We start from the raw sequence: 128,104 nt of genomic DNA, 5'->3' as shown, positions 1-128,104 counted from the left end.
ACAGCAATTAGCCCTTAATGCTGTTTGGATTACAGTGCTGCCACAGCACTTCAAAGGAGCCCAGAGCTCCAGTTACCATCATTGCCAAAACAGTGGCAGCTGATGAAGCACCAGGCCCCTTTGAAACACCAGGTCCTGAGGCAGCTCCCTCCTTCCTTCCCTCCCCTTCAGCACACCTGGTCTCCACTGGTTGCTCAGCACACGAACTAGATGAGTTGTAACCGCTGGCTGGTGGCCATGGAAGAACTTGTATTTCTAAGTTCAATGGTCGTAGCCCAGGCTTCACTCACGCACCCCCAACCGCTGTGAATTGCTCTGAGGTCGCTCTTGATACTGAGGGACATGTAGCTACAGGGTATAAAAAAATGTACGGGCCCACCATAATGATTTGTGAGGGGACTAGTCTATCATTTTCAGGAAGCATCAAAACTTCACATTTTCAATTTGCCGTAGCTTCAAAAATGTTAAATGACCATTCTCCTTTTTCCAGAAGTGAAAAAGCCATCTGTTTGATTTTTGCAGTGAATACTAAGATTAGCTGTGACATGTTCATAGTCCAAAAGTTCAAGTGAGGCCCAACTCTATGAGCATTTTGGTTTCCAAAAGCCATTTCTACCAGGATGGATAATAAAGAAAGGCCTGATCATATGCAGGAGAAAATACACGTTAATGGATTCCAACAGTAGGTATTTTATACTTTTATTACATGAACAGCAAAACTTCTGTTTCTCTAATAAGTAGCACAAAACAAGCATGAGAGGGCTCTTCTCTGACAAACCCATGCACAGACCACTTGCTAATATTAATAAAATTATACATGCATTGAATGAGAGGGAGTCAAGATATCTGAGCTGTTGGAATACAACATCCTTGGCTGTCGTAAACTGATAACACTCCTTTGAAGTTAGAGTAATGTTGATTCACATCAAAGGAGGATCCAGCCTTTTCCCTGAAGATGAAAGCATGTGTAGCAAGACGCCATTACCAGTGGAGTCTGGACATCTGTTTTGCTCCCTACTGTGGTGATAACCTTTGGCTGCGGGTGTATTTGCCCGCTCTGAATGCCAGTGCTGGCTCTGCACAATTACCCACACCACAGGCTTCTGAGGTCCCTCAATAACCACAAATCAAATGAGGGATGATGGAACTGGAACCAGGTTTATTTGTCAATAGTACATGGGCTCCACCACACTGTAAGTCTCCCTTATAACTCACCAGTTTACATTGGTACATGCATACGCCATGACAGTGGACGCATCCCTCATATGTGGCTAGGAGGTTTGGCATCTTTTTTACCCAGCTACAAACAGCTTGTGTGTGCATTACATATCCCAGGGGCAACCCCTAATTGTAGTAAGTTGACACGCCTTAACGTAACTAGATCCTACTCATTACCTTGTAGATAGTGTTATGTTGATGATACCACTATCCAGCATGTTGTCAGAATGACCTTGTACTGAACCTGGGTCAGCATGTACCTGGTGCAAAGCTCTTATCTATAGGGAGAGTCCTGGTACCATTACCATGCAGAATGTCCTGTTACCTTATTGGAACGTGTTTATGTGTATCACTGAGTGTTTGGTACTTTGGGGTAATATTCTGACCAGCCCTGTCTCTGCCACATTCCTGTGAGCAGTGCCTGTCTTGCTCAGTTCTGTTCAATATCCTCATCAATGATTTAGATATTGGCATAGAAAGAATGCTTATTATGATTGCAGATGATACCAAGCTGGGAGGGGTTGCAACTGCTTTGGAGGATAGGGTCATAATTTAAAATGATCTGGATAAATTGGAGAAATGGTCTGAGCTAAACAGGATGAAGTTTAAGAAAGACAAATGCAAAGTGCTCCACTTGGGAAGGAACAATCAGTTTCACACAAACAGAATGGGGAGAGACTGTCTGGGAATGACTACAGCAGAAAGGGATCTAGGGGTTATAGTGTACCACAAGCTAAATATGAGTCAACAGTTTGATGTTGTTGCAAAAAAAGCAAACATGATTCTGGGCTGCATTAACAGGTGTGTTGTGAACAAGACATGAGAAGTCATACTTCCTCTCTACTCTGTGCTGGTTAGGCCTCAGATGGAGTATTGTGTCCAGTTCTGGGCACCGCAGTTCAAGAAAGATGGAGAAATTAGAGAGGGTCCAGAAAAGAGCAACAAGAATGATTAAAGGTCTAGAGAATGTGACCTATGAAGAAAGGCTGAAAGAACGGGGCTTGTTTAGTTTGGAAAAGAGAAGATTGAGGGGAGACATGATAGCGGTTTTCAGGTATCTAAAAGTGTGAGGATAGAACAAAAGGCAATGGACTTAAACTGCAGGAAGGGAGGTTTAGGTTGGACATTAGGGAAAGGTTCTTAACTGTCAGGTTGGTCAAACAGTGGAATAAATTGCCAAGGGAGATTGTGGAATCTCCATTGCTGGAGATATTTAAGAACAGGTTAGAGAGATGTCTGTCAGGGATGGTTTAGATAGTACTTGGTCCTGACATTGGGGCAGGGGGCTGGACTCGATGGCCTCTCGAGGTGCCTTCCAGTCCTAGTGTTCTATGATTCTAGTATTCTATGACTCAAAGCTTAGCTTTTTGCTCTTAGCTTTTCTCTATGTTAACCCCTTAAGCTGTTCAGGACTTCAGTTTTGCTTTATGTTAAAGCATTAACCGTTGCTCGGGCCTTTTAGGCCTCATTGTCAGGCCCTCTCCTTACTACATTCTGGTCTTTTGGAGCAAGTACTGGATTAAACAGAGGACCCCCTGGGTTCTAGTCCATGCTTTCCTGTTGACCTGCAAGGTGACCTTGAGCCAGTCCACTTCCTTTATCTGTACCTCAATTTTCCCATATGTAAAATAAAAATAATTCTGACCCCCTTTACATATAAAAGCCTCAGGAAAAGCACTAAGTGCAACTAGTTATTACCATCACTATCTTGATGGGAGGCCTACAAAGGATATCTGAAAAGATCTTGAACTATGAACCATCTTAATGAAAGAATTAACTTTCTCTATTGTAGCTCATATCTGCTTTGCCTTACTGTCTACATCTGATGAATTTTCTGAGTGCATTCTGTTTAATGGCCCTTGTATTCAGGAACTTGAAGATGCTTTATTTATACCATAAAGTGCTGTGCATTACTGCTGAAAAGGCAGATAAAATATAAACAACAATCAAACCACAATGAAAATGGTCCTATTTATCTCAAAGCTCTCTCTAAAGCACAGAAGGGCATTTAGTGCCAGACCACATACAGCAAAGTGCAAAGATTATAAAGAGAGTTAAGAGGCCACCTATGAATATGAATCATATCCTCATGGAAAGAAAGCAGAGGGAGCGTCATACTGGTAAATATTCCATGAATGAGTTGAATGGAGTCGTTCCATATACTAAAAGATGTGACAGTTTATAATTCATAAGGCTCTTCAGTTCGGTGAGCCTTAAATACCGAGACAGAAAGGGCTTCTTGCCGAGAGTCCTACAAGTCTTACTCAGGCAAAATAACGGGAGTTTTGCCCCTCAAAATACTTTAAGATGCAGTCGTAAATATTACAGAAGGTAATACAGGAAATATTGGTCAATCCTCAGAAACAAAGGGCCTCAGATAGAGAGGAGCCAGTTTGATTCAGTGGTACAAGTAAAACGGGATGTCTGGACCTTGTGCCAAAGAATTAGCTCCTTTGTCATGTGCTGCACCCTAGAGAAGGTCAGGCCTGAGACCAGGGGGATATTGGCCCACAGAACCAAGTCCATGTGCACAAGCTGGTGCAGAGAGGAGGATTTGCACATAAATCAATAATGTATTGAGGTGGTATGTTTGTATGTGTGCGCACACAGCAGAGTGCACTCTACACCTACCATTTGGCACCACAGAAACTGTTCTGACTCTACTAGTCATATATCTTCCCCGTGCCCCTTATGTACATTCCCTCCCCCAATATCTTCACAGTCCAAGGTAGCATAGCTGTTTTCAGCCCTTTTCCTACAACCTACAGGAAGCAGAGATCTCCCTTCTTGGAGATCTCTGTGAAACTGGGCTCTATGGGTACCTCAGCCATTGAGCACTATCTCCTTTCTCCACGAATCCATTCCAGGTCTAAACTCCCACCTGGCAGCATCCAGTGAAGTTTCACTATTTTTCCCCCCAAAGTAGTGAACATTTTGAGGCAGAATCCACTAGTCTCTTCTGGAACACTCATCCCAGTGTTACAGGGGTGGTAGATATTTGCTTGTTCTACCCATCCTCTTTAGTTGCAATCCACTCACAGAACTCTGTGAACAGTCTCTGTGTCCCAGATGCTCACATTGGTAACAAACCACTTCCTAGTCCTCTGAAGGAATTTCTCTCATGTTTTCCTCTTTCCTCCACCCTCACCCCCAAAATTGTCCATGCTGGAAACCAGGTATCCCGTCTTCTTCACAAAGTCCATTCCCTGAAACAGCTGGACTTTTCTCTGGGGAAAGGCTATTTCCACAGACTCTTCTGCAAGCTTATCTGCTGCCTCCAAGATCATTGAGTCATGAGTCTACACCCAAGTGTGTGGTTTTTGAAAGGCTCTGGAGAAACTGTCACAACAATATGGCACCTATTATTTCCCCTTCACTCTGGATTTCTGGACTTAGCCAGTGGATAGCCTAATCAATTATCTTTGTGTAAATGCCCTGGACCATAGCCCTCCAGTCCATCATCAGGTATCCCGAAATTTCTGACTAAATTTTGTCCTCTGAGAAGCCTACCAACTCCAGGATATCTGCTTCTACAACATCCTCGTCCTGGGCCTGCTTTTCATTTAGGGCCTGATAGAACACATGGTTTTCCTCTGACAAACAGGGTTCCAGCTGCATTGCTTACATCACAGATTCTATCCCATTGCTACCCTCTCAGAGGTTGCTAAAATGCATCAGAGCTGGGCCCCAGGACTCAACAGGTTCTCTTGCAGTTGCTGCTGCTGCACTTGCCTCTGTTCCTTTGTGAATTTTTGTAGGCCATGCAGCTGTTCAGCTCAACACATGAGGGATGACTGTCCTTCCATGTGGTGGGCCTGCAGGAACAATTACATGGTCTTTTGTGTTTCCTTGTGTTGGTCTACTAACCATTGCAGAACCTGTTCCATTGCCTAGACACCAAATCCTCACTCCATCTCCCCTCTGTCAGGTTCTCTGTCGCCTTTGATGGGGGGAATCCATCCCAGAAAAGTGCCTGTGTTTAATAGGGTGGCATTCTGCCACTCTTCCATTTTACCATAGAAACCTGCTCAGACTTTGCCAGTTAGGTAGCAATGCTGCACAGCTTATTTATGTCTCTGCCACTCAGTCCTTTGCCTTTGACACTGCCGGGGGTGTGGCCCTTTCATTGTAATTTGAATTCAGATGACCTTTGATGAGAAAGTTACTTCCAAACAAAAATGAATAGCCAGTAGAGGAAAACACCTATTGGACATGTATTTCTAGTGCACAAAAATGATTTTATACATGCGCGCGCACGCACGAAAACCCTGGAAAAAATAATGAAGACAGAAAAGCATATTTCAGAATAGAAATTGCTGCATTATATTCTGTAAATCACAAGACACCGACATCTAAAGTACAGTGCCCAAAGTCACAGTATTTTGGTATTGTGATAGTAAACGTGTCAGTCATGAAAAAAAGCTAAATTGTTAAGCATTGTTTACCATACAACCTGTGTCTGTGTAACAGGAATGATGACAATCTGTAATAAGAGTATTTCATTTAAATGATGTGACAGTAGCAGCAGTTACAGACTACACGACAACCCAGTGCCTGAGTTTCAATTCTTGGCTCTGGGCCTAAAGAAAAGGATCCTGAATGCCAAAATAGGTATAGAATATATGTCATTTTTTGTCCAACATACATTATTTATAGTAAGGCTGGTCAAATAATTGAAAAAAAAAAATCCAACAGTTATTCGTGACTCCATTTGTGATTTAAGTGACTAAGGTGTTCTACCAAACAATACAAATAGCCAGGACACAGCTTGTAAACAATCCATATTCTGAAAATTAGTAACTACATATGAAGAAAGATTACACCTGAAGGAAAACAAGTTTGTCTTTTAGCTAACCAGAAAAAAACAGAATAGACCCACTCATCACAAGGGTAGTTATAACAGATAGTAAATTTCTCCTCAGATTTGAGCAGTACCAAAAAGTTGGAAGAATGTCAACATGTCTTAATGACACCGTATACAGCTGGTCAAGTGAACTGTACAAGTAAGTGCATCCTAATTGTTTGTGCTGAGTTCCATTAAGCTACAGTTTCACTCCTTACAAGAAAATCATTTCCCACCCCCCCCTCCCCAGGCTTCTTACTTCAAACATTTTAAAACCCTTGATTATGGAGGTGGAGGTGGGGGGAAAGATCTCCTTCATTAGCTGGTATGCTATCCTAAATACTTCAACAAGTTCAACAATGAATTTATGTAGCAATATTGCTTTACTGAAAAACAATATTTATTGTGTCTTAAGATAAACCTTCACCCTCAATAATATTTATTTTTAAGTCAATAAGTCTTGATTCAGATCTCACGTATACTGGTACAAAATGTAAGTAGACTCCAAAGTCAATTGACCAAAACTGGGAAAACTGACAGCAGACTCAGGGGCTCTCTCTGCTTATTATTTTGATGGCCAAGAGACTCCTTTTCCTATGTTACTGTCAATGATAATGGGAATGTATACCTACCGTATTTACTGATGGGAAACTCCTTTAAAGTTTTGGACGTTTCGTCTGAATAAGCACCTCAAAGATTAGATGTTTATAAGGTGATCCTTCACAACCAGAGAGAGAATTTTACCATTAATTTGGATGACTGTACAGCTGAGCCTTGTCTGACCGCCATAAAAGTCAGAGCCCCTTAAATCAGCAAAATAATGCTGGAACTTCTCCAGATTGGTGATCCTTACTGTGTCCTGCTGTGCTGGAAATACTTTGACAATAGGCTGTGTATTGATACAGTATTTCAGCGTTTCTGCTAAAGCAAGCAAAACTGATAAAAATACTTTAGATGCGTTTAGAAGGAGACTGAGAGCTTGGATCCAGATAAAAATTCAGGCAAGTTTAGGTTTTACCTGAACACATTCACCCATTTCTTCTTATGTCTGAAAGCCACAAGTATATTTGATTGTTGTTGTTGTTGTTCTTTTGAATACTTCACTCAATGATTGAAAATTGGAACCAACACCTTCCGTACACCACAGGGAGAAATAAAAGGAGATCAATGAGAGCATCTGAGTCTTCAACAAAGCCCTTCTGAACAGGGCACTTGCTGTGATCTTATTTATTGACTTTGCTAAACAGGACAAAACTATTCAGATATAAAAGCTCGTTTATAACGTCATGCTCCAGAGCAAGGGCCATCCAACAATGCAAAGCCAGGCCATTTTTCTGTTCAGTAACTCATGGAGTGGGTTTTGAATATGGAATGTGAATGAGCTCATTATGGTGGGGACAGCAATGTGCAATCGTGCCAACAAATGGAGTATGATGTTTGAAAAATAAGGTTGGCCCTGCATGAGGGAAAAAAGTTCTCTGTGACTGCTGGCAGGGGAAAATCATTGGGAGTATTAAAAAACAAAAATCACTTGGCAAAGAAGAATTTTTCTGCAGCAGGCCAAGCTGCCCACCTGAATGGCAATGCAGGTAGCTTGCCTACTTAATACGCCTCATTTCACAAAATAGGGGTTGGTCAGCTAACAGGATGTAGAATGCTACACTCTTAGACCTCGAGTTTCACAAGCAATGACAGGAAACTCCATCTTTGGAGGCCCAAAATAATACATATAATGTGGTCTGATTTTCTATGACTGATACAGGCCAGGCTTTCTGAAAATTGGGTATTTTTAATAGGTCTTAATCTGAGCCCCTCCACTCCCTCACAAATTGTCACTGCAGCAAATCTTGGCCACAACAAATTGCCAAATACTAATCAAGCCGTAAGGCTCCTAGAACTGCCAACAACCGACTTGTTATGCAATCAGTAAACATATCTACAATATAAACGAACCAGCAGCCTCATTATAGCAAGGAAAGTTATTTTTAGTTTAGAACTACGACATTAATGGCATGGGACTAGACTGTTCATAACTAAACCTGCAATTGCGGCAGTTATGCACACAAACAGTTATTGGGCATGCAATTGTAACCCATGTGCTGTGTCTAGTAGGGAGAGCTCTCTTTAGGAGACCCCTGGAGGGGAATAGGAGTGAGCTGTACAGTAAACCCTTGAAATGCATCATTTCGAGTTGCGCCTAGATCACATTAATGCAAGTTAAGTGCAACTCAAAATCCCGTTCCCCGCCCCACACTCAACACCTCCACCCCACATGGCCTGGCTCAGCCCCTCCCCACCTTGCCTGGCTCAACACCCCCGCTCCTCCCCCCCCACATACACACCCTGCTTCACTCCCCCACCCCCACTAGGGCTACCATATTTCCCTGTCCCAAATACAGGAGAGGGTTCTATGGAGGGTGGGGGGGAAGGGCAGCTCCTCTCGGCTGCATCAAGCCCCAGAGAAGCAGCAGCCGCAGGCGTTCCCCGCCTCACCCCCCAGCCTCCAAGGGCCTAAACACAGGACAATTTCTCCCTTTTAAAAAATAAGTTGTGATGCCTTTTTGGTGTCCCTAATACAGGACCATTCCACCCAATATGGGTAGGGTGTCGCCCTACCCTCCACGGGCTCACCCCCCATGTGTCTGGCTCAACCCACACTCAGCATGCTGCCCCAGTTCAACCCTCCACCCCATGTGCAGCTGCAGTTCCACCTCCCCCACCTGCAGCCCCAGTTACCACCCGAGCAGGGCTCCAGCGCACCATCCCACCTCTGGCTCTGTCTCCACCCCCCCAGCCCGGTTCAACCCTCCCCTCCACCAGCAGCTCCGGCTCAATTCTAATCTACCCAAGGCTTGAACCCACCGCCCCCTCCCATGGATCCAACCCACTGCCAGGGTTAACCTGCCACAGCTGCCCCCACCCTAACCCCAGGAGTTACCATTCGAAAAGGAGAGCCAGGTGCTCTTGCTGCTTCTCCCGCGGCAGAACGCGCATTCCACTGGGGGAAAAAAAAACAATCCCCGACTTAAATGAAATTTGGGTTACACAAGGGTGCATGGGAACGGAACCCTCACATAAACCAAGGGTCTACTGTATCTGGGTCATTGCTGCTAGGCAGATTTAGTACTCCACACTGAGAAGGTTCTGGAATTGCAGGTGGTAGTTGTGAGGTTTGTTCCCATAGGCGCTGTGGCTGTTGATGGGGTCAGACTCCATGAGGGAAGCTCCTGGTCTTGGGCCATGTGTCCTGTGTGAGCTGGGAGCAGCTGAGCTCAGGAGCAGAAACCAGGTTGGTGTCCCTCATGCTGAAGCACGTTACTGCAGATAGTGGTGGTGTTAACCCTCTGCCAGGGAACATGGGCAGTGTTAATGTAGTAAGAGGGAAAGAGTCATTTCTAATTGGTTAATCTCAGTTTTTGTATTTCTTGTAACAGGTTTTCCTCTAAACCTGTATCCTTGTGACTAGCTAGTCAGTCAGTTAAATCTGTTCCTTGTCTGTCTAGCAGCAATCCACACTGGAGGCAAATCTGCAGGGATCCCAACTGAAGATTCATACAAGCATGTGGAGGGGAGATTGTTCAGACTCAGCAAATTGTACAGATTTGGTGAGGAAAGACACCGAGACATAGAAGAACTAAACCTAAACTTTGGGGAATCTCTAAGTTTCTGTTTACTGTGATTTGTGTGGCCTGACCTGATCATATTCTCCTTTTGTCCATGTGTATTGTAACTGTCAGGACAACATCTGTGGGCTATAAAATAGTTTTGTTATACTGTAAAAAGTTGATTGTTTCTTCATTATGAGATTTTATAAAACTATTGGGTTACATTCATTTCTTTAAGTTCCTTTTCGGACTTGAAAGTAAGGAGGCTGACCCTGTGCAATCCTTGCTGAAAATCCTTAGAGAATGAACTCCATCTCTAGCTATCTTTCTATGGGAACTGGGGTTTATTTTTTAAGGCATTGAAGAAGGGCAATGAAGTGCTCACCCATTGTTACACAGTCATGTGAGTTTGCCATTGACTGCAATAGGACCAGAATTGTGTCCCAGCTGCTTATTCAGATACATTTATTCCCCTCAAGCTACAAATCACTACCTGAGTAGTTTCTCTGATTTGACTTGTGGGGTACAGTGCTTCTCAAGGTGACCAAGGGTGCCAGACTCTGGCCCTGAGTATTTTGTGATCCATCACTAAGGAAAAGAACGGTAGTAAGATTTTCTGATGCTGCAGCGATCTGGCATTCAGCCACAAAGCTGTCAGCACAGAAAACTCAGATAATCTGGCTGAATGAAACCCTAATCATCAATATAACAAAGACAGGTAGCTGAAAAGCAGACAGAAGGCTAAATGTCCACTGGTTCGTAGATGGGAAGGAAAGCTAGCACCCTGTGGTGAGAAGGGTAGTTTCTAAGCAGTTTCTCTGACTCTTTATGAGCTCAGCAGGATTTGTTTGCATTTGCAAATGCAGGGGTTCTTTTTTTTTTTAATTTTTGCAGTCACTGTCATCTACAGAGCTGTGTAATATGAATGTTCTGATGTCAGGAGGTGGTTTACAGTTCACTGCTGATTTCTGAGGGTAAGGAAAGGTGCTACCAGAGCCTTGAGTTTTCTGAATGGTGTTGTTAGCGTGCCTTGATCTACATCAAACTACAAAAGGAATGAATTTCCAGTGCTTTCCCATGACAGAGACCCAGCTGAGATTTCCCCACAAGTTCAGATATGTTTTGGAAGGAGCCATGAAAGCTTGAAGTGAGAGCGAATAAGCATTAAAAGCATAATGGCATTTCCTGGCAGCATGACATCTAGCTTCTAACAACTCTCTCTTCGTATTCCCCTATTCCTCCCTGAGAGGCAGTTGGGAAAGAGAAGATTTATAGCTTACAGGTGCCTTTATCTGTACAAGGTCCATTTTGCCCCAGTGCTGAGATAACGCAAGAGTAGGAAAGTCCTTTTCAGGGTAAATCTATACTAGGGAAACAAGTCAATTTCAGATGCACAATTCTAGCTGCAGCATTTGCATACCTAGAATCGACATATCAGAATCTACTTGCTTCCCAAGTGAAGTCTGAACCTCTATAGTCCTGCACCGACGCCCCTTACTCCATTCAATAGCATGGAGTACTGAGGTCAACAGCTGAGCCCAGAGAGGTCGATTTTGCTGTGTCTGCACGAGACGTGCAAAATCCTACTCTAAAAGATTGACTGCCAGCACAGCAACTTCTGGGAAGCATAGACAAGCCCTCAGGGGCTGTCCCATTTTGGGAGGAACAGCCCTATATTTGGGGATAATTGCCACATTCGGGCCCCTTGCTGGCTGATCTTTTCCCCCAACAAGCACATGTGCAGCTGCTGGCCAGAGAGCACATGCTCTCTGACCACAATGAGAGGGAGCCATGAGGTGTGGGGCAATCAGGGAGGTCCACCAGGGCAACAACCCTCGGCAGCCACAGCCAGGGGCTGTGAAACTCAGGGTTGTGAGTTCAAGGTGGAAGTAACAAAGATGATGTTGTAGTTGGTGTCTGTTCTAGACCGCCACATCAGGGAGAGGAGATAGATGAGGCTTTCTTCAGGCAGCTTAGTGAAGCTTCCAAATCACAGGCCCTGGTTCTCACGGGAGACTTTAAGCATCCGGACATTTGTTGGAAGACCAATACAACAGCACACAGACAATCCAGGAAGTTTTTGGAGAATGTTGGGGATAATTTCTTGGTACAAGTGCTGAAGGAACCGACCAGGGGCCCTGCGCAACTTGACCAGCTGCTCACAAACAGGGAAGAACTAGTAGAAGAAATAGAAGTGGGAGGGAACCTGGGCTGCAGCAACCATGAGATCATCGATTTCAGGATCCGGATGAAAGGAAGAAGGGTGAGCAGTAACATACAGACCCTTGATTTCAGAAGAGCAGACTGACTCCCTAAGAGACCGGATGAGCAGGATCCCTTGGGAAACAAAGATGAAGGGGAAAAGAGTTGAAGAGAACTGGCGGTATTTTAAAGAAGTCTTACTGAAGGCCCAGGAACAAACAATCCCGCTGCGTAGTAAGAAATGCAAACATAGTAGGCAACCAGCTTGGCTTAACAGGGAAATCCTTAGTCAGCTTAAATTCAAAAAGGATGCATACAAGAAATGGAAACGTGGACAGTTGACTAAGGAGGAGCATAAACATACAGCTGGAGAATGCTGGGCAGTAATCAGGAAAGCAAAAGCACGATTGGAACTGCAGCTAGCAAGGGATGTGAAGAGTAACAAGAAGGCTTTCTACAGGCATGTGAACAATAAACAGATTATCAGAGAAAGTGTGGGGCCATTACTGGATGAGGGAGGTAACCTAGTGACAGATGATGTCAGAAAAGCTGAAGTACTCAATGCTTTTTTTTGCCTCAGTCTTCACGGACAAAGTCAGCTTCCCCATGACAGTCCTGGACGATGCAGTATGGGAAGGTGGAGGGCAGCCATCTGTGGGGAAGGAACAAGTTCTGAGCTATCTACAAAAACTAGACGTGCACAAGTCCATGGGTCTGGATTCAATGCACCCCAGGGTACTGAGGGAATTGGCAGAGGTCCTTGCTGAACCTTTGGCCATTATCCTTGCAGATCGGGGAAGATACCGGATGACTGGAAGAAGGCAAACATAGTGCCCATCTTTAAAAAAGGAAAGGACGACAATCCAGGGAATTATAGACTCGTCAGCCTTACCTCAATCCCTGGGAAAATAATGGAGGGAATCCTCAAGGAATCCATTTTGAAGCACTTGGAAGAGGGGAAAGTGATCAAAAGTAGCCAACATGGATTCACCAGGGGCAAGTCCTGCCTGACCAATCTGATTAGCTTCTATGATGAGGTACTCAGTGGATGTGATATACCTTGACTTCAGCAAGGCTTTTGATACGGTCTCCCACAACATTCTTGTCCATAAGTTAAGGAAATATGGATTGGATCCTTGGACTATAAGATGGATAGAAAGCTGGCTTGATGGTCGGGCCCAACGGGTAGTGGTCAACGGCTCAATATCTGGATGGTGGTCTGTTTCAAGCGGAGTGCCACAAGGCTCGGTTCTGGGGCCGATGTTATTCAACATCTTTATTAATGACCTGGATGAGGGAATGGACTGCACCCTCAGCAAGTTTGTGGATGACACAAAACTAGGGGGAGAGGTAGATGCGTTGGAGGGTAGAGAGAGAATCCAGAGGGACCTGGATAAATTGGAGGACTGAGCCAAAAGAAATCTGATGCGGTTCAATAAGGAGAAGTGTAGAGTCCTGCACCTGGGACGGAAGAATCCCAAATATTGTTACAGGCGGGGGACCGACTGGCTCAGCAGCAGTATGATGGAAAGGGACTTAGGGGTTATGGTGGATGAAAGGCTGGATACGAGTAAACAGTGTGCCCTTGTAGCCAAGAAGGCTAACAGCATACTGGGGTGCATTAGGAGGAGCATTTCGAGCAGCTCTAGAGAAGCAGTTATTTGTCTTTATTTGGCACTGGTGAAGCCACATCTGGAATATTGTGTCCAGTTTTGGGCCCCCCCAGTATAAAAACGATGTGGATTTGCTGGAGCAGGTTCAGTGAAGGGCAACAAAAATGATTAAGGGTCTGGAGCACAAGACCTGTGAAGATAGGCTGAGGGATTTGGGCTTGTTTAGTTTACAGAAGAGAAGACTAAGAGGTGATTTAATAGCAGCCTTCAACTTCCTGAAGGGGAGCTCTAAAAAGGAGGGTGAGAAACTGTTCTCAGTGGTGTCAAATGGCAGAACAAGGAGTAATGGTCAGAAGTTGAAGAGGGAAAGGTGTAGGTCAGATATTAGGAAAAACTACTTCACCAGGCAAGTGGTGAAGTACTGGAATGCGTTGCCTAGAGAGGTGGTGGATTCTCCATCCCTTGAGGTTTTTAAGTCCCAGCTGGACAAGGTCCTGGCTGAGATGACTTAGTAGGGGTTGCTCCTGCTTGAAGCAGGGGGCTGCACTAGATGACCTCCTGAGGTCCCTTCCAGCCCTGTGATTCTGAGAGGCCATTTTGACATTTGGGGCAAATAGATTTTTAAAAAATACAACACATTTTGTGAGTACGAGAACTTCAAAGTGCCCACAGCTACACTACTTACCACTGCTTCGAAGTTAGCAACTTTGAAGTTCGCATGGTGGGAATTATGCTAATGAGGTTCTGCATATGCAGCCCAGCACCTCATTGCTATTCTGATCTGGCTTGTTTACATGCCCCCTTCAAAGGAGGGGGCTAGTGCAGACAAGCCCGTGGTGCAACTCTTTCTTACAAGATCAACCCTGTAGTCTGTTTGTCCTCATGGAACGAAAGAATGCCATTGGGGGGCTGCTGTAACCCAGATAGAGTTCCAAAAGTTTGTTGCCTTACCCCTCAACAGGATAAATGATCTCTTCCATAGCAGTCAACTCACACTTTGCATGGCTGACCACTGTGAACTATGAAATAATCTGTATATGACCAGCAAGAGTGAAATAAGCATCTCTTGTCCCCTTCTATCCAGGAGCATGAAGGTTGCATATTGGTCATTTGTTTTACCTCACCAAGTTAGAAGACATTTTTCAGTTCATCCACATACCTCAGGAAATCAGGAAAGGCTGCGTGATCCCGTAATTACCTGAGTGGAGGTACGAAGGGAATCAGAAAGATGAGAAGCATTTTGGATGTACTACTGTAGGAAATTCAGGGAAGGGTCAGATGAGCAGAACAGGCAAACATCTTATCTCGGGTGCCGGATTTGGTAAGAGTAGACTGATATGGCTGACAGGGGCAGTTGGAGTTCAAGTGACCACTGGGAAGGGTAGCTAAAGGTGAGCGTCAGGAGCCAAAGCAATGCTGGTGGTAGAGATAGGAGACAGGGCTAGGCTGGAGGTGGCACTAGTCAAGCGAAGCAGAGATTCAGTACTGATAGAGCAAAGGCTGAGGGGGAGACACTGGGGCAGAAAAATAGACAATTGTCACACCAGGACATGGTATCAAAGGACTCCACCAAAGAAGGAAATGCTTCAATCCAGTGTTTCCCAGTTTATTTGGGCATGGAACCCTTTAAAATGTGAAATAGTTTTGTGCAACCCTATTCCCATGCTCTACCCCCCTCAACCTCCCAAACCCTCCCCCACCTCAGCCCTCAAATCTGCCCCCCCACCCCAGGCTTTACCCCACTTCCCACAAACCCATTTCCCCCTTCCCAGGCTTAACCCCGCTCAGCCCCAAACCTTGCCTTGAGACGAACCCATCTGTGGCGCTGGCTGGCAAGCCTATACCAGGCAGCCACGTGTGACAAGCAGAAGGAAGGCTGGCCTGGAGGTGTTCCACTGGTGAGGGTGAGCTGAGCCACACCAACCATAGGGCTGTGGCTGCTCAGGTAGCAGGACAAGTAAGGGGTTCTCTGCAGCTCCCTGCTTTGCTGTTGCTGAAATAATGGAACTAAATTCAATTGGTTCAATTGGTTTAATGACGGTATCCCTCCCCGCCACCCTGCTGGCCGCTAAACCAATTAAATTTAGTTCTACTGTTTCAGTGGCTGCCGAGCAGGGCGCCACAGAGGAATCAGCTGTTGTAATGCAATTTTCTCATGGAACCCTTATTTTCACTTTGTGGAACTCCCGGGTCCCACAGAACACTATTTGGGAAACACTGCTTTAATTCAAGATGGTTTCAGTGTGCTACCATAGTGATGCCCCCCAGATAAGGGGCTGATCATCTAATATGTTGTTTTTGCAACACAGGTAGAGAATTTCATGTAAATCTAAGTTGTACAGAGCTATACTATTTTATAGCAGCGAGGATTGGATGCAATTTGTAAAATTGCAGTAGTCCCTATTAATTGTCCACAAGGTGGTTCGACATAAAGAATTGTGTTTCCTTCATAATTTTTGTTGCTGTTCTAGTCCCTTCTGGAAAGGAAATTTCAAACTACGCCATTGCACATTTGCTTTTTAGCCCTGATACAGTCATAATGCTAGTCTTACTAAGACCAATAATAGTTTAACTACTGCTTTATGATGTGTTGAATACCATCCAGTTTGCTTTTGTTTTTATTATGTTATCCCTCCCTGCTTAAATTTCCTTTTTATCGATATTTGAATACAAACCAAAAAAAAAGAAAGAAAGAAAGAAAGAAATGGGCAGCTATTTGCAAACCATCATTGCAGGGTATTAATGGTATAAAATGCTTAATTTTAGGTAAGAGCTTGGCATCAAGTTTTAATCCACTAACAAATGGCCCGGTTCTGTCACACTAGTTTGTGCCAAGTTGTGTTTTACTCTGTAATTAGTGTCTGTGGTTTAAACAGATCTCCTTATACAGCAGCCTGCTCGGTATGACTGTGGATGGCAGAATTGAGCCTTAAATGATTTATCCGCCACAGTATGCTTATGGGCTACACAGCAATCTTCCAGTTGTTGTGCTCTTCTTGGTAGAAGTGACTACAACCAGTTAAAAGTGATATATTGTTGCAATTAATGTTCCAGCATGCACCTGCAATCAATTAATTAGTCAAGACACACTACTGTGCTGAAGGGCATTAATGGGCCTGTTTGTGCAAACAAATAGTTGTAGTAATGAATAAAATAATTTGATGTTTATTCTTGAAAACACAGTCTATAATCACTGTCTTTCTGGATTTACTTTACCCTTTCAATGAAGGAAAAGTCATGCACGTTTGTGGTTGGGACTAAGGTCTAGGATTCAGGGTTTCATTCCATGCAGATCTGGAGTGCTCTTCTTCCCAGCTCTACCAGAGACATTCAGTATAATCCTGAAAAATTCAGCTAAACAGTTCCTATCCCAAGTTCCCAAGCTGCAAAATGGTGACATAGAATTATTTAACTGATAATGAGGTTGTAAAGCTTGAATTAATACATGTTAATTGAAAGTTCTGATATCCTCAATGCCAAGTAAAAGTGTTAATGTAAATGTTAGTACTAGTAGAGGTCCTGCTAATTATGACAGATACATTTGGGGAATAGTCATGTTTGGAATAACACATCTTTACTCACCAGAAAGTTACATTAATGATTGATGTGTGTCTGTGGATGATGGACTGAATACACTCCAGAAAGGGCCAACTGTTAGCCTTAACACTCTTGCTGAACAGCATCAACATATAACAGCAGAGGCAGAGAAACAACCAGAGATGCTAAAACTAATAACCTCTGATCATTATCATATAAGCAATAACTCATGACATTTAAAACCAGCCCAGAGATTCCACTTGAATAATATCGGGACTAAAGCAAATCACCTATTCTATGTTCTTTCATGCACTCATCCCATCTACTAGCTAAACTGTGCAGCAGCCCTCCCCTCTGCTTCTGGCACCACAGAGAATCTCTCACAGGAACAAAGATTAAAATATCGTCTGACAGTTGAGCATAAAATATCAACAAAACATTTCAATGCAAATGCATCGAGCATAAAGCCAGTTTGCAAACATGAACATTCAAAAGACGTCTGGACAAATCTCCCTTAGATCAGTAACAAAAAGCAAAACAGAAACTCAAGTGAAATGAGAAGCAGCCACTTCTCCAAAGACTTCTTTAAAATAATCATCCAGCATATGAACAATGGGCAGCATGAGAAGCATACCCGGTTATTAATACACAAAACCATCCACCCATCTGGGTAAGGCTTAAGCACTCAGTTGACAATGCAGTAGAAAGCTGGGAGTAAATCATTCCTTCCAAAATCAGTATGGGTTGAACTTCTCTCATCCAGATCTCTCTCAAACAGCAACATCCATGACCCAGCATGATCTTAGTTAGCCAAATGACCACTTATCATTGGTGAGGCCAAATATCCTGTGGTCCCATAAAGTGCCACCAGTTCTGGTTCTCAGTGTTCTGTGATTTTATTTAACTGTAATTTACCCCGAAATGTCTTCTAACAGCCCAGTAAGCAGTGGAAGCGTTCGTTATGCTGCGAAACAATATTGACCTCCCATAGCTGGGCAAATTCTCTCTTCATCACTAGTCAGGTCCCAAGGGTGGTGTACTAGACAGGTTCATACCATACAAAGAGACACATGCAAAAAGCTATCCTTAATGTGACTACAGTGATGACTTTATCTATAGAGGACAAAAAACAAAACAGCGGAACGTAGCACTTTGAAGACTAACAAAATGATTTATTTGGTGATGAGCTGTGATGGGACAGATCCACTTCAGCAGATCAATTTCATTTCCAATACAGTTCTGATGAAGTGAGTCTGTGCTCATGAAAGCTCACGCTCAAAACTTTTCTGTTAGTCTATAAGGTGCCACAGGACCCTTCGTTGCTGTTACAGATCCGGACTAACACGGCTACCCCTCCGATACAATACAGACTGATATTCATAAGTACAGAGAACCAAAAAAAAAAAAAAAAGGGCAATAAAAACTGACAAATCAAATACACAGAAAGGGGATGAGGGGTGGGTGGATGTTAATTGTCCTGCCTGAGATAATTAAGAGCATCAAAGGAAGGGAAGCAGTACTTGTAACGGGTGAAGTAGCTGATGTCTCTGTTCATATCATGTGTTCATGTGTCAAATTTTAAACTGAATTCCAACTCACAAATTTCTTGCTCTAAATGTGTTTTTAAATTCTTTTTGCTTCAGGACACAGATTCTCAGGTCTTTAACAGAACGGCCCACTCCACTGAAGTGTTCACTGACCAGCTTATGCATATTGAGTTTCGAGATGTCTGCTCTGTGTCCCTTTATTCTTTGGCAAAGGTTTTGCCCAATCTCTCCAGTGTACATAGTGGCAGGGCATTGTTGGTACATAATGGCATATATAATGTTGCTGGAAGTACAGGAGAATGTGCCTTTGATCTTGTAACTAACATGGTTAGGTCCAGTGATGGTATCTCCAGAATAAATATCCGGACAAAGCTGGCAGCAGGGTTTGTTGTAAGGAAAAGTTCCAGGATTAGTATTACTGTGGTGTAGGCGGTGATTGCTGGTGAGAATATTTCTTAGGTTAGGAGGCTGTCTATAGGAAAGGACAGATCTGTCACCTTGGGCCTTCTGGAGTGTAGGTTTTTAAGGGTCCATTGCAGTGGTTTGAGTTGGGGGCTTTTTTTTTTTAAACTCTCCCAGTGGGTAATTAAGTTTTACTAATGCTTGGTAAAGGTCTTCTAGTTTTTGGTCTCTGTCAGTAGAATCAGAGCAGATGCAATAATATCTAAAGGGCTTGACTCTAAACAACGTATTGCGTGGTGTGTGCTGGATGGAAGCTGGAGGCATGTCGATAAGTGTAGCAGTCAGTAGGATTCCGGTAGAGAGTGGTGTCGATATGGCCATCAGTGGTTTGTACTGTGGTATCCAGGAAATGTATTTCTTGTGTGGAATAGTCAAGGCTGAGATTACTGGTAGGCTTCAAGATGTTAAAATCTCTGTGGAATTCTTTCAGAGTCCCTTTACCATGGGGCCAAATGATAAAGATACAATCAATGTAGTGTAAGTAGAAGAGGGGTAACAGGGGACAAGAGCTAGGGAATCATTGTTCTAAGTCGGCCATAAAAATGGTAGCAAGCTGTGGGGCCATGCAAATGCCCATAGCAGTGCTGCTAATCTGGAGGTATAAGTTGTCCCCAAATTGGAAATAATTGTGGGTGAGGACAAAGTTACATAGATCAGCATCAGATTTGCTGTAGTAATATCAGAGACTGTATTCCTGATAGCTTGTAGTCCATCTTCATGTGGGATATGGGTGTAGAGGGCCTCTACATCCATGGTGGCAAGGATGAAATCATCAGGAAGGTTTCCAAAGTTTGTCCATTTCTGGTCCCCCAATTATAGGAAGGATGTGGATACACTGGAGAGAGTGTCCACTGGAGGGTGACCACAATGTTTGGGGGGCTGAAGCATATGACCTGTGAGGAAAGGTTGAGGGAACTGGGACTGTTTGGTCTGCAGAAGAGAAGACTGAGGAGGCAGGACTTGATAACAGCCTTCAACTTACTGAAGGGAGGCTGCAAAGAGGATGGAGAGAGGCTGTTCACAGTGGTCACAGATGGCAGAACATGGAACAATGGTCTCAAGTTGCCGTTGGGAAGGTCCAGGTTGAACATTAGGAAAAGTTTTTTCACTAGGAGGGTGGTGAATCATTGGAATGGTCTACCCAGTAAGTAGTGGAGTCTCCATCCCTGGATGTCTTTAAGTCTCGCCTTGACAAAGCCCTGGCTGGGCTGATCTGATGGATTTGGTCCTGCCTAGGGCAGGGGGCTGGACTTGATGGCTTTTTTAGGTCTCTTCCAGCTCTATTGTTCTATGATTCAATGTTTTGTAATTTCCTCAGCAAGTCAGTGGGATCTCAGAGATAGCTAGGAGTGCTGGAGGCAATAGGGTTTGAGGTGGGAGTCTACATAGCTGGACTGTCCAGTAGTAAGAGAGCCAATACTTGATATGATACGGTGTCCTGGGTTTCCAGGTTTGCGGATTTTAGGCAGTAAATAGAATAATCCAGGTTGAGTCTCAGATGGTGTGTCTGAGTGAATTTGGTCTCAAGTAGAGGCAGGGAGTTCTTTAAGTAGAATGTGTAGTTTCTTTTGGAATGCTCAAGTGGGATCTGAGAAAAGAGGTCTGTAAAATGTAGTGTTGGATAGTTGTCTAGCTGCTGCCTGTTCATAGTCTGGATTTACCCAGGACAACAATAGCACACCCTTTGTCACCCAGCTTGATTATAATGTCCAAGTTATTTGAGATTCTGGACAGCATAGCATTCAGCACAGCTGAGATCGTATTTCAGTGCTGTTTGCATATAATTTCAGTCTGCTACCACTGAAGAGTGGTCCAGCCTGTTTTCAACTCATGGGCAATGTACTTGCGGGATCTGACTTTCAGGAGGTGTTTCCAACTCCAGCTGAAGGCTATGAGAGAAAAGAGGGCTCAGCACCTCTGAAATCTCTGCCATTGCCACTCACTGAGGGCCTGGTTCAGAGACCCTTGCTCCTGCTGACAAATACTTACTGTCCCACATCAACGGACTGATTCACTTGGCAAGGCACAACTTGTCAAAAGTCATAGAGGAATCTGACCCCTAGTGTTTTCACTGGGGATGTGTTGACACTGCCAATGCATCCAGTGCTTTCCAGACAGTCAGGTTTTCATGTACTGGTTATTCCACTGCTGTGCACTTGAGGCCAGATTTACAAAGGCATATAAATATGAGCCTAAAGGGATTTACAAAAGCACCTAACCTGTGAATTCTACTACGAGTTTATTTGCCTCTTTAGTAGCCTAGATAGCTTTGAAGAATCTGATCCTTTATCATGGGTTCAAGTGGAACCTAGATGGATAAAGTGTTGCATATGAAATGACCTGCTCTTTGCAGTCATAGAGCCCCAGTGGAATTTAACATCAATCCACCACCCTGAGACAAGCTCCACTTCCTTCAGGGAACTTACTGACTTACACTGGGGGAAGTGAGAGAAATTCAGACTTTTTTCAAGTTGTTGGTTGTTTTTACAGGCTTTGCACTCACCTACAGTTGCTGCATTTCATTTGCCCAGGACCAAGATTCTTTCTTTATTTGGGTGGAGGTGGATTACTCATTCAGCAATTTGACTGCAAGAGGCACTGTGCTCCAGTGGACAGGACCCTGCAGTGGAAATCAGCCACCTGGATTCTATTCTGTAGCTCTTACTGTGGCCTGCTAGGTGACCTCAGGCAAATCACTTCACATAGGTTTCTCTTCCTGCCTTTTTCTCCTATTTGGAGACTAATTTCTGAGGGGCATGAACTGTCCCACACTATGCATTTGTACAGCACCAAGCACAGTTATTAACATTTATACTATGTCATGCCAAAGATCCCTTCACATTAATTCAGTACACCCATCTGCGACCCTGAAGCCTTTTTCACAGCTGCTAGATGTACATCAGAGTAAATCCAATCAGTGCAGTGGAGCTTTTTCCAATTAATGCCAATTTAGGCAAATTCAGAATCAATACTTGTTTGTCTAGGCCAAGTGTCAGTGGTCAAAGGCCACCAAGTCTCTTGTCAGGGAAATTTCTTTTCTGTAGAGATAGATTTAAAAATGTTATGGAAGGCTGAGATGTTGTTTGTGCTTCATAGGACTGCTGGGGAGAGGAAGCACTTTTTTTTTTACCTTATTGTTTACCAACTTTGCAACAATTAAAAAGTTGTTAGTTTCTAAATGGCCTTTATCCCATCCATTGACTGCATAGGAGAAGGGAAATGCTGCTATCTGAGAATGATCAGTAAGTAGGAACCAATCATAAGTGACAGCTCACTGGAATCTGTTTGCTGATAGCAAAGCCTCCCACAAGTCATCTTCACAAGCTTACTTTTCATTGACAACTTGCCTACATCCCAGCCTAGTCTGTCTCTCCTCCTGCTTTGCTAGTGACCAGTAGCAAAACTCTCCAGGCAGGTATTACACAGCATAAATACACTGGGAGCCCCACACCCAGATAGATCACATGAATGCTCTCAGACCTGCTCATGAATCACACAAAGGCACCAGTCAATTCCCCTTTCTCCCCATCCTCCCCACCACAGCTTATCCTCTTTGTACCTCAGGAATACATCAAGTTGCAGTACTCAAGACCTGCAGTGCAAATATATTAATTGGTTCACCACTTCATCACTGGAAAGTAGATCTATACCAGACTTTGTAAACCTTTGTAAAGCAGATTTACCAAGCACTTCTGGAAGACTCACTGGTAAAGATAAACAGTAAAACAGTTTACTGACTACAAAAAATATATTAAATTACTGTCAGTGATAGACCAAAAGTCAGAGTGGTTACCAAAAGAAAAGAAAATATAAACCACTCTAAATTCTCAATTCTGTTAGACTGGGTGAGAACCAAGTTAAGCAGTTTTCCTTATTCTACTGGATATTGCAGTTCACAGTACCCAGATTTCATCCTCTATCACATCTCTTCTGTTGGAATCTTCAGTTTTTCTTCAGTGTCTTTGTTGCTTGCCACATAGATTGGAGATGGGGAACAAAGGACAAAAGGCCAAGCATGGGGCCTCTGTGTTCTGTTTTATATCCTTAGTCCATGTGCTTGGAGAACACAAGTCCAGGTATGTCAGATGGGCATTGCTAAGTTCTAAAGTGAAGTAATATCCCCATGTGTATTCAGGTCATTGTCTCTGAAGAGCTAGTGTCTGGGCACTTCCCAAAACCACAGCATAATTTTAGGGAAAAACATGTAACAGTCTCATAACTTCATATGCATGTATGATTTACACATTTAGATAAAACAATGACTTTCAGCGGATCATAACTTTTCCCTGATACCTCACGACCTATTTATATATGTAATATCGCAATTTATATAATAAAACTTATAACAATTTATACAATACAAAATAACTTAGAAATTAGTTACAGGCTGCACCCCAACACATAATAGGTCAGTTCTGTAAAGCCACCAAATGAAGAAAGTGGCACACAAAAGCTAAGTCATGAAAAATGTTTACAGGGATTCAACCAATGTAGATGAAAGCAAAACTCATCACATCCTTAACTATGGAATTGTGCTAGTGTCTACAGAAAAATGCCAGTAAAGAGAGAGACTTTCAAATAAAAAAAAACAAAAAAAAACAAACAACCAACCACTGTGTTCTTTTCTACAGCAATCCATCTCCGTGGAATTTAGGCTATCTTTTCTATGCACGTTGGGCCAGCTATTGTAGATTGGCTGAGATCCTCTGAAGTCAGTGGAGCTTCACCCATTTATACCAACTGAGGATCTAGTACACTAATTTCCAAAAAGTTTAGTGAGTGAATGAGTAATGGGAAGAGACTCCTAGGTGGTGAGGAAAGTGCTGGGATTTGCACTTGAATCAAAACACAAGCAAGGTAACACAAATTGCCGTGAGGTTACCCATGAATGGCAAAGGAACTAGAACTGCATTTTGTTGAAGAGAGATTTCCATCTCTTTTACTAATACAGTAAGGTTACTAAGGTTCACGAATTCAAGTATTTGCGAGCAGCCACAAGCAGCTACTTCCCCAGGGGCTCCAGGCAGGGAGCATTGGCAGCCGCTGCTTCTCCAGGGGCTCCAGGCAGGGAGCACCAGCAGCTGGGCTCCAGGTGGGAGTGGCTGCCATACAGTACTGTACTGTATTTGTGAAATTCAACATTTGCGAGGGTTCTCAACACAGAACCCTCAAGAGTGTTGAGCCCCTACTGTACGTAAAAGTGGCTTTCTTCAGCCTATTTGATAGTCCACTTGAAAGTTACCTCAACTCACACAAACATCTGTCTGAGGATCACAGTTTTCCTTTATTACTCCCCCAAGCTATTAACGTTCTCCATGGAGCAGAGTGAGAGAGAATCCTGGCCTTTTTTTTTTTTTTTTTTATTTTATTATAAATTCACACCCACACTTGTTTATTTAAAATCATTTCAAGAACTTTAATCAGACCAAATGTGTCAGAGCAGTTCAACATTTCCACATATACAAAGGACAAGACACTGGAGGTCAACATACAAAAATACCATACATTGAAATTGTGACCAGTGGGCAGGAGAGAACCAAAAACTCATGGACTATTTAGACACCATCTAGTACAGTAGGAGCAAGAAAAGAATGTCTAGAAGACATTCAGATTTATAAACAGCAGCTTAATATGTTCTTTGTAAAGTCAACATTTGGCAGAAAATTTGACAAGCCAGCCCAACAGCTCATATCCGAAGGCCTATTTAGCCCTTTAACACAAAAAGTTTGAGATAAATTATACACATTATTGCAAACGAACCATGTCGAGGACTTCAGCTAACAACTGCTGAGTAGCATCAACCTACCATTTGAGCAAGTTATCATTAACCTACAGGGAGAGGTGCGGGGAGGGGGAAGAGTCAGAGAGGGCAAGGCAGCGTACCAACTTAAACAGAAGGAAGTTGGTGCTGTAGCTCTGGAAGAGCTATGGCAGTACTCTGGGTGCCCCCAAGCCAAGATCAACCTTGACATCTCAAAAACCAATTAACAAGACTGAATGACTGAACGTGATTTGAAAGTGTACACCACACAACTCACATATTATTATACATCAGAGCCACTCTAAAGGCTTGTAAGTATCTGTACTAGCACGGAGGTGCTTTAGCTGTCGTAATGATGCTGGACTATTAATAGCATCTGAATCTTGATTGTACTGATCAGGACACGTATTCCCACTCCTACCTGTGGAATCTGCCAATACAGCAACCTGTATTAACAAGGTTAGTTCAAAATGCAAAGGAAGTCCAGCCAGGACTATTGGGTTTCTCAGCCTGCTTAAGTTTACAGTTTACTTGAACCACTCCTGGAGCTATTAGAAACAACTGAAGCCATCTGAGCTGAAATCAACTGCAAATCATTTGGACTCCATGTTGGAATGGTAACACATGACTTCCCTAGAGACTACGACTATTGCTCACTCACTCCATTTCTCTTCTCCACATACTTCCCATGCCCCATAGTAGATTGCAGGCTTCTGTTCTGCATGTCCCTTGGAACTGTGAGTTTTCATATGCATAGTCCCCATGGCTGGGTCCCTCAGCTGCTCCCTTTATATGTTCCAGCAAGTGCTCCGCATCTGTGGACCTTCCAGGGCTTAATACACATGCATGCCCTCTCTGCACAGGCAGGTATAAGCATGGTCTATGCTAGGAAGGTAAGTTGATTGCAGATACGCACTTCTAACTACAGTAATTGTGTAGCTGAAACCGATTTATCTGCAATTGACTTACCTGGCTGTCCACACAGAGGGAGGTCAACTTCTCCTAGTCCTTGCAAATATGGAAGCACACAGGGGTTGACTGCCAACCCCAGATAGTTCAATTTTGTGCATCTCTACCAACTGCATGAAACAGAACTCCAGAAGATGGACCCTGACAGGGTCAACCTTCCCAGAAGTGAAGACATACACTTAGTTTCTGCAACGAGAACCCTAGGAGCTAGTGTTTCCTGTAAGCTGAGAGTTTACCCAGGACAAATTCAGGTGCTGTCCAGTGGATTGCAGAGTGCCCACAGATGCCCCATGCAGTTCTACTGGTGGTGCACATCCCCACATGCTTTGGTGCACATAAAATTTATTCTGCCCTTGGACAGAAAAAAATTAGAGGGACCACTGCTACTGGCACTCATTTGAGGCAACTACTGCTTTCCTCTGACAATATTTAAATACCTGTAGAGCAGATGAAACACACACAACCTGAAATGAGAACAGCTTTACTTTTCTTTGTATCTTTTTCTCGTTGGACATTGAAAAAAGAGAACAACCAACCCAGGGGGGAAAAGGATGGGGATTAGAAGCCACCACAAAACAGAATATAAACAACACAATAACTTTTCTCAGTAAAAGCACTATAATTTGACAAATAATCAGCCTATTTCTAGGCTACCTTTCCCATGTTGCATGGAGATGCACAATTCACATGGAGATATGCATCTCAGAGCTCGAAAGGACCTTGGGAGATTATCGAGTCCAGTCCCCTGACCTCTTGGCAAGACCAAGCACCATTCCCTCCCTTGCCTTTTTTTTTTTTTAATCTAATTGCCCCAGGCCCCTAAATGGCTCCCTCAATGAAGGAACTCACAACCCTGGGTTTAGCAGGCCAATGCTCAAACCACATTTCTTGAAACAGAGGTATAAGGAATAAGTAAGTATTTGATAACATAGAAGGAAACACATGGCCAGGTTCTCAAATTTCTCTGATCTGCTCCTGTGCAATAATTTTTTTGATAACCAGTAGGCAACAAACATAAGATTGCAAAGATATCACCACAGATTTGTTAGATTGTCCCCGCTATGGTAAAACCTAGATAGTATGTCCTTACAGACTGACTGATTCTAGATAGGAGGATAAATTATAATACGGTAAGTTCATACCTCATTTCAGTATACATGTTGGTATGACAGTGGGACAAATCTTTCTTGTTTTAAATAGGGAAATGTCCAATTGAACCAAATCCTGTAGAATTTATTTAGGGCGTGTTTTCATGGGCACACTGGAAAATTAATCGAATAAACTATAGGTGTGAATCTAAAATGGATTACCTAAACTGCACCAAATCCCTGTGGGGGGGCTCTCATTGATCATTTAAATAGCCTTCAAGTAGTTTAATCTTAATTCACTTTCCTGAGTGTCCCAGTATAGACAAGTAATTTGTATAAAATGTCTTTTCCTCAAGCAAAATCCAGGTTACTAACCCAAAGCAAAGATATAACAGCCTTTTCAGGAGACAAGAAATATATCCACAAACCTAGCTGATATTTATTGATCAATGACTATTCACTAAGAGTTGCTACCTTTACATATAAAATTAGATTTTCATTAGCAAAGCCCCTCAAATGGCTTAATGAAGCCAAAGGTCTGATTGCAGCTCTGACACAAATGAAAATCAGGACAATCATTTTAGACCACTACAAGAGATCAAAGACGAAGGGTAAACTGCCCTATCCCATAATAATTCTCCCACTTTTCACCAGGCATTTTAAATGTAATTGGCAACATGTGATAATTTGGGAGAGAGAATTTTCAGCTATTACAGTATTTATGGTGGATTGCAAACAGAAGAACGCACATATATCTGAAACTCCTCATAAATTTCCATGTCCCCACCCCCCAAAATAAGTAAAATACTTACTCACCACTGATAAACTAATTTTTTTTAAAGCTTGCGTATTTTCCAACTACAGCTCCTGTACTATTTTTAAAGGCAAAATCTTTAGGGGAAAAAAAATTTTAAAGAAAAATTGGGGTCATTTCAAGGATGAAATACTGAAATTTGTTTAAACAGATGATGGGTCTGATGATGGAAGAACAGATTATTGCAAATACAACTTCATTAAGTGCATTGGTGAGGCTTTCCATTCTGTAATACACTGCTTCCATTATTTTTCTTCATCATCATTCAAAATGTTGCAGTATAAAAAAGTCTGGAACTTATTTATGGGTCATTTATCATCAGAGAGGCAAATTTACAGATAAATTCATGGCCTAAAAATAGGCCAGAAAAGGAGAAAGACTGCATTCATGTAATGAAGAATTTGTGTGTGTGTTCCTGTTGTAAAAGACAGAAGCAGAAAGACTCAAACCAAACACAGCCAGATGCAGCCAACATAACTAGCAACAAATACAGGCAGTATCTGGTTGTCTTGTTTTAACATTATCGGTTAATCTTGACAGCATTCCACAGGATACGTGACTTTGCAAGAGTTGTTAAATGTTTGTCCTGTGTCCTGCCTGTCCAGATGGCTGACCCAAAGACACCAAATGTTGCAATAATTTGTATACAGCAATATTACATTCAGCAGCAGTAACATTTCCCCACCCTGCTAAATCCAGATATATAGTAGGCCTGTTTTGTCTTGTCTAATCCAAAGTGGGTGGGGGAGAAACTTACAGGTTCAGTTTAGCAACTATCAGCATTAAGCAGAGATTCACCTATATCAACCAATAGATTTAGTATGTGCCTTAGCAGTTCATCCCAGCAAGAAAAACACCAGAATTAAATTTATTTCTCCACGGCTTTGTTATTTGTCACTTTTTTTTTTTTTTTTTTTTGGGGGGGGGGGCGCGACTTGACTATGTTTTGCGATGTGTATGATGAGCAGTTAAAAATAGACCTTATAGGAAATTAAAAAATTCTTTGGTATGCTAATATAAGCCTCTGAATTCAAAGGTTTGAAAAATCATACTGATTGGAAGACAAAGCCCAGGGAAAAAAAAACAAAAAAAACAACAACACATTTCTTAAAATTCTGTTTTGGATCAGAACAAAAAACTTGTGATCTCAAAATTTCCCATGGAGTGCAGGAAGTCTATGACTGTAGTTTTAAAAAAAGTAATCAAAATTCCATCTGGACTTATTCAAAACAAAACTGATGAGGTTCCCCAAGCTTCCCAGAGTAACAAGAAGCTAGGGAAGCCTAGAAGCTAAGGGTCCTAAGGCTATGAGAATCCTGGTTTTGGAGCAGCCCAAGAAGCAGGCAATTGGGATGGAAACTAATACAAAATGTTTTAATGTTAATGAATCACCATTTTCCAGTTTTTTAAAAAAGTGTTGCACCAGAAAATGTCTGAAGAGTTCTACTCAAACCCTGTTAATTCTACTTCTAATTTTCAAAGTTAAAATTGTTTTTCTTCAAAGCAAAGCTGTTTATATGCATTTGAGAATCATTCAAAATGACTCAATAAGGCACCTGAGCCCATGCTTAAATCCACCCCAGCAGGAAAGCACTAACGCATGTATTGAATGCCTGAGTTCATCTGATTGGCTTAACTCAATGCATAGGAGCTCTCGCAGGGCCTAAGTTCTCAAAAAAAAATCTTGAGCATATTTTAGAGTTAGAGATGCATTCATTCACGTCCATAATACCAAATTATTTAAATGTGAAATTATACATATGCAATTCAGCCAGTCGATTGTCTCAAAAATATTTTGGACAAATAGATGCTAGTTTATTTTTAAATCCATTTATCAGCTCCACTTTCTAACATACCATACCATCTGTCTAGGGAGTGGAATCAGCAACTTTCACAAAAAGGTTAATAATTTATCTCCTTTATTCCATCAGAAGAAAAAAGACCAGCTACAACACATTTGTGAGTTTCTGACCAATGATCTGAGACATATGAAATAAACAGAATCTTGTAATAGGACAATCAATTTGTAATTCCTTAATGACTATCTACAATTCAGGTTTGGAATGAAGTGAAGTTTGAATCTGAAGTCAAGCAACCTCACAAATCAAAACAAGTTTTCAGATCTTGATCCAGACCTCAGAACCTTCTGTAAGAGATCCCACCACAGAAATTCAGAACGAGTCGATGAATGCTATTAGGGATAGGTGATGGAAATTTACAAGACTAACTGATGCAATCACATCAGAAATATATTAAAATTCTTAATACGCAGGTAAATACTCTTGAGCAAGTGGCTACCTGACCTTTCCAATTAGCATATTTTACATCAACTTGAAAAGAGACAGAAAACCCTAGCTCTCTTATACAACCCTACTTTTTCTTATATACAAACATGAAGTACAGCAGTACTACCTTTGTCCTCAGCTCAATAACTTCTTAAAATCAAACAGGCATGACAGTAACATTAACACGGAATGGCGAAAGAGCTTTGGGGAGTTTTTCTGGCTTTTTCTTGACAATTTTGTCAGTTACATTTATTTTTACACTGGGACATGACCATCTGCTTTCCATACATGTGGTGGTCAATAGAAGTATGCTCGTAACTCATGCTATTCCCAGGATTTAAGAGTTGTTCAGAACGCTCAACAGTTTGCAAATTTCTTTATTGGAAAGAAAACAATTGCCAAAATATGACAAATCATCCAACTCCCATGCATTAGTAATAAGTAACCTAATTCAGCTCAAATTTGCTAGATAAAATTTCTCTGCTTACCACAAATACCCAAACCAAGCTACTGCCTGATCATCTTTCCATTCACACTTTACCCCTGCTCCACATCCCTTCACCCCACAAATCACCATCTCAGTCAACTCAGTTAAATATATCTTCATGCATTCCAGCTCCCTGCTAATTTCATGAGCTTTGACAATATCCAGACTCAAATAACCTTCGTGTTTGCTCAGTTGGTGAGTCCCTAACGCTTTCAAACCCAATCTTCCAGCTGTCCAAACTCCAGGGCCTCATCTAAGGTCAGGCACTGTACAGTCCTCAAGCCAACAGAAGGTGAGGAGCCAATTAACTGAGCAACAGGCCAGGAGGCAGCACTCAGTCCAGCATAGATACAAACTGGAAAGTCCCAAAGGGATCCAGGAACTTCAGTGTGTGGGTGGGGAGAGGAGGGGCTGCAGCCAGGGCAAAGGGAGAGAGAGAGGCAGCTTATCACAAGAAACTGAAGCAGAGTCGTGGACTACTCCACAACAAAGAAGCTGCTTCAGGGTGTGCAAACACCACCAACAACCCTTTGTGCATTTTTTGTTACTAATGTTCCAATCAGTCCTAGGTCACAAGAGAATCTTCTGAGCTCTGCTCTGTGTATGCACATGCTCACACAAGCTTCCCAAACCTCCTCTGACTCATGCTCCCATACACACACCTATGTCCTCACTTTACCTTTTATGCATATTGGTTTCAATGGGATATTAATGCAGGTGTGTAAAAGTGCTATGGGCTTGGGACAAATAGCTTCTTCCAGCTGTGAATGCAGTCTAATCCCGGAGAAATGCTTCTAATGTTTGGAGAAATACTTACAAAATGCATTCCTTGAACATTTATTAGGCTTTACGCTTCAACTGCTGAGACAACACATCAATGTTCATTTGCTAAAGATGCTAAGGGCAGCTTCACAAATGTCAGCTATGCTGATCAACTTGAAGTGTGAAACAAGCAGTGTAGCTTGAGTTGGGTCAATACTGTATGAAGTGTTAAAATGAAAGAAAAAAATGAAACGCCATTCTGGCTGTCAGGCCTAAGGACTGTGTCATGAAAAGTAAGAATCATTAATATGCTGTAATCCCATTGCAACATTTCAGTAGACTCTTGCCCTGCTAAATACTCTCCCATAAAGATCTTTACTTTTACTGTATATGAATCCTTCCAGTAGCCTCCTAGATGAATGCTTTTGTCACCATGCACTCCCCAGCAAAAGAAAACCCAATATTTCAAACCATATACACTGTCAGGCTAAGACAGCATTCCACTAAGCGCATGTATTAGATATATGAATGTCTTTTGAATTACTTAATGTGCTGTAATACAGTATTGAATTGAAATACAGACATCTATTCAGGTCTCAGACTGTGGTTCTGGCCATCGCTGATAAGGTCAGAAGGTTATCTTAGTGGAACAGGAAAAAAATTCCAGATCAAGTTGAGTCCTGTAATAGATTCAAAATCATGTACCAGGGGTGGCAGAGCTCTTCCAAATGTGGAGGGTTCAAGTGCCCTGCCCCTCCGAGGTCTCACCTATCCTCTTTCTCCCCAGGCCTATCACTGCTAGACCCCATCCTCACAAGGCACCCTCAGGGAGGTCTGAGTAAAGGTGCTGCGGGCTGCTCTTGGACAGATAGAGGTTTCATTGTGGCTACTCCATACCTATCTTCACAGCTCTTACCAGCTGCAACTCCCCACCCCCTTCCCAGAGCCTGGTCAGGGTAAAAGCTGTGCAGGCAACAGTGGGAATTGATATGAACCCTCCCCCTCCATCTGCCATGGGCTGCTCCTGGGCAGGCAGCAGGAGAGTCTGTATGGCTCCCACAGCTGCCCAGATACCCCAGCCAGGCACCCTCAGCAGCTTATCTGGCTGGCGGGGGCGGGGGGGAAGGGGATGGGGTGGAGCCATGGAGAGGGGAAAAAGGAGGAGACAGGGCAGGGCCCACCATGGTGAAAAACAAACAGGCTAAATGAAAGGGCCATGGCCTCCTGCCCCCACACTTCCCTTGTTCTGGCACCACTGGTACCAGTTACAGGTGAAAAACTGTTAGTTCTCGTCTTAGCCCTGTTTACTTAATTTTGCCAGGGGTGTGTTACATGCCTAAATCTCCATTCAAGGAAAACCTCATGCTTCTAATATTAGAGGGAGAATGGGTTTTGGCTGATCTGGATTAAGGAGCACTGGCATGATTCAGGGAGAAGGGGAGGTGACACATACCTGCCTGCACAACACACGTTCAAGCCAATGCCAGTCAACAGCTCACTTTCATAAGGAATACATTCACTGACAGATTTAAAAATCACCTGAAAACAAAAGAAATTCTTGGTGGGGCTCTACTTATTAACTGAGTAGGAAATACATTAACTATTTAAACAAAATGGTCCACACACCTCCCTTACCCATTTTGAAAACTTGCCACAACATATGCTTAAAATTCACTGCGACGAACTTCGCCAAATGCTACTTTTGGTTACACCAGTGTAAATGCAGAGTAATTCCACTGAATCACTCACTATACTTCATGGATGACAATTTTTTTTTTCCTCACAATTTCAAGCAATAGTGAAAGGCAGAACAGCAAAATAGAGACAATGGATTTCACAAAGGCAAATTTTGGTAAATTCTGAGAGCTGGTAGGGTAAGGTCCCATGGGAAGCAAGATTAAGAGAAAAAATAACTGAGGAGAATTAGCAGTTTTTCAAAGGGTAATTAAGGGCCCAAAAGCAAAACTATACTGCTGCATAGGAAAGCTAGAAAGTATGGTAAAAGACCACCTTGGCTTAGCCAGGAGATCTTGCATGGTCTCCAAATCAAAAAGGAGTTGTATAAAAAGTGGAAAGTAGGAGAAATTACAGAAGATGTATATAAGCAAACAATGCATGTATGCAGGGGCACGATTTGACAGGCCAAGGCACAGAACAAGTGCAAATTAGCTAGAGGCATAAAGGGCAACAAGAAGTCATTCTATAAATATATTTGAAGCAAAAGGAAGCCCAAGGACAGGGTAGGCCCAGTACTCAGTGAGGAGGGGGAAAACAATATCAGGAAACTTGGAAATGGCAGAGGTGCTTAGTGACTTTGTTTCAGACTTCACCAAGAAGGCTGATGCAAAAATGCCTAACATAATGCATGCTAGTGGGAAGGGCATATGTTTAGAGGATAAAAATATATAAAAGAACAAAGTTAAGAATTTCTTAGAAAAATTAGATGCCTTTAAGTTACCAGGGCCTGATGAAATGCATCCTGGAATACTTAAGGAGCTGATAGAAGAGGTTTCTGATCCTTTAGCTATTATCTTTGAGAAGTCCTGGAAGTCAGGAGAGATTTCAGAAGACTGGAAAAGGGCAAACATAGTGCCCATCTATAAAAAGGGAAAAAGAATAACCCAGGAAACTACAGACCAGTCAGTTTAACGTCTGTGCTGGGAAAGATAATGGAGCAAATAATTAGGGAATTCATTTGCAAACATCTGGATGAAAATAAGGTAGGTAACAGCCAGCATGGACTTGTAAAGAACAAATCATGCCAGACCAGTCTGATAGCTTTTTTTGACAGGATAACAAGTCTTGTGGATAAAGGAGAGGCAGTGGATGTGGTATACCTAGACTTTAGTAGGGCATTTGACATGGTCTCACATGATGTTCTTATCAATAAACCAAGCAAATACAACTTAGATGGGGCCACTATAAGGTGGGTGCATAACTGGCTGGATAATCGTTCTCAGAGAATAGTTATTAATGGTTCACAGTCACGATGGATGAGCATAACAAGTAGGGTTCTGCAGGGATCTGTTTTGGGACTGGTTCTATTCAATACCTTCATCAACAATTTAGATATTGGCATAGAGAGTATGCTTAAGTTTGTAGATGATACCAAGCTGGGAGGGGTTGCAACTGCTTTGAAGGACAGGCTCATAATTCAGAATGATCTGGACAAAGTGGAGAAATGGTCTGAGGTAAACCAGATGAAGTTTAATAAGGACAAATGCAAAGTACTCCACTTAGGAAGAAAATCAGCTTCATACATATAGAATGGGAAGCAACTGTTTAGGAAGAAGTACTGAGGAAAGGAATTTAGGGGTCATAGTGGACCACAAGCTAAATATGAGTCAGTGTGATGCTGTTGCAAAAAAAGCAAACCATGATTCTGGGATGCATTAACAGGAGTGTTGTGGACAAGACACGAGAAGTCACTCTTCCGCTCTACTCAGCACTCATTAGGCCTCAACTGGAATACTGTGTCCAGTTCTGGGCACCACAGTTCAAGAAAGATGTGGAGAAATTGGAGAAGGTCCAAAGAAGAGCAACAAGAATGATTACAGTTCTAGAGAACATGAACTATGAGGGAAGACTGAAAGAACTGGGTTTTTTAGTTTAGAAAAGAGAAGATTTATAGAGGATATGATAGCAGTTTTCAAGTACCTCAGAGGGTTACAAGAAGGAGAGAGAAAAATTGTTCTCCTTGGCATCTGATAGGACAGGACAAGGAGCAATGTGCTTAAACTGCAGCAAGGGAGGTTTAGATTAGACATTAGGAAAAACTTGCTAGTTGTCAGGGTGGTTAAACACTGGAATAAGTTACCTAGGGAGGTTGTGGAATCTCCATCACTGGAGATATTTAAGAGCAGGTTAGACAGACGCTTATCGGGGATGATCTACATGGTGTTTGGTCCTTCCAAGAGGGCAGGTAACTGGACTTGATGACCTCTTGAGGTCCCTTCCAGTTCTAGTGTTCTACGATTCTAAAAGGTGAAGGACAAAAGAAACCATAACTCTCAATGTATTCACTTTTCCTGATAATATTTTATACACACCAACCTTCATTAATAAAGATGAAACTTTAGACCCATGATTGCTCCTTTTGGAAAACTACCCATCCTTCTTTCCATATCATTCAAGCATGATCAGTAACTAACATACCATTTTCTAAGAAATCCCACAACCCAAAAGTTGCATATTCTGAATTTTTAAAATTCACTGAACTAACCTTGACAGAATGAATCCTATTTGTCACCCAGCAGAGCACAAGCCAAAACCTGAAGCAAAGGCCTTTAAAAGAAAAAAAGACAACATACTATGTGTCAAACAAGCTAACAGCCCTTCATAAAGGATGATTTGGCAAAAAACTTCAGGTACATAAATAACTCAAGATAAGATTTAGTACTAATAATGCTTGCTCAACTATTACGAAAAAATAAGTTTTTGCACCTTCTTGAAGAGTTGAGTAGTGATCTAAAATGTTCCCGATATACAAGGATTAAGAACCTACCCAGCAGCTGATTATTTTGGCATGAGATTGGTGCAGCAATGGCATACAATACAAGTTTAAATGCATTTTTCCCCTAGGAATAATTGCTCTAGCACATTTTGCAACGACAATCGCTGTATATAGCCGTCTCCCTTCTGAAAGCCAGGTATTGGACTGAGGAATAAAACAGGGAATTGATTACACTACATTTTAAAGTATGAATATTAACCTCATTGTAAAACGCTCTAACACTGTGCTTTGCAATATACTACAGCACATTTCTGCACGCATCAGCATAAAACTGATCTAACATGATATGAAGGTTGCTATATTTAAATGATAGTCACACTGCTTAAAGCAAAAAAGAAACTTCCTCCATAAAACTACATTTTTGAATAGGAGTCAACACACAAAAATATCTTCAGGTTTTATGTATTCTACTCGCACAAAGGCTATAAAAGCAGATGAATGTTGGAATCAGAAATTAGGTCAGGCACTCATTTCAGGAGGCTCTAGCAGTATAAGAAACTCATGTAAATACAACAATGCGCTGTGTTAAGAAATACAGTATGGTGTTCTAGTCAGATGATGCCTACATCATTAATACCAAATTAAACCCCATGTTTGCCTATTATGTAATGAGTTACGTAGTGTTCCATTTTAATCTAATATCTGGTTTTCCCTTCCAATTACATTCTTCTTGCAGGGAAGGAAAACCAGCTCCTTTTATGAGAGACATTTGAAAAACAAAACCAAAATCAAGAGAACCTACTTTGTCAAGAGCACTTTGCGGTCATCCCAATGTTAATGTTATTGGCGCTCTTCAGGTCTTCTACATCACTGTCTTGCATCTTGTCTAGTCACTTACACTTTTGGTCCATGAGTGCAAAAACAATTGATGTTAAGTGGTCTTTCTGATACACTAACATTTCACACCCACACCCTCCCTCACATGCCACAAGGGTAGAGGATTACAAGGGGAAAGGCAGTAGAGCTGTGTCGTGCCCCCCCAAACGTATACCGGGATGGAGTCTTATGGAGTCAGAAATGGAGGGGGGGCCTTACACTCCACTACATACTAATATGCAATGTGGAAGTAAACAAGAGTTTTCCTTCTATGATGATGATGATGATGATACAATACCAATTTTAACACCACATGTGTTTGGAATTTATATTCCTTCCTACCCCACTTTCAATGAGGTCCATGAGCAAAAAGTTTATTACAAGCATTTACTGTATAAACCAGATTCTCTGCATACTGCATATGGTTCTGCATATGCTCTTCTTACATGGAAAAAGGAGGCATCATGTGTGTCAACTGAGCCTCTAGGGTATTCTCTTTGCTGTGCCCAGACAAATGGCAGCAGATAAAAACAGGCACAGTATACTAGGCGCTTGTCCTTCATGTGTAACCTTATATAAGCTAACTTCACCACCAGAGACACACATGTCCTTCTTTAAAGTAGTTATTAAGGGGAAGAGGAGGGGAAAAAGAGGAGAATCTGGTGCTAAGGAAAACATATGCTCTATTTTATTTTCAAATGAGAATCGTGTCCATAATGAACCACATCTTTCTCTGTTACATTGGCGTACCATTGATTTCTTTTACAAGCCTAAATCAGCTGGAACAAGGTTCTTTGTGGATATTATATGGGAAAGAGTGATCTCAAATTAACTATTACAATATTAGTAATAGGTGAGAGGTCATTGTTCATTGGGCTTCCACACATGTAACTGCACATGCTTCATAGTAACAATATAAAAATCAGGAAAAACCAATAGGTTTTGCTGCCTTAGAGCTCTGTCTGCCACACCTCCCACACTGAGCCTTAACATCCAGACAAACCCCTGCTGCTAGTCAGATTCTGATACCCTTACTCACGCCGAATATATTACCTCACGAGATGTCCCACAAAACACTATGAATTTTCTTTTCAAGTGCGGTGTTAGCACCAGTATTATAAGAAATGAATTGCAGTCACATGGGCTTTATAATATCAACGTTTGGTTAAAATATACACCACTTTCTCTTGGTAGCTTCAAATTTGGCCTTATGGGAAACAAGGTTCATACCACTGAAAGGGTTATAATTTTGCACAACTTTCACACCGGAGAGACTCCAGGGCTTTAGGAGAGGCACCATGGTCCAGTGGATCAAGAACCAGTCTTGAACTCATAATCCCTGGAGTCTGTTCCCAGCTCTGCCATTGACCAGATTTGTGATCTTCAGCAAGTCCCTTAGCTCTTGCTACCTGTTTCCCACAATTGGCCTCATCTGTCTAAAGCAGTAACCCTTTGAGGGGAGAACTGTCTCGTGCTAGATATTCGTACAATGGTTGGCACAATGAGATCTCAATTTCTGGTCAGGCATCCATAGTCATCCATTTACATAATAATGACACAGATGCAACTATAACTGAACAATGAGGCAAAGCTGGTTTCACATTCTAAGAAAAACAAATATTTTTGCAGGAACAATGTCCTTTTTTGTAATCCATCCCTTCACTTATCCCCAGGGAGGCCAGACCCTTGAGACCAGAGGTGACATAGCATGTCCCAGAATTTACACTTCAAGGCCATACTTCCCAACAGGGCTAACACATCAGGGTTTTGGCTGCATTTTTAGGTAGCCCTCCTTCATTACTTTATTGCTCCTCTGCTTGGCTCTTGCTTTAAGAAAAACACTTTTAAAAGACACTTCACTACAGTGGAAACAAAATGAAAGTATATGACAGAACATCTCTCAAATGAAACACAATCATTTGTAAAAGGTTTCCTTTTCAAAACTATTATGCAACTTCCTAACTTATATTAATGTGCAATTTCACATATATAAAAGCCTCACTAGCTAAATGATTTTTTTTCTTACAGTTCCCTCTCACTCCCATTAAAAAAAAAAATATATATGTACGTACTGGCGTTGGAATATCTTTACCGAGCCTTACACTGATTCTTATGTTCAATTCTACCTACATAGAAAGCATCTTGATTTTAATCTACTGCTTTTAGAGACAGAGTGATCATATCATATACTTTTACGCTATAACCAGCTAAGTGGATGTCTAATCTCATAACATGATTAAAATCATTGGGAGTTACAATCCATCTGACCAATGAGGATGGTGACTCATGCAGTTTTCCTCAATGCTGTTACCATCAGATGCTCATTACGATTTTCTCTGTACTCTGCTGAGGAGTCTCACATTTTGCCTTTTAGGGCTGCCTTCAGATTGTCAAATAGCTGTCCAGCATCAAGCGTTCTGTAGTAATTGGTCACTGTTCCAGCACGTCATCTCCTACTTGAGCCTGTCACCACCACCACCTCCACCATCTCTGCAACCCCTAAATTATCTCAGGGTACTGAGGGAGCAAACCCTTTTCAGCCGCAGGAAATCACAGTGAAACGCTTGGAAATGCAAGACATATTGTGTAGGACAATGCCAAGAAGAAAGACCAAGACACATGCCACCAAGATCACAGTGCAAACACCCGACCAGGTGGAGCTTTTCACAACACCCCTCCTGTCTTGCTCCTCCTCTCCAACTTCCTGAGGGACTCCTGCTTGCAGGGGCTGCTGCTCAGTTGGGATGGTCATCACAGTGACAGACTTTTGCTGGCTACCCGGCAGGAGGCGACAGCCAATGTCTCCTGGCAAGAGTGCTCTCTCCTTGGAGATGGGCAAGGGCAACATGTAGCACCCATTGCTAGGAAGTTTAATGAAGACTGGAGTGTGCTCTGAAGCATGGGGAATTGCAATCACTGCAATGACCTCTGGGTCATCGGGCAGCTGGGATACAGAAAATCCTGGTGGCAATTTAGTGACACCTCGGCACCAGGGACATCTCAGGTCCTTCTGGCTTGTCCTCATCTGCTGCAGGCAAACAGAACAGCAGGTATGCTTACAGTCCAGCAACTTGGGCCTCCGTCGGGGGCTGTAATAATGGAAACAAATTTGACATTCCAGCAGAGAGTCCTGGGAGAGTGTTTCCATTGTGGACCTAAAAGGGAAAAAACTGAGTATTTTACAGACTCTTGCTGTATAGCCCAAAATCTGAAGCCTGGTGCAGATCCTCTCTTCCTGAGTCTTCCTCCTTTGATCTCACCAGCGAAGGACAACGATTACGCAGGTTGTAGATGAGCATCTGACTTTAATCTTTTGGTATCTGAAAGAAATGAAAAATTCAAATGAGAAAAAGGTTAACTGGGAAGATCAAACAAAATGCAGGAGAAGAGAATCTGAATCTCTTACAATGAGTGTACTTTCCACAGTCAAGTTTTCAGAGCAGTCTTTACTGAGCTTCCATTTTTGTAGGTATATGTAATCACCAAACACCATTTTACAACAGCAGGTTATGCCCACAAAAATGGAGGCTAGAGTCAAACTCCACCCCCGAGCCCAGCTTTTCACTTAACACATGTTTAGAATTTCCTATAACTTTTTGTACCTTAATTTTCACGTAAGCCTCTAACCCCTTAAAGAATTCTTAACTATTTCTGTCTACTACTAAGTCTGCACCTGAGATAAAAGAATATTTTTTCTAGGTAGGTACCTAGATTATGCCAGTAAAACACATGCATGCACTGATGTGACTCTAAAAACCTCTCAATACCACCTTACAAAGAGACCACTGTTCTGTAACAGTTAACTAGAGAGGCCTGACAAACAATGAACTTGATAAAACTTGAGGGTCAAGAGAGGTTTCTAATAATAAAAGTATGTCATATTGACACTCAATCATTGTGAGACACATTTAAGGATGATATTTATGGAGTTGTATGTATCTGAGACTGTCTCAGGATGAGTAAGCATACAGGTTTTTGCCAGACAAAGCTGTCTACTCACCTGCCTGCCTTAGTAGATTATGCACAGTAAGTGAGCATAGTGAGAGAGAGGTTCTCTCTGATCTTTTCCATCCACATGCAGAATAAATTATTTTTATGGGCACCCAGGCATATGCAAATATACATCACCAGTAGAAACAATAATCCTAGATGTGGGCACTCTAATGATTGGCTAGGAGGCACTTGAATCTCTTCTGAGTGACTACACAAGCACCCAGCTTATAGGGGACACTGAGCGAGAGCCCCATTTTACTGACATGGAGCCAGCACACCAGGGAACAAGCTGCAGGACTCTGCAACAAACAAAATGAATTCTGGAATACACAGAGAAGCATTATCCTTCATTGCAGACGCAAAAAGGACAGGCCTTTCTGCCTTCATAAATGGGGGATTCCCAGCCACACTAACTGGAGAGGCTGGGGAATAACTTTAGGTGAGATAAACTGCTTTAGAGAAAGGTTTTAATCTGATATAGTTAAGTTTAGGTTATAAGAAACATGTTATACTTCTGCTTTACAGGTAAACAGTAGTGTTTCCATCATGATCCTTATTCACTCTCGCTTGAATCTCAGCTTTTGATAATAAATCTATGACTATTTTCACTGCAGATATACCTCAGTGCTGTCAGGTTCCATTGGATCCAATAGTCAGTTGACTCAAGCAAGCTAATGTGTGCACTGTTCCTCTGGGAATAGATTAACCACTAATTTCTGTGAGTGTCCAGCCTGAGACACTGGTCTGTACAGAGGAGCACACTTTAAAGGGGTTGAGGTGCACCTTGTTAACCTTGCAAGGCAAAGCAAAAGCTGAAAGAGTTATCAGAAGACTGAGTGGCTAACAGACTGGTGGTGTCAGGGACCCAGTTAAGCAAGAATGCATCTTGCTCTCATTGAGGCTAGGATGTAACAAGGTGACTCACTCCTGGGCACCCCTAGAAATCATCCCAGCAAAAAAAAAAGGCCTGTTGGTGCCCAAATAAAGTGGCGTGGGGGTAGGAGAAGGGCCGCTGCCTGTTTTTCAGCAACATTACTTCTCTATATAACTGTAAGAGCTTTATAACTTTGTGGGCAGAGCGGAGGTGCTTTCATTTGAAAATTTAGCCCAATAATGTCAATGGAAATTTACTTCAAGACTGCAAAGCTGCATATGACCCAAGGCTGGAAAACAGCGTGCATAGCAATATGCTAATACACTATATTAAAGAATACGTTTATTAATACTGTTCTGTAGCATTGCACCGGTTCTATTTACTTTTCAAGAGGAGTCTTTGAAGTTTCCATCTATTTCTTACTTCAATATTTTAAGGATCACTTGCTTCCTTCACTGCTGTGCCACGGTTTTTTTTGTTTTCTTTGCCTTTGATGTTGTGGTGTTTCTGACAGTGGGGTGGGAATATTGATACTTTTCATAGATTTAACCACAGAAGGGACCACTATGAGCACGTGACCTACTGTATAACACTGATTTTTGGGCTTCTCTATTAAAAGCAATTTAAAAATCAAGAATGGATGTTTTGCTAAGGACATGCTATACTTCAAATAAGAATTCAGAGAATCCACCACAACCCCCAGTAAAGTGTGCCAATGGGTAATTACACTCACTGTTAAAAAACTGCACCTCATTTCCAATCTGAATTTGTCTAACTTAAGCTTCCAACCATTTGATCTTGCAATGCTTTTGTCTACTACCCTGAAGAGCCCATTTTCAGATTTTTATTCCTCACATAGGCACTCAACATGTGCTCAAGCCAACCCTTCGCCTTCTTTTCCTTAAGCTAATAGGCACAAGGAACTAATCTATCTATACAAAGAATGTTTTACAATCCTTTAATAATTCTTATGACTTCTCTGAACTGGCTCCATTTAACACCATCTGTCTTAAATTGCAAGCACCAGAACTGGAACCCAATATTCCAGTAATGTCATGTCATTGCCAAAACACAGAAATACAATAACCTGCATTCCTACTTGCGCATCACATTGTCAGCCCACGCGCACCTGATTATCCACCCTCATGCCAAATTGTTTTCGGAGGAGGTGAAACTGTCTCACTAAGAAAATGGGCCAATTGTCCAGTAGTTTGCAAGGCTCCTGTTCCCTGGCATCCTGCGTCTTAGGGTGGCAGCCTTGTTCCCTGGATTTCTGCACCTTGCGGCAGCACCTCTGGCTACAGGGGAGCTCCTCCATGGGGCAGCTGCCCCATTCCCTGGCACCCCATGGTGGCAGCCCCTGCTGCCAGCAAAATCCACAGTGGGGCAGCTGCCTCATTCCCTGGTGCCCTACACTTAGAGGAGGCAGCGCCTGCTGCCAGGGAGCCCCTCCACAGGTCAGCTGACTCATTCCTTGGCCTCTCATGACTCAGGGAGGCAGCTTCCGCTTCATTCCCTGCCACCCCTCCCCTGACATCACCACTGAGAGGCTTTGGAACACCCCACACTAGGGACTTCTGAAGCTCCCATCCTCCACTCCCCTCCATCCCTGGCACACACACACACCCCCATACACACTGGAGGATGCAGAGCCCTCATCGCTGATGCCTCACTCTAGAGCAGCAGCCCCCATTGCCAAGGAGCCCTGACATGGGACAGCAGCTCCTGCCCCCTCCCTGGAGGCCAGCGTCCCATATTTGCCATAGGACAATGTGGTCACCCTACTTCAGAGTCACTCCTTCCCAGCATAGAATCCTCAGTCCTGCAGTATGACCTACTCTCTGTCCTGACATTTGACAGCACTAAAACACCAAGTGTTTGCTTGCATCCAGCTGACCCAACTCCCTAGCTCTTTTCTCCATCATCATCTTCATTACTTACCATTCCCGCAACCCTTGTGTCACTTGCAAACTTTCAGTGATGTTTTTATCCATGACCTTGAGGAAAACAAAATCACTGCATAGCATAGGGCCAAATACTAATCCCTATGGGACCCCATTAGCACCACACCCGCTCAGTAACAACTGCCTGTTTATCACTATAGTTTGAGATTTGTCAGTTAGCCAAGATATAATCCATTTAATATGTGCTGTGTCCTTTTTATAGAACACTAATGGTTTTTTAATCAAAACATCATACAGTACCAAGCCAAATGCTTAACAGAAATCTAAATATATATATTACCTTTAATATAAAAATCTCTCAGACTATGTCTACACTACAGCACTCTGTCGACAGAAGTTACTGCTGGCAGACATCTTCTAACTAAACTTCTGTCGACATATCCAAGCCAGACACAAAAGCAGATCCCTCTGTTGATCTGCTCTGTTAACAGAAGTGGCTGGACTGCTTGGCTGCTCTCTCGACAGAGCAGCCAACCGGAAGCACAGCCAACAAGGATATGGAAGTTCTGTCTCTTGACAGAAGGCACACCCAGAGCATCCACAACACTTTTTTTTCCCCAACAGATTCCATCAAGGTAAGAGTTCTGCCTCCTCAGGGTGAGGCAGAAGGCGGTTGACAAAAGTGCTCAATTTTGTTGACAGTATGTTGACAAAACACACTTTTAATGTGGACGCTCCGCGGGTTTGTTGATAAAACCCTCTAGTGTAGGCACAGCCACAGAAAAAGGTGACAGATAGCAGCCAACCGGAAGCACAGCCAACAAGGATATGGAAGTTCTGTCTCTTGACAGAAGGCACACCCAGAGCATCCACAACACTTTTTTTTCCAACAGATTCCATCAAGATAAGAGTTCTGCCTCCTCAGGGTGAGGCAGAAGGCGGTTGACAAAAGTGCTCAATTTTGTTGACAGTATGTTGACAGAACACACTTTTAATGTGGACGCTCCGCGGGTTTGTTGATAAAACCCTCTAGTGTAGGCACAGCCACAGAAAAAGGTGACAGATTACTCTGACAAATTCGTTATACATTCCTGTCCCAGCCCATTTCATTGTATTTAAGAATATTCTTTAAAGGAGCCAGGGTGCACATGTTTGTGGAGAAAACTTTTCAAGTACATTATTTCCTAGTCCGCACTAATAGATCAATGACAATACACACATTTGCACAACAACCTTTGCACCTTTCCTCTAGTAGTTTCCCAAGCTTGAGTAATCAGCCAAGGTTTGTGGCTGTGAGAAAGATTATTTTCCCCTAACATCTGCTCCCCCATTCGCTTTACAATTCATACATGTCAGAATACCCTATTTAGTGTGCAACATTACAGTGACTATCCCAGAGACAACGAATTGTGAGAAACAAAGGCTGGCAAGACAGGATTAGACCATCAGCTCATCCATTCCTGTGTCCTGCCTCTGGCAGTGGCCAGTACCTGATGCATCCAAAGACAAAATTTGCACAGCAGGGTCACATGCTCGCTTGTTGCAAATTGATACCATTCCATTACAGTCAGCTGAGCTAGGATAATTTGCACCAGCAGCAGATCTGGCACTCCGTGATTAGACTGACACCCAGACAACCACACTGATGTCCAGTACTGTAGTCACACAGGCCAACAGACGGGGGTGGGCAGGAAATGAGGAGACACAGGGAGCAAGTGTATGGCCTGATATTTCAAAGGAGCCCAGAGCTCCAGTAGCAGCAGTCAGGAGCTCTGGGCCCCTTGGAAATGCCGTGAGAGCATCACTCCATGTAGCATCTGAGGGATGGGGTGACCCACTGCTGTGCTCCAGTTGGTGCTAAGGGCTGACTACCCTTGGCCACACCCCTTCTCCCTGAGGCTCCTCCCCTTCCCAAGGTGTGCAGCTGTGCCCCATCTTGTCCCAGTGGCTGTCAGCCCTGTTGTAGTCACATCACAAGTATTATCACCACTTCAGAGACTCGGTGTCTTATTTCTGCCCTAATTTGCCTGTGCACTATTTAAGCTGCTGCAGGCATAGAAACGGGTGAAAAATTCAGAACTTAAAAAAAAAATAAAAGTCACATTCAGGCAGAAACCAGACTAAGAAATTTTCATCCCAAAATATATTAAATGTCTGGAAAATTAAGAGCAATGTAAAGAGAACAGGACAGAACACAAAACCTCAGAAAACTGTAACTCTAGGTGCACCACACGTCGTAAAAAGTCTAATGAAAGAAGTAGAAGTGACATTATTTGCAGGAGATTTTCTAATGATAGCAAATGATAAACTGTTGTAGGCAGTGCTTAACCCTGGAAATGACACTCCTGAGTGCGCATTTTTAAATGTCATCTTATTTACAGCCATATGCATTATACATACGCAAGATCATAAGTGTTTCTGGTGTTGAATGAAACAAAATAAGAACAAGCTTCTTCTCCATCCAAAGCCTCAAAATGTGATCACAAGTTTACTTTGCATGTTCCAGCTAGCGTGTCAATTCATATCCAGGTAAAGACTGCTTAGGAACATCTCAAAGAATGAGTTAAATATACTTACTACTATTGTCTACCCTCTTGGCTTCTACTGCATCAGAGTTTCTGACATCATATTGAAGGGGCAACATTTGGTGTAATGGCAGCAACATGAATAATTTTACCTCAGACTAAACTGAAGCTGCACAGTACTCATTCATTCTAGCACAGCTCAACTATAAAAAAAAGTAAGACATCCCCTGTAGTCAGAATTAAATAGGGGAACAGCTACCACCTGTTTGGCTCACTAAGCGAGTGTTGGGTGAGGACAGACAGCAAATCACATGAGATCTTACGTTTATGTACCGTTTCAGTTTAATGAATGTGTCAAGGGTTAGTGTTCCAACTGAGAGCCTCTTTGGCATAGGACATCTATTATCTAAATGAGCGCCTTAGAGTTTGTGATCAATGTGCTTCCTAAATCAGGCAAAAGGTACTGAGTTATCCAAGATGAACTTGGTTGGTCCAAAGGTTAGTTAGGCTGGACTCTTCCTAGAGCAGATGTTTGCACAGGCTATGCAGCTTGCCCAGTTGCATATGAGGCCATTACTGACTTCAGCCTCAGTCAGAAACATTCTTTTATCGGTAGGTGCTCGGATTATGGAGTGACAGCCACGCGAAAGGTGCTGACAAAGAAGAGCCAGAAAAGCTGTCAGAGGTCCCCTTAGGACTCTGAAGGAATGGGAGAACATGACAATGGAATCAGACATCCAGGCAAACGCAACTGAAATTATGATTAATAACGCTGAATGGTGCCAATCTGACAGCAAGCTCTGAAAGGCTGAGACAACACTCATAATATTAATAAAAAACAAATGGGGTGTGAAAATCCACAAGCACGACAACAGAAGTGTCATAAAGGTGCAGACGCAGTCAAGCATGAGTGGAGACATATCTGCATAAAAGCACCAGGAGATGTCTCTTCATTCCCACCCCCAACTTCCTTGCCCATTTTACTCGGGGAGGGCAGAGGAGAGGGTGACCGACCTTCCCGTATAGGGCAGGACGGTCCCATATCTGTGATGCCAAAAAGGCATCCCAACTTATTTTTTAAAAGGGACACGTTGTCCCATATTTAAGCCCTCGGGGCTGCGGGTGGGGCCAGAAACACCCACAGTTGCTGCTTCCCCAGGGCTCTGGGACCAGAAGCACCTGCAGCCACCGCTTCCCTAGGGATTGGGGGAGGCGGGGTGGGGGCACCAGCTCCCCAGGGCTTGGTGTAGCCAGGAGGAGCCACCCCTTCCACCCACATCTCCCTGTCCCATATTTGGGACAGGGAGATATGGTTGCCCTACTGAGGTGGTACATGAATTTGCAGGGCTGTATTTAGTGAATTGTGTTAGACAGATCCAGGAGAGGAGGCATATAGACAAAGCTGAGAATTGGAAATAAATATGTAAAGCAGATGAATCCTGCAAGGGGCAATCAAGATGATACGGAAGAATGGGTGGCTGCGAATGTGACAGGAGGTAGCCTAGCCTGAGAATTCAGGCTGTTATCTGGAATAGGTTAACAGTTTTTAAGATTTGAGAAGGCATGCAAGGGAGAAACTCTGAGAAAAACAAAAATAAATAAATGCTGTTTGCCAGTCTTGACAACTGCTCATGTAAGAGACCAGATGGGGATCCAGGCTCTCGTTCCTTTGGTCTGCAGGAAGTTCAAAAAAAAAAAAAAAAGATGCCAACTTCCTATTTCCAGAAAAGCAATAAGAAGTGACTGGCGTTTCCTGCTCTTTTTGCAATCTCTAACTTCCAGTTGCAGGCTAGGATGGTATTAAACAAAATTAAGGTAAAATGCAAAAGGCACATGTTGCAGATAGTGCAGCACAACTTAAGGTACTTGATAAGAGGACAGGGAAGAGGTGGGTCAAACAAAATTAGGTTTACTGAAGTAAAAGATTTTCCAAGAACTGTCATTAGACCAGCCCAAACCTGACCCCAGCGACAGAATCAGGTGAATTTTTGGGCCTACTGGGGAAAAAAAATTAACTCTAGGCTGTGCAATGAGATTTGGCCAATCAACACAGAAGTATTTATTTGCCTGTTAAAATAATCCTGTAACATAAGCATGATATGATGGACAGTGGGCTACCGAAGTCAAGGAGAGTTTTCCATTGATGGAAAACAAATGCAATGGATTTTGACTCAGGCTCTGTTAATAATTATTTTTGTGCATAGTTCATAACTTAAAGCTCTAAATACCTTAATGACCTAAAGGTATGCGTGTTACTGAAAAAGAATTTTCACACCGTTCTTCAAAGGGAAGCAGCCGAGCTGGCTTTTATATTCAAATTCGGCACATTAGCACATGGTTTAAACCAGGACGGGAACTTTCTGAGTCACTATAGGGGCTCGTCTGCATACTTGGCTTAATCTAATTCTTGACCTCCCCCACACCCCTCCACTCTCTGATTTGCTCACCTTGATTATCTTTTTCTGATTTGTCCTCCTTGCTTACTGTTTTTGGTTCTCTGTGCCTTAAATACGGAGTCTGTTCTGGTCTGGCTATGGTCTGAAGAAGTGGGTCTGTCCCACGAAAGCTCACCTAATAAACTATTTTGCTAGTCTTTAAAGTGCTACTTGACTGCTTTTTGCTCTGCAGTAGCAAGAAGTGCAACCTGGATTTCTTGAGTCTGACTCCAATGATTTCCCACACACACTAACCTTCACCTTAGGACCCAGATCTCAACAGGGTTGTCACCCCTCTTGTGCTGATCGGGAGTCTGAGAATTGATCTCATGGTGGCTACTGAAGCCAAGCCGAGACACATTATTAGGCTGCTAGAAGTCCAGTTGATGGTGCAGCAGGCCTAAGAGAGCCTACCTGACTGTGGCTCCCAAATGCAACCAGTATGTCCATCTGGCTCTCAGGTGCAAGGGCAGCCCAGGAGTCTCTGCCAGCTGCCCCTGCCCCAAATGCCATCGCTGGTGCTCTCATTGGCCTCTGTTCCCAGCCAATGGGAGCTGCAGAAGCGGAGCCTGCAGGTAGGAGCAGCACACAAAGCCACCCTCAACCAAGAAGCCAGACATTCAGGTCTCTTCCAAAACTCACCCAAGGTAAATGCCACCTGGCCAACTCTTCCACCTCCTCCTTGCACCTCGACCTGTCCCCCAGCTCAGCCTGGGCCTCTCTCCCATACTCTAAACCCCTTAGCCCAAAGCCCACACCTGCACCCCAGTGAGGCTGGGGCACAGAGGGATAGACTGAGCAGGTCTCAAGGAAGCGGTGGGGTAAGTGTGAAGCCACAGAAGGGCATTGCAAGGGTGCTTGGGTTTGTGGGATTGAACTGTTGCAACCTTACTCAGACAGAGGTAGTTACGGATAGAATCTGGCCTTAAAGAGTCTAAGTTGCAATCCAGGAACAAAACCAAGCAGATGGATTTTCCCAACCACAGGAGTCCCCTATCACAGGGTAGTTCCCAGCGCACAAGGAGCCCATAACACACACCAGGGCTTTGCCATTGCTTTCAGTGCACATGAGGTTTCCCACAGCCCTCCAAGTCAACGAGCCACTGAACTGGTACTTTGCAAAACCTGCCCTCAGACACACTTTGAACACAACACAGAATCTTGCAATTTTGTTTTATAAGCAAATAATTAACAGTGAGACTATAAAGTTCATCATACCTTGTCCCTACACCAGGTTTCCTCCATCCAGATCACTCAGCCCACACCTTAGATTTTCCCTCTCTGTATAGATACTCACCATTTGTGTAAAGAGTATAAAGAGGACACAAAAACAGCGCTCTTCCAGTGTGGTGTCATTTTACACTCCATGGCTGGGTCTACACATGCCCCTTCCATTCGAAAGGGGCATGTTAATGAGCAGGTTCGAAAGATGCTAATGAGGCACTGCAATGAATATACAGCGCCTCATTAACATAATGGCGGCCGCGGCGATTTGAAAGTGCAGCTTTTCGAATTGCGCGCCGCCCGTGGAGATGGGACCTTCCGATAGGGCCCCCCCTAGTTTTCGAAAGCCCTTCTTCCTTCCTATCTGTGACTGGAAGAAGGACATTTGAAAATGGGGGGGTGGTCCTTTTGGAAGGTCCCATCTCCATGGGCGGCGCGTGATTCGAAAGGCCGCACTTTCGAATTGCCGCCGCCACCATTATGCTAATGAGGCACTGTATATTCATTGCAGCGCCTCATTAGCATCTTTCAAACCTGCTCATTAACATGCCCCTTTCGAAAGAAAGGGGCACGTGTAGACCCAGCCCATGGGCCAGACCTTCAGCTGTTTTATTGCTATTCATGGCTCCACTGGCATTAATTCAGACACGACAGTTTACCCACACTGAGGATCATTCCCAATTTCCACAAGCGTATATGACTTCACGGTGAAAGGTAGCGAAAAACCAAGCTCACTGAAACTGTAGTACCCGAGTCTGGAAGTGTCAAAGGGCTACAAAAGGGGTGGTCAATAGGCAGATTGCACCCCCAGATCCTTTGGAACACACCCCAGGTCTTTTTATTCCCTTATTAGCTGACCAGAGTAGAAGGCCTGGCCAGGAGAAAGGGGGCATATATGGAGTACCTAACCCAACACATCTCAACTGCCAGGGCAAAGGTTTGACGCTGTTCTTCTCTTTTCCAGTAATGGGGACAAGGGGCATGAAGATGTAGATCTGAAACAGCCCAAGATCTGGGCCTAGAAGTTTCTACTATTGGAGCCTGTGGAGAAAAAGAACTCAAGTAAGACAAAACAAAGTGAAGTTTGCAGCGGCAGTCACATACTGAAAATTTCTTTATTTGCCCTCACTGACCTTTTCCCTCCTTTCTTTTCCCTGTGAACCCAGAAAAATTCTCAAGATGTGCATATTCCCAGGTTTGGAGAGTTCATTTTGGTTAGTCGTCACTGGGAGTAAACAGTACTGTTCCAATAGCAACAGTGCTAAACACATTATGCACCTGTTCACCAAAACATCAATCTGATTATTCCCGTGGAGTCAAAAACACTACTAAGAGTTGGATGGAGACTGTCAAAGGGAGTGTTTTGCAGTCAGAGAATGCCGGTGTATCCAAGTCAAAATATTCCATGAGCAGATTCAGATTCTGAGGAAATGCCAGCAGAAACCAGGCAGGCACCCAGACTCAACAGCCACTTCCCTCACAGAATGAGAAGTTCACTTGATATTTCTGGGTAATTTTAATAGCAACGACCAGGTTGGAAGGAAGTGAATTTATTCCACAGTCGTCTAAAGCAGTGGTTCCCAAACTTTTCAGCATCACGCCACCCTTTTGATTTTTGAGAAACCCTGACATCACCCCCACTTCTTCTTTACCATCACCCAACCCCATTTTAACAAAAAATGCAATTTTGTGTTTTATTTGAAATACAAAATGTGACATAAAAATCTTATTTAAAATTAAAAATAAGCACAAGTAGTTTTGCCTGGCCCCTTGCAGATGCCTGATGCAGCCCCAGCTGGCCAGCTGCCTGAGCTCCATGCCAGCCACCCACCCATCTGAGCCCTGCACTGCCACAGCTGCCCGTCTGAGCCCCATGCTGCCGGGTCCAGCAGCCCACCCACCCGACAGCTTCCCCAGCCACTCACCCCAGCCATGAGCCAGCCGCCCGAGGCACCTGCCTGAGCCCCTCTCCTCCCTCCGAGCCAGGCACCCCCACCAGCCCCTGCTTTTACCCCATCCCCAGCCCCCTCCGAGCCAGGCACCCCCACCCCCTATCTAACCCATCCTCCTCCTCCTCCTCCTCCCCCCGCAACCCACACTCACTCACCTTTGCAGGAGGCAGTTAGCCCACCAGCTGCCTGCTTTTTACAGAGGCTGCACTGTGTTGCCCACGTAAAATGGCAGGGGCTGAGAGCCGGAAACGAAGGCCAGATCTTTCTTTGGGTGAGAGGAATGATTGGGGGATTGCTTCTTGCCCTCCCTGGAATTTCTTCACACCCCCCAGTTTGGGGAGCCATAATATAAAGTATCAAAACAAAAAGGCAGTCCAGTAGGAGTTGAAAGACTAACAAAATAATTTATTAGGTGATGAGCTTTCGTGGGACAGACCCACTTCTTCAGATCTGTCCCACGAAAGCGCATCACCTAATAAATTATTTTGTTAGTCTTTAAACTGCTACTAGACTGCTTTTTTGTTTTGATAGTATATAGACTAGCACGGCTATCTCTGTTACTATTCCACATAATATAAAGTAATTTTTCTTCAAAATGTCAGGAATGAGTGACCAGTAGGAAATACCTAGATGCTGTTCCCTGATTTAAAGGAAAAAAAAAATACACTGCCACTGTTGTGCAAGCTGTGCAGTTAGAGATTTTCTCAAATAAGGGCTGCAGGATTTAGCTATTTAGTGCTTTAAGTTACAGCTTTCAATTTCAATACATCTTCTATTTCAAAGAACTTTTCATTTACACCACTGGCATACTGTAGTGCCGAAAGCCTGATGACTATTTACTGAAACACTCCCAGTTGTTTCAGAACAAGAGCAAGAGATATATACCAATAAAGAAACCTCTCACCTGCTTTTAGAGGCACCTTATCAGTAAAAAGGCAAGAGTTCCCTCTCCTATTAGAGCTGTGCTTCACCTGACACTGAGGAGTCTTTATTGATACCAGAAGAGAAACTTAAATACATTCACGCATGTTGTTACTTTACTTGCCAAATAGCAGTCCCCATGCCCAACATCTAAAAGGGAGAGATCTAATTTAAAATAAATGTACGACATACATGTGCCTCACCAATACAGGTCAGTGGGTGACTGAACTGGAACCAGCTTGAATTAATGTACAAGCAAGTCAGTCTAATACATAAGAAAATTCTGCAATGCTGGGATTATTGAATGATTTGTACTAAAACTAGGTCAAATGCTACCTGCAAATAAGCCCAAACAGTGGAGCAAAGAAGGGATTCAATACTGGTTGCACCTCTGAAATCCACTATTCACAGATGTTGCCAGATGAGAGGTCTGGCATGACCACAGATGTTGCCAGAGGAGAAGAGACAAGCAGCTGATGCAGGAGCCCCTGCTGGTTCTGCAGCAGCAGGGGCCAGGAGATTGCCATGGGGCTGAGAGCCAGAGTCCCTTTCTGCTCTGTGGCAGCCAGGGAGCAGGGACTGGCTGGAGCACCATGGCTACCTGCACTGAGGAGGGAGGCTGCAAACTCAGGCTACAGCAGCCCCTGATCACAGGGCTTTCTGCCAACAGAAGCCCTATACCTCCCCTTACCAGACAAATTCTCTTGTGTGGGACCAGTCAGGTCCCAAGTATGCTGGATAAAGAAGGCACAACCTGTACTAACTGTTCACAAAGGCCTAAGATGCTGCAATTTTACATTTACCTAAGGAAACAATGCCTTTCAAATGAGAATTTTAATTGTGGCAACTCTGCTATGTTTTCCTGTAACTTACAATAAGACGACTGAACTTGTTTTCACACACGCAGAGCATGATTTCCTGAGGAAGTGATTCTGGGGTCCATACAACAAAACAGTTAGGTTCATGAGACTATTTCGGTGAGTTTGTTTCAACTGATGAGGAATGAAGCAATCAGACTAGGGGCCAAAAAAGTAGTACATTTTCGCTATCTAGCTGATACTCCTACAAGATAGGATCACGATAAAGAACATACTGAGTTCCAGAAGTCATGGTAATAGGTAAGACAATTCTCTCTAAGTTGATCATAAGATAATTGAATCATTTATAAGCAGGAGTTTTCTTTTTAATGTTTTTCCCCCTTTTGCTTGGGTGTGAATTTAGTCTTCCCCAAAGGGAGGGGAATGAATGCCAAAGCTGAAAGGCCCTCACAGAAAATGTTCTCCACCCACTGTCTGATAAAACTTCACTGACAGTTTCCCATTGATTTCAGCAGGTTTCGGATTTGGCCCAAACGGATGGGGTTAGCAGTAGCTCAAGCCTCTTGTGAAGCGTATTGTCAGCCCAAGAGAGCCAAGTTCTCTTTTGAACTCAGGGAACACACATGCTATAACCTTCTAGGTGCTTCCCCCTTCTGCACAAGAAAATTAACTATTGTTAATTACCACAAATCCCTGAACACTTACTCTGAATGCTTTTCTAGTGCAGTGAGCTAGTACTTCACTCTCCTCCTGCCTGTTTCAGTCACTAGCACCTCTGCAAAGACTGCCATTTAATACCTTTTGCGCAAACTGGACTGACACCAGCAAACTTGTTTCCTGCTAGACAGCAGTTGCCTGGTTACACCTTTTGGCACCTGAGAGTACTAATACTCATCTCACTTTCTGAGGTAGGGTCCAATCCAGCTCCTACTGAAATCAAGAAGAATCTTTCCCTGGATTTCAATGGGAGATGGCTCAAATCCTTGCAAAGTGCCTACTAGCTCAGATTTCTGAGTGATCAGTTACCCTGGTTTATAACACCATTGTGCCCCAAAGAAAATCCATTTAAAAAGTTGTAGTGGTATATACCACAAATTCAAATATATTTCTTATTTTACTACCAACAAGTGCTTATGCTGGATAGACAGACAGACATTCTATAATCAGCAGCGTCCAATAGGAATTCAAAGATTGTCACACTTGTCTTTCTATATTCACCACATTCCAATTCAATGCTGACTACTCTCCAGAGCTGTCGGGGCCACCACAAGGGCCACTACGTGCTTCTTCCACCGAGCAATGGGACACATGCACAGAGCAGGCAGATGACACACCCCATGTGTGGCTCTCAGGAGGAGCTGCATTTAAGGCTCCAAGAGCCACATGTGGCTCAAATATGTACTTGCCACAACACAGTGTCCTGTTAGCTACATGTGGCAAGTGGCAAATGCATTAGACACCCCGTTCCATAAAGGTCCCAATTCACCAAGGTCCTTGATCACATACCTAATCTTTAAGCACGCAGAGATCACTGGGGACAACACTTGGGAAAGTACCTTGCTTGGCTGGTGCCCAAAAGCATGATCAATTAGTACAACAGGACAAACTCTAGCAAACAACACCATTTCTGTAGCCAACCGCATTCCACACTAGAGAATCCCAAAGACCTGGGCTCCTCTGAAAACACCCACCCGTGCCAGTGCTGGATGGGCTTTGAATCATGCCCTACAATTTAGACATTTCAGAGCAAAGGGAGATAAATGTAGCGTTCTCCTGTTTGTGGCCATTACTGAAGAATAAAAACCATTGCAGACAAGCCTGGCATATGCAGAGTATCCCAGCTCCACTGTCAGGAGAGAGAAAGATAAATCAGATATCTGAAGGCAGAGCTTAGAGGGGGGAGCTGCTCAGATCTGACACTCATGCTTGAAGAAATCCAGGCATTTCTGAAGTTCAGATTCTAAGCAGTATTAAGATAAATAACCTCTGTAGGCATCATTTTAAACCTATAGTTGTACTGCTTCCTGGCCACTATTTAATTCCAACATTCATTCATTTACTTTAGCCCATGGATACTTTCACCACAAGGCATCTATGAGAATTGCCAATGTTCTTCAAGTCACATTGCATTTTCAACAGAGAGCTTCAAAGTTTCAGGCAAGCTGATGTCCACAGTATGTCTTTCAATCAGATGCAATCAGTACTTGCTGCTTTCAAAAATCACCTGGTCGGATACATTTAATTTGGCTATATTTACCCTGCTTCACTGGGTTTCTACTATTTGTGACAGGGAAGTGGCCAGAGTGTGACTATTGAGAAAAGGCTATATTATGCCTGATTGCTGAAGGAATCCTAAAATAAACTAATTGCCTTACCTCTTGTTTTGGGGCCTAATCCTGCAGTGTTGACAGACTGGCAATTTACCAGCACAGGATTGGGTTCAAACAAAGGAAGTAAAGGATTTAGAAAATGTAACAAATGTAGCTAGTGTTCCTAATACTCAAGATTTTGTCACTAGTCTTTTGATATCTGCTGGTCCCTCCCCCCGCCCCCCACCCCCACCCCTGCCCACCTCCTTCAAGCCAGTTCCTGGAGTAAACGGATAACAAAATTTCAACTGGTATTTAAAAAATTAAATTACATTTTTAGCCCTGATGCTTGTGGAGAAGAGCTTGAAAACAATCCCTAAAGGCAAATAAAAATAGCCAACCATTTAATAGAAAAAATGTTATGGTTTTTAAGCCGGTCTCAGGTTTTCTTGGCCACGACTCTTGAGTTTTGCATGCACAGGGTTGGCATACTGTAGGTATTTTCACCACCCAAGATCAAGGGGAGACAAATGCATTAAGATATCCCAGTTATGAGAAGTTCATTCAGACCAAGATATTCTAAAATTTTCAGACCCCTACAAATTATTTTAAATAAAATCCAGTGATATTAGTGTTCTCTTATTCTGAGACACACACAGTACAGTAGAATCCTAGCGCTAATAGGTGCTACTGCATGAGAAAGTTTGTCTGCTCAATAACATATGCTAAAATGGGAAGAACTAGGACCACCAAATGCTTCCTCTTATAACTTAAAGATGTGGGTGCCCAACCATTTCTGAAGCAGTAGTCAGTGTTGCTACTGCTATAGTGAACTACCCACATTATCCTGTAAACACATTTATTGTTCAAGCCAATTACCCACACTCCACTAGCCAAATAACCAGCGGCTAGTGTGATGGACACCATGGACTTAAGGCAAGGTAAGGGTTTGGTTGTGCTAAGGAAACGGAATATGCCTGGAATGAGATTTCTGAACGGCTTTTGAGAGGCAGATCAAAGGGGCTGGCTGAGGGCACGCCACTCCAACCAGGATTGACCAGAGCCTCCCCCTCACCAGGTGATGTTTAGGGAGGACAGGGGAGCTGAAGTTTGCCCCTCCCCGCCCCCACCCCACACACAACTCATACAGGAGCATTGCCGGTTGTTCCCCTTTGGCAGAGAGTGAGAGGTCAGTCCATGGTCTGCTGCATTCCTCGTTCTGGCTGAGGAGCACAGGGAGCAGATGAATATGGACCTCCCCCAGCTGTGCCTGCTGGGGCTGCATTGGCCACAGAGATGCGCTTCCCACCTGGCCCCAAGCTACTCCCCAGGGCTGCCAGTATATGGTACCCCTCATCCCCAGCCCCAGTCCAGAGCAATGAGTCAAATGAAGCTTGTACATTTTCATTTTGTTTCCATAAACAAATATGAATTGAGTTAAGGACCTGAACAACACCAGGTAAATCATCTAAGAAATAACTGTAAGAGCACCTTTTCCACGGTTCTTGGGGCACCCAGGATTCAAAGCCACCTTATCACTTACTTGCTCCAACAAAGAAGTCCATGGGTCAGCTCCTGGCACCAGCCTTTCAGACAGTCAAGCGCCCTTCACTGGCCTTCCTTTGCTTTACAGATTAACAGGTCCCCCACATTCCCCGAGTCTCTTTAAAGCAAGGATGGGGAACCTACAGTCCATGGCTTGCCTTGGTCCAGTCTGTGGAGCTTGGGGTTCCTCCCCTGTGTGGCTGGAGCATGAGCACCAGCTCAGCATCACTACTGGGGCGAGAGCCCCAAGCCTCACAGGTCAGATAAAGACAAGCTGCAGGCTGCATTTGGCTTGCTAGTTCTTCCAGGCAGGAGAGAGGGGGGTTGCTGTGGCTGTGAATGCAGAGCCACCCCAAGGAACTGCCCCCGGAAGACACCCCAATTCCCTGCCCCCTCCCTCTCAGACACGACGCACCCATCTCACTCCTGTACCCTACCTCCTGCCCAGAACTTGCACCCTCCCCCATCATCCCCACCTCCAGGCCGCTTTACAGCGGTCCCCTTTCACACACTTGAATGCTTCATTTTGGTCCCACCCCAGAAGCTAGAGGGGCGCCACAAAAATCTACCAGGCCAAAGTCCCCAGGGCAGTTAATGCAGCCTGGGGGTAAACACTGAACCTCAGCACTCATGGGGCTAGAACTGGAGCAGAGTGAGGTGAATGTCACTTTTTCTCCTCCTCACTTGGGGGTCAGGTCAGTGAAGTGTGACCCACCCCACCCCCCCTCCACCGGACTCAGCCCCTGGGAAGAGTTACCATGCCCCTGCTTTATTCCCCTCTGACATCCAGCCCCTTACACTGGCTATTCACAGAAATCCCAGCTGTTCTGATCCCAAAGATGCAATATGCCCCAGTTTACTGATGTTACTTTAAAACCACCACTCTTGTAAACTGTAAACACAATACTTGTGATCACTTGAAATAAACCAAAAGTACTTTAGCTCAGAAAGGATAATGGTTTAGGTAGAAATGAGTGAAAGTAGTGGAAACAAATCATTATAATACAAAACAAAAGCTTAACACTCATTCTTTGATCAGCATGTGCTAGGAGCTGTCTTTCCTAACTAACAAAGTAGGTTCCCCCAGAAAAGCTCTTTCTGTTGCAGAGCTGGCTGGTGTCACAAGAACTAGGATCCAAGCTCTGATGAAACCACCTTCCACACTACAGGACCATCCTGAAGAACCATTCTTTCTCTGGGTCATACCGAGTCTTTTTTCCCCTAGACATAGGCAGGTTGGACACTCCTCCGCCTCCTCTCTGGTAACATGCCTTTCACTCTTTTAAGTGCTTTCAATTGTTAGCAGATGTCTCTGGCGATTTTTCAGTGAAAGTCCAAGGACAGGTGTACACCAGGAACTTACATCAGTATAGCGCTCTCTTGGTGGGAAAGGGGATGAAATGTGAAAATACGTGAGACACACATGTATCACCTTAACCCCTGCTGTAGCTGGCGCTAGGTCAATGGAAGAATTCTTCTGTCTTCGCTATTGCCTCTGAGGTCACAGATCACCTACAACAATGGAAGAGTTCCTGCTGTCAGCACAGACAACATCTGCAACTAAAGCACCACAGATGCACCTCTGCAGCATTCTAAGCATGCACTTACAAAATTCAAGGTTCAATTATTTATCCTTGCAAAATGGTATCAACAACCTAAGCAGGAGAGGATAACTAATCCTTCCTGCCCAAATGGCATCATCACCAAGACATATTATCCCCTAATGATTAACTTTTATTCTAAGTCCATAAAGCATACTTTCAAGTAGATCATTCCTTGAATATTACCCATACATTTATCTTACAATGATTACAAATCTCAATAAATTATTAACTTTCTATAGATGCTTTTTATGTTACTCTTTATGGAGAACTATTCCGTAAGACACGTATTTGGTGTGATGAGTTTTTTGCAAACTACTCCCATTGCAGATGCAAAGAACGAAGGACTCTTCTCTTAGGAGCTCCTGCATCAAAGTCATCTCCATCAGTTTCTCAGATAAAAAAGTCACCTGATGTAAACTTACTATTATTTTCCCATCAGACCTGGCAGGTCCCAGACACATGACACCCAATTAGAGGGCACAAAATTCCAGCCTATCACTACCACAAGTGAAAGAGGGTTAGTTCACGAATCATAGAATAATAGGACTGGAAGGGACCTCGAGAGGTCATCGAGTCCAGCCTCCTGCCCTCATGGCAGGACCAAGTACTGTCTAGACCGTCCCTGACAGACATTTATCTAACCTGTTTTTAAATAGCTCCAGCGATGGAGATTCCACAACCTCCCTAGGCAACTTATTCCAGTGTTTGACCACCCTGACAGTTCGGAACTTTTTCCTCATGTCCAACCTAAACCTCCCTTGCTGCAGTTGAAGCCTATTGCTTCTTGTTCTATCCTCAGAGGCCAAGAAGAACAAGTTTTCTCCCTCCTCCTTATGACACCCTTTTAGATACCTGAAACCACTATCATGTCCCCCCTCAATCTTCTTTCTTCCAAACTAAACAAGCCCAGTTCCTTCAGCCTTTCTTCATAGGTCATGTTCTCTAGACCTTTGATAATTCTTGTTGCTCTTTTCTGAGCCCTTTCCAATTTCTCTACACCTTTCTTGAAATGTGGTGCCCAGAACTGGACACAACACTCCAACTGAGGCCTAACCAGCACTGAGTAGAGCAGAAAAATGACTTCACGTGTCTTGTTCACAACACACCTGTTAATGCATCCCAGAATCATGTTTGCTTTTTTCACAACAGCATCACACTGTTGACTCATTTAGCTTGTGGTCCACTCTAACCCCTAGATCCCTTTTTGCCATACTCCTTCCCAGACAGTCATTTCCCATTCTGTATGTGTGAAACTGATTGTTCCCTCCTAAGTGGGGCACTTTGCATTTGTCTTTATTAAACTTCATCCTGTTTACCTCCGACCATTTCTCCAATTTGTCCAGACCATTTTGAATTTTGACCCTACCCTCCAAAGCATTTGCAAGCCCTCCTAACTTGGTATCACTGAAATCTTAATAAGCGTACTTTCTATGCCGATATCTAAATCATTGAAGTCAACTGAAATAGCTTTAAAATAAGGAAAGGGTGATCTGTCCTCACACTGGTTCATTTGCCTTTAACGGCTACATGTGAAGCCCAGGCTGGCACCTGGTGCCTAAACTTGGTTTGTAGCAATATGCCTGTGTGCAGCAGTAAGAGTGAGACCATTCAGGCCTTTAAACATAAAGCCAACAACCCACACATTACAATCCAGGCTATCTGCAGAAAAACATTCTAAAACAGCATTTAAAAGTTGAAAGCTTCTCAAGCAGGATTTGCAACCATGTACAGAACTGCAGGGACTCAGCCACTATTCTTGATCCAGAAGTTGTAAGCTGCTCTTAATAAATCCATACCGCTGTGCTGAAGAACTGAATGGATATATTTTCACTTGTATGCCACTAAGCAATGCAACCAATGAAGATAAGTCCTGGCAATATTAAACCCATGAAAGGGGAGAGACAGTGTATGTCTATACAGGGGGTGAGGAATCTTTTCTGGGTCAGGTGGGGGATCTCCAGGTGTCACTGACCACAGAAAAATTAGTAGGGGCCACACAAGTGAGAAGCAAAAATCCCACCTCACTGACTTGGTCCCTGACTGAAAAAAAAAAAACAAGAGACGCACCCGCCTCATTCCCCTCACACACCAGCCCCAGAGCCTAGGGGACCCCCCAAAGCTCTGGGGTGGAGCCAACAGTGATGGGTTCAGTCTGGGAGCCAGCTGCCAGGAAATGGGCAATCTGGAGAGAAGGGGGGTGCAGACACAGGCAGGGGTGGGTGGTCTGGGCGATGGGGAAGAGCGCTTACCTGGTGCAGCTCCCAGGTGCACACATGGCTCCGTGTTTCCTGCCACTCCCTGGCATTGCCCCCCGCCCCCCCCCCCAAGCACCAGAATTGCATCCAATCAGCACTGCAGGGGGAAAACCCTCCAGGCAACACTTCTCAGCACTGCCACTCTCCCAGCCGGAGGTGGGGGGCGGGGGGGGAGGGAAGAGAGAAGCAACCGCAGCATGCAAAGCCACTTCTTCCCCCTGCCAGGCAGAGCCCATAGGCCAGATCCAGCCCCAGCTGGCTTGACCTCGGTGCATCAGGCTGAAGGCTGCATGGGCCGGATGCGAGTTGGGGGGAACCCTGCGCCTCAGGGGCCTGATCCAGGCAAGCCACAGGTCAGATTGGATGAGTTCCTCACCCTCGTCTATACAGAAAGCTCTGCAACAGCCCGGCTGTACCGATATAGCTGAGCTGCTGCAGTGCGTCTGGCAAAAGTGCTCTATGTCCACCCAGAGCAAGCTCTCTCATTAGCATAAAAGAACCCACCTTCACAAGCAGCAGCTCTGTCAGCAGGAGACACTCTCCCACGAACACAGTACTGTGCACATGAGCCCTCTATGGGAACACCCCCAAAGTTCTAACAAGACATGCAAATGAGCATAGCACCAGTGTGTATCCAGCAAAACGAATATTATTTCCTGGTTTAGCCACTCTCACTCAACTGTGCGGCCAACTCAAGGCACACGCATTTGAATGTAGGTTGCTCAAATTAACTTTTCACCATTAAGCAGATGGTTTGAAATTGTTACTTTTATGCTAATCTCTGTTCAACTCCAACTCCTAACAAAAGCTTTGGGAGAAACGTTTCAAGTACAAGAGGATTTAATACCTCCCTCCCATAAACCAGGAGTGGTAAAAGCTGTTTCTCCTAGGATTCCCAACCCCCTAAAACTCTCTTGATACCTCTAGGAACTAGAGCTTAATTGTTAAAGATCATGTCATGAGGTGAAGCCTCCAGGAATGTGTTCAACCAAGACTGGCAATTCTAACATCTCCAGTTCTCTGAAGATTCCCCCAGAAAACACCAGAGATAACACATTTGACAATCCTAATATTTCTGTCAGAAAAAGACAGAGGGGAATCTTTGTACACCATGAAGCAAAAAGGAAGGAAAAACACAGTCTTAAAAGTCTGTTTTATAGGTTTCCTAGAAAAAAGTAATATCAGTTATGTCACTTACTTGTGATATCTGCCGCTAACTCATGGCAGTTATATAGATAAGAGGCAGGACAGGTTATCTAAAAATAACCAGAGTCACTTTCACTTGCAAGTGCCTTAATGTCTGTGGAAATCTCTTTAGTACATGGCAAAGAAACTATCATAACCAACCATTATTGCAATTATAATTCACAATTATAAAAGGATTAAGTCCTGTACAAGTCCTCTACTTCTTTGGCTACCCCTGGATGTGAGGATGTCTGCCTGCCAAAGAGATCCATTGGTGAATTTTTAAGTGGTGGAGCAGCTCACTTTGTGCCCTGCAGATTTTTCCCAGAGAAGTGCCACATGTAATCTGGGAGGGGACAATGGTTGGGTGTACAGTTGTGCTTTTTCCTTTGAGGACAGATGTGTTCATGAGACCAAGAAGCAAGAAAGTGAGCTATGGCATATGGAGTGATGCCACTGTATCCTGCGGCTAACCCAACTCTTGTTGGGTTGATGCTTCCTTTTTACAGTACCTTTCAGCAGTCTTTCTAATGCTCCTCCTGCTCTCTGCAAGCCCTTCTTCCCTGACTTAACTGGAAAAAAAAGAGTATTTCCTTCAGGAGGTGAATGTCAGGCTGACATACAGAGCGGCCAGCCCAAGTGAGTTGGTGTTTCATAACCATATTCCAGATTGAAGTGAGTCTTACCTATGAAATCTCGTCACCTAATAAATACATTTGTTAGTCTTTAAGGTGCTACAGGACTGCTTGTTTTTTGTGGAGGAGCTGATATAGTTGCAGGGGAGGATGAGGTTCTGCAAGTAACGTGTCTGCACAGAAGTAAGCAGTTGATAAAATGGTAGCAGATGACAAGTACCACTATTCTGCAGCTTTTCAGAACCAGTAAAACTTCTTGTTCTGCACTGTAAGTGGTTTGCTCTGGCCCATCTTCATATCAGCTCTAACCAGGCACCACATGGGAAACAAAGTCAACCAGTTACCAGTCTTGCTTCTGCTGCTGAAAGGTAGGAGGACTCAGATGCATTCGCAACTACTAGGTGCATTTTACTCTTCCTTTGCAAAAGAACAATGGGTGCCTACAGCTGACATGTAATGTTGACCACAGCCAAAGTGCTAACCAGCTAATCATGGGAGCAGCATAGCAGGCAGGGTGCACCCCGTCACACCTTTGAAAAAGTCAGGTAGAAAGCCTGGCTGGCTGCTGGAGAAAACTGCTTCCTTCAATGCCTTCCACCCACCAGTCCCCTGTATTTCCCCAAACCCACTGCAAAATGCACTGTAGCCCGAAAGAAGACAATTTCCCTTCCTGTTTGATCTTCAGTGATAACTGCAAAATACCCTGCCTCCTCCTTTGCCTCTGTGGTTCCACTGTCTCGCTGGAGACTTCTCAAGCTCCTGATAAAGATTACCATCCTCCCGTGAACCCCCCACAGGCACACATTCCAGTAGCAAATTCAATCAAACTGACAATCCTTCCAATTAAAACCTGGTTGTCAGTGGCAGTCTCTACATGGTAAGTTTGACATCTAAAAGAGGAGGGGAAAAAAACACCTCAGAATGCTCTGCTTCACCCACTCTTTATAACTCTCAATCCACGACAGCAGCTTCTTATTTTTCCTACCATTTTAAAACCTCCCCACCCCAATCTTTCAGGTATGTTAATATATGAGCTTTTAGAAACACATGTGAACTTTAAAAATACCTAACATATAAACCTACACTAATACGTTTGTCAGCAAAACTTTTGTTGGTCAGGTTTAGGAGCAGGGGAACACCCTTGACAAAAGTAAGGTTCACCAGCAATAGTATCAGCAGGGACAGTGGTTTCTCAGTGGGAGACGATTTCCTGCTACTGCCATGAAAAGGAATGGTTTAATTATGCTGGTGGGGGTAGGCTACATGGGAGACCTTCCACCAGCCACAGCAGTACTGTGCTGCTGTAAGCCCCAGAGTGCAGACACAGCCCTAGCTGTGCTAAACAAGACAAAACACAGGAGAGGCAAATGTCAGTTATTTTGTTCAGGTGTCATATGCAGACGTCAACTTTTAGGGTGGTGATGAATTTGCCCATGGGAGAAAGGCAGGTCTCAATTATTCCACTCACTGCTGGGGGAAATTTGTGATATAAAGCGTTAAACCTCATGTAAATTGATGTAACTGTATTTTATCCAGTTCCTTACTATTTCCCTAAAATAGCTAAACATGTTGCAAGCAAGTGAACTATTTCATGCTTGTGCTGCCCCCAGAGATACACCAGGGTATGTGTTACTTTAGATAAAACGTAAAATAGGAAGGACCCTTCTGTGACTAGATCATTTGCCTTTCCCTCCAACACAGTGGAATAGATAACCAGCACTGCACTTTCCACAATTTAAATTGGCTACAGATCACAAATCAAGAGGGAAAAAAAAAGTTTAAAATCACCTTTGGTGTAAACTAAAGACAAGAGCAGCACTGGTGAGGATTTTACTCTGACAGCGGACAATGCTGAAGAACTACCAAACAGACAAATGTAGTTTTCATTGCTTGCTTGTTCTGACACTGTTTGTCTTTAGCCCGCCAAAGCTTTTTCATAATCAAGCAATGAAAGCCACACTTGTCTGTTTTGGTATATTTAGAGACTAAAAAACACAATCCAGCCCAGCGTTGGTGTTGTGCACAAATATGTTTGTTGTAATATATGTTTTCAGAGTCACTATCTTTAAGTCCCCAAAGATGGAAGGCACAGAAATAGCAATGCAATGTTCTTGTTTACTCTGGCTTCCTGTCAACTAGCTGGATGCAGATTTGCGCAAAAAAGGTTCAAATGCTGTAAAGCAAAACAAACATGTAATTATAATCCATATCCACTTTCTAGATAGAAACAAATGCAGGAAACACTATAACTGGCTGGTGATCATCAAGACAAATATTTCCAAGTTATGAAGTAACTGCTTTAAGGGCTTCTCATCTTTTGCTCCCATGGATCAGCTGTGTTGTTTGATGGGTGTGTTCTCCGCATGATATGCCACCCACCTGATTTGAAACTAGCACAGACACATCAATATTTTCTTTTTCAATTCCCAACGCACTCTTATGGAATGAATTTCCTTCTCTAATGAGCAACTTCTCTTCACATGCCAAAACGGCAGCTGCTAAGACTCCTGTGAACCTTTAGGACAAAATGTAAGCAACATCATGAAACTCCCAACTGCCTGAAAGGGATATTTTAGAGTTACATCCCAGCATATGAACAATATCTGCTCACAACCGGTTTCCCTGTCTATTTCAAACAAACAAACAGTCATCTTTTATGATTAAGACATCAATCTAAATTAATACTCTACATCAGTCCCTATTCTCTATCCTATATATAGGCACAAAGATAAAGAGGAAATGAGAATAGTTTAATAGGCTGCAAGAAAAGAAGCAGCCCTAAGAGGACAGCTTCCCAAACAAAATATCACACTGTATCTTGAGTCCTCAGCTTCTGGAGTCTGCAGTGCTGCAATACAGTATCGCATACACAACATGATCTCTTTTTACTCAATATAAGCAAGGTCCCCATTTCTAAAGAGTGACTCTAGAAATAAAAATGTGGAGATTCCATGTTTACCATCTCCCGAGTCCTCACAGCTTCAAGGTGATGATTCTCAGGACTCATCCCACCAGCCCAATGTGAGGGCTGTTACTAAAGAAAGGTTCTTTCTATCTCAGAACAGGTCCTTGCAAAGGGGTCTCCATCACAAATGGCACTAATTAGTTATTTTAGCAGCAAAGAAGTAGACTAAACAGGTGTGGAGATCTAATGGGGCTTTTCACCCCAAAACATACTAGCAGGACAGCACCTGCGTAATACACTAGCCCTGCCTGCACGGCAGTGGGTATATGGATAAAGGGATTAACTCACCTTTCAAGTACTACTGTCACACTAAACCACAAGGGAGAGATTTCTTTTAGTGGGATGGATGGGGGAATGTTACCAGGCCAAATGTTTCCTTCAAGAATGGTCATTTCAACAAGTTATAGTCTCTTTGCGCTGGACAGATTTGGAATATACAGTTTTAGGCCTGCATGTAAGAAAGCGTTCCCCCAAAACAGAAGTCTTAACAGCGCTATTTGTAGCCACGTGTGAGTGCAAAACCCAAGGCCTATTTGAAGCCCTGTTCTAAAAACCCAGCAGGATTTTTTTTCCCCTACCTTGTATTTCACGCCACAGAATCCCCTGCAGTATGTGAAAAAGGGTCATTGACATGCACATAGATTTGTTGATTTCTGTTTTGTCATTTAAAATTACACAAAAACAAGCAGAATAAAGGCTTGCAGGAAATAAATATAAAGCTCCATGTCAGAACTGTCTTCTTATAGAGCACTGCATCCCCTGCATCTCAGTCAGAAGAGAAACAGGTTTATCTTCTTACCAAAGGACAAAGTTGTAGATCCTCATTGCCTTGACAGATGGCCTGGTGCTTAGCTGTCGATTTTTTTTCTTGTCCTAAATCCACCTATTAGCACAAAGGGATAACATTTTTACTTAGGCATGAGGCCAGATCCTCCCTGCATCCTAGGAGAGGATAGGCAGCACAAGGGCACCAAACCCAGGCAATCAAACACAAAAACAACCCACAGGCAAGTTACAAAACACATGGGACCTGAAGAATTTGCTTTTTTTTTAAAAAAAGATTTATCCACTGGTTTTTAAGAATTTGGCTTCATGTTTGCAAGTTTTTCCTCAATAGCCATTAGGGTAAGAAACTTCCTCCGTTTGTTTAAAGTCAGGGCGAGCTAACTTTGTGTGTCAGACCCCATTTTTCATCCCCACAATTAGCAACCCTCCCCCCCACATACACACCCTGTCTAATCCAAACCAATGAAAATTTCAGTTATGTTCATATAAAAACCCTTTTGGCATGTGTAAGAAAATAAGAATATAGAATGTAAAAGCTTTATTAATCAGTATGTAAATAGTGACTACGCAGACAGACATCAAAACACAGTAACATTTCAATATTTTTAATGAGATGGATGATCCTGAGTCCCAGCAGCTGATCGTGCTGTGCCCCCCGCCCCTTACGAAATTTCATGCCTCCCATAGCAGGCCTGCCTCCCATTTTGTGCACCCCTGCTTTAAGTGAAAGCTGAGATCCTCACACAACCATGCAGTCCAGGATGTGAGGCTTTCAGACAAACAGTAAACACTGAAACATGGTCTTTCTGAAGATTTATGCTAGATTAATTCCTATGATCTGCAAAGACTTCTAGGGACAGAAACAAAAACTAAGAAAGCCTCAATTACCCTTCATCAATCAGCATGGTCTGTTTTCAAGGCTGCGCCAGCTGCAAGTCACTGGGCAGACGATATTTTTCATTGCTGCAACCCTCTCAATGGAATTAACACAGCCACGAGAGAGTCTGGATAAATTTAACCCACTGACTTATCTCCCTTCTTCAACCTATAAAACTTCTGAATTCAGTACACTGAAACGTGGACTGAAAAGAGCTTAGATTTAAGACATAAGGATGGAGAAGGGATGAAATTCTCTCATTCTTCATGAACCATTTTTAATCACTAGCGTAAAATCCTATTAAAACCAAAATTCCCTTATCAAAATTCTTTTTCTCCAGAATACCTACTCATTAGATAATTCATGACTATTACATTGCTCTCAAGACTTGGTTTATATGACAAAGAAAAAAAATCTTGTTGATATGAATTGCATATCCATATGGACTTTGGAATAGTAGGCGGAGGGAAATAATTGAATCATACCAAACTTGAAGCCTACCAGGTTTGACTGTGTTCCGTAAACAAACACTGAATTTAAAAAAAAACATGGTGACAGACAAGGCTCAGTCCTGAAATGATTTGGTGGTGTCAGCAGTCACTGCCCAAAAAAAGTCCTGTTCATGTCACCAGTATCACTTTCCTGGAGTAAGGATTTTCAGGAAGGGACTTGGGAACAGATTTTTGCTTGGGAGGAGTAGCATTTTACACTGTGAATAATAACATACCTCATTTTTCACTAGGGAAAATCCATGGGGGTATCAATCAATCACAGGGCTAGAAGGGACTTCAGGAGGTCATCTAGTCCAGTCCCCTGCTTCAAGCAGGATCAACCCCCACTTACAGAACTGGCAGGGACCTAAAGAGGTCATGGAGTGCAGTTCCCTGCCCTCTTGGCAGAGCCAAACACCATCCCTGACAGACTTTTTTTCCCCTCATCTACTTGCCCCAGACCCCTAAATAGCCTTCACAAGAACTGAACTCAGAACCTTAGGTTTAGGACACAAATGCTCAAACCACTGAGCTATCCCACCCACCTCATGGAACAATGTAGCAAAAATCTGGCTCTTAACTTACACCTATCCGTGGCTTTATTAACCACCTTTAATATCAGGCCGTTAGACAAAGACAAGCCATTTGGAGGTAAATGTCCCGCTGCTTATCCATCAGACCAGTTTTCTCTCCTTCACATCACCTCAGCACACACAGAGTAGCTGAATCTTCCCCAATTAGCTACCAACAGAATTGGAGCACCTCTAAAATCTGACACCTTCTATTGCATGGATGATATATTTAAAATTCTCTCTGAATTCATATTACTTATTGTTTCTGTAGGAGTCACAAACTAGGGGCATGCCCCCTTGAAGGGAGGGATGACATGAAATTTCAAAAGGGGAGCACAGCATAATTGCCCCCCCTACCCCCCCAGGAGCCTCTGCAATCACCACAGCATCGCTGGGCTAGGCTGACCTGTTGCCACCAGCCCTCCTGCCTCCTCAGGGTCCCTATGTACATGTATATATAAAGCACTGTCCGCCTCCTTAAAAAATTTGAAATGGGTTACCGTTTTATGTATGCATCTTTGCACTTATATACTGATTAATCAAGTTTTTACATTTTACACACTTATTTTCTTATGCATCCTGAAAGGGTTTTTCTTTCATATGAACATAACTGAACTTTCCACTGGTATGGATTTTATTAGACAGGCCGGGGGACTCTGGCTCATTGCAGGGATGAAAAGTGGGGCCGGATGTAAAACATTTGCTCACCTTTAATCTAAAATGACAGAGACGACACTGGAAAGTAGAAAGCAGGGAATAAAATATTGGTGTTTTCTCTGTACTCCGTACCTACTGAAAAGCATAAACTCTTTCAAGGTCTCTTATTTCCTTGGTTCTGTGCAGTGCACTTTCAGCCATGTAGGCCTAAGGATATTAACAATCATGACTCCCCCACTTCTGGCCTTCCTCGAGCTCTCTGTGGTAAGAAACAAGCTCCCCACAGGCCAGAACACACTACCTCAAAAAAGCACCAGACCCTGACAGAACAGATACAAAACCTGCAGACATATCTCCACTGCTGCAACGATCAACATACCTTTCGAGATTTATGGATCCTCCGCATAACTATCACCACGTATGTTGTACCTCATACAGCGTGCTAAATGCCCCAGTAGTAACTACGTAGGTGGAACCGGACAATGACAACACTCTCAAAATGAACACACATAGGGAAATGATCATAAATATTCCAAAAACCAAAACCCTCTATCACCCCTGGTTGAACACTGTTCCCAAAGCCACCTATCAGTCCTCAAATTAAACCTGCACAACACTTTCAAAAGATGAGCCCAGGAGTTTAAATTCCATAACTCTGTTAGAACTCAAAAATCATGAGCTGATCAGAGATCCTAGATTTTTGGCTTATCACAACAATATCTAACTCATTACCGCCCTCTTTTTCGTCCCAGGATAAAGAGGTATCAACAGCCACTGCCTTGAATAGCCTCTTGCACTACGTGCTAACTACTTACACTGAACACATCTGTTCCATCCTTCTGAGCCTTCCTTTCTCAGACCAGAAGAAGAGCTCTGTATGGCTTGAAACGTTGCCCGTTTCCAACTAAAGATATTTCCTCATTCCTTGTCTCTTTCATCTTGAGTTAAATAGCAGTGGTGACCCCCACAGCCCCAAGCCCCATCTCCCCTGCCCTTCAACTGCCCCTGCCCCACCCCCTCCCCACAACTTCCACTGAGTCCAGGGGTAGTTACACCCCGTCCCCCAGAATGGCACGATCCTAGAGCCGCTTGCTCTAACTCACACTATCCTAGGGCTGCACCTCTCCGGTGAAGGAGCAGGACGACCCATGCCTTACCAGAAGCAGCGGTAACAGTGACAGAGCGAAGGGGCATGCTGGGGTACACGTGACCCCACATACATCCCCCTAGTGCACTGCCCCATCGACTAGGGCGATTATCTGTCCCGTATCTGGCAGGTCGGTCCTGTATTTGCAACACCAAAAGAAGTCCCTATTAATTTTTTAAAAAGGGACTAATTGTCCTCTGTTTGGGCCCTCCCCTCGTTGACCTTTTCCACCAGCAGCTGTTCAGACCAGAGAATACGTAGGTCGCTTCCCGGAGCCTCAGGGAAGCAGGGGGGAGCATGGGCAGCTGCCACATCCCTGCCCCCTCCCCAGGGCTCCCTGAGAGGGCCAGTGGTTGTCACTTCCCTAGGGCTTGGTGGACCCCTCCCTACCATACCTCCCCGTCCCATCTTTGGACAGGGAGATATGGGCGTCCTACCCATGACTGCTACTAATATTTTCAGAACTGTCCGCATGCTTAATAGAAAATTAATCTGGGAGTGAAAAGTTACTCCTTTGACAATTTCTCACCAACTAATTATTATTGAATGTTTACCACATTCTAGACATACTTCACTAACTTCACAGACTGACAGCTTTGTTCCTGCTCCATTAGCCTTCCTGTCTTGTATGTCTCAGCCAGTGTAACAATTCTAATCGGTCTCTAAAGGTAGAACTGTATAAAAATTTACTTTATATCTTGCTTCCTTTCCTAGTCTATGCCCTTTCCCTGCTATAGAAATGTATAGTGTAAAAACACACTGTATATACCATGTACCTGGTGCTGAAATTATCCCCCTCTAAAAGTGAGTCAAGTTTTCATCTGTGCTGCATCTTGACCTTGTAACAAAATTTCCAGAGCTCTGCAGTTCATTAACTGCAGGCCAAGTCAGCTAAAACCAGTCATTTTGCCACCAGCAAATTTTGCTAGCACACCAAAGCTGGTCAAAAAACGTTAGCCTAAAATTGAAATTTTATCTCAAACTTTGTGAATGTATTGAAAGTATCTGCTATACGAGGAAAACTTTTCATCAAAAAACTCAGAAATCTACCATTTGGAAATTTTGACACTGTACATCTCATACCCTCCTGTTCTGCTCTACAGGCTAGGTACCCCAGTTAGACTATGGCTGTGTCTACACTACGAGAAAATCCAACTTAAAGGAGCTAGCTCAATATTAAAACATCACTGTAAACATCATTAGCTTGATTTAGTCAGCCCTAATATCGATAACAAAAGCTCAATATTAACGGACAGGTACCGTGTCAATCTCCAGGTTAAAATGTTGGAAAAAAAGGCTAGTGTGGAAGCACCATGTCTTTCTTTTGAACTTATTAGCCTCCACAAGTATCTCCTATGCATCCCACAAAGCTACGTGCTGCACCTGACTCCCAGCTCCCCACTACTAGCAGGAGCCAGGAAACTAAACATGGGCTGCCACACTCCTGCCACCCGGGACCAGGCACCCCATGGCCAGGCAGCTCCTGCCATGTAAGGCTAGGCAGCTCAACCTACACTGGGCCAGGCACCCTGCAACCAGGTGGCTCCTGCCATGCGGGGCCAGATGCCCATGGGCAGGCACCCACTGGACAGGCACCATTGGCTCCACCCAACAGGCTTTAGCAGCTCTTCCACTGGAGCTGGTGAGTGGCAGGAGTTTGGGGGTTTTTTTGTGGGAGTGTTTTTGTGGGTATTTTTTTTTTTTTGGAGCAGGGGAGTTGGAGTGAGACTGCAGGGAGGTGGAATAAACCCTTGCAGTTAACTGACTATCAGGAAGAAAGGACAGCCCTTCCCTCCATTAGTCCATTAAATGGAGGGTTTACTGTACTAGCAGGAGCCAGGAAACTGACCAGAGCTGCTGCATCTGGCTCCAGGCTCAGAATGCAGGGCTGAGGGAAATGGGGGACAGGTTCCCACAATGCACTGCTGCAACAGTCCATTTTTCATGAGTTCAGTGTGGAAGCAAGATGTTGAATTTGTTGGGAGCCTGTGGGAAGCAAGGATACTCAAAACTGAGTTAAAAACAGCATGATAAAATTATTTTAATAAATTTAAATTTATCTTGTCGTGTAGATGTTGCCTATGTCTCCCATGATACACCAGAGCCATGTGACTTCTATGATGTCTCATGGTGGGCCAAAAAGTGGAGAAACAGTAATTCAACATGGAAGCTTTAAGTAGTCCAGTTAAGGAGCCTGACCCATGGGGGGTGGGGGTGGAACTCCAAATCCCATAAGGAAATGTGCTCACACTTCTGAATCTATTTTTTCCAGTTTTAGATTATTTTTTCCTGAAATTATAAATTTTATGAACATTGTATAACTGTTTTCCCCAATTCTAGGAAAGGTTTCCCCTTGGGGCAAACGGCTCTGATCAGCTCTGTAAACCAACTGTAGTTTAGTCCAAACAGCTAAATTGCTCACCTCACTCCCCGCAACCCCAAGAGAAATGAGGAACGGCAAGAACCAAAATTCCTTCTTTAAGAATGCTTCTCAAGTGACAAAGCAATGGCCTGGCCTGTCCCTCACTAAGTGCCATTGTGGTATAATCCAGCCCTTTGTTTTTAATAAAAAAACCACCCTTAAAACCTTTCATTACCAAAAGGCCTAATTCCGAGGTCCTTACTCAAACAAGGCTTCTATTGGCAGAGCCATCCCATCCACAGGAAGAGGTGAAGCAGCCACTCCAGACCCCACATTTCTGGGGACCCCATGACAGCTACCCCACCCCGGCCTATCTACAGGAGGCGGAGAATCACACTGGGGAAGGAGGTGGGCAGCAGCAGCTACAAAGAATTGCTTCCCCTAGTTCTCCACGCACTGCCTAGTGCTCACCACACAACACTCCACCACACCCTCCTGGCGGGCTGAGCCCCACTTCTCTGTGGGTGGCTGGTTAGCCTCTAGACGCCCATAGAGAAGCAGGTCTCCGCAAACTAGAAGGGCATGATGGAAAGCCACATGGTGTGTGCTGGGTGAGAGGAGGCAACCTACTGTGGCTGCCAGTGCTGTCCACTGCCTAGTCCCTGCCCTGTGTAATCCCCAGCTAGGTTGGCTGGGAAGGGAGCCAAAGGTCAGGAGGGAAGGGGAGTAGGGGAAGGGGAAGGGCCTGTGACATAGAGGGCGTGTTGCCTTAAAACAACCTTAAAATTACCTGAGAGGTGACCCAACCAGAATTAAATGGGTTTGGATGTCTTGCATACCACAGAAGTCCCACTTCTTAAATTACTAATGTCTTGTGCTAGAACTAGAAAATGTGACCTCACGGGTTGATGTTTGGCAGTGAGATCAAAATGCAGCACGCTGTTAAAGGGAGGGGGGGGGGAAAGCCATCCCTTCCTGTAATCGACTGACACCAATGCCACTCTCTAAAATGGTAAAAAAAAATTATATTATATAATAGTGACAAAGTCCCTTCTCAGCCCCTGTGGGTCCCTGCACTTCCCGGCGGTTCTATGCTGCCTCAGAGACTCATGGAGGCCCCTTTTTTGCCCAGGCCTTTCCAAAGGCAGAGGTCTCCGCTTAGCGAGCCACCCTCATCATAGGCAAGACCAGTATGGGGAAAATAATACCAGTCCCCTCGCAGGCCTGCGCCTGCTCCAGTAAAGTGATCCCTCTGGGGAAGGGTGGGGGGAGTCCAGACCCACCCCCTACCCTGGACTCTGGCCCAGGGTCCCTATGAGGACAAGAGGCAACCGGCAGGGCCTTCACCCCGCCCCAAAGTAGTAGCCTCACCCTGGGCCACTTTGCCCACCGCTTCCCCATGGTACCTTCTCGCTCTGCTCTTGCTCTGCTCCTCCAGTGCACCTTCCAAAACCTTTCCCCCTGCGACCAGATGGGGAGCTTTTTTATAGGGAGCACAGGGCCCATCTGACCAATGAGGGCCTGGGCCTAGACGGGGAACAGAAATGCACTGGCCCACCACCCAGTATACTGTCCTTCTAGAAGGCTCCGGAAGCTTCCAGGTAAGGGTCTGCCACTATATTATATTACACACACACACACACACACACACACACACACACACACAAACAGGCAACTAGACAAACTTTTCAGACACCTCTTTTCCTCCCTCCCTACACTTTTTTTTGTTCCTTCCTATGACTGGGGAGGTGTTCATAAGGCCATTTCACCTAGTACTTATGTTACAAATGCTAAACTAGTCATTCCCACTTCTACTGGATGTGAAACTGAGCATGGCCCACACTTTAAAACAACAACAACGGTGTGTGAACTCAAAAGCTTGTCCAACTCACAACAGGAGTTTGTCCAATAAAAGGTATTGCCTCACCCACTTGTTGAGAAACCTAATTTCCAGTATAGTCCAATACTGTGAATTCTTATAATGTTGACTAGTCAGTATTTTGAAGATGGCTATATCCTTTTCTTACATGCATATACAGACCTAGGGTCAAAGACATAAATTTTGCAGAATCAAGCATAATTAGTAGTGAAAAATCATTAGGTGGTCTTCTAGTGGCGATGGCCCATATGAATTACAACAGTGACCAAAATTAACTTACATCACCGATTTTTGCTCTATTTAGGTTACAAATCTGAGGAACTATACCAGACTGAAGGGTCATTAGAGGAGGTGTTCGAACAAATTGACGAACTAAAACAGTAGACGTCACCAGGAACAGAAGGTGCTTACCCAAGAGTTCCGAAGGCATTCAAATGTGAGAGACCGATGTACCAAATGACTGGAAGATAGTTAATGTGATGGCAATTTTTAAAAATGACTCTAGAGGTGACCCTGGCAATTACTGACTGGTAAGTAACTTCAGCAAATTGGTTGAAACTATGGTGAAGAACAGAAACATCAAAACACAAACAAACAAACAATGTGTTGGGGAAGAATCAACATGTTTTTTGCAAAGAAAAATCATGCCTCATCAATCTACTAGAATTCTTTTTCGGGGGTTAACAAGTATGCAGACAAGGGGGATCCAGTGGATATAGTATACTTACTTTTCCAGAAAGCATTTGACAGGGTTTGTAACCAAAGGCTCTTAAGCAAAGTAAGCTGTCATGATATGAGAGGGAACGTCCTCTTGTGGATTAGTAACTGGTTAAAATATATGAAACGAAGGGTAGGAATAAATGGTCCTTTTAAGAATGGTGAGAGTGGTCTCCCCCGCAGGGTCCACACTGGGACCAATCCTATTCAACATATTCATAAATGTTCCAGAAAAAGGTAAACAATGAGCTGACAAAAATCTGCAGATGATACAAAACTGCCCAAGATAATTAAGTCCAAAGCAGACTGCGAAGAGCTTCAGAAAAGATCTCACATAACTAGGTGACAGCATTAAAACAGCAAATGAAATTCCATGTTGATAAATACAAAATAATGCATACTGGAAAACATAATCCCCACTACACTTACAAAATGCTGGAGATTAAATTAGTTGTTACCACTCAAGAGAGGCACCTTGAAGTCATTGTGATAGTTCTTAGGAAAAAAATCCTTTCGGTGTGTAAGTGGCAGTCAAAAAAGCAAACAAAATTGGGGGGTACAGAATGCTTGCCATATGAGGAGTCATTAATATGACTGGCACTTTTCAGCTTGGGAAAAAAAAGATGACTAATGGGAGATGATAGATGTCTACAAAATCACGAATGGCGTGCAAAAAGTGAATAAAGAATTATTTTTTCCTTCCCATACCACAACAACAAGGGGGTCATCAAATGAAAATAGGCAGCAAATTAAAAAGCAAACAGGAAGCACTTCTTCAGACAACACAATCAATCAATCTGTGGAACTCCTTGCTGGAGGATAGACATTGTGAAGGCCAAGACTACCACTGGGTTAAGAAAAAAAGAGCTAGAGATATTCATGGAGGACAGGTCCATCAATGGCTGTTAACCAGGATGGGCAGGGATTGTGCCCCAAGCCTCTGTCAGAATCTGGGAATGGGTGACAGGGGATGATTACCTGTTCATTTCCTCTGGCACACCTGGCATTGGCCATGGTCAGAAGACAAGTTACTGAGCTAGATGGCCCTTTAATCTGACTCAATACAGCCATTCTTACGTTCTTACAAAACCTTCCCAACTGTCACAATCAACATGAAACATTAAAACACTTTGGTGCAATGCTTTGGCCTCTTCTGCATGAGGTAAAGTCCATGCTGCCTGATCCAGTTTTCAGAAATACATTCAGGCTTTATAGTTAGGAATATGGGACTTCCTAGAACTCCTTGCCCCATCCTTTCAGCCAAGCATTGAAAGGATAAGGTCTTAAAGCTAGGGCAGCTCTACTGGAAAGAATCATTATGGTTTCCCAGGCTGAGGGAGCCTTCACTAGCAATAATGAGTATTGCATTAAACCTTCAACACACACAAGCACGTATTGTACCTCAATGTCTGTCTATTCTTATATTCAGAAAAAGATATAATTTAATGGCTTTCATATGTATATTCAAAGAATGACAAACACTCAGGGATCTCCACCCTCTACTAGGTAACTTTCTAGAAGAGTTTCCATTTGATGCAAGATTGGGCTGAAGAAAGCAGGGCTCCTTCACCATTCAAAAAACAAGAAGAAGGAGTCCTGTGGCACCTTATAGACTAACAGATATTTTGGAGTGTAAGCTGTCGTGGGCAAAGACCCGTAATTATTTAAGTGGATGTGTTTTGTCTGTTTTTTTGCCCACAGCAGCTATGCTGTTGTGACAGACAGTATTCAGCCTGACTAGCATGAATTTTGTCAATTGTATAAATCCTGATGATCTTAATAATTAGTGTTCCACATATATGCTCCTTACAAATATAAAATTTCTCTGTCATGGCTGCATGGAAATGCTTACTTCCTTTTGCATGGTAATGAAACATTTCTGAAGGTGTCATATAAAGTTGATAGCTTTACAAAAGAATGAGTAACAGCAGCCTCGGGGTAGGGAGAGTGAAGGGGGGCACCATTTTAAAATGCAAGAGGAATGGATAGTCCCAGAAAATAGTGACTTGCTCGGAAATAAGACAGCCAGACTGTATTCATAAAGCAACATTGGTACATCTATATTACGCAGCTTTTAGCGACACAGCTGTGTTGATACCAATCCAAATGTTAGCTCTTACCATTTAGGAGGAGTTCTTGATCAACAGACGAACTCTCTAAAATATGCAGCAGATAGCTTTCCCATGCCGAACTCCAAATCGGAATTTTGCCTGTGGACTTCAAGACCCATCAGTGTATAGGAGTCGAAGGCTTCTCCTTACATGGACATAAAACTTTTCCAGGATGTAGGATCTGAAGTGTAAGCAGTCATCAAGAGACTACTTCAGACTGGTGACTCTGGAAAGTTAATGCTTGTCTATATAGGCACACTGATCACAACAGCTATTCCACAATAGCTCCCTGTGTGGACAGTCTTATTCTGACACAAAAGTGCCCACACTGGAAGATATTCCTGATTAGCTACTTCATGTCAAATTCATGTCTTATTTTGAAACAAGGTAACATACAGCCAACCCCTAAGATTTTTCTGCCACGTGAGATTTTGAGGTAAAATTACCTTATATGTATGAGAATATGTATTCCTAAGGTATCTACTCACTGTAGCATGTGAGCAGCAGTATTTTATGTCTAGCTGGGGTTTTATATTATTTTCTTTCCAATATCTGTAGCACAATTACAATTAACTGAACTGCACACAGTGCCAGGCAGGGAGGATGCCAGGGCACAGAAGGTAGCATAAATCAGGACACTGGGTGAGGTAATACCTTGTACTAGACCAATTTCTACTAGTGAGACAAACAAGCTTTCAAACTACACAGAGCTCTTCTTGAGGTGAAGCATGTTGTTTAGCTTGAAAGTTTGCTCATCTTGCCAATATAAGGGATTACCTCACCCACTGTTTTGTTTTTCACTAACAGAAATTGAGCCAAGAAGAAAAGTTACCTCACGTGCACACAAACTCCCTTGTCTCTCCCATCCCAGCACTAAGGTGGATACAACAACATTGCAAAACAAAAAAACAAACAAACCAAAAAGGTGTTATTTATGGAGGCAGAAAACCAAGGAATCAACAGGGAGAGATGGGTACTGGCAAAGCTTCAGCAGAGAGTTAACAGCATTTAGAGATGAGATGTGTACAGGGCACAGCTTTGCCCTTTGAAAACAAGAATTAGAAGTGTGTTGATTTTTAATAGAACCCTAAAATCCTGCTTCTCATTCCCCTGGTCAAACAAGTACCAAACCTAACCTGCTTACCAGTTCAATCTCATTGTTTCCTCTTACTCTTCCATCTCTCTGTATACACCTGCTCTCTCTCATCCTATCCATAGGCTAAACTCCTTGATGCAGGAACCATCTTCTCATTCTTTGTTTTTACAACATCTAGCACAATGGTGTCCTGGCCTATGACTAGGCACTACAATGAATGGAAATACACAATGAGCATCATTTATGCATCTATATTTATAGACACATACTCAATATTCCCTATACTTTGTACTGATGTGCCACATTTTATCAGCATGGTATGTGATATGAAACTATCAAAGGGTCTGGAGCAACACTGATCATCACGGCATTGTGCACAATTATAGTTCTCTTCAAGCTTTCTATAGCTGCTTTCCTTCTTCTGTGATTTATATGGCACTTTGGAATTTAATGACAGCTAATGTATATCTGAAACTTGACAGAAATTGCTGCTGGTAGAAAACTAAGTGCTGAACTCTTCCCAGTAATTCAGAGTATTGCTAACAGTGATACTAATCCATGAAATATTTTTTTAATTATCACAACCAGTCCATTTAAAAAAAAAAAACTTGTCACATGACACTTTAGTCTGACTTGTTCTGAAACATTTTAGAAGCCCTTTGAAATGGTCTCTTAGATATTACTTGGACATCAGTTCCAAATTATGCTGAATCAATAAATCCAGAACTCTATTATTATGACAACCAGTTAGCAAAAAACTTGACTTAAGAAGAATCAAAGAGGAGACAATTTTGTGACTTAAAAAAAAAAACAAAACAAAAAAAACCACACACACACACCACACAAGAGCCAATTTTCTTAAGTGGCTGCTAAGAGCTTGTGTCTTCCCTACACTTACAGAACTGCACCGTTATAGCACTTAATGAAGACCCTACCTATGAGAAGTGACGAGCATCTCTTCTACTCCACCTTCCAGAGAAGTGGTAGCTATGTTGACAGAGGAAGTCAAAATAGTGCTATTTGCATCAGGAATTTGGTCAATATAACTGAGTCACTCTGGGCGTGGATTTTCACATGCCTGAGCAACAAACCTTTCCAACATATGCTTGTGATCTAGAGATAATCTATCTATCTATGCATTTTCCAGTTCTACAACATTTGTTGGTATGTGGTTTATTGTAATAGAATGTTCTTATGCATGAAAAATCTTGCACCTGTAAATCCAAATATTGCATAGCTAAGTTTTAAAGTGTAGATGAGGCCTCAATTGGACATAGCTCTGGCATTCGGCAGCGTGAAAAATCCACACCGCCTGAGCACTGACCTCACAGGTAGGTCAAAAGAAATATTCTTCCATCAGACTAGCTACATCACTCAGGGAGGTGGAACAGAACCACCTCCACTAGCTTTCTACCAGTGGAGAGTTATTCTCAAAGTAAATTCTCCACCAAACTATCAGTGGCTATTTTAAGCTCTCTGTTTAAATGGACCAGAAAATCCAGTCCCAGGGTGAGGGAAAGTGTGAACACACAATATTCTATTGTAATCAAATGCTATAAGTTATGTTCTCTTGACTGAAGCTACTGGGTACCAACTGCATCATACAATAACTCAGAAAGGCCTAATAAACCAACTCCTATTTAAGACTCCAACCAGTCTTTCTGCTACACTTACAAAATGCTGTTTCTTCTAGCTCTTAGTTGCAAAAAAAACCTCCCAGTATGTCCATCACTTGGGAAGATGAAATAATGGGAAGTTTACAACAGAAGGGAACCTACTTGAGAGTCTCTCTGAATAAATTAACCTGTGATGTTTTCTGTTCACTGAGGTAACAAGATTAACAGGTTCCTATTGTGCATAATGGGGAAACTCATTTTATCTGCTGGTTATTTAAAATAATTCTTGGGTGGGCTAAAAGGTTCCTCCTGCAGCTAATATTTAGCTTTTTCAAAAATCTTTAATCACTGGAAAACACTCCCTAACACATTAAGCATACCCAGTACTACCCCAAGGAGGGAAGAATCCACACTTACTCTGTGCTCTTGCTTTTCAGAAAAAAGCGGGTCCCTGACTGACTTAGTTTAAAAACAAAAATCACTAACATCCACCACCACTCAGTTTATGTAAATATCTGTTTTAGGAGTAGGAATAATGGAGAAAACTAATGGCCTACAGTGATGCAAGACAATTTAGTATTGTCATTTAAACTATTTCTACATAAAGCAGAACTGCTTCTTAACACTCTTATCCACACCCATTATACGCTGGACTAACTCCAACAGTGTATTTGGCATCCCTCCTACTTATATCAAAGTAGGAGAAGAAACAGTGCCATGTCTGAGGTGTTTATTCATAGCACTGAAATACATAAAAGGAATAAAGTAGCTTGCAGGCTACCATCTACATGAAAAGTTTTTGGATAGATGATACTGACACAACTAGCTGTTTGGAGGCAAGTATACCACTGGCTGCCTGCTGAGCAAGTTGTTATGCAGAGTAACACCAAACAGATGAAGACAAAAAAGAAATAAGGGCACTACAGAAGGCAACAGAGTGGACGCTATTTGGACTAGGCTTTCAAGCCAAAAAGCAACTAGGTTGATCGCTATCAACCAATAACAAGCAGTCCTGTAGCACTTTAATGTTTAAATTTAAAATTTAAGGAATTAAAATTTACTAAATGTACTAGGCTTTAAAGTGCAACAGGACTGCTTGTTATTTTTGAAGCTACAGGACTAAAAACTGGAAGGGACCTTGGGAGGTCATTGAGTCCAGACCCCAGCCCTCTTAGGGGGACCAAGCACCCTCCCCCCACCTGACTTCCTCCTTCTTCCCCTCTTTCCTGATTTTGCCCCAGACCCCTAAATAGCCCCCTCAAGGATTGACCCCACAACCCTGGGTTTAACAGGCCAATGTGTAAAACCACTGAGCTACCCCTCCCCCCATAGATACCCTGCCTGAGGGTACCAACAAAGCTCTCTTTAAGAGGCATGTTTACTTATACAAAAAAAAATGCAGTCCTGTGGCACCTTATAGACTCAGATATATTGCAGCATAAGCTTTCATAGGCAAAGATCCACTTCGTGGGATGCATGCACCTGACAAAGTGGATCTTTGCCCATGAAAGCTGATGCTCCAATAAACCGGTTAGTCTGTAAAGTGCCATGGGACTTCTCGCTGTTTTTGCAGATACAGACTCACACGGCTACCCTTCTGAAAGTTTACTTATACAGAGATTCACAATATCTATTTAATTCAGAATCATACACATGTTCATAGATAGTATCCTTGACCTAAATGCTCACATATTTTCTGGAGTCTTTTTACATACTATGAAGACATGATCTTTTCCCTGTTTGTTGTCCTGTTTGAGAACTGCATCTCAAGAGTATTTAAAATATTTTACAAGTCACTGCAGATCTTTTGACAGTGTTTGGCTCTTGCCTCAGTCATAACCTGATGGATTGCATTGGAAGTAACCTGATCCATTTACTTTGCATATGGACAAAGCTAAGCAAAATTACACACTGCAGCTTTATGGTACTCTTCCCACACAGATTAGCATATTGTAAATTTTAATGTCTTTGAGGTTACCATTGTAAGAATTACAGGGCAATTTAGAGCAATGCTGTTAGCACTGGGTCACAATCTTTTAGCCAAATATGCATTACTACACAGATATCAGAACTAGAAACAATAGGAAATTAAACTTTTAAATACATATACAGAAAATATGCCTGTGAGTACCTTTGTAATTTGTACAATTAATTAAAAAAATTGGGCTTGAATCTTCATTCGGTCACACCAGTGTTACATTAATGTAATTTCCCAGGAGCCAGGGTAAGAAAGCAGAGAAACAATTCCATTGTCTACACTACAACAACAAAAGTTACTCATGATGAGAGCTGGTGAAAAAAAAATTAGAACACTTTAACATTTCATGAATGTTTTACTGAAGATGTTTGGATTCTGACATTTCCTCCTTCCTACTTTATTCCTCCATCCCAATTTTGTCATCCAAAAGGATGTAGAAGGTTGCAGAAATAACAGGGAGAAAACAAAAAGTGTTTTACTTTTTATTTGACAATTTAGAAAGTATATACGTATGGATATAAAGATTTCCTATACAGAAAAGGTAACTGCCATCTGAAAAAATTTAACCCACTACATCCATGGCAAATATTGAGAGCCATCAGTCCTAAAACAAGGAGCTTACCTATTAAATATGGCATGTCAACTTTCCTTGTAAAATTTCACATATAAGAATATTGAAAGTCACGGAAATCCATTCAAATTGAAGATGATCTCACTATATTTCTCCTACAGACAGACGCCACACTCCATTGACAATCAACAGAACTACTAACACCATCAGCCAATTGCATGCTAGAACATCTGAACTTTTGCATGGAGTGAAATAGTCCTGATACAACAGCAATCCTCATTTCTCATTCACCACTATGGAGACAAAGAGTAATACAGTTAACACACTGCAAGATGCACCAATAATAAATGAGAGTATTAATGGTGGCTGTAAGAACACGTCTCAAAGTACACAGAAATCATTTTGAATTGGCCACAATTTTCTGTGGGTCTTTAATGTAAACTAAGACTCCACAAATGCAAAATATCCAACTTGGCCTCCATACAAGTATCTTCTAGGAAACAAATATGACATTAGTCCGTGTAGGGAATCCTATGAGAGCCTCAAGTTGTCTTGCTCTGATTTTGCTGTATACTTCATTCTATTCAACCGTAGACAAAAGTCTACTAAACGAGTCTATTTGTCAAGTCAAAATAAGCTTCATGTGCAACGACACATGATGGGGCCCTTCCGTGCCGTCAGGTCCTCACAAAAATAACAAAAATGGCACCATACTTGAGGCTCATCTCCATTACTTGGAAGCTGGACCCTGCCATGATCAATTTTGCAGGTCTAGTGACTACTGCTAGTAGATGGCAGACTGCTTCTCTGACTGACCCTAGTACTCCACCTCTCCAAGAAGCATTAGGGAAGTCAATCAAAGAACATCTGCCGTCGAAGACACCAGGGTAAGTTGACCTAAAGTAAGTCAACTCCAGTTATTCAAGTAGGTAGAATGACATAATTTAGGTCCTGGTACCCCCCTAGTGAAAATGAGTCCTTAGACATTGGAAACATGATGAAATGAAAAGGGAGGTTTTTCATCTTTAAGAAAATAGCTTCGTCTTCCCCACAAGGCACCTTTAATATGCTATTTGACCTAGCAAATAGAGGACTGGACTGGACCTCATATGTGATTCCATTCCCAGTTGTGTCAGGGGCCAGCTGGGTGGCCTTGACCAAGTCATTCCCCTCAGTCCACCCATCACTAAGGTAATACACAATATTGTGGTGGCCAAGTGAGATTTTCCTTGGAGTTGCTCTTTCCAGTGTTGCAGATTTACCCAGATCTAGGCACACTGGTTGAGACTCCAGCTTCAGGAGCCAACTGATTACTGAAGAATCTCAAGCCTTCATTTTAAAAACAAATTTCTAGCTTTAATTGTTGCAGAAGAGAACTTGAAAACATGCTCCAACTGCATCCTAGAACTCAAAAACCAGAAAGAACTGGATTTTCATTTAAATTTCACAGGTATTAAGCAGGCTGTGTGGAGGAGGGGCATAACAGATACCAATCACTAGCAGCCCAGATTTTGCAAGGTACCAAGCACGCTCGGTGTCCATCAGACTGCTCAGCAAAATCTCAGGGTACTTACTACAGGCTGTGTACATGAAGAAACTAAGCAGATGCTGCAGGGTTGGACAGCTGGAGATGCTTGCTACAGATTCATAGCACTGGATAGGACTTTAAGAAGTCATCTAGTCCAGTCTCCTGAACTACTTATTCTTCCTTCCTCTTGCTGCAAACGGACAGTGTTTCGGAGCAGATTTGCTGTCAACATGTGGTATGCAACCACATCCTGCAACCAAGTGAGACCAAAAAACAGATATAGAGGAGAAAACAGATTGGCATGAAAACTCTCTTCTTTTGCAGGGGAAGAAGGAGGGAACCATGATATATTTCAGTCTGGCAATATCCTACCAGAAATGCTCATTTGTGCTGTACTTTATGAGCAAGACCACTGAAAAAATCCTGAATGCAATTAAAACATGGATTCAGTTATGTTCCATTCCCTCTGCAATTTTATAATCCTCTCACCCATCAGTTTTGAAAGAATATTAAATGCTGGCAGTGGCTGCTCCCAACCGCTTCTGCTAAACCAGCTTTTCCAAGCTGCACCAGCCTTCCAGCATCTAGCCATAACTACTGGCAGGAGAGGGATGCTCTGATTCAGAGTAAAGAATGGAGAGAGGACAACATCAAGCCCATCATTGGAATTAATATTCAAAGGGGAAGATCTTGATTCAGTGGAGCTGTGACAATTTACCACTTCAGAACTTGTCCAAACATGTTCAACTCAAGAAAAAGAAAAACTTAAAAAGAAAACTGTTAGCATCAGAGATGCGCTTAAGTCACCACTCAAATCTGGACCTGACCTTACAGCAAATTCAAGGTTATCATGCATGCAGCTGTGGTTCAGGCTCATCTACTATTCAGAATGTCAGTAAATTGTAAAGCTTCTGTTGGTCATTCTGCATTGCTGAAATATTGCTCTTCACATGATATCATGTGAGCATCATAAAAATGCAAGGCAAGTTGTTTTATGCAAGTTTAAACACCTATGGCATTATTGCTAGAAGTGGTTGCAGCTTGTTCTATGGGGCTTGTTACCAGGAGATATAACCCAACTGTTGTAGGTCAGTCATGGTCCTAAGCTACATGAAACTCTCCGGCCACACAAGACTCATTAAAATTCAGGGTTTTGTTTTTTTTTAGTAATAATTATTGCATTTGAAGCCAAGCTAGTCTTTTCTAATGGTGGGGAGGTTTTTTTTTTTAAGCTGGTATGGACCCTCCACATCCCCTCATGCATCGCTGCACTCAAAGAACAATGTACAAAATGTTAAGCAAAAACCAGTTATTTCAACTTGAGAAGACAGCAAAGATTTCCATTTCCCTTCCTTCTAATCTACTGTGAGGATTAGAATTGCTTTTGTTGACAACAAAAGCTTCAGCAATTAAGTCAATCAGGGATTGAAATTTAGGAAGAACACCTTATCCTGTGTTCTGAAAGAAGCAAGTGTTACTCATTTACAAAACAATGTGTGGGGCAACAAGTTGTTGACATCTGATTCAGCTGGAAACAGAGCATTCAGTCCGTGAGATATGCAGGACCTTGGTAGGCTTAATACTTTTTAGAACTCTGACCAATACCAAACAAAAGGGATTTCATCACCTTCTTTCTTCCTGTTTCGCCTCACTCTTCTATAAAGATTGTTTAACTAGGTTCTTCTGTAGAATTGGCTATGGAAGACTGAATACTGGAATGAAAGATTGGAAAATTGGGTAGAGCACAAAATATTCTTTAGACATAAGCCATTTTTACAGATCTGGTCTGAAGCAATATGAACATTTTTATCCATTGCTTGATCACAGAGGACCTCAGTAGAAATAGCCCTAAAATATGCAAATAGGCATTGAAACCTACAAGGATCCTGGCTTGGAAAAACATTAAATTCAGATCAAGATTCGAGTTCAGGTTTCATACAAAGCTAAATGGGGAACTTTCAAGGCCATCTCTTGTTGCCAGATTTTTCACATTATAGGAAAAGCTGGTGCCACTACCTCTAGTTAACTTTTCCCAATACTTCCATTTTCAGTTACATATACACTTAGTTGAAGTTCTAACTGTTCAGATTAAAATTTTCCAGCAGAATGTCTGCCTCAGGCTGGCTTTTGGTGGAAAGTTGTACCCAAAATTTCTGAGAATGTGCTAAAGGGGCAATCACTTTGTCCAAGTGAAAAATAGAAGTCCTACAATCCTTTTGTTCAAAGGTTTTCCAAATTCATCCACGAGGATTGCAGCTAATGTGCTCAGCAGAGAATCCTTAGAGGTTGGCAGATAAATTCCCCACAGATTCCTTTCACACTGGGTGTGCACCAACCCCCAGAGAAACTCAGCATGTTCCATCCCAGGGCAGCAGTAGCTGAACAGGATTTTCCCATTTACTGCATGTTACTTTGATACCAGATGTTGGAACACAGCAGGGATACTGTCTCCTGGGCTCTTAGTCCCCCTCCTGCTGCCCCATGCAGCAAGAGAGGAAAGTAGTAGTAGCAAGCCTCTTCCACTCCTACATCTTGGAGCACAGGCCACTGGTGAGAGAAAAACTCCTGTGACGAGTGGGGTGGGTGAAGATTTTACTCCTATGGTCAGACGGCATGTGTTTCCTGATGACCTGTCGTTCCCTGCACTTTCCTAAAGTTTCACTAGGCAGCATCATTGGACAGTGGTAATGTGACAAAGGGGGCAGGTGGGGCTTTGCCAGTTTGAGTTGGAACTGGGAGTTGGAAGGCAGTTGGCCTGGGCTGGGGGAGAGACAAAGCGGGGGGGAGAGGGGGCGGGTGGCAAGGCCCTGGCTCTCCTCTCTCCAAAAGGGATGGGGAGTCTTGTTTCTGGCTGCTGCATCCCTGTCAACTAATAAACCTTCTGTTCTCCCTGCTGAGTGAGAGACTCACTCCTGACTGCAGATGAGGCCCAGGGCCTCAGGACCAACCTCCCCACCCCCCTCACACACACTCCATAACAACTCCCTACCATATTGAGATGCAGAGGGTTGGAAACATGATGGATAACATAGTGAAAAGAAGCAGGTGATAAGGGGAACAGTAATCAGTAGGGAGTGGGGGAAGATGGGAAAATGCAGATATGGGTAGGAGTTGGCCATTGTTGAAGAACTGGATTGTAACAACACTTGGGAGGACAGAAGCAACTGTAACTACTATTTCCCTACATGGCCTGGAATGGAACCCAAGATTCCTGAATTTCAACCTTCATCTGATATTAGCAATAGCCATGAAACCCACTTGCCACAGGTGGGTCTCACCTCCCACCTCTAGTGACTGCTCCACCTACAGGATAGCCACCTACTACTGCCAGTCACTTCACTAACTGTCATGGAAGAAGTCTCTGCTATGGATCTAAAGGTCTAGCCCCCTGCCGAGGGCCCTAGTGGGTGGGGGGGCACCTGAAGGAATATTGTTTATGCCATGTTTTTGGGGGGTAAAAAGGAAAGGAAGGAGTTAGATATGAAAATGCATTTTAAAACTATGATAAAGAATAAGGGCGCACATTCAAGCATTTAAAGGTTAGGAAATGCAAGAAGCAAGGTTTTGTTTTTTTTTTTGCAGCCTCAATGTCTCAATGCATGCTGATTATGCCCCTAAAGACAATGCTATTGTTATCTCCGAGACCCCTGCCTTCCTTTACTTGCAGAAGTTGCAAGTCATGGAGTGAAGGTGTCAAGGAAATGCAGGAAAACAAAGGATGGTCTCCTGGAATGTCACCCTAAGAATCAGAGTCTGTTCCTTCCTTTGTCATACAGTTTTCATGTCTAACAAAAGTTCTCAAAGAAAGTCACTAAATTTTGTGTTCTTCATTTTCTGGGACTCGAGACACCTGGAGCCAGATTTGCCAAAATGCTGAATGCTCAGAGCTGCAACTGAAGTGGATTGGAGCCGTACCTCAAAACATACAAAGTGCTGTACAATGCTAGCTAATCTGAAAAGGTCAGGCTCTAAGCATCTTAAATTGGGTAACCAAAATTAGTGACTCTTAATTTTAACCATAACCCAAGCTGTAAACATAGAGGCAGTAATACCACTTATTGTCACAGGGATATTGTTATGAGTTTATTAGTGTTTTTGAAGTGCCACATGCTACTGTGATAGTCCCATAGCAAAGAAAAGTATTAATGGTGTATTGAGGCTGTGTGCAGATGGAATGGCATAAATAAGGTTTGGTGCTACACATTAAATGTGGAAGATAAAAAAAAAAATGTTACATAGCTACCCAGGCACTGAATTTTGCAGGAATCTGGAGATAGGGGAGGGGAGCTGGCAATAGGATCTTGTCACGTAACTAAAAGGTGATATCAAAATGCACAAAGGGACTAAACTAAGAGGGCCCAGAGACCTCAATTCTGGCATTCCTAACTTGCGAGTACTTGACTTTGTAACTTGAATGTTCTTGTAACGTAGGGGGTTTCAATTAATGCTAAAATTGAGTTTACAATTGAATTATATTTAATGTGTGGAATAACTAACACACGGTGCTTTCAGACTGACTGATGCACAGTGTATGGCTTTGAATGATATTTCTTTCATTGTGATACAGAAAGAGGTATTTGAATTATCCTTTTTAACTCCATTAGAAAAACAATAGCATTTCTATATAGGATAATGAGTAAGCCAAGATTGATAAAAAACAATTTTACTGAAGTCAGTAACAGCAGATTTATATTTAAAAAAAATCAGAATTCACAGGTTTGTAGCACCTGTGGGAGGAGGGTCTCAAATACTGAACAGGGGATGTAACATTACAGATTGGTAACTAAGGTGTCTTGCCCAAGGTTAAAGTGGAACCTCATAAGGAAAGGAATTCAAACGTCCAAAGGAGCAGCCCTATATTCAATCCACTGCACCATGCTACCTCTCATATTTAGACTTGTTTGAACACAAATTATCTCCTTTAACTGTAGGCCAGTGATAAAACAGATGGACTGCAGGTTTTGGCTGATTGTGAACTCAGCCAACAAGCAATTTCTAGTCCTATACCATAGAAAATCAAGTATAAGCAAACGTAATGGGTGCGTGCATATGTTACACAGGTTTTAAAAGTAAATTAAACAGGGGACCAAGGACTTCAGACAAGCCCCAGAGCTGCAACATTTGGACCAGACTACTTTAAAAAGGGAAGAGAAGCAACAGCAACAACCGAACATTTTATTTGCCGCTTATCTGCCGCTAACAAAAGACAGAATCTGATGGCACATTCATTGTATATTTTTTAAAAAGGATAAAAGTATCAATCATTGCTCAAAATATAATGTGAATAAGGTAAAAATGTTAAAAAGAACTTAACGTACTGGTTCTCAACCAAGGATATACATACCACTGGAGGGTATACAGGTCTTCCAAGGCGTACAGCAACTCATCTAAATACTTGCCTAGTTTGAAACAGGCCACGTACAAAACACCAGTGAACACAGATCCAACTAAAAATTTCATAAGGTGACTTGTTCACACTTCTCTATGTATTACAGACTGAAATGTAAGTACAATATTTTTATTCCAATTGATTTATTTTATAATTATATGGTAAAAAAATGAGGGGCAAAAGAGGGTAGTTGCCCCCAGCCTGGCATTTCAAAGGGGCCCAGAGCTCTGGCCACAGGCAGGGCTATTTTGTCACCAACAGCGCCCTGCACTCTGGGCCCCTTTGAAACACGTCAGCAGTTGTCTGTGCCTGTCAGGGAGTTGTGGAGCTGGGGTAGAGCTGCAGTCCAAGTGGCACTGATGGCTGACTGCCCTTGGCCCCACCCTTTCTGGGGCACCTTGCCCTTGGGCTCATGGCAGTTGAGTGGAAGGATGCAAATATTTTCAAATGGCCCCACTCTTACAGACAACCCCACCTCAATACTTGGGCAAATGTCAATCAGACCAGAATTATTATACTCTGTTTGAGGAGGGGCAAAACAGAACATGAACCATGTTTCTGAAAGGGAGAAGAAAAAGATTTACTGAAGAAACATGGTGCTGATGCATTTCAGCATTTTACAGTTCAATTTAGGGGATCAAAAGCCAGCTTTCTTTGTTCTCTCTCTCTCTCTCTCTCACACACACTTCTCCCCCCAGGGCAAGTTAGTGCACACAAAATCTTTCATTGTATTTTAAGTAAAACCACAATTTAATTTTTTTAACGCAAAACAGTGAATTACTTCCAAAGAAAGTCACGCCAACATGTTGAAACAAAGCACTTCCGTGACAGTCCTTGGTAACATTTGCAGATCACATTTTTTGCACGGTGCCTTCCCAAAGATGCAGTTTCTAACTCATGAGGAACAAAGCCAAATTCTGTCAGTTAATATATTTAACCCTTCATTCTTTTATTATTGGCCATTAAAATGCCCATCAAAATGTTTTAGTTCTAATAACCGTTTTGGATTGCTAGAGGTTCTCTCTGCCAACTAGCCTTACCATAACAGAAAAAAATAAGTCTCCAAAAAGTCATCTGGATTTTTTGCTAATGAACTATAAAGCTCAGCAAGCCTCACTTCTGCAAGGCTGATGCAGCCCCAGCCATCACCCAGACAGAGCTCAATACAGTCTCCGGGCATTGCACTACTCCACAGACACGGAAATTGACGGCTACCCAGCTCCAGCCTATTTCGGGGGTCTTACCTGAATCGCTCATTGCATCTGGTTGCTCCCTTTCTGCATGATGATATCAAGTGGAAAACGTTCAGTGTGTTGCAGGCAGGAGGCGACAACCAGGAAGCACAGTTGTGACAGCGCTTTGTTCTGCCTGCAGTGAATTACACGCAGCGAGGGTTAGACACAGCAGCAAATTATGAAATCAAAGCATCCTTGTAGCCTGGATCTGGAACTCTACTGCAGGGCTGCAAGCAGGGGAGCCTGTCGCCCACCTATCTGTCATACTAGAAAGCAAAAATAAACGGGGACAAATGAGCATCGATTCCCGAGCGCCCAGTTCCCCCTGCAGCCAGCAGCCCCCCCTGCCAAAAAAGGGAAACAAGCGCCCGGTGGCAGGGACATGCCTGAGCCCAGGGCTCCCGGAGCCAGTCACACAGTGGGCACATGCATGCCCGCCCCAGCACCTGGCATGTCAGGCGGCCCCTCTTCTTGGGGCGACAGCCTCGCCCCTCCGGGACGCGGGAAACTCCCAAAGCCCCAGCGCGGGGTGGTCCCCGCCGAGCCCCGGCTCCTCGCCCAGCCAGCCATCGCTTCGCCCCTGCCAGCGGAATCGGCCGAGAAAAGAGCCCTAAGCGCGGGTCTCTTCGCCTCAGGAAAGGGCTGGAGCCGAAGCCCAGCTGCGCGGGCGAACAGGCCCCCGCGGTAGGAGCACTCTGCCCTCAGGGGACCCTGCGCCCCCCGGGGGCTGCGACTAGGGCTGGCGAGAGCGCACGGAGCATCCGAGGACACCCGCCACTCGGCCGGCTCGCGGTCCCCCAGGCCCAGCCCGACCCCCCAGCGGAGCGGGCGAGAGTCCCGGCTGCGGGCACTGGCGGGGGGCTGGGTGAGAACGCCGCTAGCTGACCTGCTCCTTTCAGCCCAGGGGGCTGAGGCGGCCTGGGAAGCCGCCGGCGCCCCGAGCCAGCGCAGCACGCTGCCCGCAGCCCGAGCAGACCGCAGGCAGCCAGAGGGGAGCGAGGGGGGAGTGGCCCTTTGCTTTCTAAACACACGTGGGTTGGGCTCGCACGCCCGATCGCTGCCTCCTCCCCAGCCAGGGAGCGCCCCCCCGCCGCTTCATCGGGGCACCAGCCCTGCCCTACCCCGGCAGGAGACTCCGCCTCCAGGCCCGCCTCCTCTCCTCCGCCCGGCCCCTGCCTGCCCAGCGCGCCTCCCTCCTCTCCCCTCCCCTCCCCTCCCAGCAGTTATCCCCTGGGGCGGTAGGTGAGCGCTGAGGTGTGGCAGTTCCCCCCCCAGCAAGAAATTATAATCATCCCCATGTGATCATGCGAGCCAGTGCCACCATAAAAGCATAGCGTGCTAATGAGCAATCAGGGGCAAAGTAATCAACCTCCTAAGTACTCCTGACTTCTTTGTGCAAAGCAGGTTGCAGGCCATGGTGAAAGTACAATGTGCTTCAGCACTATTACTATCAAACAACCTCCAACCGAAAAACCTGCTGGAAAGAGTAATGCAGGTTTGCTCTGGGAGAGAGAAGACTGAGAGGGTACATGATAGCTTTGAAGCAAGTACCTAAAAGATTGTTACAAAGAGGAGGGTGAAAAGTTCCTCTCTTTAATCTCTGATGATGGGACAAGAAGCAAAGGGCTCAAATTGCAACATGGGAGGTTTAAACTGGACATTAGGAGAAACTTCCAGTGGAGGTGGTTCAGTGCTGGAATAAGTTGCTTGGGGAAGCTGTATCTGTTAGTCTATAAAGTGCCACAGGACTTCTTGTTATAAAAATATATGGAGGTACATATCTTATAGAACTGGAAGGGACCCCCAGGGGTCATGGATTCCAGTCCCCTGCCCTCTTGGCAGGACTGACCATCCTCCCTCACTTTTTCTTTTTAAATTAAACTATTTGCCCTAGGCCCCTAACTGGCCTCCTCAAGAAGTGAGCTCACCACTCTGAGGTTAGCAGACTGATGTTCAAACCACTCAGCTATCCCTCCCCCTTTGTGGTCCAGCTGATGTTGTGGAAGCTCCATCATTGGAGAGTCTTAGGAGCAGGTTAGACAAACACCTATCAGAGGTGGTCTAAACAGATGGTGCCTGGACCTGCCATGACTGCAGGGGCTGGACTAGATGACCTCTTCAAGTTCCTTCCAGTTCTGTGAGTCTATGAGTCCGGGCACCCCTTGCACAGATGAGTAGGTTGGTAAACAGAGGGGTTAAGAGAAGGGCTTGTGGCCACACAGCAACTCTGTGGCAAAATTAGAGAATGCAGAGATTCTTGCTCTGAGTTTACCTCTCTAGGCCATGCTGCTAGGCAAAGTGCAGTGGTGGAGAATAAAAAGGCAGGACAGTGAACTATTTATAGATTCTATTTGTAACTTTCTAACCTGGGAAGCAGAGTATTTTTATTTTTATTTAAATTTTTATTGTTGTCAATAGCCAGAGAAAAGATAATAGTACATCCTAAAATATATATATTTTTTGTTATTGTAACCCACTAGTGTGTTAGGTATTCCCTTCAGTGTTTGAGCTACAGAGGATAGAGTGTCTGTTAAAGCTCTCATCTGAAATCAGTCTCTCCCATTGCAGAGCTGACTGCTTTTCACTTTGGAGTTCCCTGGCCAACATAGCAGTCATGACATCAGTGTTGACACATATTAAAACAACACAAGAAACAGCAGGACCCAGCCCTGCTTACTCGGAAAACAATCTTATTTTCATCAGTGGTTGTGGACAAATATGTTTAGATGTCCTGTTATCACACATGTGGTCAGTAAGTATGAAACACTAAAGATCCAAAGCGGAGGTAATTGCATAAAGAGTCCCTCCTCTACCAGCTGAAGAAGTTCAGTATTGTGGGATATATTCATCTTCCAAAGTCTGAGTTGTTTTTAGTATAGAATGACCATATTTCCCTATCCCAAATACAGGACACCCTAGCTGTGTCTACACGTGCACGCTACTTCGAAGTAGCGGCACTAACTTCGAAATAGCGCCCGTCACGGCTACACGTGTTGGGTGCTATTTCGACGTTAACATCGACGTTGGGCGGCGAGACATCGAAGCCGCTAACCCCATGAGGGGACGGGAATAGCGCCCTACTTCGAAGTTGAACGTCGAAGTAGGGCACGTGTAGACGATCCGCGTCCCGCAACATCGAAATAGCGGGGTCCGCCATGGTGGCCATCAGCTGAGGGGTTGAGAGACGCTGTCTCTCCAGCCCCTGCGGGGCTCTATGGTCACTGTGTGCAGCAGCCCTTAGCCCAGGGCTTCTGGCTGCTGCTGCTGCAGCTGGGGATCCATGCTGCATGCACAGGGTCTGCAACCAGTTGTCGGCTCTGTGGATCTTGTGTTGTTTAGTGCAACTGTGTCTGGGAGGGGCCCTTTAAGGGAGCGGCTTGCTGTTGAGTCCACCCTGTGACCCTGTCTGCAGCTGTGCCTGGCACCCTTATTGCGATGTGTGCTACTTTGGCGTGTAGACGTTCCCTCGCAGCGCCTATTTCGATGTGGTGCTGCGCAATGTCGATGTTGAACGTCGACGTTGCCAGCCCTGGAGGACGTGTAAACATTATTCATTGAAATAGCCTATTTCGATGTCGCTACATCGAAATAAGCTACTTCGATGTAGGCTTCACGTGTAGACGTAGCTCCTAGGGCCAGGAATGGGGCTGCTTCTCTGTGGAGGACCTCCCTGGCTGCCCCAAGCCTGGGGCACAGGGAATGGGGCTGCCACCCCTCCAGGGGACCTTCCTGGCTGCTCCACACCTCAGGACACCAAGAACAGGGCTTCTGCCTTCCGGGGAACCTCCTCAGCTGCCCCATGCCTCAGGGTGCCAGGATCAGGGCAACAGCTGAGAGCTGGGAACCAGGCGGCAGTCATACCCCAACAGCAGGGCCCCTTGCTGGCTCCCTCTCCAGCAAGCAGCTCCGCCTGCACTATTGAATGGTGAAGGGGTCAGCTCAGCAGGGGGCCTGAATGGGGGCAATTAGTTCCTTTGTTATAACAAGTTGGGATGCCTTCCTGGCACCCGAAATACGGCGGTGTCCTGGCCAAAACAGGACAGATGTTCACCCTATTTTAATACAATCCTGGCAAGTTCTGGAGAATGGATCTAGAGCCAAATTAATCTGACCCTTATCCTTTCTACTTGATCTCTCCTAAACCTGTGTGCTATGGTAATTCAGCTCCTTTTATTTTTACTGTTAACCAATTCAGTGCTGTGTATTGTAGTGATGAGTGTGCTAACTGCAGTTAAACTAACAGGTTACTGTGTACTGTCTTTTAAAGGAAATGGCAAACTTGATTAGGTTTTAAAACAAAAAGCAGTCAAGTAGCACTTTAAAGACTAGCAAAATAGTTTATTAGGTGAGCTTTTGTGGGACAGACCCACTTCTTCAGACCATATCCAGACCAGAACAGACTCAATATTTAAGACACAGAGAACCAAAAACAGCAAGCAAGGAGGACAAATCAGAAAAAGACAATCAATGTGAGCAAATCAGAGAGTGGAGGGGTGGGGGGGAAGATCAAGAATTAGATTGAGTCAAGTATGCAGACGAGCCCCTATAGTGACTCAGAAAGTTCCCATCATGATTTAAACCATGTGTTAATGTTCCAAATTTGAATATAAATGTCAGTTCATCCACTTCTCTTTCTAAAACGGAGCGATAATTTCTCTTCAGTAACACACATACCTTGAGGTCATTGACAGAATGCCCCATTCCATTGAAATGTTGACTAACTGGTTTGTGTATCTGGAGTGTTTTGATGTCTGTTTTGTGCCCGTTGACCCTCTGTCTAAGGGAGTTAGAAGTCTGTCCAATATACAAAGCATCTGGGCATTGTTGGTACATGATGGCATATATGATGTTAGTAGAGGAGCATGAGAAAGTGTCCGTGATTCTGTGAGTAACCTGGTTAGGTCCAGTGATGGTATTTCCAGAGAAGATATGTGGACAAAGCTGGCAGCGGGCTTTGTTGCAGGGAAAGATTCCGGGACTGGTGTTCCTGGGGTATAGACTGTGGCTGTTAGTAAGGATCCTCATGAAGTTGGGAGGTTGTCTGTTGGAGAGAATAGGCATGTCACCCAGGGCCTTCTGGAGTGTAGCATCCTGATTAAGAATAGGTTGTAGGTCTTTAATAATTCGTTGCAGTGGTCTGAGTTGGGGGCTGTAAGTGATGACCAGTGGTGTTCTGTTCTTGGCTTTTTTGGGCTGATCTTGGAGTAGCTGGTTTCTGGGTATGCGTCTGGCCCTTGATTAGGTTTTATGAGTGTTACTAGTGAAAGGGACTGGGCAATGCATGTCAACCTTTTTGGGGTGAACTCAGGGAACAAAGGGTTGTGGCAGTCCCTGGAAAGAGTAATGGAGGGTGAGGGTGAGACCTTCTTGCTTGTAGGATGGCTCCTAGCTGTGAGCTACAGCTGTCTACCATTGTGTTGCAAGGCAGGAGTTGACTGAACCCCTTTGTAGCCTGGGGAAAACCCCAAAGCCTCACACTCAATGTTTGCTTTTGTTTGAAACAAATTATTCTCTTGCCTTAAAAGTTTTCCCAGACCACCATGCTGGAAATGGTGAGAGTGAAGATGTACACCCTTGAACAATGACAAAACTAAACATTCTCACAAAAACCATTGCAGTCTCACGCTACTTCTCACCAAGGACTTCTTTGCAGAGCAAGATCCGATACAATTTAGACGTCAAAACTTTTACTTGTAAAATACTCAAATGTGCTTTCATTAGTATAGCATGAAATTATACACATAAGTAAAACTGAGCTACAGTTCTTAGAATAAGTAAACAAAGTGCATGTGATTCAATCAGCTTTTCTTTGTTTGCTTTTGGGGTTGTTTGGGGTTTTGTTTTTAATTGTTTTTCCTACACTGAATAATTGAGCTTTCTGTGGGTGAAGTGAACAGGAGTTAAATAAGCGAAGTCACTGCTCTGAGTCCAGGATGCAGGGATAATAGCACAGTCTTCGCTAGTTCTTCCTCATCCTGGCCATTTTCATGGTTGCGTGCAGACATCCCAGTCGTATTTGTATGTTAGTAGTGCCAAAGCACTACCAGGACCAGGACCCATAAAGTTATGATAACAATGAACCGCATCTAGAAGAAGTAGCTGACCTGCACTTCTCCACATCCAGAAGGGGTATGCTATCCTACTGATCATGCTTCACCCCACATTCCAACACCAATAAAATACAGTACATAATTCCATTAACTTTGTGGGTAGGCCTGTCAACAGGAAGGGGTAATTTAAAATGGCTCAAGTCTCCCGGCCACTGCTGCCACTATAGCAGCAACAGCAGTGGCCAGAGCCCTGGACAGTGCATGCTGGGTAGCACTGAAAGGCTGACTGAGAAAGGTTAGACCCACCCCTGCCGTTCCAGCTGTGGTCCCTCTCCTTCCCAGAGCCTGGAGCTGCCCTCTTCCACCTTGCCCCGTGGACAGTGAAATCTGTCAGTTGCCCTAACTGTGACTGCTGCAAATAGTCATCTTTCTATCCTTCCTGAGATCCCCTTGGTTGCTGGAGGGCACAGTCATGCAATGAGATGGACAGTAGTCAGTCTAATTCTTGGTGAGTCTGACTCATAAGATTTTGAACATTTAGGTAGCAACCCTGTTCCTTTTATTAATGTACCTTAACCCCTCATCCCCCACTCTGCTCAGCTGAAGGACTGCCCCTCATCCATTCAGGCTGCTGGTAAGTATGTTTGTTTCTCTCTGGAGAATTTCATTAGCATGAAGGGTGGGGGATTTATTTAAATTCACTGGTTATAGTCAACTGGAAAGCTTGTTTTCTCTTAATTCTCAGGGAAAACCACATACACAATGTGACCCAAGTATTTGCATCCCGGTAATTTAAGGGTTTCTGAGGTCTGTTCATAAAGCCTTTGAGATATTTGGCTGGCTTTTACAATTAGAAAAAGAACTGTAGATAGAGTTCACATGAGGAATTTGTGCTACACCCTATTATTAAAAGACACTTCAAGGTTAGTGGGCACATAATTTTACACACCCTTGTCTTCAAGTCTTTGTAGTTATTTATATGTTAGTTCCCTCTTCTTATTTTAAAAAATTAATGGCAGCTTTAGTGTTGTAAACAATTCTACCATAACAAACCAGCGTGGACACAATGGAGGAAAATTGATAGTGAATTTCCATCCCTTTTAGCATCCTGGTTAGAAGAGAGTCCAAGCATTGAATAGGTTGGAGACTACACTGTCAGCTGACTGGCAGAGATGATTCCTGTAGGTCAGGCCAGAAACATGGTGCGATGGAGTGGGAGGAGCGCATGTGTGAGACTCAGGCTGGATGTAACAGAGAGTAAGCCGTGCTAGTCTATACACTATCAAAACAAAAAGCAGTCAAGTAGCACTTTAAAGACTAGCAAAATAGTTTATTAGGTGAGCTTTCGTGGGACAGACCCACTTCTCCAGACCATAGCCACAAGCAGAGCAGCTCCCAGAGGCTAAGGATGACCCTGGGGCTATAACCTAGGCTGGCAGGTAACACCTCTGCCCTGAACAAAGAGGAGGGAGGAGCCGAGCTGGGTTTGAATCAGAGGGGACAGTTAGAAGGTGGAGGGGAGAAGGAGCTGGAAGGCAGCCAGGCAGGCGAGGGGGAAGCTACACCCCAGAGGGGCACCCCTCGGTCTCCTCTGTCCAGGATGGGTTGGAATGACTTTCTCTGATTGCTGCACTGACTCTTCTGTGAGAAACTGGGCCTCTGTCACCTAATAAACTTCCTATTCTACCTGCTGAGTGAGCGTCACTCCTGCCTGCGGCCAGGGTGAAGTGCATGGGGACCCCAAATCCCATCATACATGGGTATTGATATCATAGTAGCAGTTAGAAGGCCCAGCTGAGATGGAGTAGCTGTTAAGTTAGGAGTTGTTGAAGAGAGTACCTGCCCTAAAGAGACTACAGCTGCAACATGGATCCTCCAAAGACTAATCAATATGCTTAATTGTAATAATCTGGCTAGTTCTGCTCGAGCTAAAGAGAATACTCAACTGCTTAAAGTTAAGCATCTGAGTAAGTCTGTTCTGTTCAACATATTTATCAATGACCGGGATGAGGGTTTGGATTGCACCCTGAGCAAGTTTGCGGATGACATTAAGCTGGGGGAGAGGTAGGTACACTGGAGGGTAGGGATAGGGTCCAGAGTGACTTAGACAATTTGGAAGACTAGGCCACAAGAAATCTGATGAGGTTCAATAAGGACTAGTGCAGAGTCCGGCACTTGGGCCGGAAGAGTCCCAAGCATTGCTACAGGCTGGGGTCCGACTGGCTTAGTAGTAGTTCTGCAGAAAAGGACCTGGGAGTTGTAGTGGATGAGAAGCTGGACATGAGTCAACAGTGTGCCATTGTAGCAAAGAAGGCTAATGGCGTATTAGGTTGCATCAAGAGGAGCGTTGCCAGTAGATCCAGAGAAGTGATTATTCCTCTTTATTTGGCTTTGGTGAGGCCGCATCTGGAGTACTGTGTCCAGTTCTGGGCCCCCAATTATAGAAAGGATGTGGACACACTGGAGAGGGTCCAGCAGAGGGCGACCAAAATAATTTGGGGGCTGGAGCATATAACCTATGAAGAAAGGTTGAGGGAATTGTATCTGTTTAGTCTGCAGAAGAGAAGACTGAGTGGGGATTTGATAACAGCCTTCAACTTACTAAAGGGAGGCTGCAAAGAGGCTGGAGAGAGGCTGTTCACAGTGGTCACAGATGGCAGAACATGGAACAATGGTCTCAAGTTGCGGTTGGGAAGGTCCAGGTTGAACATTAGGAAAAACTTTTTCACTAGGAGGGTGGTGAAGCATTGGAATGGTCTGCCTAGGGAAGTGGTGGAGTCTCCATTCCTGGAGATGTTTAAGTCTCAGCTCGACAAAGCCCTGGCTGGGCTGATCTGATGGGGTTTGGTCCTACCTTGGGTAGAAGGCTGGACTTGATGGCTTCTTACGTCTCTTCCAGCTTTATTGTTCTATGATAAGTCTTTTCAGGACTGGGTCCTAGGTAAGTGAGAAGACAAGAAATAAGGGAAAGAAAGTATAATAATTGCCATGGAAATTCTTATGCTGCTTCTATTACCACCTGTATCTGCCATGAGAATAAGAGTTGTCAGTTAATAGTACTCCTGAAAAGTTCTCAACAGTTGGCTTAAAATAAAGAAAAGGAAATAGATTTCACCTTCACTTGCTTCTGTAGTGGTGTTGGTTTTCTTGTTTGCTTTTTTTCCTTCCAGGTAATGTCTGTATTGGTAGGGAGGGTTTTTAATGGACCACTGTATTAGGGGAAAGTATACAAATTCTTAATAGAGTGAAAAATACCATGGTGTGACACAGACCACTTGACAAAAGGTCCCCTGTTCTTTGCAAAGAGCTTCACTAGAGACCAAATTCACTATTATCAAACATGTCTTACCTTATATGTTCTTTGATAGATAAATATCCTGTAGCAACAAAAAGCTTGTAACTTGTGAAGATTCATATTTATTGTGAGATACATGTGCAGATAATATTTAAGCAATAATGTAACTATATGGAAAATATGCTTTATGGACTTGATCACCAGAGGTTTCACAATAATGACCAATTCAAGGAAAATGGAGTTTTCACCCCCTCTATTCAGCTAGCCAGGTAAGGCACAGACCTGTTGTGTGCCCTTGCTGCAGTCAATGGAAAATCATCAGAGACAGCGACAAACAATCAAAACCACTTCTTTTCTACAAGAAGGGAGAGTTCACCCTGCCTGTGAATAGAAGACTGGTTTAGTACAACAGGGTGTAGGCAGGGAAAGGAATTCTCCAGCTGCATTCACAGAAGAAACCTTTAACACAGGGATGTGCTTTCATGAGGGTTCTTGAGAAACTAGCCAGCTGTGCAACAAACTGAACTGTCCAGGTAAACCTACTTTGTTAGGCAGGATAGTCAACTATTGATTCAGGTACCCCCAACTTCACCATTTATGGTTTTGTTTTGTATTGTAACCAGTTGCTTCCACCAGTCTCTCATTTCTAGTTAAATCTCTATTCCATCTTCAACAAACATTCTTTTGTTTTACTGCAAGCATTCACAAGTGCTGTGTGCTCTACCAAAGCAGTGATTTAAGGTACAACTGGTAAATTGGCACACCTTGCCTTTTGGATGAGAGGATCTGGAACCTCTATGAGTAGCCAGCATCAGCAGCTGGGTATCACAGGAAAACAATTCAAAAGGTTTCAAGGACTGTGGTGCACCTCCTGTTAACCTACAAGGCAAAGGAAAAGCTGGCATAGACCCAGATTACTTGATTGGCTGAAGTGCTGGCATTGTCAGGGAGTTAACACCCAGTTACCCAACAACAAATACCTCTTGCTCTCTGGAGGCAGACATGAATAAGGTCATGTATAGTCCTAGATACACTGAGAACCATCACACTTAGTAATGGTCTCTTAAATACATCCCTAAAGCAAATAAAGGAGATTGAGATGAAAAGCAGGAAAAGGCTTGTCCTCTGCTGCCCACCACAGTAAAGGTCTGGATTTGTGTGTTCATAGCTGCTGTGTGTTCTACTATCCAATCACATTGGTTTGACTGAGAGAATTTCCATTTTTTTTTTAATTATGAACTAATGGCAAATAATTTATTGCAAGAAATGAAATCAGACTTTCTTTACTCAAGTATAGCTCATATCTAGAGGTCGTGATCCTGCAAACTGTTACCAAGAAGAGTAATACTACCATGAATTGTTCCAACAATTTTTGGGGCCCTCTTCTATCCATAACTGGCTCCTGTCCATCACAGTGCACATATCATTGGTGACCACTGGTATGCAGCACATTCAATACTAAGTCCCCATGTCATTACTTTCATTTTCTTGGTAACAAAAGCCAAAATACTGTCATGATCACAGGACTCCAGGAGCTGGGCCACATTCTGTGAGACCAACAATAACATCATGAGAGCTGGCTGGCCTACAACATCATTATATATGCATTGATGTGCTAAAGTGCTGAATTAGGACCTACAGGTTTGAGGGACAAGCCGAAAATATGGCTGAATACTGAGATTTTCTTTCTGGAATAATTCCTCTCCTCCTAGCAGAAACCCTGCTCCTGTAATGAGCTCTGTGTGGGCAATCCCCTCATCTTGCCTGGAGCCTCATTAAGGGCCAGGGCTTAAAACTGTGATCGAAAATACAGCCTATGCAGCCAAAATTGCTTCTACTGACAGGAATGATAATATTCTGAGAGACTTCAGTAGAAACAGACTCAGGCCCCACTGGTAACATATAACTGTCACTCATACATACTGACACCTGGCGCTGAAAATTATCATGACCGTTTTGGCTCATCAGAATGTAACAAGCGCATACACAATCCCTTGTTCTTTTGCATAAAACACCTTTTTATTGCACATTTTCAAAGTATTAGACAGCGTGAGCTTTTTTACAGGTTGTTAACCTGCAAATGTGCTTGTAAAAAGGCAATGTATTTGCACTAACTCAGTTTTATAAGCTGCCTGGAAACCCCACCCCCACCCTCAAAAAACCTTTCTCAAATTTAGGAAAAGTCTTCTGTGCTAACAGCACTAAGTTGCGTAATGGAGGAAATGTTTATTACATTAGAGTTACATGCCCAAAAAGTGCATCACGTGCAGCACCCCTAACTGCTGTCGAGTTGAAAAAGGATGAAGAGCAAGCCCGTGTAGAATCTGCCTATAACCTCCTTTACCACAGGAATTCATAAGTATCCCTGCACAGAGTAAACCCTCTAAAATTAGATATTTGTACCTTGATCTAGGACAGAATTTAAGTATGTGCCTAACTTTAAGCACATGAATAGTGTCACAGAAATCAGTGAGACTGATCACTTGCTTAAAGTAAGACATGTGGGTAGGAGCTCAGCTAATCAAGACGTTACTGTGGAAACGCCCACCAAGATATTTAGAGCCATACCATTAAAAGAGACAAGTATCAGAGAGGTAGCTGTGTTAGTCTGTATCTTCAAAAACAGCTAGAAGTCCTGTGGCACCTTATAGACTAACAGATATTTTGGAGCATATGCTTTTGTGGGCTAAGACCCGCTTCCTCAGATGCATGAGTCTGACGAAGCAGGTCTTTGCCCACAAAAGCTTATGCTCCAAAATATCTGCTAGTCTATAAGGTGCCACAGACATTAAAAGAGAGTGATGTTCACTCCAGGACAGAGGTCCCATACAAGGGCTTCTGGATTATTTTAGCTCTGTGTCAAGAGCTTATGGGGGTACATAGGGCTTCCTAAGAGATGAATTCCACACAGAATGGGTTTTATGGAAAGAAAACTAGAAGGATAAAGGCAACCCAGCCCATCCAAATTGGACCATGTACTGTTAATCCAGAGCTACAGTTACTGGTGCAAATGCCAACAGAGTTTGGACAAAAAGCCCAATGGAGCTATTGAATTATCTTCCATGATTCAGCATCTTCCCCAGACCTGTGCCACCTGTGTAGTGCTAGCTATTGCTTCCAATTCTGTTGTAGCCAACAAAATAAAAAAATGTTAATTTAATTAAATTAAAAAGGAAAAATGAGTGTCCTGACAGAGCTAGAAATTTTCTCACTCTCTAATCTCTCACTTGATTATGTGTGTCACCACTTTGCAAGGTGATGTTTAGAAGACCAAGCTGATGTGAATCAAAATTGTATATTTCGTTATTTGAAGTATGTTAATATAGAATCCTAATTTTATTCTTTTATAATTAATATGTCCTGGTACACTAAATAAAACACATCTAATGAAGGATATTCACACACAGGAAAAAGCAAACCTGGATTATCCACATTGTTCTTTCCTCCAAACTAATGCTGTGTTCCTTGACGTAAATTAACTATATTGAGAGTCCATCAGTTACACCAAGGTTGTGACCACACTAGCCCCTCCAAAACTGAATGGGAAGAAGGGGGGTTTCGAACGAAAGGTCCCTGGCTACACGGGCAGCGTGCGTTTCAAAACTGGCAGTTTTGAAGCACATTTGGCTGCCATTATGCTAATGATGTGCTGCATATCCATGGCAGCACCCATTAGCATATTCCCAAGTGCCACATTACTATAGCCCCTCCAAAAGGGTTGCCACAGCCCAACTCTCATTCATCCGCATTAAATCCTCCTCCTCCTCTCTGGTAGCTGACGTTTGACTGAATTGCAAGTATAATATACAAACACGACACAAGGGAATGACACCTCAAGACAGGGAGCCATTTCACCTTGATTTACTATACAACTATTCCATTTGCTGTTAACAAGTTACATACAGGAGTACCAACATGGTGGTGTGCCATGGTAGAATGGTAAATAGATGGGCAAAACTATGTGATACTCAAGTCTCAGAGTGGTAACCCTGTTAGTCTGCAGTTAAAAAACCAACCAAATGAACAAATAAAAAAAACCAAGCAGTCCTGTAGCACCCTAAAGACTAACAATTGTATCTATTTGGTAATGACCTTTCACAGGTAAAACCCACTTCATCACCACAAAAGAAACCTCATTACCTAATAGATAAAATGGTTAGTTTTTAAGGTGATACAGGATTGCTTGGGTATTTTAATATGATACACAAGCAACTACATTAAAAGCATGCTACTGACATTGCAAAATCAGGCATTTAAAAGGTAGGAAATGCCAGAAGTAAGAGGTCTATGCAATCACAATCTGCCCTTTTTGTGCATATGGATTATGATACAGTTTTTAATCACATGGGCTGTGTCTACACGAGCCAAAAACTTCGAAATGGCCATGCAAATTAGCATTAGCATGCGGGCGGCCGCAGCACTTTGAAATCGATGCAGCTCGCCGCTGCGTGGCTCATACAGACCGGGCTCCTTTTCAAAACAACCCCGGCTACTTCGAAGTCCCCTTATTCCTATGAGCAGATGGGAATAAGGGGACTTCGAAGTAGGTGGGGTCCTTTCGAAAAGGAGCCCCGTCTGGATGAGCTGCACGGTGGCGAGCCGCATCAATTTCGAAGTGCCGCAGCCGCCCGCATGCTAATGAGGTGCTGAATATGCATTTCAGCGCTTCATTAGTAAACTTCGAAATGGCCATTTGCATGGCCATTTCGAAGTTTTTGGCTAGTGTAGACACAGCCAAGATCATATTCCATGTCTTCACAGGATGTTGGTTTCCATTCTAGGTTCTGGAAGGGAGTGATTTCTGGTGGGCATCGCCTGTTCTGTCCCAGTGTCGCACCCCCTATATTGATTCCTTCTGGCTATATCCTCTTCAACCTGTCCCTCTCAGCCTCTCATCAGAGTCCTTCCAACCCTTAACTCCTCTGGTTCCTCCTCTCCAGACCTAGTCTTCCCATCACATGGTCCTTCATTCCTGTTTCGAGTCTCCTGGCTAAGCTAATTGCAGTCCAGCTCCTCTCTTCCCCGGACTTTGTGTCTGATCTCAGTCCCCAGCCACACAATCTGCCAGCCCCTCTCCACTTCCTAATCACCATTCTGCAGTCTCTTTGTCCAGGCTGTTCCAGTGTTTTTCCCACCAAAGCTGAGAGTCCCAGTCTTCCCCCACTGGCTCCTTTATCCAATCTATTACTACCATCTTCTGCTCTACTCCACACCCCTAAAACAACTGTGTATTTCAGTCAGCATCCTTCTTCACCATGCCTGGTGGCAGCATGGGAAGCCTTACAGCACAAGTGAGAAACTCTCACTGCTCTCAACTTTTGTCTGGCACCCAAGACTCTCCTGGTGGCCAGGAGAAGCAGTCCAAGGAGATCCTCATTCAGCCTTCTCTTCCTTACACTGCAGCAAGCTCAATGGGATGGACTCCTCGGAGAATTTATTTCACAAATTCTAACAAAGCTCTACTGAAAACTTGCAAACTGAGATTTTTCAAAGGCTTCTGACTTAACCAAATACAGGCATATTTTTCCACAGGGATGGCAAGCTGCCCATTGCTGACACCAGCCCCAATCCCGCCAAAATTTCAAGTCCCTGTTCCAAAACATTGTAATGCCAGAGCAGCTCAAAGAAAAGGTTGTAAGAATCTTTTTAACATGTGCAAAACAACATATGTTTTCCCTTATTTTGTTCTCAGAAATAGTTGAGCTGTTTTAACTGAAATTAAAAACAAAACAAAACCAGTCTGAGTCAAAAGCTCAGTATGGAAAATTCAGTCTTACCAGTTAAAATACGGCAAAGTCATAAACAAATGAAAATAGATTCTTGGATTGGAAAATGTCAGGCTCCGGCTCCAGCTATAATAAAAGACAGGGTGAAAGAAAAGATTCTCCTGTTTAAATACTAGCACAAGCATATATATGTTGTTAATACAGTAGGGTGGCTCATTCAGTGAATTAATTATTCACATTACGAGTTCTGAAATGAAGAGAACATAATAAGGAAACAAGAAAATTAAGAACAACATGCTTTACAAGGAACGAGTGCTAAGCAATCAGACTTTTTATATACTCTTTTAGAGTTGTAAACTGGGAATGTATGTACAAGGCCCAAATAAGCTCCAATGGAAAACTCCCGTTGACTTCCAAGAGAGTGAGATCGTGCTTATAAAATATTTTGAGAGAGAGAGAATAAACATTATATAATACTGAGTGTGGTGTTAGAAATGTTTGACTTGACTTTTTTTATATTGTACCCTTACATACTAAAGTCCTTATCCTGCAAACTCTCACGTATATGAGTAATTTACTCACAAGCAATAGCTCAGCTGAAGTCAATGGGACTACACATGTAAATAACTTTACTCACATGTCTAAGTGTTTGCAGGACCAAAACCAACAGCTGGAAACTACAGGTCATAGACTAGGGCATGCATGGAAAAGTGAGCACATGGTGTTTTTGCTTTATGTTTTCAGCATAATAATTTCTGAGTATGTTCTTCTTTCTGGATACTTCCTGAATAGGACATGCTTCATGATTAACAATTCAGCTGCAAAAGTTCCAATAGCCCCTGATTTTAAATGTATTAATTAACCAAGGGGTGTGGTGAATTCCGTGTCTCTCTCAGGACACAAAATATGCCCATTTACTTACACAAATATGAAGTAGGGCTGTCAATTAATAGCAGTTAACTCACACGATTAGCTCAAAAATTAATCACAATTCACAGCTGTTTTAATCACACTGTTAATCAATAAATATCAATTGAAATTTAGTAAATATTTTCTCATTTTTCAATTACAACACTGAATACAAAGTGCACACTGATCAGTGCATGTTATTATTTTGATTACAACTATCTGCACTGTAAAAATGACAAAAATAATATTTTTCAGTTCACCTTATAAAATACTGTACCATAATCTCTTTATTGTGAAAGTGCAACTTACAAATGTAGATTTTTTTTTTTGGCCACATAACTGCACTCAAAAACAAAACATTGCAAAACTGAAACACTTACAAATCCACTCGAGTCCAACTTATTCTTCAGCCAATTGCTAGGAGATCAAGTTTGTTTACATTTACAGCAGAGGATGCTGCTCACTTCTAATGTGCATCACCACAAAGCGAGAACGGGCATTTATGTGGCACTTTTATAGCCGGCTCTGCAAGATATTTACTTGCCAGATATTATAAACATTCATAGGCCCCTTCATGTTTTGGCCACCACTCCAGAGAACAGGCTTCCATGCTGATGACACTCATTAGAAAAGCATGTTAATTACATTCATGACTAAGTCCTTGGGTGAGGACAATTGTATGTCTTATGCCCTGTTTTACCTGAATTCTACCATATATTTCATGTTTTAGCAGTCTCAGATGGTGACTTAGAAGAAGTTTGTTTTAAGGACCATTTCACAGCAAGTTTGATAAATAACAAAGAAAGTACCAATGTGAGATTTCTAAAAACACCTACAGCACTTGGCCCAAAGTTTAAGAATCTGAAGTGCCTTCCCGAATGTGAAAGGGACTGGATGTGGAGCACGCCTTCATTAGCATCTCTTGAAGTTGTCTCATTAGCATCACCCTTTCGAAAGGTGGGGACTAGTGTAGACATAGCCTTAGTGTTAATCTTGACTGTTATGTTAGAATATCAGTTTATGTTATTGATAAAAGAACATAAAAGTCATATTGGAAAAAATAAACCCACACGCAATCTCTTCCTCAAGGAACAGCAAAAGATTTAAGGGGAAAAAACTCAAAAACATTTAAACATGACCTAAGAGACTAAATCCCACTTTCAGAATCAAATGGGAGTTAGGTGTCTAAATCATAGTTGAAAAGAAGACTTTGGTTACTAAGTCACTTCAGTGCTTTTGAAAATTTTATTGTAAGTCGTTGTCGGGGCTGATCGGAATGACTTATAAGATAAACATGTTTTCTTGAAGTGTTCCCATGAGTTGGAGAAAGTTAACTAAAGCAAGAAGAGGAGATTAGCTCTTTGCTCTGGAAAAAGTATTAATGGCTTGATTTGCATCCCCAAATTTCTCATTGATTTCACTGAACCACAAAAGTTAAATTCTATGATATGTTCAGTGGGATATTTGGATGTGCAAATCATGGAGGGCTAGACAAGTGGGACTGACAGAATTGCTGGGCCCATAGCTGGGGGGTAGGCTGGCTCTGTACTCCCAGAAGGGGCATGGCCTCAGGCAGAAGAGTAGGGCTGGGGGCACTGCCTGAACCACACAGACTATGCCACTCTGTCCCCCAACACATCAGCCTCCCGTGCCACTTGGAGCATGCCACATGGGGCTCTAACAGAGATTTAAAGGGCCCACGGCTCTGACCACCACTGCTGCTGCAGTAGTGAGGTGAGCTGGTAGCCTGAGGCCCTTTTGAATTGTCAGGTCCTGTGGCAGTTGCACTCTTTGCCCTCCCTTACCCTGCCCCCACTGGTAGACTTGGGGCTGGGCTCTTAAGGGCTTGATCCAAATCCCATTAATGTTAATAGACCAATTCCCACTGACTAGAATGACAAGTAAAGCTGTTGAAGAAAGAATGGGAAATGTCACCGTTCTTAGGACCATGAGTTAAACTGAATCATGGTCATTTTCTCCAAACGCGGGGTGGATCTAGTAGTCAGTACACGAAAATCCCTAATAGGCAAGCCTATAAAAGGGTAGCTCTGTGGAGCTTACCCATAGGCTATAATGCAGCTGCCAAGTTTCATCCAGAAAGGCTGGATGGAAACAATCCAGGACTACACGGGGATTTGGAGAGCACTTTGTTTAATGCTGAAGTGCTCGAGAATATTCTGTAAATTTATCATCCTCAAAGACAGCAGTTGACTGTTCCTATTGGGGCGAAGGGGTTTGTGTAATGGTAGTGGTGACTTCAGTTCCTGCCAGGCAAATATAATCATCCATAGCAAAGGTTCTTAACCCATGGCCCAATCAGCACACAGCTGTGGCCCATATGACAGCCTCATGGACATACTGGCAAAGTATATATTGTGTGGAGGAGGGGCACGTAATACACTGAGGCCGTGTCTACACTAGCCAAAAACTTCGAAATGGCCATGCAAATGGCCATTTCGAAGTTTACTAATGAAGCGCTGAAATGCATATTCAGCACCTCATTAGCATGCGGACAGCTGTGGCACTTCGAAATTGATGCGGCTCGCTGCCGTGTGGCTCATCCAGACAGGGCTCCTTTTCGAAAGGACCCCAGCTACTTCGAAGTCCCCTTATTCCTATGAGCAGATGGGAATAAGGGGACTTCGAAGTAGGCGGGGTCCTTTCGAAAAGGAGCCCCATTGGGGCGAGCCGCGTCAATTTCGAAGTGCAGCGGCTGCCCTCATGCTAATGAGGCGCTGAATATGCATTTCAGCACTTCATTAGTAAACTTTGAAATGGCCATTTGCATGGCCATTTCGAAGTTTGGGGCTAGTGTAGACGTAGCCTGAGAGGTGCACATGTGGCTCATAAAGATAATTAGGCAGAGAACCACTGAGCCCAAGGAACCTGAAGAAATTAGGTAGCATTTGCTAATGGAATAAAATTTATTAGGTGAGTTTTCGTGGGACAGACCCACTTCTTCAGACCATAGCCATACCAGAACAGACTCAATATTACAGGCACAGAGAACCAAAAATAGTAATCAAGGTTGACAAATCAGAACAAAATTATCAAGGTGAGCAAATCAGAGAGTAGAGGGGCAGAAGGGGGTGGGGTAGTCAAGAATTATATTAAGCCAAGTGTGCAAAAGAGCCCCTATAATGACCCAGAAAATTCCCATCCTGGTTTAAACCACGTGTTAATGTGTTGAATTTGAATATAAAAGAGAGTTCAGCAGCCTCTCTTTCAATACTGTTGTGAAAATTCCTCTTCAGTAAGACACAGACTTTTAAGTCAGTAACAGAATGGCCCACTCCATTAAAATGCTGGCTAACAGGTTTTTGGATCAGGAGTTTTTTATGTCTGTTTTGTGCCCATTAACTTTTTGCCTAAGAGAGTTTGAAGTCTGTCCAATATACAAAGCATCTGGGCATTGTTGGCACATGACGGCATATATGATGTTAGTTGTGGAACATGAGAATGTGCCCATGATTCTGTGAATAACCTGGTTAGGTCCAGTGATCGAAAAGTTCCAGGACTGGTGTTCCTGAAGTATAGACTGTGGTTGTGGGTGAGAATCCTCATAAGGTTGGGAGGTTGTCTGTAGCAGAGAACAGCCCTGTCACCTAGGGCCTTCTGGAGTGTGGCATCCTGATTAAGGATAGGTTGTAGGTCTTTAATAATGAGTTGCATTAATTTGAGTGGGGGGCTGTAGGTAATGACCAGTGGTGTTCTGTTCTTGGCTTTTTTGGGCCTATCTTGGATTAGCTGGTCTCTGGGTATTCGTCTGGCCCTGTTGATTTGTTTTTTTAATTCTCCTGGTGGGTAATTCAGGTTTATGAAAATTTGGTAAAGATCTTGTAGTTTTTGGTCTCTGTCAGTAGAATCAGAGCAAATGCGATTGTACCTAAGGGCTTGACTGTAAACAATGAATCTAGTTATGTGTGCAGGATAGAAGCTAGAAACGTGTAGGTAAGTATAGCAATCAGTGGGTTTCTGGTAGAGGGTGGTACTGATCAGGCCATCCTTGATTTGTACTGTAGTGTCCAGGAAATGTATCTCTCGCATGGAGTAGTCAAGGCATAAGCTGATGGTGGGGTGCAGATTGTTAAAGTCTCTGGAATTCCCGCTGCCAGCTTTGTTCACATATGCATTCTGGACAATGCCCAGATTCTTTGTATATTGGACAGACTTCAAACTCTCTTAGACAAAGAGTTAATGGGCACAAAATAGACATGAAAACACTCCTGATCCACAAACCTGTCAGCCAGCATTTTAATGGCGTGGGCCATTCTGTTACTGACTTAAAAGCTCACGTCTTACTAAAGAGGAATTTTTACAACAGCCTTGAAAGAGAAGCTGCTGAACTCTCTTTTATGTTCAAATTCGACACATTAACACATGGTTTGAACCGGGATGGAAATTTTCTGGGTCATTATAGGGGCTCTTTTGCATACTTGGCTTAATATAATTCTTGACTACCCCACCCCCTTCTGCCCCTCTACTCTCTGATTTGCTCACCTTGATAATTTTGTTCTGATATGTCAACCTTGATTACTATTTTTGGTTCTCTATGCCTGAAATATTGAGTCTGTTCTGGTCTGGCTATGGTCTGAAGAAGTGGGTCTGTCCCACGAAAGCTCACCTAATAAATTATTTTTTTTGTCTTTAAAGTGCTACTTGACTGCTTTTTTTGTTTTGATAGTATATAGACTAGCATGGCTTCCTCTCTGTTACTATTTGCTAATGGGTTTTCCTTCTTCCACCTTTCACTTTCTTTCTCTCCAAACCACATTCTGTCACTCACCCTCTGCTTATTGTTTTATTTTCTTTTCCTTACAAATCTCTCCAATATGTCCCAGCTCCCCTTCCCTTTGTCATCCAATCTCCATCTAATTTTACCTCCCAAGTTTCCCCATTGCTCATCCTCAAAGCGTTCCACAATATTTCACTTTGGACCCTCTAGTACTCCTTGTGTTCCAGCAAAACACTCCTGCAGTCTAGGGGAGTTGGCTTGTAGCTAACCTTCCACAAGTGCCAGCAATGTATGTATGGACAAACTGTATGCTATGTATACTGGACAAACTGGACAATCACTTCACCACAGAATGAATGGACACAAATTAAACATAAGGAATCTGACTGCACATAAACCTGTCAGTGAGCTTTTCAACCTTGTAGCATTCAAAACTTAAAAACTGCATTTAGAAACAATGACACTTTAACACCAGATTGATTGCAAAGGGAGAGATCTGAATTGGTGTTCATTCTCAGATTTGCCACCTTACACCTCGGACTCAACAAAGATATCATTTACCTTATGCATTACAAGGATGGCTTCCCCATCTTTGATATTTGTAGTTCTCCCAGACAGCCCACTTAACTTAATAGACACTTGAAATACTTTTCTTCCCCCTCTTCCCACTTCAGTCCTATCTACCATCAGTTTTTATTTCTTTTTCTTTTTCTATCTTTCTGTTAAATTCCCTTCATCTCAGTTTTCATTTATCAGGATTTTCCAGAGCTGAAGAAGTGGGTCTCTCCCACAAAAGCTCATCACCTAATAAATTATTTTGTTAGTCTTTAAAGAGCTACATGACTGCCAGTTTGCTTTATGAAGATACAGACTAACACGGCTACTTGTGTGTGACTATTCTTCCTCAAATGGCCAATATCCCCACCCTCACCCCACCCTGTTCATGCTCCAGGATGAGCAATTTGTATTTGCCAGTCATATGAGGAACTGAGCAGAGAGTTTTGCTGAGGTTCAGCAGTGAGAGAAATATTATATCATTCTTGTCCTCCTACATCAGGTCAGATATGTCCCAGGCCTGATAAGGATCCTGCAGATACTTGATAAGGTTCAAATAACCAAGCATATAAAGTATAGAAATCAATGCATGTTTATGAAATCCTGTTTCTTCTAAAATCCTTGGGTCTAAGTCTCAACAAAGGCTTCAGAGTTTGGCCTTTTAAACATTGTATTACATGGATGTAAAACCTTAATATGGGCAAATGTACATAAAAAGCACATTTATACCTCGCCCCTTTTAAATTCAGGATTGAGATGGGGTCTACCATGAGTTGCTGCGGTATGGAGGCTTGCATCCTAAGGACACAATTTTTTTATTGAAGTCTTTGAATTGCAATATGTTTAAATTATAGCTATAGGAGATATACTTTTCTGCCTGTCAGATTACATTCTATGTCCCTCTTTGAAAATGTGAGACCTTTTCAAATGTTTCAAAGAAGACTTTTCTCTCTCTCTCTCTTTCATTTAACTGTCTTAAACTTGTGTTTGGCAGTCTTTAAAGCATGACCTTTATTTTGTGTTGTATTAACTATTGGTGTTGATTTAAGTTTAATCATTGGCTGTTAACACTTTAAAATCCAAGATAACAAATCCACCCCTATTTCATTCCATTAACCTAAATGGGGTGAATTTGGCCCAAGTAGTTTTGAAGGTATTCTACTGAAATTTTGCTTGCATCTAATGGGATTCCATAATACCATTGCCCATAACTAGGCTTTTTTTCGCTTTACCTCATACCCCAAAATTCTGTCTCTGCTGCTGGTAAGTATATCAATTCTCCTGATGCACCTTCCTTATCCTTGATGTGTTGTATATACACAACACCCAGTTCCAGCCAGGCACAGTCTAGCTCTATTTCACTCAAACTATTTTTGTTTTTCTAGGGAAATTTCTTTGACATATGATGGCAGCTCTAGGAGACTGCCAGGCAGCTGTGAGGAAGGTATAAAATAAAGTAGAACCAGAATATAAATCTGAGATAAGTAGGGATAAGACCTCAGCTGTCTTATTCCCACTTCACTGAAAGTAGCCAGTGTGCTCTGTCTTGCTTTTTAACTTTAAAAGCAACTGCAATTGCAAGTTGCTCCTTGCCAGAGACCCATACTTGTCATACCTGTTCACACATCCCATAGAACAAGAATGTGTTGATGGCAGTAGGACATCTCACTAGCTGTCGCTGTTCAGTCGTGGCCACATTTTAGTCCCACCAATGATTATTTTGGGGCGGGGGAAGTGGGGAGTCGCTGGGTTGAAAGTTACTGGAGTTCACTGATAATGCTATAGCTGCCAAAAAATGAAAATAAGAGGTTGTCTAAGGAGTGGGTTTTCCTCAGAGTCAGTGTCTCCACACTGCAGGCCTCTTGTTGTCTTTTAGGTAAGAGAAACGTACTGTAAATAATAAACCTACCCATTTAATCTAGGGAACCTCTCATGTACCGCCACCCTGTTGTCTAGGCCACTAATAACAATCCTGTTTCTTTTTCGTATCAATTTCCAAGTATGAGTGTCAGCTCATAAAGTTTCCTTGATGGGAGCCTCTAATACCATTTGTCTTTAAAGCACCATGCTCACTTATGGAGCTGACTAAGTAACAGGCCCTCCATTGAGTGATGTGCTCCACCCTCACACAAATAAGGCAGGGAACCCAAAGAACCCAGATCTTGGGATACTCAGAAAGGTCTAGCCACCATGCATGCTTCCAGCCCTCTTATACCAATGAGTATCTGTAGGAGACACCTGACTCTGTGGCCCCACTAGCCATCCTCCTGCTAATGATGATTTCATACAGAAGACGACACCACGTAATACTGACAGGCTCAGCAAAGATGATATTCCACAGGATGTGCCCTCAAGCAACGGCCCTACCCGTCCAGGTGTATGGAACCATTTTCACAGGTCCCTCACTGTGGGCTTTCTTGGAACTGGCAGGAAATGGGGAACGCTACAACAGAGTCATCGCTCCCCTGTTTGATGCCTTGCTTTACCCTGTGTCTTTTTTGTCTGTCCACTCACTGGAAGCCTCCATACTGCAGCCATTCACTCTTGTATAGTAGACCTAAGCAGGTGTCCTTCTCCAAAGCAGAAGCCAAACCCACCTCAAGGAATTGCTATCAGAAGACAATTTCACTTGTTATCATCCCTAATCTACTGGGGCACTAAGAGCAATGGCCAATACCAGTGCTGGATGTTGTGCCTAAACAGACTTCACCTCCAATAAAACATTTTTAAATGTCCCTCCTTTTTTGAGGGCAGTGAGGCAGAAGCAGCATCCCACATTGTCTTCCACTAACAACTGCTGGGCACTGGCAGATTAGTCCGCTGTAGTTTTATGCAACAGCATTATTTTCCACAGTTTATAGTAGTGCTGTCTCATTTATGAAATACACAGAGCAGTTTCACATATGGCTTTAATATTTTCAGCACTCAAAGGCTACGTCTACACTAGCCCCAAACTTCGAAATGACCACGCAAATAGCCATTTCGAAATTTACTAATGAAGCGCTGAAATGCATATTCAGCGCTTCATTAGCATGCAGGCGGCCGCAGCACTTTGAAATTGATGTGCCTTGCCACCGCGCGGGTCGTCCCGACGGGGCTCCTTTTCGAAAGGACCCCGCCTACTTCGAAGTCTCCTTATTCCCATCTGCTCATGGGAATAAGGGGACTTCGAAGTAGGCGGGGTCCTTTCAAAAAGGAGCCCCATCGGGGCGAGCTGCTTCAATTTCGAAGCGCCGCGGCCACCCGCATGCTAATGAAGCGCTGAATATGCATTTCAGTGCTTCATTAGTAAACTTCGAAATGGCCATTTGCGTGGCCATTTCAAAGTTTGGGGCTAGTGTAGACACGGCCAAAGTGCAATTAGTAATTTCATCAAGCTAACACTGTTAAAGCAAATGAGTCACTGTATGCTGCCACCTATGATTTACACAGCTACATATATTTACATAATAAGGATAGAGAAATTTAAACAGTTGAATTGGACCACCACTTACAAAATGTTGCCAGAAACATTAGGTGAAACTCTGTGTCACAGGCCCTCATGTTAGAATAGCGGCTCCAGATCTTAAATTATATGTGAGATGCATCTGGCTCTATTTTTCATTTCTGGGGAGAACCAGAAACAGCAGTGTGCCCCCTAGCAAAATTCTGCTTCAGTCTATCTCCAGCCTGAAGGAGACTGTATAAAACTAAGCTGAACAGACACTAAGGGTCTGATTTCCAGAAATTAAGCAGCCTACTCAGATATACACTACTGGTTGCAACTGAATTTATGAGACATCTTTGCTCCTAAACCTTGTGTTGGAGAAAAAAAATTTTTCCAGGGGTTTGCCATTGTCAAAAAGAAAAAAGAAAAGAAAACTCTGTGCAAATTTCAAGTAAAAGCTTGTAAAACAAAGATGAATTGAGCTTGATTTCAGGTCATTGATTGTTTATGGTCCTGACCCATTTAGTGCAACATGAAATGGATTTACAGTGTAAGACAATAATGGTTTGACAAATGTTTTGTATAGTGGTTAGAGCAAAAAATTGGATCTATGATTATACGGGCTACTTTGACACTAATTCTGTGACCTTCGACAAATCACTTCAGCCATAATTTTCATAAATGGATGTCTAGAATTAGGCAACAAAATCTGTTTAGCAGCTAAACAAGTGGCGTGGTATGAAAAGCTGTTGAGGTACCTCCAACAGCTGTTGCAGGTACTTGCTACTTCTGAAAATGAGGCCTCATATTTAGATGTCTAACTTTAGGCAACAAAGTGTGAAAATCTTGGCTACCATCTCATCTGCAAAATGGAGATAATGGATCTCACACCACAGGCATGTTGTGAGGTTAATTATTATGGTCTGTAAAGCTCTCTTAAACACTTGGCTGGAAGGTGGGGCCATAGACACGTGAAGTTTTTTGACCATTATTGTGGCTGCACTGAGATTTTACAATTGCTTACGAGATTATCTTTGTCTTCCAACCCCATAGTTGAAATTACAGCTTTAGCTATCACAGCAGCCATTCTGTAACTCTGCTCCCTTCACTGTGCCATAAAATAACGCCAACACTCTCTGCACTGAGTACAACTCCTTAGCCGTGTCTACACGTGCACGCTACTTCGAAGTAGCGGCACTAAATTCGAAATAGCGCCCGTCACGGCTACACGCGTTGGGCGCTATTTCGAAGTTAACTTCGACGTTAGGTGGCAAGATGTCGAAGTCGCGATCCTCATCAGGAGATGGGGATAGCGCCCTACTTCGACGTTCAACGTCGAAGTAGGGACCGTGTAGTCATTGTGAGTCCCGCAACTTCGAAATTGAGGGGTCCTCCATGGCGGCCATCAGCTGAGGGGTTGAGAGACGCTCTCTGCAGCCCCTCAGCTCAATGGTGGCCGCTTGGAGCGGCCCCTTAAAGGTCCCCTCCCCCTCCCTTCCTGTGCAGGAAGCTGAGGGAACGTGCAGGAAGCAGCCCAGACACGCGGCCAGCCTGCACGTCCCTCAGCAGCCACAGGACCATCAATGGCCGCCCGGCAGCCCCCCCAGCGCCCCCAGGGGACCCCACCCAAGGGGAGCCAGGGCAGCCAGCCCAGCCAGGCGGGCAGCCAGGCTGGCAAGCGGCAGCGGGGCCCCTCCTGGACGGAGGCTGAGCTGCGGGACCTGCTGGGGCTCTGGAGCGAGGAGGAGGTGCTCCAGGTAATGGGGAGCAAGAGGCGGAACACGGATGCGTTCGCTCGGCTGGCCGACGGCCTGGCTGCCCGGGGTCACCCTGCCCGCACTCCTGATCACGTCAGGAGTAAGGTGAAGGAGCTGCGGCAGGGTTACTCCCGGGCCCGGGATGCGGCTGGCCGATCTGGGGCTGCCCCCGTCACTTGCCCCTTTTACAGGGAGCTCAGGGACATCCTAGGCCCCCGGCACACCTCCTCCCCTCCAGCCACCCTTGATACTTCGGCCAATGAGCCCCAGCAGGCCCTTCAGCCAGAGTCCGCCCCGGAGGTAAGCCCCGCACCCTGGGGGCCCCCCCGGAGCCCACCCCCGGGCCATCGCGGCAGGAGAAGGAGGAGGAGGAGGAGGAGGGGGGCTCCTCCTCTGCAGAATCCGGGCTGCAGATCCCCCTCCTGCCATCCCGGAGCAGCAGCCGGGCCCCCGCCCCCCGGGGATCTCCAGACCGTGGGAGTGGACCGACAGGTATGTACCCCCCTCTGGTGTACACCCCTGGGCTTGAGGGGCGGGGGGTAATAGATATGTGTCCAGGGCCCCCCACATGCTCACATGGCCATGGCCCCAAGCACAGCAGGGCCATGTCCCTCACAGCAGTGCATCAGCCCCTGCCCACCCCGCACCCCGCACGACAGTGCCATGCCCCATCCCTGGGGCAGGGGGAAGCAGAACTTCGAGGGGCCCCCGGGAGGAGGGGGTGGGACACCCCGCAGCAGCAGCAGCAGCAGCAGCAGCATGTGATGGAGTGGGGGGAGTGCAAAAGGGAGACTCAGGCTAGATATGAGCAACAAGAGCCGAATAGCTCCCAGGGGCAAAGGATGATCGTGGGGCTACAGCTGGCAGGTGACACCTCTGCCCTGAACAAAGAGGAGGGAGGAGCCGAGCTGGATTTGAAATGCGGGGGGGGGAGGGGGGGGGCCGCAGGTAGAGCCTAGGGGAAGGGAGAGCTGGAAGGCAGCCAGCCTGAGGAGGGGGAAAGCTGCATCCCAGAGGGGCACCCCTTGGGGTCTTCTCCCCAGGATGGGTTGGAAGGACTGTCTCTTCTGACAGCTGGTGCTGTCACTCCTGGGAGAAACTGGGCATCCGTGGCCTAAGAAATCTTTCCTGTCAGACCCTGCGGAGTGAAGTGAGAGTCACTCCCACCAGGGGACGGGGTGCAGTGCAGGGGGACCCCTGAACCCCATCCATCACAGCAGCATCTCCCGGGGACGGGGATGGGGAACCTGCAGCACAGGGCTGGGGGGACAAAGGCCACGGCTCGGGGCCCACACTAACGCCTGTCTCCATTCTTCTTCCCTCCCTCCTCTCCTGTGTCCCGCAGCTGCACCATCGGAAGGGCCGGAAGAGAGCGCTGGCGAGGCATCAGTGGTCCCGGAGACCCCTCCAGGGCCATCGCTCCAGGCAAGCCCCTCAGCCGAGGACCAACCAGCCCAGCGGGCTAGACGACGGACCCCGCGCCACCACCAGCTGACGGCGACGGACCCCCAGCTGCTGGCCATCCACCGACGGCAGCTGGAGGTGGCGGAGCAGGGCCTGTGGGTGGAGCAATGCCGCGTCAAACTGCAGGAGCGGGCGCTGGCCTGGTGCCAAGAGGCATGGGGGGCCTACATGGAGACTTTCAACCGCCTGGTGGATTGCCTGGCCCCCCATACCGCGCCAGCCGCTGCAGCGCCCGCCCTGCCTGCTCCACCCGCCGCACCACCAGCTGCTCCGCACGTCGCCGTCCTGTCTGCCGTCGCCCCGCCACCCACCACCGAGGGCCAGAGCGCCGAGGGACCCTTGGAGCCAGCTGAGACTCACCGGGCACATCTTCCAGTCCACCCCGCCCCCAGCCAGCCCCGGACAGGGCTGCGGCTGCGGCGGGGCTCCCGGCCGCCCACGCCCAGTGCCGGACTTTAGGGGCAAGGGGCCCGGGACATGGCCCCCCCCCTTTGTATATAGTTGTGCCTTATTAATTTGTGCCCCCCGTTTGCCCCGTCCCCCCCCATGTAAATAGTTCTCCCCTTTATCATCCCTGGTTTTCTTTTTATTAGTGAACAAACTTTTTTATTACTATTGTTTTATTTGTACACATTACTTTTGTTCCACACATGTTGTATATAGTTTGTTCTTGTTTTATTTATAGTTAAAAAAAAAAGTTCTAAAAAAAAAAGCAGTTTAAGTTCAGCCACAAGTGTGTGCTGTCATTTGTCCAGGAAAAGTGGGAGGGGGGTGCGGTTGGGTGCTCCATGGTGTGGGCGTTGGGGCAGGGAGTGTTGTGTAGGAAGGGGTGGGCAGTGGGGGGCCTGGCAGAGTTCACCCCGCAGCCTCATCATCGAAGTGGGCCCGCAGGGTCTCCTGGACCCGGGTCCCTTCGGGGTCCACCTGCCGACTGGGGGCAGCGGGTGGCTGCACGTCGGCCCTGCCGGCCTCCACGGCCCAGCCCTGGAAAAAGGCCTCCCCCTTGCTCTCCACCAAATTGTGCAGGGCGCAGCAGGCACCCACAATCAGGGGGATGTTGTTGGGTCCCGCATCCAGGCGTGTCAGGGACATCTCCAGCGTCCCTTCAGGCGGCCAAATGTGCACTCCACCACCTGGCGCGCGTGGTTCAGGCGCTTGTTGAAGCGCTCCTGGCTAGCGGAGAGATGGCCCGTGTACGGGTGCATGAGCCAGGGCCGGAGGGGGTAGGCCGCATCTGCGATGACGCAGAGGGGCATGCTGGTGTCCCCCACAGGGATCTCCCGCTGGGGGATGTAGGTCCCCGCCTCCAGCCGGCGGCACAGGCCCAAGTTCCGGAATACCCGGGCGTCGTGGGTGCTGCCAGGCCAGCCCACATAAATGTCCTGGAAATGGCCCCGGCTGTCCACCAAGGCCTGGAGGACCACAGAATGGTAGCCCTTGCGATTGATGTAGCGTCCTCCACTGTGATGCGGGGCACGGATGGGGATGTGAGTCCCATCCAGAGCCCCGAAGCAACTGGGGAAGCCCAGGGTGGCAAAGGCCGCGATGGTGGCATCTGGGTCCCCCAGCCTCACGAGCCTGTGCAGGAGCAGGGCATTGATGGCACGCACAACCTGCAGGGAAAGCACATGGGACAGCACCAATGAGGGGTGAGCAGGGTGTGCGTGGCCCTGCCCTGCCCTCCCCTCCCCTCCCCTGCTCTGCCCTCCTCTGCCCTGCCCTGCCCTCCCCTGCCCTCCTCTGCCCGGGCCCCCCTCCCCACCCTGCCCTCCCCCCGTGGGTTCTCTTACCTCCATGAGGACAGCCCCGACGGTGGCCTTGCCAACACCAAATTGCTGTCCCACGCATCGGTAGCTGTCTGGAGTGGCCAGCTTCCAGACAGCGATGCCGACCCGTTTCTCCACAGGGAGGGCACGCCGCATGGCAGTGTCCCGGTGCCTGAGTGCGTGGGTGAGCCACTGGCACAGCTCCATAAATGTCTGCCGGTTCATCCTGAAGTTCCTGAGCCAGCGGTCGTCGTCCCACTCCTCAAGCACCGGCCACTCCCACCAGTCGGTGCTGGTGGGGTAGGTCCACAGCCGCCGGCGTGTGAGGCGGGGGGGGGGGGGGGGCGGGGTGCTGCAGGGTTGGGGGTTGAGCCCTGCTGCCCTGGGGGCAGCTCCTCCTCCGGTGTAGCAAGGAGGTGCTCAGCTGCCTCCCGCATGGCATGGATCAGGGCAAGCCCTGCTCCTGCCGGGAGGGCTGGGTGGACGTCTGGCTGCTGCTGCTGCTGCTGGGGGTCCATGCCTGCGTCGCCCGGGGTCTGTGTGCCTATGGCTCCTCAGACCGCATGCTGTGCAGGCTGCGTGTGTCTGGGAGGGGCCCTTTAAGGGAGTGGCTAGCTGTTGCCCCGGAAGCGCTAGTCCGCCCTGTGACCCTGTCTGCAGCTGTGCCTGGCATCCCTATCTCGATGTGTTCTACTTTGGCGTGTAGACGTTCCCTCGCAGCGCCTATTTCGATGTTGTGCTGCGCAACGTCGAAGTTGAACATCGACGTTGCCAGCCCTGGAGGACATGTAGACGTTATTCATCGAAATAGACTATTTTGATGTTGCTACATCGAAATAAGCTATTTCGATGTAGGCTTCACGTGTAGACGTAGCCCTTATGACCCTGAATAGACATAGCACAAAAATGAAGAACAGGAAGTAGTTAAGGCCCAGCTTACATGGTAGAATTCTTCCACTTTAGAGCCTCAGTCTCCTTCACATCTTGCCAAACCCCAGACTGGCAGCCTTCAAGGCACAATGTTAAACTTATTTGTGTGTTTCACTTTCCAGTAATGTGAGATAGGTTTTTAATCTCTGCAGTATGGCTGCCAACACCTTGCTAACAGTCACAGTGATCATTTAATGTTTTGATATTTGTTCATTGACATCTACATTCTAAGGCTATAGGTATTACTGCAACCGACACATGAATCTTGCTTAGAAAGTATGCCCTTTTCACTTTCAGACAGAAGAGTCCCACCCTCGTACAGTACCAAATTAAGCCTAAATTCCCTCATGTTTTCGCAAAGCACAGCCCGTGATCAGTGTGGGCATTTCGATTTGTGAGGGCCTAAATTTCTCTTTGTTCTGCTCCAAGCCTCTCATCACCTGTCTTCACAGAACTACCTAAAATATTTTCAGGCAATTTTAGCTCAGCTTTATTGCTGACTGTATTTTAAGTATTAATTTAAAAGTGATTGCCACCTACCCATTTGATCCCCTTTGTAAGGGAACAATGAGATTTACTGCAAATTAGGAAGGTACCCCTTTCAGCTCTATTACATGAAGATTTGCGCCTCTATTATGCAGCAGTTAATGTTTTTAATGTATCACTTCATATAGCTTGGTGTGTGGTTTTCTAGGCTTCAGTTGGCCAGTTTCCTTCCTGTTCCTCTAATGACTCATTTCCTCTACTCTAATTTGACTTTGTTATTGCATTTTTGCCTCAGATAAAACATAACTGGGGTCCATAAAATGCAGAAGTAAGAAAGGCAGCAGCAGCAAAGGGGAAAGCAGCTTCTTTACTTTCACAAAACAGAAGTATAAATGATTAATTTTCTGGTGATAAGGACAATTTATAGGCATGGAGTAGGCTACATTTTCATTTTGAGGACAAATTAATCTTAGAGTTTCACACTGTCGTTCATCACCCTAGAATCTGAGTCCCTTCCATGGAGAATAAACAGAAATTATGAAATCCATAGCAGGTTTTTTTTTTGAGTGTACAGCACTCCTCCCTTTTTAGTGTCATTGGAATATTTTTAAGAACAGACTGGACAACAACCTGTCAGGGATGGTCACTTGGACCTTCCTCAGCATAGAGGGCTGGATTAGTCCCTTCCAGCTGCACGTTTTTATCAGGGTCAAAGATCTGCTTCGGGCTGAAGGGGGCGAGGGCTGAGCAAGGAGGAATTTAGGACAATAAAACAGAGGAGAGCGACTTTTCTGAAATGTCCCTATCTTTTCTTCACTTTCTTTACAATCATGTGTGATCTGGAGAAGTAAGTGTCCCATCCCCTTGAATACACAGTGTTTTCTATCCAAGTGGAGGTAATGCAGTTACCTCACCTTTACACTACAAGTTCAGCTCATTTTCAAAGGGACTAAATACCTACAGTCCTAGCTCTCAGTACCAGACGTATTTCAGAGGCAAATATGATCTTGACAAAATTCTGCATAATGCACCTCAGACAGGTACTCGTAAAGTGAAACAGTAATGACACTGTTGATTCAAAACCACTTTAACGCTAGAAGCTTTCTGACACCCTCTTAGCTGTAGTATTCAGAACGTGCAGAATTAACATATTTTTTACTGACCACTTGCTTGTGGTTCCCTGTTAGCAAATAGAAGGGCCTAAATCCAATCAAAACTCTTTACATAAAGGTCTGGAAATACCTATATACCCCGCTGATTACCTTTTAGTCTCTGATTTGTAACTGTCTCATTGTAGCCTCCCATGTCATGGGTACAATCCATTGTGTCTGTAACTGCAAAAGCAGCAAACTATCTGATCTGAAGATGTACAAAGTAGGTTAATCAGTAAAATAAATACCAGCTGTTGCAATTGAAATTATATCAGCAATTTGGTGCCCACACTGAATTGCAACTTGCAATATTAACTTGTAGGTGCAGTAGTTGGGACCCACATTTCATGGCACCTGGAATGTCAACATTCCAGCTTTGGTTCCCTGTGAATTTCAGGTGTTAACTAGCAAGTCAGACAGACATAGAAGGAAAAAGCAGCCTGGATTTTAAGTAGGAGTGAAGGAAATCAAAGGAATTAGGAATTCTAGTGGCAAGAAAATGTCTGGGTTCTACCTGTTGTATTTAGCTAATGCTTGCCCAGGAAAGCCTATGTTCTAACCTGGTTTCTTTTGCATGGTCTTACTCAATGTGACCCAGATGCTGCTCCCTCCCCCTTTACTGGCTTAAATTTCTAAAGCAGTGTTTCCCAATTTTGTTTGGTCACAAAACCCTCTTAAACGCCAAAGAATTTTGCAGAAGCCCCAAACTCACTTCCCCATCCCCAGGATTAACCCATTTCACCCTAAACTGACCCCTGGGATGAATCCATCCACCCAAAGATGCCCCCAGCCTAACCCTGCCTCAACAAACTCCACCTGAGTTAGCTCCTCTTGTTACCTCACCCAACATGGCAGATGAACCTACCTTAGCCACAGCTGCTTCTCTGACTCTAGTCCCAACAGTCCGAATTCATCGGCCACCCTATCGCAATGTGAGAGGCCAGTCATAGCCAATGAAAGGCAATGAAGACACAGGAACTGCACGAACTGTCTGGTTTCCCTTCCAGATAGCCTTTGGCGCCCCTTGCCCCGCCCCCTCCCACTGCATGTGCGCCAGCTACTTTGCAAGTGCGGGGCTCTCTGGGGCTCCTTGCCCAGCTGCTGCTGAAATAATGGAACTAGATTTAGTTGGTTTAACGGCTGGCTCCTTCCCGCTGGCCTGCCGGCTGTTAAACCAATTAAATTTAGTTCTACTTTTCAGTGGCAGCAGGGCAGGGAGCCACAGAGGAGTCAGAAGCATCAGTGTCCAGAGCCGCAAATGACTCCTTAGAGCCTCATGGGGCTCCAGAGCTGTAGGTTGCTGACCCCTGGTCATTTTTTCACGGGACCCTTTTTTTCACTTCACAGAACCCCAGGGTTCCACAGAAGACCATTAGGGAAACAGTGTTCTAAAGAACTGTGCCCCAGTGACCTGCAGATCAAATAACTTCCCTTGAGTTTATTAGGAAACCATCATAGTATAAATGTTGACGTAACTCATAACCAGTCTTTCCCCCATTACACTGTTTCTTCAGCTCCTTGTTGGGTTCAAGAGCTTGTTCCTCAATCTGAAGACTGCTGCCTGGCATTTCCTCACGCCTCTTCCTTCTAAATCCTGTTGCTCCTCTAGAGGTGGGTGCTCCTACCCCTCACTACAAGCTGCTCCAGTTAGGCCTTTCCAGCTGGCTAGTATGGAAATCCCCTTTCACAGTCTTCACTGAGCCTTTCCCCCCTACAACCCAACCCCCACCCCATCATTCCCCCACACCCGAAGAAAAAGCTGGCCTTTGCCTCCGGCTCTCAGCCCCTGCCATTTTATGTGGGCAACGTGGCGCAGCCAGTGTAAAAAGCTGGCAGCCAGCAAAGACCCATGTGGTGCTATCTGCAACCGGCAAAGGTGAGTGGGCATGGGCTGTGGAGTGGAGGAGAGGATGGGGTTAAATGGGTGGCTGGGGGTACTAGCTCAGGAGAGGGGGATGGGGTGATAGTGGTGGGCTGGTGGTGCCTGACTTTGGGGGAGGGCAAAACCTTTGGCGATGGGGCTCACAGGCTCATAAAATGGTGGTAGGGAACTTAATGAAGACAATGATTATTATCCCTGAATGCACCAGAGTTTGCTAAGAAATTTCATGATTTAACCAACACACAAGGAATTACAAGTGTCCAGTCCTTATATAATAACAGTAAAGGTGTCACTTGTAATTAATAGTGGGAACTTGGAAAGAAGGGAATGTCCTGCAACAGAGTTGTTGAGATGGTAAAATATAGTCTGCTTGCTGCTTTCTGTTTGATTCAGTAATATTGGGCCCATTTCTCTTAAATCAAGCTAACTCCACATGAGAAAATGTGTATGTGACAGCAAACTTGTGCCTATGCATAATGGGTGTTATTTATCAGACACAATCGTAACCAAAACACACTCCCCGTAATTTCATTTACTACTCAAAATTCACAAAATTCCAACAGACAAGCCAGTCTGAAAGTAATTCAAACCTTCCAAAGACATCCTTGGAGCCAGGATTTCCCACATCACATTAAGGCCTGAACATGCAATCTAATTCTCCCATACACAAGCTGACACATTATTTAATAACCCCCAGACTTGGTGACTCGTCAACAGATGATTTTCATGCAAGTTGTACAGCGACATGCACATCTGAATTGGACAGCAGCATGGTGTCCTTGATTTGTAATCACACAATAAAACTCCAAAGAGCAGTTAACAACTGCACTGTTGCTTCATAAACCAAGATAAGATGAGATTTATAAAAATTTATGACACATCATGCACTCTTTAAAATAGTAGCTATTCCAGGCATTCTGTGTTGATAAACAACTGGAGGCAGAAAATGTGCCTTGTTGCTTTTGTAGCAACCTTGGGCCTCCAAGAATCATAAACACTTTTATTTTTAGGAAGGCTGGTGGGCCGCACCTTAACCCCATCTTTGTTAGTCTATAAACATCCTGAAAGGGCCTTTTTGTCAGAGTGTATACAATACATCTGTAGTTAAGCAATTTCACATCTGATGTTGTGCTTTCCTAGCGCTGTTGTCAGTGCAACCAAAAAAAAAAATCAGAATACAATAGATAAAATTACATGAGATCTCTGAGAACAATGGGAAGTCAGAAGTTTTAGTACAGGCCTCCTACTCAGCCCTACCCCTGGTTATGGTAAGGCAAATTGTGCATTGTTATAATACCTAGTGAGATAGCCACATTCTTTTAGCACCACTGAAGCAAGAATGTTCCAGTGCAGGGGTGTGCAAAATGGGGAGGTGAAATTTCGTAAGGGGGGGTGCAACACGATTGGCTGCCAGATCTCAGGCTCATCCAGCTCATTAAAAATGTTGAAATACGTTACTATTTTTATATATGTGTATTCACATTTATATACCAATTAATAAGGTGTTCACATGCTACATACATGTGCCTAAAGGTGTTTTGTTTTGTTTTGTTTTGTTTTTTGTATGAACGTAACTGAAATTTCCAACTGTTTTGATTACATCAGACAGGTTGGAGGGGGCCCTGTGAATTGTGCAAGCAAAAAAGTGGGGCATGGCGTAAAACGTTTGCTCACTCCTGACCAGTGGAAAGACATACTGGCCCACAGGTTCCATTTCACGTGCTGTATGACGCGGGACAAATCATTTCAACTTTCTATCTCAGTTGCTCCATCTGGTTAAGGCCTATCCCCATTTGCTTTGAGCCTCCTCATAGAAGAAAATACCTTAAAATAGTATTATAATCATTTCCATGTGAAACTTCTGCCTTTAGGATCAGCAAAGAGTAATGCCCTTGGACAGTTGGGTGAGGAGATAGGGCTGGCCGGAGATCATGCTTAAGAAGAGTATTAGGAGACAGGGAAAAGAGGCCATCACACAAAGGCATTATAATGACATGCAAAGATGCTTACTGCAGGGGTGTCCAGCTGTCTCCAGGCAGAAATGCACTGGGGCAGACTGTCAACAGAACCAGTCTTAGCCAGCTCTGAAGGAATCCAGCACAACTGATATGAGGATCCACAATACCAGTTTTTTTTAAGATTCTGAGAAAATATCTCCCTGAATGAGGTCTGAGACAACTTTTCTTGGTTGTTGTTCTGCCTAGTGAGAGTTTCTGCTGTGAATTTTCTCACTCGTAGCTGGTGTAAGTTAAAAGCTCTCACATTCTTTGGTTTCTGGTGCCCTCCAGGTGAAACATTACATAAAGGACTGGTGCTTTTCACATCAAAGGACTACAGGAGGTTTTTAAAAAATTACTTAGAGCTATACTAGGCTAGATGTTTTCACAAGTGAATATCACTTGAAAAACCATTAGGTATGGGTTTTAGGAATGGGGGAGCCAGGAATCAAAAACTGGGTTAAATAAAAGCTACATTAAAAATGGATGATACAGTATATATCTATTACAAGGGTGCTTATTTTTCCTTTTGAGAGAAGGCTATCAAAATAATTTGAAAACTATGGCCTGAAAAGGACATTTAGGAGACCATATTTATAGCGCTACCATATTCAACCTATCAAAAAAAAGAACACCCCTGAGAGGGAGTGTATCTGTATCAGTATCTACCATCTCACATTTTATTAATGTACTACATGTACTATAACATATCAATACAATGTGAGTTGGTAGATATTGATACAGATACACTCCCTCTCGGGGGTGGGGTTCTCTTCTTTTATGTGGTAAGCATAGACAATTTGGCTCACGAAGAACTCAAAATAAACAGATCAGAGCAAACAAAAGAGATACAAAAGGCCACATTTTGCATGAAATTTAAATACTGAAAAAATAAGGTCCAGAAGCAAGTGTGGCAAAAACATTGCTTCCATGGTTTTTTTCAAGTCCAATCATTTAAAGATTCCCAGCATTATTTTCATCACAAACATACCAATACATGGCAGTCTGGAAGTGAAAACGGCCACAACTGATTAGAAACTGGTTAGCCTGTGTTCCACCCTTTGACTCCAATCTGAAAGAAAAGCAAAATTTAAACGAACTGCAAATGGTTAGACAAGAATTCATTTAAAAATTTCCTTCAGTTTTAATACTTGATGATATTATTAAGAACATAGGGAAGGCATTGTTTTTAAAAATAAGCTATTATTTTTAATCTGCCAATGCTCCTTTAAGAAACACTTGTAATGCCTGTCCAAATAAGTATGGTTTCAAACAGCTATTTCCTGAGGGACAGCT

The 128,104-nt window shown here is 44.0% G+C and overlaps 1 protein-coding gene and 1 long non-coding RNA gene across 4 annotated transcripts; both read right to left on the bottom strand.

The window, feature by feature from the left end:
• Positions 1-32,463: 32,463 nt before the first annotated feature.
• On the bottom strand, positions 32,464-91,654 carry RNF152 (ring finger protein 152). Of its 3 annotated transcripts, none has more exons than XR_012644205.1 (4): positions 91,565-91,654; positions 90,688-90,811; positions 35,011-39,842; positions 32,464-32,732 (listed from the first exon to the last, which is right to left on the bottom strand). XR_012644205.1 is itself a non-coding variant. In XM_074985947.1 (2 exons), the coding sequence occupies exon 2, from the start codon at positions 39,668-39,670 to the stop codon at positions 39,059-39,061; it is 612 nt and encodes a 203-aa protein (XP_074842048.1). In that variant the 5' UTR covers positions 39,671-39,842; positions 66,466-66,545; the 3' UTR covers positions 32,464-39,058. The 3 variants fall into 3 exon arrangements, 1 of the variants encoding a protein (XP_074842048.1); XR_012644204.1 differs by having other exon boundaries at positions 32,464-35,170; positions 35,416-39,842; XM_074985947.1 differs by lacking the exons at positions 90,688-90,811; positions 91,565-91,654 and adding an exon at positions 66,466-66,545 and having other exon boundaries at positions 32,464-39,842.
• Positions 91,655-95,707: 4,053 nt separating this feature from the next.
• On the bottom strand, positions 95,708-127,854 carry LOC142008992 (uncharacterized). Its single transcript, XR_012644300.1, has 3 exons — positions 127,800-127,854; positions 99,583-99,665; positions 95,708-95,719 (listed from the first exon to the last, which is right to left on the bottom strand). It is a non-coding gene; the product is annotated as an uncharacterized LOC142008992 (long non-coding RNA).
• Between the last annotated feature and the right edge of the window lie 250 nt (positions 127,855-128,104).

This window comes from Carettochelys insculpta, chromosome 2 (genome assembly GCF_033958435.1).
Source record: "Carettochelys insculpta isolate YL-2023 chromosome 2, ASM3395843v1, whole genome shotgun sequence".
Classification (NCBI taxonomy): domain Eukaryota; kingdom Metazoa; phylum Chordata; order Testudines; family Carettochelyidae; genus Carettochelys; species Carettochelys insculpta.
Note: the sequence above shows the minus strand (reverse complement) of the source record. Positions and strands in the feature narration are given on the sequence as shown.

Coding starts and splice junctions, on each gene's coding strand:
- RNF152 (XM_074985947.1), bottom strand. CDS start 39,670: ATGGAAACACTCTCCCAGGACTCTCTGCTGGAATGTCAAATTTGTTTC.